The 142,135-nt window shown below is 52.7% G+C and overlaps 2 protein-coding genes and 1 pseudogene across 5 annotated transcripts in view; 2 read left to right on the forward strand and 1 right to left on the reverse strand.

The window, feature by feature from the left end:
- Positions 1-10,013, forward strand: part of TBATA (thymus, brain and testes associated) — a 12,967-nt gene extending 2,954 nt beyond the window's left edge. Inside the window, exons 3-9 of the mRNA XM_058542661.1 lie at positions 274-429; positions 1,326-1,405; positions 2,797-2,970; positions 4,919-5,000; positions 5,796-5,940; positions 7,491-7,540; positions 8,624-10,013. Coding sequence (XP_058398644.1) covers positions 274-429; positions 1,326-1,405; positions 2,797-2,970; positions 4,919-5,000; positions 5,796-5,940; positions 7,491-7,540; positions 8,624-8,709 — 773 coding nt within the window. The 3' untranslated portion in view covers positions 8,710-10,013. The remainder of the gene's footprint in view (positions 1-273; positions 430-1,325; positions 1,406-2,796; positions 2,971-4,918; positions 5,001-5,795; positions 5,941-7,490; positions 7,541-8,623) is intronic.
- Positions 10,014-37,660: 27,647 nt separating this feature from the next.
- On the reverse strand, positions 37,661-117,225 carry ADAMTS14 (ADAM metallopeptidase with thrombospondin type 1 motif 14). Of its 4 annotated transcripts, none has more exons than XM_058543251.1 (22): positions 116,999-117,225; positions 114,923-115,365; positions 90,804-90,960; positions 85,163-85,353; positions 69,632-69,715; positions 68,738-68,894; positions 66,479-66,584; positions 64,596-64,739; positions 63,817-63,949; positions 62,257-62,370; positions 60,124-60,272; positions 57,949-58,124; positions 55,321-55,454; positions 54,817-54,940; positions 53,738-53,818; positions 49,656-49,819; positions 48,041-48,209; positions 47,467-47,599; positions 45,449-45,656; positions 42,370-42,499; positions 42,139-42,249; positions 37,661-39,780 (listed from the first exon to the last, which is right to left on the reverse strand). In XM_058543251.1, the coding sequence occupies exons 1-22, from the start codon at positions 117,078-117,080 to the stop codon at positions 39,287-39,289; spliced, it is 3,684 nt and encodes a 1,227-aa protein (XP_058399234.1). In that variant the 5' UTR covers positions 117,081-117,225; the 3' UTR covers positions 37,661-39,286. The 4 variants fall into 4 exon arrangements, with proteins under 4 accessions (XP_058399234.1, XP_058399236.1, XP_058399235.1 ...); XM_058543252.1 differs by having other exon boundaries at positions 37,662-39,780; positions 68,747-68,894; XM_058543254.1 differs by lacking the exon at positions 37,661-39,780 and adding an exon at positions 39,787-40,601.
- Positions 117,226-132,309: 15,084 nt separating this feature from the next.
- Positions 132,310-133,852, forward strand: LOC131407586 (perforin-1-like; annotated as a pseudogene).
- The last annotated feature ends 8,283 nt before the right edge of the window (positions 133,853-142,135 follow it).

Here is a 142,135-nt window from a genome sequence, read left to right on the forward strand (position 1 = left end):
GGACTCGGGTCCCAGGAAGCCTGGGTTCTTGTCTCATCTCTGCCTGCCTCACTGTGTGACCCTGAGCACGTCCCTTGTGATGTCCATTCTAGGTGTCCCTGTGGGTAAGGTCGTGGTGGTGGCAGAGGCCCTCCCAGCTCCAATGATCCGTGGGCTGTAGGTATCAGCAGAAGTGGGGCCAGTGCTCTCCCTGCCCACTAGCCTCCTCCTGGCCTCACAGAGTTCTTGGGGTCCACCCAGGCCTCCCTTCCCACAGCCTCTAACCCTTCACAGATCTCACCGGCAAGCCTGTCTGTGTCGTCAGGGACGAGTTCTCTCTGGCCCCCCTACCTCAAGCCACATTCTTATCCCGCTATCTGATGGGGATGCCCACCGTCTCTCTCCCTATCGGAGACCCACAGTCCAATCGGGACCCTCGGCTTTCTTCTGGTGGGTACTTGGGCCACAGCCCTTCTACCTTGGAGTTACACCTCCCCCCACGGGCTGCCCCACTTGGGCAGGTACCTGGGAAGGAAAGGGCCATTGCTCTTAGGTTGGGGGTGTCCAGTGGGGTACCCCATTTTTTCCTCATTTCCTCAGACAGCTGCATTATCCCCACCCACCCACATCCTCAGAAATGTGCCCCTGCTTGGATTTGAGGTGTTGGAGAAGTTATAACAGGCAGAGGACAAGCAGATTTGGGCAGCAGTCACGTGACTTACAGCTACAGACAGGAACGATATTTGCAATATTTAGTCACTGGTATGCTCAGGGTCCAGCCTGTCAGAACAATCAGCCAGAGACAGTGCTGGAGCAGTGTTCCAGAGACCTCTGCTCTGCCAAGCCTTCCCCTTCCCTTATGGTGGGGTGGAGGCAGGGCGGCAGATCCTGGGGAGGAGGCTGGGACAGGTGCAGGACAGAGAGGTCTGGAAGCCTTGCTGCAGTGCTCCATACCAACCCCTCCAAGAGCAGTTCAATACTTCAGGACCTGGTGTAGCTTATCTACTGAATCTCAATCCCAGTCTCAGGTTCCTAAAAGAGGCAAGGCTAGATTAAGCCACATGCATCTTGGCACGCAGCCAAATGCTCTCCAGCATCTCCCAGTAAAGCCACAGTTTAGGACACCAACATCAGCCCCCTCCAGTAGCCACCCCGCCCCCACCAGTGGTGTGATTCCTGATTCTTACCCCAAGGGCACTGCCTCCCCCTTTCCTTTTAAGATGCGAGGAAGCCTGGGAGGAGAGGAGGCTCTTCCACACACAGCCCTCCCAAACCCCGGAGCCACAGGGAGGGCAAGGAGGAGGGTCCCAGGCATCAGTTGGCAGGATCTTATCTCCTCCTCCCAGAGGCCTGGAAGAAGGAGTTGAAGGACCTGGCTTCCCGGGTGGCCATCTTCACCAAGGAGAACGAACTGAAGAACAAAGAGGTGGGTGCAGAACAAAGGAGCTGTCTGGGAAGAGAGGAAACGGATCCAACCCTTTGTAAGGAAATCCCTCCCCAGTGGGTTCAACTTAACGGGCAGTAGAGCAGGTTCATGCAAGGTGCTACTGTTGACACTGGGGAGGAGGGGCCGACGAACACAACCGAAGGGTGAGGGTCACAGTGGTGGCTCAGAGGAGAGACCGCACCGAGGTGGAGAAATCCAAGAAGGTTCATAGTTTAGAAGTGCCCGGGGGAGGCATTCCTAGTGGAGGCACACAGCACAAACTCTCAGAAGTCAGACATCTTTAGAGACCAGGGGGCTGAAGTACCCGGGATAAGTGGGCAGCAGTGAGTGAGAAGGTGAGGCCGACTTTGAATGCGGGCAAGACCAGCTTGTTCTTCATTTCTGAACTTAGTGTAGTGTCTAGTGTCATAAGCAGCAGAGAATCATTGAAGGCTTTCAAACAGGATGGGGGTGGCCTCATGGGTGCTATTGGCCAATAAACCAGTAAAGACAAGTGAGAGGCAGCTTGAAGGTGGTTGGAATTGGTCCTAAGACAGGCTTGGCTGTTCGTAGCTGAGTCTGGTCCTGCCCTTGCCTTGGGCAGCAGAGTTCTCGTCACTGCTCTGCAGCTAATTCACTCAGGGCAACTCAGCTAAGCTGTCTAGGTCTCAGTTTTCTTACCTTTAAAATGGGGAGAAAGACACCATCAGTCTTAACCGGAGTTGCAGGGGCAAGAGGCCCCAGGGGTTGTGCCCACAGGCCTGGCTCGGGAGAGTTTCCCCGGGCAAAGAAAGGAACATGGGGACAGGTGAGCTAGAAATTAAGGTAGCCGGTGGGAGCCTTGGCGTAGGATACTGTTCTCAAATCTCTGATGGGCTGGGGGCAGAGGCACCAGTGGGCCTGCCCAGGAGGAAGCACAAGGATCACCCAAGGACTACCAGGGGCAGCCAGGGTTCTACGAAGTCCCAGGAGGAAGATCTTTGGCTATAATTGAAGGGCTCCCCACTGGGTAGGAGGGGTCTAGGACAGAGTGGGGCTGGCCTGGTCAATATTACCCGTCCCTGCAACACTGTGATGCTGGGATTCCAGGAGTGGAGGTGGTGGGTGCTCTGAGGATGTGACCTGGCCTCCTCTCCTCTCTTTTCCCCTTCCCCTCCCCTCCCTTCCCTCCCCCTCCTCTTCTCTTCCTTTCCCTTCCCTTCCTTTCTCTTTTCTTCCCTTTTCTTCTCTCTCCTCTCTTCCCCTCCCCTCTCCCCTCCCTTCCCCTCCCGTCCCCCCCTTCCCTTCCCTTCCCTTCCCTTCCCTTCCCTTCTCTTCCCCCTGCCTTCTCCTCTCTCTCTCCCTTTCCATCTCTCACTGTCTGGAGTCTCTGGTCACTTTTTTCCCGGCAGAAGGAGGAGCCTCAGCGGGAGCAGGGGGCAAAGTACTCGGCTGAGACCGGTAGGCTTATCCCCGCTGCCACCCTAGCTGTCAGCCGCCGCCACTCCCGCCAGGGCCGGCAGGACAACCCTTCCAGCAGAGATGGAGGAGTCCAGACCTTTGTGCTGCAGGATCAGGAGCTGCTGGTGAGGCCCTAGGAAGGCTGGGGGCTGCAGGCCCTACAGAGGCCCTAGACTAAGGGCAGAGAACATGGTAATACCTGCTCCTAGGCTCATAGCAATCCCAACAAGGACTCTTACCAACTGCCTTAAAGTGTGGCCTCTCCCAGGGAGCATTCACCTAAGACTGTAAGACATGAAAACCCCAGGATTGGGTGTCAGGAGCCTGGATTCCAGGCCCCTGCTGCCTCGACATTTCCGTATAAGCCTGTCCCTCTCTGTTAAGTCCCTTCCCCTCTTGGGGCCTTAGTTCCATGATCTAGCCAAACTGGGAGCATGAACACGTTCCAGCTGGCCCTTGACAAGTTAATGAAGGGAGCTGCAGTGGTGGAATGAGAAGCGTGGAGACGAAGGTCCTGCCTAGTGTACCCTCAGACCACGTCCCGGGATGCTGCAGCTAGCAGCCTGCAGGCTGGTCCCAGCCTGGTCTCCCTGCACTGCAAGAGCGGTCCAGTCTGCACTACAGCAGAGCACGAAGCCCACCTCCTCCATGTTCAGGTTTCCCCATTCAGGCCTGAGATGAGTCCATGACTCATTCTGGTGGGTTAAGGCGATGAAAATTGCTGTTAAAGTGCACACATATTCTCCAGGGAAGGCCAGACCATGAGCCAGCATCTTGACCCCTGGCCTGTGACCAGCGCTTCCAAGCATGCAATCCCTTTGGAGCCTTATAACAGTCCAGTGAAGTGGATAGAGCAGACAGGGCCCGGGATCCCCATTCCACAGGTGGGGAGGCTGAGGCCCTGCCAGGTGACATTCTGTGGCCCAGGCCCCCAGAAAGGGAGCAGCAAAGCTGGGACTAGAACACAGTGCTCTCTCCGCTACAGGGCAGCCTCTCCTTGCCTGGAATTAGGTTCTCAGGTCCTGTGGGGAGGGGGCACAGGGCAGGTAAGTTGGATGCGGAGAATGGAGAAGGGCTCCAGGGCAGATCGGAGTTGTGGGCAGGGGTCTCTGCAGCAGGTGGGTATGTGGGGATGAGGGTGGGCACCCTGATAGGCATAGGCCTGGAGAGAGGCCCAGCCCAGTTCCCCCCCACCAAGGATGAGGCAGACCCATCGGGTCCTAGGAAGACTGAGCACCAAGTACTGAGGAGACCCCAATTTCCTAGGACTCCAAGGGCTCCACCTCCCACCGCGGGCCCCAACCCCAGCTCACCATAGCCACAGCCTCCATCAGCACTGCGGCCTGGGGAGCCCCCATAGCCCATCCCAGACAGAGCTGGATCCTTTCCTGGTGATGCTTGACTGGAGAACACAGAGGGAAAAGGGCCCTGAAGCAGCAAAGAGGCCAAAGGCTGAGAATGTGGCCGGGAGCAAAGTGTGTAAGCTGCTCGGCAGCAAGGAGCCCCAAGCTGAGCAGTTTGCACAACCAGCGAGCCCTGACCCTCAGGCCTCCCACTGGGATCGCCCCACCTCTTACTGACATCTCCAGACTCTGAACTTGGGAACTTCAGAGTGGGGAGGTCTGTGGGGTCCCTGAGATCCCCACGCCAATGACCTAGGCATTCGGGACCTGGTGCGTCTCTGAGGAGCTGATGGGCCAGTTCTGACTTGGCGCTCCCAGTGAGGGACTTTGGGGTACAGCTAGCCCAGCATGGTCCAGGGATGAGGAGTCCACACATCTGATTCCAGGGCTTACTTCTGCCACAATCCCCCTGCTAGGTGTCCTCCTCTCTCGAGTCCTCGGATTCCTCGTCCACCCAGTGAGGAGGTTAAGAATCTCCCTCCAGAGCTGTCAGGAGACAAAGCCCTCTGTAAAGTGCAAAGTCCATGCAGAGGGGAGGCAGGGACCCTCGTGGGGACCAGGTTAGCCAAGCATGTGGCTCTGGGAGCCACTTTGTGGGGGAAGGGCTTGTGCTGCTGGCTGGAACGTGCAGTCCAGGCACGCTGACCCAGGCCTCTCCTCCTGCCCGCAGATCCTGGAGCTCCTTTGTCAGATCCTGCAAACAGACTCCCTGAGTGCTATCCAGTTCTGGCTACTCTCCGCTCCCCCCAAGGGTGAGGACACTGCCCGGTGCCCGGGTCCTTCTCTGAGTGGAGGCTGCCAAGGGCCTTGTCCTCGGTTCTGCAGGGCTTGGATGTCACTCAGCTGCCACCCCAGGGCCTTCCACCTGCACCTCTTCTCCTTTTTGGAGCCCCAAATTAACCTTTTCCATCTGGACACTGTCACTTCTCCCTCCTCCATATTCCTCAACAGGAGGCCCCCGCTCCTTGGAGGGGACCCCTCCTCCACGCTGACCACAGGCCTCAGCACCTGGGAGGGGGAAGTCCAAAGACTGTACTTAGCAGACACAGCCCCTCACCCACCACTGTGGAAAACACACACACACACACACACACACAACACACACACACACAGATGCAAATACATGCACATAAGAACACACACATATATGCACATGAACACACGCATGGACATACACACACACACTGGGACAGTGGGCAGAGGGTGTATTTAAGTGGGAGGGTGAGGAGTGATGGGAACCAGAGAGATGATTGGAGAAGGCTTCCTGGACGGGAGAGTGGACGGGGAGGAGGGCAGGTCCCCAGCAGGCTTCCCAGAGAGGGCCAGGGAGTGTGGTGGGCAGGTGGGCCAAGAACCAGCTACACAGGAGGGAGGTGTGAAGGCTGGGCCAGGAGAGCAGAGGGCACCTCCCCACGGGGACCTGTGGGCAGAGTGTGGGACGGTTAGAGAAAGCTGCCCTGGGTGGGGGTTGGGCAGAAGAGCTGGAGGCCCTGTTCCCTGCCTGTCCCATCTAGGACTGAGGACTCTGCCCCTCACTGTGCTTACAGAGAAAGACCTCGCACTCGGGCTCCTGCAGACAGCGGTGGCTCAGCTCCTTCCCCAGCCCCTAGTCTCCATCCCTGCAGAAAAACTGCTGAACCAGCTCCAGGAAGTCCAAGAACCACCTCAAGAGAAGCAACAGCCAGCCTACAGGTGTGCTTTGTGCCCCTCACCTGCCCCTGTGTTCCCAGAACGGCTTTTTCATGTTCAGCCACCTGTCCTCCCAGGTGAGGCCAGTGGGGTCCAGAGAAGGGAGCCTGAGGCTGGCCAGAGCCTGGGCTGACTGAGCCCATCCTGGATGAAGGCCCAGAGACCCTCCCCAGAGAATCTCCAGTTCCACCCGTGCTGCTGGAAGGCCCACTGCCAGACCCGACTCTGCTGCCAGCTGTGAGGGATCCCTGAGGGGGTGATCTGTGTCAGTTGTAAAGACAGGGCTGGATAAGCCATGTGTAGGCTTCCAGAAGCTCTTGGTCTTTGGGAAGACACTGTAGAGAAGGAACGCTAACACGAGCAGGCGGAAGTACCTTCATGCGGGTGTTAAGTGCCCTGGATGGCTGGAGAGAAAGAGATTCCTGACGAGCTGGGGAAAGGGAAGATGAGGGCTGGCCTCACAAAGCGGTGAGCAGGGCCTGACTGTCAGCAATGGAACCTGCGATGTTGAGTGCCCACGTGTTTGCCTGAGTCACAGGGGGTTTTAAGACCACCCATGGAGGCAGTATTGCCTCCATTTTACAGAAGAGAATACTGAGGCTCAGGAACAGTTGAATGACCCCCAAAGTCACCTGGCTGGTCAGCAGAAGAGCTGGGATTCAGACTCCAAGCCCAGCAGTGCTCAGATTCACCAGGGAGCTTGTTAAAAATGCAGACTCCTAGAGATTCTAACACCGCAGGTCGGCGTGATCCCAGGGGATGTGTATTTTTAACAATCACCCGAGTATTTCTGATAGAGCTCGGGGAATGCTGCTGGGATGGATAGGATTTGAACGAGCAAAGGAGAGGGTGGGGAAGGTCAGGACTGGAAGTCAGGAATGCGCATGTCTTAGGGAACGTGAAGTTTGGGGGTGCTGGAGCGTGGGCGGGCTTGGTGAGAAGGGGCGGGTGCTTGTGTTTGCTTAGATTTGTTGAAGGCATGGGTCTTGCTCTGGCCCTGGACTTGGATTTCTTTTCCACTTTGAGAGACCAAGAGAGGCACAGGAGGAAGGCAGGCTTCACTGTGATCTTGGGCAAGCCACCGTCCATCTGTGAGCCTCAGTTTCACCTTCTCAAAACCCCCTCTCCCAGAGCTGTAGGGAGGAAAAATCATATCAGGCGCATAAAAAGGCTTGCTGAAGTGTAAAGCCGACACAAGACATAAAAGCATTATTCATGCTTGTAAGTAATTCATCAGGCAAGCAGGGGTTCTTGTCTTCTCCACTCACACTGGAAGGCTTCTTGTCTCCGAGGAAGCAGGGGCCTCCCTTGCAGCTCCTGGGACAGGAGGGCCTTGCTTCCTTGTGGCCACAGCAAGCAATGGAGTCACGGTGGTTGGGTCCTGCCTGGGGTGGTGCCAGCCAGGGACAGACTCCTGCTGGCTCTCCAGCTCTCTGGGAAGGGCCGCTCCTGCCTCTTCCTGGAGCACCTGCCTCACTTCCCCGCCCACCCCGTCCCTCTGCTGCGGTGGCTCCAGCCTGACCTTCCCAGCCTCTCCTCTGTGTTGGTTATAGCCAGTCCCCGAAGACGAAGACACCACCTCTACCAAAAAGCGAAAAACCAGGTAAGAGTCCATGCGGCAGGTCACTCATGGGAGTCACTGAGGCCCAGCCTGGCTGGATTCCTCAGGGGATTCAAGGCATCCTGGAGATGAGTCCCTGCCCAAGGAAGCTGTTCATTTCATCCATTCATCCATCCATTCGTTCATTCACTCATTCATTCAGCACAGACTTATTTAGCACCTGTGTGCTAGGCTCTGGGAATCACTGGGGAAGAACTGAGATAAGCTTCTGCTGCCGTGGAGCTTCCATCCTAGGGAGGAGGAGTGCAGGTGACAAATAAAAACATCTAGGGGATAGGTGCAGTAGGGAAAATAAAGCAGGGTGACATGATAGACAGTAAGAAGGACTGGCAGGTTGGGGAGAGGGCTCCTTGAGCTGAAAGACAGGAAGGACCCAGCCCTACACAGGTCGAGGGAGAGCCTACAAGCAGGGCTCCCAGCTCCTGGCATGTTGGTGAAAGGGCAAGCAGGCCAGGGTGGCCGGGCCCTTGAGGGTGGGGACAGTGGTGAAATGCAATGAGACAGGTGGACAGGGCCAGCCCATGGGAAAGCAGGCATATGGTCTCATGCAGAGGGCATGGGGGTGCACTGGAGGGTTACAAGCAGGGTGGGGGAGGCACCCCTCTGGCTGCTGTGCAGAGAATGGACTGTGGGGGCACAAGCGGATAAGGGAGACCAGGCAGAAGGCCGCTGCAGTCATCCTGGTGCCTTAGACCAGGGTGAGGGGGACAGTTGGAGGGGACAGAAGAGGATAGACATCTGTACCTCCATTCTTCTCCCCACTAGACTGTAAAGGGTCCTGAGTGGTGGGCAGGGCCTCTGGCATGGAGTAGGCACGTCACAGATATTTGTTCCCTGCACGTAGAAGGAAGAGGGTGGTGGTGAGGCTCAGAGAAGGGCTCAGCTCCTCCCCAGCCCCCAGCAGAGCCCAGAGAGGAAGCTGGCTTGACGCAGGCTCTCCCACACCTCCCTCTGCGCTCGCACATCCGCCCGGGGCCGCGAGGGGAGAAGGAGTCTGCTCGCTCTCGGGGGAGCGGCCCGGCCCCCCTCATCCTCTCCTGCCTGCTGTGTCTCCCCTGTCCCCAGAGTACATTGGGAAAGCCCAAGTCCTCCGGATGTATTCCAGCCAGAACACAGAAGAGAAACCGGCAAAGCCAAGGGCCGAGTGCTGAGGACTGCCTGCCGCTTCACCCGTCTTCCTCGAGGCCCAGGCTCGGGGTTGTTTGCGCACCTTCCACCTCAACAGCAATACCTGCTTTCCTATCACATGGAGCCTATTAAAATGCTGTCTTCCCTTTAAGAGGACGCTTCCACTCTCCCCTCAGTAGTAGGTCTGTGCTCCGGTCCTTTATTCCAGGAGAGGGGACGAGCTACACCGAACCATCCCCGTTCCCTTGGAGAAAGCCCAAATGCCGCCGTCCACGTGGGCCTCCCTGGTTCTTTTCTGTTCAGGGAACTGAAGGGCAGATGGTGGTTGGGGCGGCCCCTCCTTGACCCAAGACACACAGGGCTCTGAGTAGGTTAGAGCAGTGGTCCTTAGAATAACCTTCAATACGGTAATTGAGTTCCTACCAGGCACTGAGGCAGGGACTTGAGTAATAGCTAATGATGAACACTGCGTGAATTGTTCTACGTGCTTCATATGCGGTACTATATTTGATTCTCCCAAAAGCTCTATGAGGTAGAGTATTAATATTGTCACTCTCATTCTATAGATGGATAAACTGAGGCTCAGAATGGTGAAATAGCTTGTCCAAGGCCACACAGGAAGTGGCAGAGTCTGGATCCAAACCCAACGTGCATGGCTCTGGAATCCCTGCTCTTATCCACTGTACTCCACTGCCTTACAAACCGCAACCCTCACCAAAAGTTGTGGTTACATTCCTGAAAAGCATAAGGGTTAGCAAAATAGTGGTTGTCAAGATCAAGGAGGAGAGGGGCATTATATAATGTGACCCAGATGCAGCTGGGGTGTCTCTATCCTTTAAGATCTAGAGAAGATGGCCTTGACAATTCGGGGAGTTCAATGTCTTCCTTGAGATTTCTGCAAATTCCCTAGAGACGTGAAGGGAGGGAGGCATTGAGGTTTCACAACGCCGTGGTCACCTATGCCTCTGAGTGCCCCTTTCTGCTGAGTTCAGTCCCTGGATTGTGGCTCCATTCTTTACCTGCAGACTGCTCCACCTCACAGCAATTCAGATGGCTTTAGTCCCTCCAGGGTTTCCCAAATACCCCATTCACACAAAATTTTCTGTGCAGTAGGCTTCAGTCATAATCAGAGTGGGGATTTGCTCTGAATCAGGCAAACACCTTCACGGTCCATATGAAATTGCCTTGTCTTTAAAAGTCCTTGGCAAATCTCCCACTGGGGATGTTTCTCTGGCGGCAGCTTCTCATATAACAACTATGCCCCTTGCCATCCCGCTGGCTTTCTCCTCCCCTGTCCCCACCCCTGGCACTAGTTTGCCCCCAGGAAGCCCACATTTATTTTATTTTTTTCCATTTTTTTTATTGTGGTAAGATACACATAAAACTTACCATTTTAACCATTTTTAATTGTAGTTCAATTAAAGTTCAGTGGTGTTAAGTACATTCACGCTGTTGTGCAACCATCACCACCATCCATCCACAGGACTCTTTTCATCTTGTAAAACTGAAACTCTGTGCTCATTAATAACTCCCCGTCCCCCTCCCCTGTCCCTGGCACCACCACTACTTTCTGTCTCTATGAATCAGACTACTCTAGATACGTTATGTAAGTGGAATCTTACAATCACACATGTTTGTCCTTTTGTGTCTGGCTTATTTCACTTAATGTCCTCAAGGCTCATCCATGTGGTAGCGTGTGTCAGAATTTCTTGCCACGTTTATTTAATTTTTATTGATGCAGCTGTTCACCTTCCTCCAGCCTCTGTTCTCAAACTCTCCGGCCCCACCTGGCCTGTCCAGCCTCGTCAAGGGGCTGAGCTGAACAGAAGGTCTGTTCATGGAACAAGGTCTTTGCCCCTTGGCAATTGTGGTTGTAATAGTATACTCTCCTCCATTATGAATAATTTTTTAAAATCCACACAGTAAAAAATTCTAGAAGATATCTGCTTCCAAAGTAAATCATACGTGTTGGCACAAAAACCCTGGTTCTTTGGGTAATCCTTCTGCGTCACCTTTAATTTTTCAGGAAATATTGCCATGAGATTAATATTTGCCACTGCAGATGCTCATAATTTTGTTATTCCACAAAGTGCACATCTCTTCAAAGTTGCTTAGCGCATCCCTCAAATTCATTTACTTATTTTGCTTTCTCTGGCTTGCGTTTGCTTTTGCAACAACCTGCAAAATGCTCGTGCCGCTGCCTGGCCTTTGTGCTCCTTGTCATTGCGCTCAGAGACGAGGCTCCCTGGGCCTGGCTTCTTAGCCATATACTCTGAGGGTAGATAGATGACTTTCTCAGTAGTCCTGCAGTCTCTCAGGAGAAAGAAAGATAAGGGGACTGAGCCAAACCATGTACACATAAAAACATTGTGGAAATAAACACTGTGATATGCAAATGGAAAACTGCTATATTACAAAAATATGGACGGCCAAGCGACGGATGTGTGGGGTGACCTGACCTCATTCAATGTTCGTGGCAACCTGTAAGGCAGGTGTAATCCATATTTTACAGATGGAAAATCCAAGGCTTAGAACAAAGTAACACGTCAAGGTTCAAACAGCCAATAAATCGTGGATTCAAACCCAAGGCTGTGGGGCTCTTCAGTCAGCACTCTTTCTACTCTGCTATGCTGCCATCTTGCAGGCCACACCCCAAGGCCCATTCATCTCCAGACGAGAGAAATGGATCCTTTTCTCATTTCCAGCCACTTCACCCACTCCTCCTGGCTTCTCTTCCCCATGCCCTTGGATACAGAGCAAGGCAGGGTTTGCTCTGACTCCCTGGCCCCCTGCAAAGTCCCCCAGCAGGCCTGCATCCTCTTTCTGGGTTTTAAGAGAGTCATTGCTAAACCCCAAGAGGACAGCCAGGGAGTGGAATTTGAAGGTTCCAGACATCTCACAAAGCACTGGTCAGAGTTGTCGCTGGCCTTCCTGGAAATGCAAGTGGTGTCAGGCCTGCCTTCCTCGTCACCTGCACTAGGCCATCTGTGCCCTCAGATCCTGTGCAGGTTGGAGGCCAGGCTGGTTACTGGGCTGTGACCCGTAAGGTCTGTTGGGCTTTGCAGAGTCTCTCTGCTCTGCTTGGCAGCATTCTCTGTGCACTGCAGCGTGGCCCCCATTTGGGCATCAAGGTGTCTTCTGCTGGTGTCAGGACAGCAGGCCACTTCCTGGTCACTCCCAAGTTTTCTCTGGCTCCAGGTCCTGGAATTTTTCTTCTCCCTGCCCCTGCCTCTCTGCCGGAAGCACGAAGACAGATTTTGCCTTCCAATCTTCTCCCCTATGGCTCTCGGTCCTTCTTCAGATCCAGTCTCCTTAGCCACTGTGGTAGCCATTGTTCAGGTTGCCCAGGATGTCCCCTACCTTTCTTCCAGGATGAGCATGAAACCTAGCTATGTCCAACCAGAGCACCCCATCCCTGGGCACAGTGACTACTTCAGGGGAATGATAAGCACGTGACACAAGCTGGGCCAATCACAGTCTGTTCTTGGGATTTTTTTGTGTGTGGGGGAAGGAATATTGGCCTTTGAGAGGATGTCATCATTGGTCATCTTTGCTCCTAGGGGGCAAAGCCCTGGATTTAGTCATACCTGTTGGCTCTTATTCCCCCCATTCTTCCCCAATATATGAGACCATAAAATTACTTCTTAATCTAATAGTTTATTTTTATGCATTTTTTAACATAAAACTTAGCATCTTACCCATTTTAAGTGTACAGTAGAGTGATATTAAATACACGCATATCGTTGTGCTATCATCACCACCATCCATCCATAGAACTCTTTTCATCTTGCAAAACTGAAACTCTACACCCTTTAAACCATAACTCCCCAATTTCCTCCTCCTCCCAGCCCCTGGCAACCACCTTTCTGCTTCCTGTCTCCATGGATTTGACTGTTCTAGGTACCTCATAGAAGTGGAATCATAAAATATTTGTCTCATTGTGGCTGGCTTATTTCGCTTAGCATGGTGTCCTCAAGATCCATCCATGTTGCAGTAGGTATCAGAATTTCCTTCCTTTTTTAGGCAGAGTAATATTCCATTGTATGTATATACCACATTTTCTTTATCCACTTATCCCTTGATGAACATTTGAGTTATTTCTGCTTTTGGGTATGTGAATAAGGCTGCTATGAACATGAGTGTACACAAGTAGTTGATTTTTATGTCACATGTGAGCAAAAGGATCCTGGATAATGTAGGTTCATATAGCTCGTAAGTGGAGGCTCCAGAATTAGAATCCAAACTCATCAGACTCCAGAGCCACTGACAAGAGCCCTTGGTTCCCAAACTTGAACCATTCTCATACCCACATCATGAATTAGTTACAACTGCTTGCCACCTGTACTACTTTTTAATGTTTCTTTAAACTGGCTTTTTTAATGTTTTTTACTTAAATAAATATAGTTTTTTCCTAGGAAATAATATTTATGGCATCATGGTCTTAATGTATTATTTATATAAGTTGTCTCATACACATGAAAAGCAATATAGATGCATTAAAATTTAAAATGTTCCTCCATGTGTGACCTAAGGTCACTTATTGTACCACCAGAGTATACACCACACCTTGGGAAATGTTGACTAGAACAGATTGCAGTTTGAAGATAGAAAGCCACCCCTGGGACTCTTGACATAAGGACACACGTAGGGGTCAGCTGCTCCCTGCCCAGTTGCTGGCTCAACAATCAGGCCCTTCCTGATTCCACTGAAATAGATAAGGCTAGAGATCCATTTCCAGCAAAGGCAGAGGAAGGTTGTACCCTCACTGCCAAAGCCTGAGAATCCCACTGTTGGGACGTCCCTCAGAAGCCCTCTAGAACCCTTCCCAGCTGATGGGAAACCCCCATTGTAGCACCTACAATATGGTGTCCAGTTGCAGCTTGGACAACTGCAGTAACAGAGATCTTGCCACCTTTCCCGGCTGTTCAAACCTTAGCTCTGTCCCTGGAGCCACAACGATCAAGTCTCTCCCCTCTTGCCCTGGCTATCTAATTTTGCCCTTGTCATACCTCTTTTATAAGTCTCAATCAGACCACACCTCCTTTCAAATATTTATACCATTTTTTTTAACTTTTCTTGTCTGATTGCATTAGCTAATACTTCCAGAGAATTTTGTTAAATAATAATGATGATAATGGGTATTTTAATGGGAATGCCTCTCATTTTTCACTGCTGAGCATAAGATGACTTTGTTTACATATCAAATATATATACAAACTGAAATACTCACATATTCATAGAGTCATGTCAAGAAATATCCTTCAATTCTTAAATGTTTAATCCATGCTGGAACTTATGAGGTAAATATTATTGCTATGACAATTTTACAGATAAGGAGCTGCAAAAGAAGTAAATTGCTCAAGGTCATATAAGTAATAAGAAGCAGATTCAGGATTCAAACCTGGCAGCTTGAATGGGCAGAGCCCATCTTCTTGACTCTGTATACCCTACAATAACTCCATGTGGTAGATATTGTTATTAGCACAATTTTATAGATGATAATTCAGAAGAGTTTAAGTGGTTTGTCCAAGGTCAAACAGCTCATAAGTATATCCTTCTCTTGGCTTCATACAGTAATCTTAAAGTTCACCGCTACTGCACACTGAGTTCATTTCTTCTGCATGCTGTGTGATTTTTCTCGAATCTGTCTTCCATTTCACTTCCTTCGTTTTCTGTCATGTCAACTATACCTTTGATGTTACTCTACTATAAGAACTAACTTGCAGTGGTGTTATTTTTGTCATTGGTTTCTTTTCTTAGTCCCCACAACCTCCTTCCCAACTCATTCTATTCCCTCGTCTCAACTTTGATCTCTTGTTTCAAAGAGTTCAAGTTGTCTTTAATTTCTTGAGAATGCAAAACATTTCTTATCTAATATTTTCTTCTGTTTCCTGGGGGTGTCTTCTTCCAGAATGTATACTTCGTCTTCCCTTTGCATGCTAGCCTTCCTCTCTCTCCTTGCTTCCTTCTTTCATTCCTTCCTCTTTTCTTTTTTTCCTATAGAATTTTTGCATGGGTACCAGGTCAGTTTCTCTTGCTTTTGCTTACGTTGCATCTGGAACGCTTCTAGTCAAGCCTCCTATTTGCACAAAGGTGGCTTCTTGATTCTCCTCTGTTTACCTGGGCCCTGTGTGCGCCCTCCCCGCTGAGTATCGGCTTGAGAACTGATGTGCCACTGGTTTATATTCTCCCTGATTCCCTCTTCAGCTGCCTGGGCCAGAGGGGTTGGGGAAGACTGAGTCCTGGGAAGCCAGTAAATGAATTGAGTCTCTGTTCTCTTCATCTGTAATTTTTTTTTAAATAAACGTTTAATTTTAGAACAATTTTAAGTTTACAGAAAAATTGTGAAACTAGCACAGAGAGTTCCCATATATCCACACCCTGTTTCCCCTATTACTTTTTTTTTATAACAGCTTTATTGAGATCTAATTCACACACTATAAAATCCACCCATTTAAATTGTATAATTCAGTGGCTTTTAGTATTTACAGAGTTGTGCAACACAATCAATTCCAGAACATTTTCATCGCTCCAAAAAGAAACTCCTGGACCCATTAGCAGTCACTCTCTATTTCCCTCCAAGCCACCCCACCCCCCACCCTATGCAACTACTAAACTATTTTCTGTCTCTGTGAATTTGCCTATTCTGGCCTTTTCGTATAAACGAAATTGTACAATATGTACTTTTGTGACTGGCTTCTTTCACTCAGCATAATGTTTTCAGGGTTCATCCATGTTGTAGCATGTGTCCGAATTTCATTCCTTTTATGGCCAAATAATATTCCATTGTATGGAGATACCACATTTTGTTTATCCATTCATCAGCAGATGGACATTTGGGTTGTCTCCACCTTTTGGCTATTGTGAATAATGCTGCCATGAAGGTTCATGTACAAGTTTTTGTGTGGACAGATTTTCAATTCTTTGGGGGATCTACCTAGGAATGGAATTGCAGGATCATATCATAACTCTATGTTTAACTTTGTGAGGGATGGCCAGACTGTTTTCCAAAGCAACTGCACCATTTTACATTCCCACCAGCAGTGTAGGAAGGTTTGAATTTCTCCACATCCTGCCAACATTTGTTATTATCTGTCTTTTTAAAACTGCAGCCACCTCAGCGGGTGTGAAGTGGTATCTCGTTGTGGTTTTAATGTGCCTTTCCCTGATGGCTCACGATGCTGAGCACCTGTTCACGTGCTTATTGGCCATTTGTGTATCTGCTTTGAAAAATGTCTATTCCAATGTAATTTTGCTTTTAAAAACAAAACTCCTGTTTTGTGTATGAGGATTCTCCATCCTTTCTGGACATTTCCTAGTTCTATAGGGGATCCCCCAAAAGGAAAGCCCACCAGCCGTTTTGGTTTGAGAGTCTCAAGTTTTTGTTTGCTTAAACAAACCAGCAGTTTGTTAATTCCATCCAGCTAAGCCTTTGTTTGCCATCAGAGATGATGAACGTAGGGTAATTATTGCTTACATACTTTCTTCCCGCCAGTGGGGAGGGGCAAGTGCGTATGAGCAGTTCTTCCATCTCGCTCTGAGATGCTCTTCATCCCTAATGGGAGACAAGAACCAGGTGTTATGGCGCCATCTGGGCACTCCCAAACCCACGGTCCCTTTTCCACCAAATTGAGGGGAACCTGTAAGGTGTTTAGACTTCTCCTTGCCCAACTTCTTTCATTGTACCACTTTCAGGGAAGAAGGCACATGTCTATTCCTGGAGCCTTCATTTAGTTTGGCCTAAATTGTTGCATCTCTCGGTGAATCCTCCTAAAGCATGCGGTTTGGGTTGAGACCCTTCCCGAGTTTCTACATTAGTGACCCATTCCTTGCTATTTTTATTTCCTTTGGGCCATTTCAATTTGCAAAAGGAAATTAAAATAGCAACAGAGAATCTGTAATAGTAATTATGTTTTCATTTTTGCTGACTTGGTCGTGAAGGAGTAAAAACCTGAAGGGGAATAAAAGCATGAAAATCAACTCAGACTGAAGAGAAACAAAGGCAGCTCTGCCATTCATCAGGCTGGGGGACAGAATCAGACAAAGCCAGCTGCAAAGTTAGCAGGAAACGCTGTTTTTCCCAAGGTAATTCAGCAGGTGTATAATGCCGTCATACCCCCTCGTTGGTGACTATTGCTTTCTTACCAATGAGACCCCGCAAGCGCCCTGTTGCTATGTTTATTTATTCCTGGGAAAACTCAATTGCTAAGCTGCCCTTGCCTCATGACAGCACCCAGCCCCTAGTTATTCCCCGTTTCTCCTAATCCTGCCTCAGAAACAGTCCCCAATCCAGAACTGACCCCTGCTTTCCTTGGGCCCTTCCAGAACCATTCAGTGGGAACCTAAATCTTAGAAAAGACACTCCCCCGCTCTCTTGTCCAGCAGCATTCCACACCCCTCGCTGCACCAAGTCAGTAAATTTGACAGGCTTGTCCTCTGCGGTCTATGGCTGCTTAGACTGTAAGAGTCGGTATTAAATTGGTGTCACCCAGCTCTGTTTTTCCATTCAGCTAAACTTTTGTTTGCCATCAGAGATCATTAACCCAGGGTAATGACTGCTTAGGTGCTCTCTTCCTGCCAGCAGGAAGGGAAAAACAATCGTGCCTGTTAGCAGCTCTCCCAGATCCGTTCACCTTTTCTGGGTGGGCCCCAAATATGGCTGCCCACGCGGGAAGGTGGACAACCTCCAGCCCCAACCATGGACAGCGCTCGGGTGAAGGGTCCTTGATTAGTTGCCACATCCCAAGGCCACTTCCCAAACTCTGCCGAGGAACAGCCATGTGGACACCTGGCCCTGTCCCCAGTGAGCTGCCTATCCTCGGGTAAGTCCCTCCTCTCTTCGGGCCTCAGTTCATCTCTCAGCTCACTAAGGCCCTTCTTCCTAGTCGGGCAATCTGTGATTCAAATATAGCGTTAAGTGGGGTTCCCAGTAATAAAAATCACTAGCATTTGTTAGAGGCTTTCGATGTCCCGGGCACAATGCTTAGCATTTTATACACATTTCCCATTTAGCTCTCATAACAATGAGATTAAATATTATTATTAGCCCATTTTTTACATGAGGAAACTGAGGCAGAGAGAGGTTAAGTAACTTGGCATAGCTAGTGAGGGGCAACGCATGCATCTAATCAGCATAGCATACTGTTGCCCTAAGTATCTTGGAGAGATCAAAAACAAATTGGGGCAAAGAGAGAGATGTGACTCCCCCCAGTCACACAGCCAGAACCCAGGTCCCTGGCTCGCAGGCCAGTACCCTCTCCCGGCCTCTTTTTCCAGAGCTGCGAGCAGCGCCCCCTCCAAACTGGTCTGGCCAAGGGAAAAGGAGGGCTTTCCATGAAGGGTCCTGACCCTTTAAAGTAACCTGACCTGGGGCTGCACACCCTGGACTAGAGAGAAAGGAAAGGAGGAGAGGAGGAGGGGCTCCTAGAAAAGGTGCTGGTGCTGGCAGCTCTGAGAGGGTCCAGCCCAGCCCCCCTCTGCCCAGCTCAGCAGACCAGAGGCAGCATGCGGCTAAGGGACCAAGCCCAGATCTGTGATAGGTTTCATTTGACCTTGGAGTATTTATTTTTTTGCTGACATTTAAAAATCAGGATTTAGGGTTTCTCTTGCAACATCATAAGCTATGGAAACACTGGATCCTTGTTCCGCCTGGCATAAGCTCTCATTCACCATGGTCCCCACCCTCATTTACAAGCTTTGCCTCGAGTCCGAGCCCTGCTCTGGACATACGTGCCGTCCATTTATGGCATGCTCTAGCTTCTCCCCGTCCACTCACTCAGCTCTCCAGCTCCTCCATCCCCTAGTGCTCTGCATCCACATAGCAATGGTCTCAAGGTCCTGAGACAATCTGAGGTGCCCCTTGGCTGGAACAATTGCCCAACAAGCGTTTAGGTCCATCACCGAGCCCTAGAGAGGGGAAGGTTTTGCCCACAATCCCGGGTCAGGGAAAGTTCTATATGAAGTATGTTTTGTTGTATTCTAAATTACAGAAAATTAGCAATCAGGAATCTACTCCATTCACTGCAAAAGGTAACGATTGATCCCTCAGTTTTATCGAGTGGCCAGGACTGCTGTGCCCTGACCACGTCTCCCTCACTGTGACCATCTGCAGTTACTTCGTTACTCTGAGCCTCGGCCTCTGCATTCCTCTGAGAATTGTTCCCAGCCAGAGCATTACATTAATCAGCAAGTGGATTATCTGGGCTCTGACTTCAAAACAAGGAGCTTCAAGCCCTTTTCTTTTTGCAAACACCATCACTTACTGGGTAACAGAGGCTGTACTGCATTCAGAACTCCAGGTATGTGTTTTGTCAACTGCGTGGTCTCTCCTCAGCTGCCTATATGAGAATCGTCTCTACCCTTTGCTAGCTATGTGACTTTAGGCAAGTGACTCAACCTCTCTGAGCCTCAGTTTCTTCATCCATGAAATGGGGATAATAATAGCACCAACTTCATAGGGTTTTTGTAAAGATTTAGTGAGATATTAGGTGAAGGGTGTAGCACAGTGCCTGGCACATAGTCTGTGTTCAATAGACCTTAGCAATACATTCCCGTACACTCAAGCACTCACTTTCAGAAATTCATCTGGAATGCAAGCCACACTACTATTACCACACCTACTTTCTTGCCAATTCTTTATACCAGGGACAGGATGACACTTACAAAGGTATCTCATGGTCACTCTCCTGTTCAATGGTCACAACTTCTCCATGAAAGGATCAGGCCAGAGGTGGTTTCCCCATCTGGCAGGTGACAGGTAAAGCAAGGCACTAGTGGTTAGACAAGAAGACAGGCAGAGTTGGGCTAGAACCTGGGTCTCCCGCCTCCCAGCCAGGGTTCTGCCTCCTACATCCTGCTGACCGCCTAGTGAGATGATCCGCTGACATGGATGATTCAGAAGACCCCTCGAATGTGCTAGGCTCCTGGGGACATCACTATGAATGCCAATTCTTGCCACGCACACAGCAAATTTAATAAGTCTGATAACGTCATCTGTTTGGATGTCCAAGACTTCCTCTGTGTTTTGAGAGAAGATGATGAAAACCAACATTTTTAATATTTTAGCTGTAGTACTATTACACCATTGGAGAGACTAAAATCTGAACAACCTTTCTGGAAGGTAATTGGGAAATATATATCAAGTGCCTTTAAAATGTGGTTTGGGTACATTTTTCACTGCAATTCACTTCTGGGAATATCTCCTAAGAAAATCAAGTAAGCATGAAAAGATTTACCTTACATCATTGTTTATGACACGAAAGTTTGGAAACAATCTAAGTTTATAGTACTAGGGGATTAGGTTAAATAAATGATCATCTAGCCATACAACGGGGTACTATGTGTCATTAAAAGTAGAGATGTAGCTTGATATATTTCAGGATGGAAAGAGTTTCTTCTTATAATATTGCAGGGGCAATGGAGGAGGAGAGCAAGTTACCCATGGCAGGATAGCCACATCCTGTGTGTGTGTGTGTGTGTGTGTGTGTGTGTGTGCATGCGCGCGCGCAGATACACTCTCTTACACATGCACATGCATGCATATATCTGCATATGTCTGGAAGGCAAACCAAATTGTTAACAGTGGTTACTGCTAAGTAGAAACATGGACTTTTTTCTCATCAGGTTTTTAGATTTTTTTCAACAACGAGCATATATTTCTTGTGTAATTTTTTATGAGAAAAAGATTCAGGGTGTACACCTGGGGATTTCTACTCAGTGGAAGCTGGGTCCCTGGGTGCTGCCCCAGCCATGATCCCACCCCTTCTCTTTCCTACGCTCTCATCTCCAGCCACAATTCCCTCTTCCCCTAAGCCCTCAGCCACCTGAAGTGAGGCAGGGAGCAGGGTCTCTGCAGAATGCTCCCTTCCCCCCAGAGTTCCAGGTCATGTGCCCTTCCCTCCTCCCCTGCCTGCGTGGTCATTTCAGATGGAAGGCTTGGAGGTCCACCAGGATGTAATTTCCAGCAAGATAGGGACGGAAGCCAGGTTGCCCCATGGAGGCCGGCCTGTTTCCTAGGAACATGACCAGGCTCCACTGCCCATCTTTCTCCACTGGGAGATTGGGAAGGTGAGTCTCCTGCTGTCCTTGAGTCGTAGCCACCTCCCTCCACTTCCCCAGGAGCCTACAGGGCTCGCAGCTGAGTCCCAGATGAAGTCACAGGCTAGAGCCCCAAGGAGGCCATGTGGACATGGAAGACAGTCATGGCAAGGAATTCCCCTGCAACTTGAGCAAGAGAGGGAGGGGGTCAGGAAATGCTGCTCCAAAATACAGCCCCTTGACATATGGAACATTTTAAGCTGAAGGAGTTTGAGAAAACAGCAGAAACAGGAGGGTCACTCTGACCTACCCCCCGCCCTTCTCCCCTGAACCCGGTCGTAGAACCCTCGTGTGAGAGGTGCCCTCCCTATACCCAGAGGAAAGGAGCCTCCTCATCTCCGAAGACAAAGCGCCGTGGAGAAGAATCATAACAGCCTTGCTAAGTTCCCCACTTAACTACACTTAACCTCCCACTCCTTAACCCATCATGCTTCTACATGACTGCCCACTCTTCATCAAACCCAGCACCAATGACTCAGGGTTAACTGTCTCTTCCGGTCTTCCTTTCCCTACAAATGTTCCCGTGTCACATAAAACTTATATTAAATAAATGCACATTCTTTTCTCCTGTTAATCTGTCTTTGTGAGTTTAATTTTCAGACCCAACCAGGGACCCTAAGCCTATCAAGGAAATCTTTTTTCTTCCCCTACATAGACCTGTCCCTACAGGCTCCAAGGGCAAAGGAGACTCTGGAGCTCCAGGAGGCTTCCTCCAAGGTGACAGCTGTGGTGGCCTCTGGCCATGGCCGGAGGAAGCTTAGCTGACCATGACAAGGGCTCTGGGAGTGGATAGGGGCTGACAGACCCCGGGCATTTGGCTGTCACCACATCAGGGCTGTGCCAAGCACGGGGCAGATGTGGATACAGCCATCAAGTGACAATGGCCGGGAGAATCCCCTCCAGGTTAGACACAGGCAGCCTGGCACCTGGACCCCAGCTCTTCATCATTTCTATGCGACTTTTCCTAGTGGGATGCTAAAGGAGGTGAGGGATGTTTCTGAGGTTGCAAGGGAAAGAGGGCCCTTGGTGCTATTCTAAGGCTGCTTGCTGCTGTTAATAATATTCATGATAATGATAACAATGATGAAGCTACCACACATCAAGCACTTGTCATGTGCCAGGCATCGGGCATGGACTCCCTTAAGCCTCACCAAACTAGGACACCGGTACGCTTATTGTCTCTGTGAGGTTAGTCACCTGCCCAAGGCCACCTGGCATCCCAGGTCTGTCCTACGTCAGCTCTTAATCATTAAGACTATCACATTCATTCGTTCGTTTTCTCATTCAAAACACAGTGTTTTAGTATCTCCCCTATACCGGGCACCTCCTGTGGCATTCTGTTCTCAAGGGCCCCTCTGCCCCCCACCCCTGCCAGGGGGACACATTGTATGCAGACAAAGCTAGAGGCCCCCTGAAGCAGGGCCTGGCCATTCTCTCGCAGGTGCAGCTCCAGTCAGGGGCAGAATTGAGGCGAGAGTCAGGAGTGGCCGGCAGCACCATATGGCCCCCTGCCTGCCTGACAGCCAGGAGAGGTACTGCCGCCCTTGGCGGAGATGGGCGCCCTGGAGGAGGGCGACCTCAGACAAGTCCCTTCCCTCTTGCTGGGCCCCAGAGTCCTCAGATATAAATGGGAGGGCTGAACCAGGTGATTTTGAAGTCCTCTGAGGGCCCCTGACCGAAAGTTCCAGGCTGTTTCACCTCTCCAGGCAAGTTGATGTCTTTCTCCTCCTCTCCTCCTAGGCCAGGTCTGCCCCACGCCACACCCAGAGTCCTCCTGGCACAGCTGGGTCTTGTGAGGTTTGGTTCCAGGAGGACATCTGAGATCTGCCAGGCGTCCTACTCTGTGCAAAAGCACGTAGTGATCGTGACCAAGGATCCTCGCAGCTATGAGGGGCTGAGGAGAGACCTCCACCAGGCAACCAAGTGACCACGCAGCAGGGTCCTCTACTCCCTTGGGTTCCAACTGCCAACAACGTGTCATCAGCTGGTCTGGGGGCAAGGGAGGGCTCCAACCCCTTCCCATTTGCTCATCCTCAGTTCTCTCACACCGCCCCTCCACTCCTGCCATCGCTCCAGCCTTCAGACATGAGAAGCCTCAGAAAGGCTGAGAAGGTCACAGGGCCTGGGGACCCATCGCTGAAGCTGGTTTCCGGGAAGGCAGGACAGGGAGACAGCCCAAGCTGCAGTGCAACTGGCTCAGGGAGTAAGGATGGTGACAGTGAGCAGGGGACGAGGAGGCAGGTCAGGGTCCACCTCCTGGACAACTAACGCAGTTCTCAGCCTTCAGAGCCCCCCTGGGAGAGGAGACCTAGGTGACCCGCTCTTCCCCATCCCTCCCAGTCCTGAAAGGCTTCCTGCTTGAAGTCCAGGAATAAGGTGTGCCTGAGGTCCATTTCCAAGGCTCTGATTCCAAGAGCCTACATTTCAGGATTCTCAGATTCTAAAGTGTGAGATTTTTATATTTTGGCAACTGATTTTTGTGTGCGTGTGTGTGTGAGAGGAGATCAGCCCTGTGCGAACATCTGCCAATCCTCCTCTTTTTTTGCTGAGGAAGACTGGCCCTGGGCTAACATCCATGCCCATCTTCCTCCACTTTATACGGGACGCCGCCCCAGCAGGGCTTGCCAAGCAGTGTGTCAGGGCCTGCCGGGATCCGAACCGGTGAACCCTGGGCCACCGCAGTGGAGCGCACGCACTTAACCGCTTGCGCCACCAGGCCAGCCACCTTGACAGCTGATTCTAAAATCTTATGTTTCAATGTTATGGCACATGAAAAAGAAAAAAAAAAAACTACTGCCCCACCTGAGAGAACATTAGTCTCTACTCTGCCCCACCTGAGAGAACATTAGTCTCTACTCAGCTACAGGAGCATACCGCAGCACAGGTAATGAGAGGCACAGGGCTATCTTTAAACTTGTTATTTCTCACTATAAAAATAATTCATGCTCATTGTAAATATTTGGAAAAGAGAGAAAATTGGAAAAAGTTAAAAATAGAGTCAAGACTCCAAAGAAAACTACTAGTATTATTTTAAAGTATTTTCTCATTCTCTAAGATACAATGTTAAATAAAGAGCAAGGTATATTAAAATGTGTTTTAAAAAATATTGTGTTTCACTTATTTCTAGTATCCCAATATCAAGTAGTTCTGGGATTCTGTGATTCAAAAATTCTGTAATTTCATTACTCTAAGATTCTATGGCTGTAGGAAGGGATGCGAAAGCCCCCTTTTCGTGCCCTTGTGAGCTGCCACTTGGGCAGGAGGGAGAGAGAATGGCCATTCCATCCCCACAGCACCCGAGGGCTGGGGCAGGCCGTGTGAGTCCTCTCACCCATGCCCACACTTGCCGTCCGGGCGCCCTTCACCCTCTGCACACTTCCCTCCAGCTCACTGAGGGAGCCCCAGTGAGGGGTGGGCCCTGGTATTTGCCTCCCAGAAGGTGTTGAGTGGGCACTGGCAGCCCTAGAGCCTCAGCCCCTATGGCCTTGGTGGGGCCTGACCCATGAGGTGCTGGCCCAGGAGGGCACACCCTCCCACTCTGCCTTCACTCACTTGTCAGGGCCAGAATCACCTCCAGGCGAGTGCTGTCCCCGCCACAGCACTGCCCAAAGGTTCCAGGCCTAGAAGGGCCTGGTGGGAGCAGGGGCTTCTGAGCAGACTTTGAGGATTCACCCAGTAGCCCGGCATTTGGGCTTCCCCCACGGTGGGGCAGAGTGGTGGCAGTGGAGGGGGTTCTGCAGGCTGTGACCCACCTCCCCACAGAAGAACATCAGCCTCTGCTGATGGGTGGGGTGGTAGAGCTGGGGCTGGGGACTGTGGGTGCCCAGTGGGTACCTGCTCTCTGCCCTTGTCCCTCCAGGCAACATCCAGACTGGTCTCCTCCTTCCTGCCCAGCTCCCCAGGCACCTCCAGGCAGAGCCTATGGGAGGCCCTGATCCCACCTCCAGCCAGGCATGGAGAGGCCCTGCCGCCCCACGCTCTGTCTCTCCTGCCTCTGCCACTCCAGCCTCTTCTTCACTCTGGGTTTGAGACCCACCTGGACGAAAGGAGCCACCTTGCTCTGCCATAAGCCCACTGTGTGACCCTGAGAATGTACCTTCCTTCCTGGGCCTCAGTCTCCCCATCCGTAAAGTTGAGGGTCCAGAAGATGTTCAGGCTCCTTCCAAGTCCACAAATGCTGTGGTTCCATGAGAGAAAAGCGGAGTACCCCTGCAGGTAGGCCCTGCTTCGACTATCCCAATACAAGCACTTGCCATCCCAACAAAGTTGGAGGTGGTTTCTTCACTGAAACCCGGATGGCAGCCAGGGTTTCCCACTCCTTGAGGTCACCAACCGGCTAGAATCCCTGTGCAGAGTTTGATGCCCTCGCCAGTATTTCTGTGACTTCCTGGAGTGTGTGGGTGTCGGGGGCTGGCCTGCTCAGCACCTCGTTCTCTGTCCCCTGCTTCCCCAGGCTGTGCTCGCTCCTTTATCCCCAGCCATGCCTCCTTCTATTTTTCTCAATTCCAACCAAAATAAACAAAAATCCTGACTCATGCAAAGCCCTTCATTTTGGGGATGGACATTCTACAGGTTTGAGGAGACAGCAACGCAAACATGTTTAACTAAAAATGAGACATATTAGGCAAACTGTATCCTAAAAAGCCCCCTGCCATTTCCACCATCTGTCTAGAAAACCAGTCTCTCCTCCACATTAGGGGACGAGTCAGCTCTCCAAGTTCTCAAAGGCCTTCTCTCCAGCCTCACCTTTTCTCAGTGCCCCCAGGATGAAGGTTTATTTATTCTGTGATACAAATTCTGCCACTTGCTTACAGGGCAAAAGTGGTTGCAATCATTTCGTTTTCAATGGCATTTCTCTAGTCGGTGGTTGCTTTATCAAAGTCTCCTAGATTTCTTTAGTGAGCTCCCCCTGTTGCATTTAGGATAGGGTGCGATTTTCATAAACTTGAATCACAAAAGTTTTTTTCTCTCCTGCAGCACCCTGCTGAGATAAAGTTCTGCAGTTTAGGCCTCCTGGAAGCAGGAGATTTGGTAACTGGCAAACTGGTAGAAGCCTTGTGCCAACCTGGCAGTGCCCAGCATGCGTGGGAAGGCCGAGGGACCACGGGAGGGATCATGCTTCCCCGGGACCTGCGTGCCCTGGCACCCTAGCCCTCCTGAAGCTGGGCGTAGAGCTGCCCCCAACATACCCTTCTCCCCCTTCCTGCTCCAGCGCCACCAGCAGAGGGTGCCCGGCTTCCTGTGGCCCAGGTAGCGCGGTGCTTCAGGCGCCTGGTGCAGGCCCTTCCATGGCCGCAAGAGGACATCGTCGGGGAGCTGTGCCTGGTGGCCTTGAGGAGCTGTAGGTGTGGCGAGGGCTCCAGGGCGGGCCTGAGTGGGGTCCTGGGGAGCTGGATGGGCTGCAGGTGGGAGGCACCCCCTCTCCCCTCTGCTTACCTGGCAGTCGCCCCTCGCCTGCCTCCACCTGGCCCAGGAACTTGGCCAAGTCCTTTCAGGCACTGGCCTCCAAGGGGCAGGGCCCAGATGCTCTGAGGCTGAACCCACTCCTGGGTTCACATTCCGACTCTGAATGCCTTACTTTACTTCTCAGTGCATCAGTGTCCACATCTGTAAAGTAGAAGAATAAAACAGAAAACGAATTTATTTAGTGAAAGCAACTTGCAAACTGTCAAGCTGCTGGGGTCAGACCCAGTAGAGCATCAGTACGTGTGGTAGAAAACAGCATCCCAGGCTCCTGGTCCAGGGCTCCTGCCCAGTATTCAGGCCCCTGTGCTCTGTGACCCTCTGTCCTCCCATGGCACTCAGGTGAGATAGCCTTGAACCCTCCCAATTCCAATAGTCTAAAGATTCCTGGGGCTCCTGCAGACATAGGGTCTCGGGGTCCCTCTGCCTCTGGTCCCTCTGCCTCTCATGTCTACCCAGATGCAGAATTTGGCTCCTGCACAAATTGCTATGAAGAATCCAATCACGAGCATTTGGGTTTTCCGGAGATTTTGCAGGTGTGCGGGTCCCAGGGAAAGGCTGTGCTGTTAGCCCCTGGCATTCTACTATGGGGGGGCTCCCCTCCTCTCCTCCTCTCTCCCCGTTGTCGCCTCCCCCTCAGCAGAAGTCCCCAGATACTACCCCTTGCTCATGAGCTGTAGCACCCAGCCTTCGGCAGTCGAAGTACCAGGGGACCCTTGCCTTGTATCAGCATCCCCGCAAGGGGCATGACCAAGGTCCCTCCCTAAGAGGCCCCTCCCTCCATCCAACTGCTCAGAGACAGACTAGACAACTCCCTCAGCTCCTTTTTCCCAGAATTTGCTACTGGGCTGGGGGCCACAACACCCCCAGAGGGCAGCCCACCCAGAATTCTTACAGGGCTGAAAACCTCTCTCACCGACCTGTGCCGTCCTTCTGCCCTCTCAGCCCCCACAGTGTGACCTTGCCCACTCCCACCCCTACCCCCAGTCCCTTCTTGGTGGACACGGCTACCTCCGCTCAGTCACAGGTCTCCCTGGCCGCACTCGGAGTTCCTGGACTTCAACAGCACGGAGCAGGGCACCCTGCTGGAGATGGTCCTGTGCACAGCCACCCTGGCCCCTCAGCCATCCCCGGACCTGCTGAGTCTGCTGCACAGCACCCACGCCACCACTGTCCCCTTAGGAGGCTGTGAGAACAGCTGGGGCAAGGGAAGAATGAAGAGGATAACAGCAGTGAACATTTCTGTAGTGCTTACCATGTGCCACACACTGCTCTAAGGGCTTTGTATGTATTGCAAATATATAGGCAAATTCATGCAAAAATATACAATTCAATCCTCACAATAACCCTGTGAAATACATATTGTTGTTATTATCCCAATTTTATAGATGGAAAAACTAAGGCTCAGAGAGGCTAAATAACTTACCAAAGATTACCCAGTAAGTGATGGAGTCAGAATTGGAACCCAGGCACTCTGGCTCCAAGGTCCCTGCTATTCACCACGTGATGCTCTTGAGGCCACCCCGCCATTATCTCTCTCAACCCGCAATCCCCACCCCTCTTCTCCTCGCACCGGTGTGGAGTAAAGCATAATGTATGGAGCTCAGATAGGACAGAGGATGGGAAACCACTGGCCTGAGAGGAAGAGATTTGAGGTCTGTCAGGAACACACTGCATGACCGTAGGCAAATGTCTGTAGGAATCTGGGCTTCAGTTTCCCCGTGGGGCTGGGCTGGGTCCTCTCTAATGTCCACTCTAGCTCTGACATTCTGTGGTCTGTGAGAGAGCAGAGGCCAGTGGGGAGGGAAAGAGGCCAAAAATTTACCTTTCCCTGCCCAGGTGCTGGGCTCCCCCCACTGCCCACCCTCATCATTCCCAGGGAGGGAGAAGGAGCACAGACCCCCGCACTGTGGGTGCTGGTGGTGAGTCATCAGAACTTAGGAGGGGGCCAAGGAGCTCACAGGGTGTGCTGGGGCCACACAGCCCTGTGAGGTTTCCTCTCTCTCCAGGATGTCCTGTCCAGAAGGCCCTTGGAGCTGCCCATTGGGGAGTCTGGGACCATCATGCTGGGGGCTGTCTTTTTCAAGGTGGCCCAGCAGGGGTGATCTGGGATCCTGTCCCTGGGAGCTGGACTTTGAAGGGCAGGGCTGCTTGTGACAGGTGCTGATTGGGAGGAGGCATCCTAGGCCGAGGGCACAGCCCAGGCAAAGGCAAGGAAGCTGGGGTGTATGGGGCCAATTCATGGCAGTGGTAGCTTGGGGTCTACTGGGAGATGAGACGGGAAGGCTCAGGAGTTTGGGCGATGTCCAGCAGACAGGTGGCTCTAGGGAGTGACTGCAGAGACCCGGGCTCTGCCAGCAGGAGGTGAGCCAGGCTGTGTCCCTGCTCCTGGACGGACTGAGCAGAGTGTCAGGCAACTGAGGAACGCCGGCCCCCCTGGAACCATGCGCCTCCTCCAGCACCACACTCGCTTCCCCCAGCCTTCTCTGCCACCACCTGGTCCAGGTGCCACCGCCTCCTAAGCAATGGCATTGGCCTCACTCCTGTCTTGCTCCAACCCGTTCCCTGCATGGTAGCCTTTAAAATGTAAATCAGATAGTGTCATTCTCTCGCCCACTCCCTGCCCTGGCACAAGGCCCGACCCTTGCTCATCGATCCCATTTTATTGCTGGTTCTCTCCCCAGAGCTGCACCGGCTGTCTGACTGGGCCAGGAACCTGTGGATTGGTTCCCCCTGGAAAACACCTGCTCAGGCTGTTCCCACTGCCTGCAGTGCTCTTCCGAGGACTTGCCTGCTGGCTCCTTCTTATCCTCAGGTCTCAGCGCAATCACCGACCGCTTCTTCGAGAGGCCTCCCTGATCATCTTACCCGAAGATAGCTCGCTCCTCCATTCTGTATCATAACACCCTGTGCATTTCCTTCCCTGCACTTTCACAGTCTCTAAGGATCTTCCTTACTTCATTCTTGCTCATTACCTGCCTCCCCCATCAGACCATAAGCTCCATGAGGGCAAGGACCACGTCTGTCATGTTCACCTCCAAGGCCCCAATGCACACAGTAGGTACTCAATGAATGTTTGCTGATTGAATAACTGAATGGGAAGAATCAGCCCCTGCCTTCAAGGAGCCCCAGCCCAACAGAGGGGCAGTGAGGGGCGTGAACACGAACGTGTGTGAAGAGAGCTTTGCACGCACAGAGGAGGGCACCGCTGACTCCTCTGTGCTTCAGAGGAGGTGACATCTGGTCCCAGTCTTGAGAGAAGAGTAGGGAAAAGGCAGGGGAACTGCATGAGGCCCGCAGGGGTGACCACCAGATTCCCCGTGGCTCCCGCAGGCCCCCCTCTGCGGTCAGGCTGCAGGTGGTGATGAGTGTGCAAGGCTGGCTCGGCCTGGACATGTCTGCTCCGGTGGACATGAACCTGTGGGCGCAGGAACTAAAACCAACACCTGGGCAAGGGAGGGGATTCCCAGCTGGTGCCTGAGGTTGTGACAGGCATCCGGGGCCCTCAGATGAATGGGTTTCCCTCGAGCCTGTCCCCACATGCTGGCTGGCAGGGTTCCTGGACTCCTGTCAGCCTTCTCTCACCAAGCACTCAGCCAAGGCAGGATGGGACCCAGATTTTCTGGATAACAGCTCTATGTAAGCATGCAGGAACCTGAAAACAGGGCTGCCCTGGAGGGGCATTCCAGGTCTCTGCGGACAGCCCTTCCCCAGGCTGAGCTGACAGCCCAGCCGGAATGGAGGTCACACACTGCCTTTGAGGAGGCCGCAGCAGTGTCGGCCAGCCCCATGCAATTGTCTGCAGCTACAGGAGGGGAGACACCCACAGGGAAGAGGTGGAACCCCAGGGCCACAGCCCTTTAGTCCAGACCAGGGTCTGATGGGAAATGCTGCCAGAGCCGTCCACGCTCTGCATCCTGCATCCACCCATGATTCATAAGCGTTTATTATGTGCTTGCTGTGTGTGAGCCTGAGCCAGAGAGCCAACCCCCACTCTCGGGGTTCTCAGGTCAGTGGTGGAGACAGGTAAGTCACACCAAGAAGGATGCGCTGGGTGCTGGGAGCACAGAGCAAGGCAGCTGAGGCAGCCTAGGGGCCTCCTGGGGGAGTGACAGGCTGATGCGAATAGTAAAGAGTGAGACAAGGCTTTGGGCAAGATTACAATTTCCTCCCTCTCTTTTAGCCAGCAATACCTTCTGCCTTGTTCCCCAAGGAATTCTGGGGTGGAGAGAAATCAATACAGTTTAGCAGAACTTGTTCATTGTTCGCAGTGCCGGCCTCATACAGAAAGAGGATTGCAGTCCCTGTCCTCGGCCTGCTCAGGGTCCAGTCGTGGGGAGAGGAGGGGAGGACGCGCAGGCTGGTCTTGTCTCCTGGCACTGAGGGTGCACTCTGGGCACTCAGGAGGGGCCACAAAGTCTGTCTTAGGAAGACAGGTGAGGGCTTCACAGAGGAAAAAGCCGGGGAAATGCACTGACTGAGCCCTAACATCCCAGCCCTGCAATGCATGATGAGTGTTCCCAGGCCTGCAGTGCATGATGACTGTCCCCAGTTCTGCAGAGCATGATGAGTGTCTCCAGGCCCGCAGTGCACGATGACTGTCCACAGTTCTGCAATGCACCATGACTGTCCCCAGTCCCGCAGTGCAGAATGACTGTCCCCAGTCCTGCAGTGCACGATGACTGTCCCCAGTCCCACAGTGCACGAGTGTCCCCGGTCCCGCAGTGCACGAGTGTCCCCAGTCCCGCAGTGCACAATGACTGTCCCCTGTCCTGCAGTGAGTGTATGATGAGTGTCCCCAGTCCTGCAGTGCACGATCTCATTCCAACCCCCCTCAGTTCCACAAGAGAAGACTGAGGCTCAGAGAAGGGTCTCCGGCAAATAGGTGGTGGGTTGGGGTTTGACCCAGGCAGTGTGGCTCAAAGACCACACTCCAACCCCCACAGCACGGTCCCCTCTGAATGGATGTTGCTGCGGACAGGATTGCAACTGGCAGAGACCAGCCGGCTTTTCTGGATTCCTCCCAGCAACAGCCTGAGCAAAGACCTGGAAGCAGGCAGGAAAGGGCCGGCCAAGGCAGAGCGGATTTTGAGAGGGAATCAGGTAGGGGTGAAGGTAGAGGTAGAGAGGTGAGGCTGACAAGAAAATCAGGTAGAAGTCATTATGAGAGTGGGGGCCGAGCCTGGAAGGTAGCCTTGGGGCCTTGCGGAGGTCGTGCCTTTCCTGGTGGGCCCTGCTTCTCACTGCCCTCTGGCAGGGGAGGGGGCTGCAGCCCTCCCACTGGCTGGACCACCGTCTCCCTCGCGTTCCTTCCTTACAGAAGTCTTCACCGTGTCCACGATGTGCCCCCCGGCAGTGTCCCACTGTGCGTCAAAGGCACAGAGCCGGTCCTCAAGGCCGCCAGCCCCTCTCCTGCATCAGGCAAACAAGCAGGCTGAGGCCTGCTGTCCACTCATCCCCCTGCTGTGCCCTCCCTCCCCCAGGCCCTGTGATGTGCTGGATCCTCACCAGTGAGCTCCCAGAGTCTTGGAAACTCCAGTACACTCTCACTGGTCCAGCCAGCGACAGGCTCCTCCAAGGAGACGCTTCCTCTCCAAGGTTGAAACCAGCTCCAAGACCCAGTGGGCCCACCCACCCCCATCCCTAGCTTCTAGCTGCTTCTTGGTTTCCAGGGCCCAGCCTCCAGGGAGAGTCTAGTGAGAGGATGTGAGCCCTGTGGGACCTTGAAGGGAGGCAGAGAACCCACCATCTCTGTGCATCCCTGTTTATTTATCCTGCAGATACTGTATTTACTGAGAGCAATTTCTGCCCTCATGGCGCTCATGGTCTAGGGGGCAGACAGGCCTTATTCAGTAACCACAGAGATAAACGCACAAGTGCACTGAGTTCTCTGAAACAGAGGTCAGAGAAAGATCCCCTGACGAAGACCCGCAGGGCCTCGGCAGCCACGGGAAGGATTTTGATCTTCTTCCCAAGAGCAATGGAAGCCTCTGAATGGCTTTTGGCAGGGCCCCTATGAGGCAGAACTGAATCAGCCCCCAGCCAGACTCCCCAATCCACTGTAGGTCTCTCTTTTTAAAAATTACTGAATTAATATTGAGGTAACATTGGTTTATAACATTATATAAATTTCAGGTGTACATCATTATATTTCGACCTCTGTGTACACTGCATCATGCTCACCACAGCAAAACTAATTACCATGTCACCTTACACATGTGCCCTTTTAGTCTTTTCGCCCTCCCCTCTCCCCTCTTCTCCTCTAGTAAGCACCAATCTAATCTCTGTGTCTATGTGTTTGTTTGTTGTTGTTGTTGTTGCTGTTTTTATCTTCCACTTATGAGTGAAATCATACTGTATTTGACTTTCTGTCTGTCCTGTTTCGCTTAGCATAATACCCTCAAGGTCCATCCATGTTGTCACAAATGGCACGATTTCATCTTTTTTATGGCTGAGCAGTATTCCATTGTGTATATGGCCTCTTTAACATTATTATTCATCATCATATTTTTAGGAACAACAAAAATCCCTCACTTGCTAAGCACTTTAATAGACATTGTTTCCTTTGCTCTAAGTCAATCTTGTGAACAGTTCCATATTCCCAGTTTGCAAATGATGTAGCTGAGGCTGGAAGGGAGGTGGTAACTGGGCAGGCTGCACACCGGGCCAAGAGCCGGGAGTGGAGCTGGACCTCCTGCCTCCTTGAGTTTGTCCCGGGGCTCTGAGCATGAGCGGGCACCCTCCTGCCTCCCCATCTCTGGGAAGTTCGAGGCACTGCCAGCCCTGAGTGGTCACCCTCTCCTGGGGGGCCCTGGCAGCAGGAACAGGCCTTTCTCCTAGGAGAGGAAGGTTCGGCCTGGGGGTCTCTGGCTGTCCTTACAAGTTCTTTCCAGCATCAAGGCAGCAATCTGCTGCCTTTTGTGGGGCAAGGGGTGGGGAGAGAAGAATACAAATACAAAAGAATCATGCCTCCCCTCCATCAGCCTACAGCCTAGGTAGGCCGAGACAGGTATGTTAAAATTATAAGGAATAAGGATTACTTATAAGTCACTTCTGGGCCAGACACAGCACTCCGCACCTTAAGTAATGATCAGCAATCTCATAGGTAAGAGTTATGCCTATTTCACTGATTAGGGGTCTAAGACTCAGAGAGGTCAAATAACTTCCCCAATTCCACACAGGTGGTCAGTGGTGGTGCTGGGAATCAAACGACTCCCTGTCCTGTTGGGGGAGGGGAGCAGATGTTTCCCCAGGAAAAGAGTGCAGCACACGTGTTCTCAGAGATCTTGGGCGCACAGAGTGTCTCCCATTGCCTTGGTTCTGTGATTAAAAAATTTTTTTACTGAAATATAATTTGCATACAAGAAAATTCACTTTAAAACGTGTGTGACAAATGCACGTAACCACAACCACAATCAAGATATAGAGCATCTCCATCACTCCCCAAAGCTCCCTCGTGGCCATTCCCAGTCCATCCTCTCTCCCACGCTCAGCCCTGGAAACTAGTGATCTCTTTTCTGTCCTTATAGTTTTATCTTTTCCAAAATATCATTTGAACGGAATCACCCGGGGTGTAGTCTTCTGGGCCTGGCTTCTCTCGCTTAGCAGAGTGCTTCAGATCTATGCAAGTTGATGCGTGCATGTACCTATAAGTGGTTCAATCTTTTTTATTGTGGAGTGGTATTCCATTGCACAGGTATGCCACAATTTATTTATCCACTCACTATTTGATATACATTTGGGTTGTTTCCAGTTGGGGCCTATTTCGAATGAAGTTGCTGTGCACATTTGCATCCAGGTCGTTTTGTGCACAAATGTTTTCATTTCCTTCGTGTTAAGGCACAGGGGAGGTATTGCTGGTTTGTAGGGTCAGTGTATGTTTAACTTCATAAGAAACTGTAAAATGCCTTCCAAAGTCGCTGTACCACTTTGCATTCCCATTCTAATGGATATTTCCAGTTGCCCAACATTCTCCCAGCACTTGATGTGGTCAATCTTTTTAAATTTAGCCATTCTAATACGTGTGAAGTAGGATCTCATTGCGCTTTTAATTGCATTTCCCTAATGACCAACGAACGATGTTGAGCATCTTTTCATGTGCCTATTTGTCAGCGTATATTTTCTTTGGTAAAGAAAAGAAAATTGGGTTGTTTGTTTGAGAATTCTTTAAATATTCTGCATACAAGTCCAATATCAGATATATGATGTGAAATTATTTTCTCCTAGCTTGTATTTTGTGTTGTCATTTGTACTTGTCTTTTGAAGAGTAGAAGTTTTTAGTTTTGACCAAGTCCAATTTGTCCATCCATTCTTTTATAGCTTGTTCTTTTATAGCTTGTGCTTTTAGTGTCATCTCTGCCTAGCCCAAGGTCACAATTTTTTTTTTTTTTTTTGGTGAGGAAGATTCACCTTGAGCTAACATCTGTTGCCAATCTTCCTCTTTTTTGCTGAGGAAGATTCTCCCTGAGCTAACACCTCTGGCCAATCTTCCTCTATTTTGTGTGTGAGCCACCACCACAGCATGGCCACCGATGAGTGGTGTAGGTCCATACTCAGGAACCAAACCTGGGCCGCCGAAGCAGAGTGTGCTGAACTTAACCACTAGGCCATGGGGCTGGCCCACAAAGATTGTTTTTAATGTTTTCTTGTAGGAGTTTTATAGTCCTAGCTCTCACCTTTAAGTTGATTATCCATTTTGACTGAGTTAATTTTTGTATACGATATGAGGTGAGAGTTGAGGTTTTTTTCCATATAGATGTTCCATTTTTCCAGCATGATTTATTGAAAAGACTATATTATCCTAATTGAATTACCTTGACATCTTGTTAAAGACTGACCATGGTTGTGTGGGTCTACTTCCGAACTCTCTATTCTGTTCCATTGTTCTCTGTGTCCATACTTACACCAGTACCATACCGTCTTGACTACCGTAGCTTCAGAGTAAGTCTAGAAATCAGGTAGTGTAGGTCCTCCCACTTTGTTCTTTTTGAGAATTGTTTTGGCTATTCTAGATCCTCTTTATTTCCACAATTATTTTATAATCAGTTTGTCAATTTCTTTTTTGAAAAACCACTCTGCTGGAATTTTGATTGGAATACCATTAAACTGATCATTTTGGGGAGAACCGACATCTTAACAACATTGAGCCTTCTGATGTATGAACACAGTCTACCTTTATTTAGGTATTCTTACATTTCTCTCAGCAAGGCTCTATAGTTTTCTGTGTACAGGTATTTTTGCGTCCCTGACATTCTGCCAATGGAATTGCTTTCTTAATTGGCACTCTCAAAGACACTCGGAGCCCCGAGGGGTGCCCTCGCGGGTCTCCTGTCCTGCCCCAGATCTTTCTCGTGTGCACCCAGCAGAGGCCTGTGGACAAGAGGCAATGAGTAGGGGTAGACTCCCCTTGTGCAAGGGGCGCCCAGTGATTCCAAATTGTCACGCTAACCTTTAAAAATTCGTTAACATCTTGGTTGTGTTTTCTTACTGCTTGTATGTCGGCAACTTCCTCCCAAGCTCTGCCAGAGGCAGAAGAGCACGTGCATCCTCTCTCTTCTCAGGGCTTGTCCCCTTTGGAATTGAGTTCACCTGCTTGCCTTGCAACTCCAGCCCTCTCATGGGCTCAACAAGCCCAACTTTGTAGAGGATCTGGCTTTTTCTTATTGTTACAGTGGGACTGATGTTCTTCTGTAGCTTTCTACATCCTAAGTGGGGTGCGGGTAACTTTTGGTCAGGGCCGTGGCTTGGGCTTCCGAGGCCAACAGTCGCTGCAGAGGTGGGAGGGACATGGGGAGACTGAGAAGGGGCAGGATTCCAGGTGGAGGTCTGGGGGCTTTTGAGGAACCCAGACCCTGACCCTAGCCCACTCTTGTGGCAGAGCCACAGCTCACCTGGCCCCCCAACCAAGCCCACCCCAGGGATAACCCAGGGACCAATGTCACCCTGGGAGGCACCTCATCATCGTCCCTTGCATTTCCTGGTCACACTGTTTTCACAGCTAGGCAAGGCAAACACTTTCACTCCCACTTTTCAGATGAGCAGAAGGGCTCTGCGTTCCTCTGAATCTTAGATCCCAAAGGCTCCCTAGAGCTGTCTGGCCCCCACACTGGACTCTGTGGGGCCCCAGGGGTCAGTGGAGGTCCTTCTCCCTCGACTCGAGTGCTGCAATCCTGCACCCAGATGTTGAGCTTCTGCCTGAGATGTTGATTGAACAGAGGTTCCCAATGGTATAAGAACCAAAATTACTGATCCACGCCAACCCTGCTGCTCCTTGTCCTGGCAATGGCCACAGATCAGTGGTCACTCCCAGAGCACTGTGTGGAGGCTTCTCAGGGGGAATCTGGGTCAGTGGGGAAGAGTCAGTGACGGACTGGCAATGTCTGCCACAGGCATGAGCTGGGGAGCGTCGGCATATGCTTCCACGTGTTACCCCTGCTGCACGAAATGTGCCAGGACCACTGTTAGAGCCAGGGTAGCTGGGCTCCTGGAGAGCCCCACTCTGCCTGTACCACCCACCATGGCAAGGACTGCACTGTGCCAAGGGCATGTCCCCACCGGGACCCAGGATTCCCATCTTTGCAGGCCCAACTCTGGGTAGCTTGGCCCACAGAATTCCCTGCCCCAACAGTCCGGAGTGCAATTCTAGGGCCTGTGCTGGCATCAACCTAGTTGGGTCCCCCGAAGGGGTGACTGGGTCCCCGTGTATGCACCCCCAGGTCCAAGTGGTAGCTGTTTAGAAGGGGTAGTTTCCAAGGGGAGGGATGTTTGCAGAGGGATGTTGGAGCTCAGATTTGAGGGCTAGATTGTCCACACACAGGCATGTGAGGCCCCCAGAGGGGGTCTCTGTGCCCTTATCCCAGGCCCCACAGATGTCAGGGAGGGGCCTGTGATGCACTCATTGAAAGAGTGCGGTGATGGATTAGTGATGCCTGACATGGGCAAGTGTGAGGTATGGATGGCTAGTTTTAAATTATACAGCAAGTTTCATGGTGGCCCTCCCTGCCCTATAAGGTGCATCTTATTCCTCCCACCTCCTGTCTGGCATCCACATTCTGCATGGACTTTTCCAGGGAAAGGACACTCACCACCTTCCTTACACATCTGAACAGCTCTGCTAATTAGAATGTTCGTCCCTATGCAGATCCCAAAACTACCTCCCAGGCACTTCCATCCTTTGGACCAAATTCTGGATGGTGACTTGCCCAAGGCCACATAGCTACTTAGTAGTGGAGCCGAAGTGCGACCCCCAGGCCCCCAGCTCTGTTCTTGCCTCTGCACCCTGAGCAGATGCTCAGAGGAGCCCCAGGGTGAGTGGGGCAGAGGCAGGGAGGCCGAGGGTCGAAGCTTCTTGTGGCTCCAGCCCCTCCCTGTCCACCCCCCACCCAGTCATCTTGCCCAGTCTGGTACGTTAGAGCTCTGGCTTCCTTGTCCCTTTCCTCTAAAACAGAAAAAGAAAAACACAACACAACATTTTGGGGGCCAAAACAAAACACCAAGGACAATGTTAATAAATACATAAAAGTTTAAAGATCTGGATCTCAAAGGCACAAGAGTTTACACCCCTTAACACAGGCAGGCTGGGTCTCACAGGAATGATTGTCTGTGCCCCAGCATCCCGGGGAAGGGGCGGCCAGCAGGTAGAGAGGGAACCCCCTTGAGGGCCTCTATTCTCCAGGGAGTTGTGGGCCAGGGTCCACTGCTCCTGTTCCTCTAGCCTGGCTCAGAACAGCCCCTTTGACCTGGCGAAGAAAGAACTGGCAAGCACCTCTATCACCTGCTGATGAGTCCGGGAGACCCTCTGCACAACTCGGAGGACCCCTGGGAGGGATCCTGGGAACCTGGGTGGCTTCCTGAGAGCCAGAAGGTCTAGGGAAGTTACCTGCCCCTGGAGGTAACACGGAGGGTGGCTGAGGCCCCAAGCGCTGTGGGTCAGCATCTCCTCCCCACACCAGTATGGGGCAGAGGTTCACATCCTGCCCTGGGGCACTTGGCCTGGGTGGCCCTTGTCATTCCCAGGACCCGGCTATGAGTAGACGCTGGTTCTCAGCTCTGGGGCCTGACCACCAGCACCACAAACCTCTGGCCCAGCTTGAGCCAGGTGGGAGAAGACCCCTGACTCCAGCAGGAGTGGTCTTTGGCAGAAGGCAATGATTGACAGGGCGGAGCCTGAGAACACACATCTCCTTTGTGTCCCACCAAGTCCCCTTTGCACCCCAGAGTGATAACCAAAGTTACCATTCCTGGTCCAGCCAGGGGTCTAGCACCAGTTGGGAAATCCCTGGATGATGAGGACACACCTTCCAGAGAGTCCAGAGCCCCCTTCTTGGGTGGGCTGGGGTGAGGTGAGGAGGCTCGCCTGTAACCTGGAGGCCCCAGAAGGAACAGGAAGTGCCATCTCCAGGAGCAGAGGTGGCCACCAACACTGCCCTCCAGCCAGCAAAGGCAAGCTGGACTCTACCCCTTGGTCTCGGCCAGAGGAGCTGTGTGCTGTCCTTACGAAGAGTTGGGCCTGAGATGAACTTGCCTCCCACCCGCCCCACCCCTGCAGCCAGAGCCTCATGACCACATTCCCCCCCAGACCCTTCCTCTCAGGCTGCCCTGTGAGTGCTCCCTTACCTTCCCCAGCCCCGCGCTGCCTCTCTGGGCAGAGAGGCCAGATAGACAGGGCCGCCACAGGGGTCCCCCCAGGTTCTGACAAAGGCAGGCAGCCAGACGGATCCAGTGTGAGGCCCAGTGGCTGTGAGGAGGGGGCGCTGGCTGGCCCTCGGTCCGGGCAGAGAGACAGACAGCAGCCCCTGAGAGGTTCGATCCAGTCACCTGGGCTCCTCGCTGAGGTATCTCTGGTTAGGACTTTCCCTGATCTTTTTCTTCCTCGCACACCCGCTTCACGGGGTGAAAGTGTCACAGCCCCAGACTAGAACAAAAAAGCAAATAATTTAAAAGGAAGTCTGTGCTTGCCCTACCCGCATGTGTCCTGTGAGCAGGGGTCTCCAGGCAGCACACCGAGCGTAAACCTGACTGGTGCGGTGGGGGAGGCGCGGCTCACGTCACCGGGGAGGTGGCAGGAAGGCTGGTGCCTGGGGGCTTCGGCTCTTCCCTGAGCTGCCCTTTATTTTCGGAGGCTGGCAGAGGCGCCCCAGTCCAGCCCCAAGACAGTCCCCAGGGGGTGCTTGGGGAAGTGCCCCAGAAGGCTCTAGGGCTCAGTTTCTGGGGAGCAAAGGGGCGCTGGGTCACCAGGGAGCTTGTGCCCAGAGGTCCTGGGAGCTGTGTGGGTCGGTCACGCTGACGGTCGTCTGATCCCGCTGGTCCCACAGTGGGCTCCACAGCATCTGGAGGGGCCTTGGATCCTGGTAAGGGGCTCCCAGAAGTGGAGACAGGTGATGGTAAGGCCAGGCTGGGGTCCGGGCTCACGTCAGGGCCTGAGGCCTTCTTGGTACAGGACTCACAGCACAGCCGGTGGTAGCCGGGGATGGAGCAGTAGCGACGGAGCGCTTCCGTCTGGCAGAAGATGGACCTGTCCCCCACGCAGGGCTCCGCTGCACACACAGCACAAGGACCGATGCCGGGAGGACACCCATCAGCAGGGGGCCATGGGGACACAGGCCCCACCTCCCACTCAGCCCACCAACTGCTGGCCCTCCATCTCCTGCCCTGGCTGACTTGCTATAAAGCTTTTTCTCAGAGGGGGCCACAGGGCTGCACAAGAGGAGAGACTGTCCTGAGTGAGAGCCCTTACCATACAGACAAGGAACTAAAATCCCCTAGAGCAGTGGTTCTCAAAGTGGGGTCCCCACACATGCAGCAGCAGCAGCAGCTGGAAGCTTGTTGGAAATGCCAGTTCTCGGGCCCCATCCAGACCTACTGAATCAGAAACTCTCGGGTGGGGCCCAGCTCTGCGTTTTAACAAAAGCTTCAAGGTGATCGCAACACACGAAAAAATCTGAGAACCACGGCCCTACAGCATTAGTCGTCAGACCTGGCTGCAAAGTGGAATCACCTGGGAGCTTTGCAAATAGCTGCAGCCTCCCTCCCATACCCAGGGAGACCGGACAGTCTGGGTGTGGGCTGGGCACTGGGTGATCCTAACCTACAGCAAAGCCTAGGAACCCTCAGTCCTCCCAATCAACCCAAAGGAGTCTGATCCACTGCGGCCAGGGCCAGGCAAGTGCCCGGGGAACTCACACCTGTGACAAGTAGATTACACAGCCTGCCACCAGTCAGCACACATTTGGAACATTAAGCCCTCCACCAATAAATCTGGAATCAAGCAGATCTAGGTTCCAATCAAGGCTCTACCACTTAAAAGCTATAAGACTTGGGCACGTTGCTTAACCTCTCCAACCCTCAGTTTCTTCTCCTGTAAAATAGGGATAATGCTGACATTTACCAGTGAATAATAACGTTATAATTATAAATAACATTTATAAAGTTCCTGGCATAGAGGGGTGCTCACTATACTAGTTTCAGTTGCTTTGGTTGAAATATCATCTAAAAATGTTTTTGTGTTTCTGTGGTAACTCCAGATACATCTCTCCAGACAATGTGAAGGCAGGAGCTTTGCTTTTCTACTAATTTTTGCCAGAGAGAGGGAGAGAGTAAAAGGGGAGGCTGGCGGTGGGGAGATGAGAGGGTGGAGCATGCATGCCCTCAGGTGGGTGGGTGGGGCTGGTTTAGGGGAACAGGAGAGATTAGACAAAAATAGAAAGCCAGTGGCCTCTAGATGGCGCCAGAATTCTAGGACCAGAATCAGAGCCCCATCCTTTACTCCCAGGAGGAAAAGGGAAGGAAAACCAGGCCCTTGCACAGCCTGAGCCTCAGCACAGGAGCAGAACAGCAAGGCTGGAGCCAGAATATCCTCTGAGGACATCTAATCAGACTCCTTGAGGTCGCTGCACTCAGAGAGGTTCAGGGATTTGCACAAGGTCACACAGCCAATTGGTCCTCTAACTAGGAGTTAGTCTGTGATCTTTCTGCTACTCATCTTGTCAGACCCTGGTCCTTGGGAAGGTGAGGAAGGGAAAGACAGAAGGAACCTACGAAAGGAGCATAGAACACAGAGCTGGTACATAACAGGTGTTCAGTCAATATTTAATAATGGATGGATGGATAGATGGGTGGGTGGGTAGATGGATGGATGGGTGGATGGATAGGTGGGTGGATAGGTGGATGGATAGGTGGGTGGAGGATGGACAGATGGATAGATGGATCAGATGGGTTGATGGGTGGATGGATGGACAGATGGCTAGACAGATGGGTAGATGGATGGATGGACAGATGGATGGGTGGATGAATGGATGGAAAGGTGGGAGGATGAACTGCTGGGCCCCTGATCATGAGGCAGAGAGAAATTACTACTACTATTTTTACTGTTGTGAGCCGACAGCTAGGCAGGAGTGCATGTATTATCTCACTGAATTCTCTCACCAGCCCTACGAAGACAGCTCAGATATACAACTGTTTATCCAAAAATCTTGGAACCAGATATGATTCATAATTCAGAAATTTGAGGTTAGAAAAGTAATATTAGGTGTATTCGTATTATATAACATCCTCAGTGGAGGCTGGGATGTCACCTTGTAACCAAATATGGCAATGTTTCTGTAGCCAAAGAATAACTGATCTCTTGTTGGTTCAGGTCAGATTTTGCTGCCAAATGAGTCTGCACCCAATTTAGGGAAACACTTGCAGCTTTCAACATTTTGGAACTGCAGATAAGGGACTGTGGACCAATACCAGTACCATCCCCACCTCACAGCCGAGGAGCCTGAGGCTCCAGGGGGCTAAGGTCACAGGGACAGCCTGGAAGCTGGGTCTGCTCCACTGCCTGGCCCGTGTTTGTGACACAGAGACCACTGCAAGTTTGGGGAGGGGGTGGGGTTCAGAGATATACTCACTTGATGATATCTTGTTAACGGGAGGTAGAGACCCAGATTGTGGCACCCATTGCCCCTCTGGGGTCACAAGGTCCCGGACGTCAGCCCTCACTGTGGAGTTCTGCAGATTTCCTGTGATGGGGAGAAGCAGCGCTAGCATTTGGGATTTCCAGGCGGCCAGGATGGAAGTCGGGCTGGGTCTCGGGTCCAGTCCAGAGGAGCTGGGCCCGCCCCCCACCCTGTCTGGCTCACCTCCACAGGCGGGCAGGCTGCAGATCTGGATGGTGTCCGGCTTGTCCCCCTCGCACTGCCTGAGACTGTTGGCGTTGGTCCGGCACACCACCTGCCGCTGCTGGATGCCCTCTCCACACGTGGCGGAGCACTGCCGCGGGAGGGCCAGGCCAGGCCACGGCGGCCAGGGAGGGGAGGTGGAGAGACAGAGGATGGGGGCAGTGAGCTGCAAAGTCCAGCCAGTGTCCAGGACAGAAAGGGTACAGAGGAGGGTGCCAAGTCTCTACTTGACCAGAGAGACATGCAAGGACTGCTCTGCTCTAAATGGCCTCACCAGGACAGCACACCAACTGTCAAGCAGTCCTGTGCCAGGTGGTGAATAGCCGCTGCCCTGAGCTTAGAACCGCATGGACCTTTCCATCATCTGAACAGTTCACCCTGGCTCAGGAGGGGACCTCCAGGACCCCATTCCAGCACTGCGGCCTGTGTCCCCTGTGTCTGGTCTGTGCCTGGGTCCTTAAACATTTTGTGTATCACCCTGGCACACTCCCCTGTTGCGTCCACCACCCTGAGGGACCTGGGGCAGGTCCATTCACCTGATGATATCTTGTTAGTGAGATGTAGGGACCCAGATTGCGACTCCTGCTAAACTGAGAGAGCTGGGTGACAGGTCGCCATGGACCCTCCTAGCTCTGACTTTCAATGATTTTGTGACTCAGTTTACCAAAACTCAGCTTGCAGAGGTATGCCTTCTTCCTTGAGAGGGAAAGGCGTGAGTGCAAGGAGCAGAAGGTAAACAGTCTGCAAGGGCTGCCACACACATCGTCCCCTGGACCTCACATACTCTGATAAATGGGTGGCGGGGGCGGGGGGATCCCGGGAGAGCAAGGCTGCCCAATGGGACCAAGTCGCCGGGTTTTGTAGGCACTGACCACAGCCTCTTCTGCGGGACAGGGAAGAACTTGCAGAGGTCCACTTCTCAGACTGGGGCGTGCGACGACCCGAGGGAGACACAAGGGTCATGGGCCACACAGAACCACAGGACAAAGATGGCTCACTGTCCCAGGACAAATAATTACAAACAGCAATAGCTGCTGAGTGCTTTGTCAGTCTTACAGGGGCCACCAGCTTCCACCATCTGTCACCTCTGTTAGTTTTATCCAAGGGGTCCTTTGTGGACCAGCAATCTTTCTGTTTTATATTAAAACAAATAAATCTATATATTATGGAGAAGAATATAAAATCTGTATGAGTTGTGTGGGGATTTTTGATTATTTAAAAATACTCTTTATTATGCAATATTTCAAGCACACAGAAAAGTATCGAGAAAGTTGATCACAGTCATTACGCTCCAACACCAACACCAGAGTTAATAAATCAGCATTCTGGCATATTTTCAAATACTGTGTTGTGCTTTTGAAAGGTTAAGTAAATGGTATCCCATAGGAAGAGCTTCTTTCTTCATACTTTAATTTTTTCTCACCTATTTTTCTAAGGTTTATCTATATTGATAAGTACAGTTCAAGCTTATTCATTTTTCTTGCTGTATAGTATTTTATTGTATGGACCACGGTTTTTTGGTCCGATCTCCTATAGATGGAGATTTAGGATATTTCTTGATATTTTGCTGTTACAATAAACAGCATTGTGCTTATCTCCGTGATCAAATGAGGTTTTTAAAATTGTAGTAAAATATACATATCATAAAATTTTAACCGTTTCTTTTTTTTTAAAGTATTTTGCCTTTGTTTTTGTTTGTTTGTTTTTAATTTTATTTATTTATTTTTCCCCCAAAGCCCCAGTAGATAGTTGAATGTCATAGTTGCACATCCTTCTAGTTGCTGTATGTGGGCCGCCAGCAGCGGAGCGCGCGCACTTAACCACTATGCCACCGGGCTGGCCCTAACCGTTTCTAAGTGTACAGTTCAGCGGCATTCAGTACATTCACACTGCTGTGCCGCCGTCACCACCGCCCACCTCCAGCACTTTTTCTTCTTCCCAAACTGACACTCTGTCCCCATTAAACACTAACTCCTCATTCCCCCTCCCCCAGACCCAGGCACCCAGCCTTCTACTTTCTGTCTCTGAATCTGACTGTTCTGGGCACCTCATATAAGTGGAATCATGCAGCATGTGTCATTTTGTGTCTGGCTTATTTCACTTAGCATAACGTCTTCAAGGTTCATATTAAATGAAATTTTAAGAGAGAACCCAAGACATCAAAAAACTGCCCTGTGGCCACTTCCAGGGCCATGAGCACCTGGACTACTCCACAGTTGCCTCACTGTTTCTCTTGCTCTACCCTGGCCTCCCAACAATGAACTTTCCACAGAGCTGCCAGAGGGACCTTTACACCAGAAATCAGAGCTTGCGACACCCACGACACCCACGTTAAAACCCTTCAACAGTTTCCCATTCACATTCCTCCTCCTCACAATGCCTTGGGGCACTTGACCCCTGCCCGCCTCTCCAAGGTCATCCTGTAGCCCCTGTCCCTCCCATTAAGCTCCAGTCCCATTGTCTTTTTAGTTTCTGGAACAAAGCAAAGTTGTTCCTGCCTCAGGGTCTTCCTGCGGCCCATCCCTCAGGTCTCAGTTCAAATGTCACCTCCCCAGAGAGGCCCTCCCTGATACACTACCCCGTTTACTCCGCACAGCTCCAGCCGCAATCTGTAAAGGCTTTCATTATCGGTTACTTGTCTCGTATGACTCCCGCCCTGGACTGTAGGTTCCACAAGGACAAGAATCACAAGATCTGTCTGGTTGATGCTGGATTCCAGGCATTCCTGGTACAGAGTGCCTGGCCCGTAGTTGGGAATCAGGAAATATTTCCTGAATGCAAGAATGTGCTTCAATTTGCTCATCCATACACAGGGAGATCAGCCCATGCCTCCTAGCCCTGAGTGAAGGTCAAAGCAGATAGATAGCAGATAGAACGAATATAAAGGCCTAGCCCAGAACCATGGCCAGCATACGTGGGCTCTGCCTGCAGGGAGCACCAGATCTCTCCACAGCTCCTCCATCCAGACCGACCTCTCCCCTGACTCCCTAGAGACGGTACCTGTAGGCCCAGCCCCTCCCACCCTCTAAGGACAACTCACCTGGGACCAGGCTCCCATCCGCCACTGGGCTGGACAGGGCACGCGGAAGCAGGGCCGCCGGGCCTCGGGCCGGTCCCTGGAGCAGGCCTTGGCTGGCACGGCCTTGTGGGTACCGTTGGAGAGGGGCAGCAGGCACTGCACCCCCCGGGTCTGTACCCCCAGCTTCCCACAGCTCCGGCTGCAGGCGCCCCACTCCTCTGTCACCCACCTGAAGACAGACGGGGGAAGGTGGAGGGAGGTGGGGCCATGGGGACAATGCCTCCCAGGGTTGCTCCCACCCCTGAACCTCCGCAGGAGCCAGAGAGTGGGTTTGGGCTTCAGAATGCTTGGGGGCCAAGACAACCATCCACCTGGCTCTGCCTGGCTGTGTGGCCTTAGGGAAGTCACTTATTCTCTCCTCGGTTTTCTCATCTGAAGAATGGGTATAATGCACATTTAAATCCTGGCACCTTGCGTGTCCTTGGGCAAGCTATTAACCCCTCTAAGCCTCAGTGGCCCCACCTTTACATCAGGACTCCTTCAACACCTCATAAATATTTGAGGGTCTACCGTGTGCAGGCCCTGTCCCAGGTGCTGAGAGGCAGCAGTGCACAAAACAGATGAAAATCACAGCCCTTATAGCAGAACCCCCTCCCCTGGGGCTCTTGGGAAAATTAAAAGACTTGTATACGTAAAGCACATGGCAGAGTGCATGGCATGCAGTAGGCATGTAACAAATGCAGCCGCTATTACTATCACCATCAGCGCCTGCAGAGCATCGGCACTGGTCAGCTAAGCTGGTGGTCTCCAAGTGTCTTTTAGCCACAGAGGAACCTCCAACAGCATCTTAAGCAGACGCCCCTGGGTGAGTTAGACAAAAGCAAAACTGCTCTGGTGGGGTGCAGGGCGGGGCAGCCCCCAACTCCTACTCCCCTCTCAGTCTCCTGAGGCATCTTTTTAGTAACCCAGGGCTCCTTCAGCCAACCCCTTCCTTTAAAAAACAAAAACAAAAAACCCCTAAACTTCACCTGGCATTTTACAGAGGAGGAGACAAGCCAGGGTGAGGGGACCCCCCCGGATCACAGCAGAGGGAGTCCCGTGTGTTCTGTGATCACAGATGATTGTGGAGAAAGTGGCCTGGATCACAGTGTAGAGTAAGACGTGAAGGAGAACCACGGAGGGCTGAGGGGCTGGGCACAGGGACGCCACGGCGGGCTAGCGCTGGTCACCAGCTCACGCCCCGGCCCTGAGGTTCCCCCGGCCTGAGGGAGCAGAGCTGCTGTGGGTCAGTGAGAACCAGTCCAAACCCCCCAGATCCCAAGAGGACTCCTGGGGAGGCAGGGGTATGGACTTGGCTCTCTGAGGTTTCCTACTAGCCCGCTACCTGTGGCCCTGCCGGGGAGCCACCAGAGAAGCCTGGGGGCTGAGGAGGTGCTGGAGGTGCTGCCACGGGCTCAGAGGCCGGACATTGAATCCTCCACAAGTCACAGCTCTTCCCTCTCCCCGAAGCCCCCTCCAAATAACCCCAAGAACACGCCCTTGTGCTCCAAAGAGCCTGCATCCTCAGGCCAGGGAATCCCAATCTGCGGCTCGCAGGCCAGGCCCCATCCCTGGGCCCCACATGACTTGGCTGAGAGGAGCTAGCGGACAGTGTCCTGGCCTGGGGCCTGGAGCCTGGAAGCACTGAAATCCACTTCACCTCCATGAACCCCCCGGATCACTGAGGGAAAGCTGTGTCCCCAAACTGGGCCTCAGTTTCCGCATCTGTAAAAGAATGCCTGGAGAGGCAGAACAAAGGAAGCTTCCGGGAGTGGAAGTTGATCCAGAAACCCCAGAGGGGATGGGTGGGCAAGGAGGGCAGCGCTGGCCATGGCAGAGTCTGGCGGTGGCTGTTCTGTGCTCAGGGAGTCCTAGCTGCAGGGGCTGTGTGCCTGGAGGAAGAAGGCTGCGAGTCCCTCCTCCTGGGGCCGGGGCTGAGACAGGGTCTGCAACACCCCGGGCATGGGCTCAGGCCCCTCGTCCCTCCCCCCAGCACTCACGCAGGCGGGGCACACGGGTGCGGGTTGCAGCGCCGGCGGATGGGCTTGGGCCTCTTCCTGTGGTCGCACAGGTGCCGCTGTACCATGTGGTGGTCTCGGCGGCGCCGGCAGCCATATTTGGTAAACTGGATACCTGTAGGGAGGGCAGGCTGCTGTGGCCTGGTCCCGGCAGGCCTCTACTGCCCTGTCTGGGGCCTCAGGGATGGTGAGTTCTGGAGAGCCCAGAGGGCCAGTCCCACCTCCCTCTGAGCTTTTGCACCCCCTGCTGCCCAAGTCACTTTCTGAAGAAGCTTTCCTCAACCAGCCCACCTCAGGCGTGCCTGGTGTAGTGTGGGCGGGACATGGCTCGGGATGGCTGCCTCTCTGCATGGCTGGTGAGCCCTTACAGGGCACAAGCCCTGCCCCAGATCTGCTCTAGTACCCCCAGCCCCAACCCAAAGGCCCTGCCCAGAAAGGCACAAGGTGGGGACACACCAAGTAGGGACAATCTCAGCCCCCCGGCCACTCCCACTCCTCTCCGGAGAGGCCCTGGGCTGCCCCTACATGGCAGCTGGCTGGTCGGGCAGGCCAGTACCTCCTCCGCAGGCCTTGGTACAGGGGGCCCAGCTCTTAAGCGCCCACTCGTAGGTGTCCGTCTCCTCCAGGAGCACGTTGTTGCTCCCGATAAGGGGCAGCAGGTCCTCATGGATGATATACTTGTAGGCCAGGCTGCTGCGGGGGCCACCCTCAGCCAGGGGGAGCACCTGAGGGGAGACAGAGGGGTGGCACAGGACTGGGGAGCAGAGAAGCAAGGCCAGCACGGGGGCCGGTGAGGAGGGGGCAAAAGGAAGCATGTGGGCTCAGAAGCAGAACCTGTGAAAGCCAGGAGGGGACAGCAAAGAGTGGCCTGGAGAGGCCACTCAGACCAGCAGCCACGCGGCAGACTCCGGCTAAGCATCTACTGTGTCCCAGGCCTGAGGACAACTCTCGTTCCCATCGATGATTTTCCCTCCCACAGACCTAAGTTCTAACAAGGGCAGGAAACCACGTCTGTTGGTCTGTCCTGCTCATCAGAGCACCCACACTGCCTGACTCTAGAAGATGGTCTATAATAGAGACTCATCAGATATTTCCTCCCAGTCTGTTCAGGTTGTCTTCTCACTTTCTTGATAATATCTCTTGACGTACAAAAGTTTTCAGTTTCCATGAAGACCAATATGTCTATTTTTTCTTTTGTTGCTCATACTCTTGGTGTCATATCTAAGAATCCAAGGTCATGAGGTTTATCCCTCTATTTTCTCTAAGAGTTCTATGGTTTAGGTCCTATATTTAGGTTGTTGATCTATTTTGTGTTAATTTTTGCATATGATGTGAGGTAGGGATTCAACCTCATTCTTTTGCATGTGGCTATCCAGTTGTCCCCGCACCATTAGTTGAAGAGATTCTTCCTTCCCCAGTGAATGGTCTTGGCACCCTCATTGAAAATCAATTGGCCATAGGTGTGTGGGTGGTTAATAAACATAGAGTGAATAGAGAATACATGTTGGATTGAATTAATATGCCTACACCAACAGGTTTCAGACCCCTGTGCTCCAGGACCTCCCTGAGTAGTGAAGGTAGCACCAGGAACAAAGCCTGTGCAGGGTCTCCCTGCCACCAGCCAGTGCTGAGGGCACTGTGGACAGAGCCCCTCCTGCTCTGGTCTCCTGTTCATAAGCCCTGGCCTATGGTCTAGGAGAGGGGTTACGGGCAGAGGTGGGCCCCAACCAGGACAGCGGTCCCATCCCCCTCTCAGGAGGCTGGCAGTGCCAGATGGCACCCCTGGGTCAGTTGCCCTGTAGGCCGCAGGAAGCCACTCCCAGACTCATTTGTCAGCAATGCCATAATGCATGCAGACACCGGGTGACGCCGAGATGACAAGGGAACTAACCCAGGTCCTTCGAGGCCCTATTTCTGACCCTGCATTAGGGAGAACAGACTCCTGTGTGTGGTGTCTCTTGTCTGACAATCATCTCTTTCTCCCCCCTCACTTGCCATCCTGCCAGCCTTTAAGCACAGAGGGCACTGTGACCTTGCCAGGCTCCTGAAGACACTGGAGCAGGAGGATTTCCACCAGGCCTGTGCTGGCGCAGCAGCGGAGAGAGTGAGTAAGGGAACTGGGCTGGGACAGGGAGGGGGGTAGGCAGGGTCCACCGTGCAGGTGGGCTCACCAGGACGGCGATGGCTTCGGGCAGGGGCCCGCTGGTCTTGAGGCTCTCCTTGGCATCCTCCACCGCATACTCCCACTCCAGGCCCATTGCCGTGAAGGTCTGGCTCGTGGCTTCCTTGCCCTTGGGGTTGAGGATGAAGCTGCCTGTGACGTGGTTCTTCACCGCTGGCCATGGGGAGAGGGTCACACAGATTCATGCCTCACAGGAGCACAAGCCAGACCTCCTCGCGGGCTTCAAGGCCTTCCCAGTGGGCCCCTCGGGGCTCCCTGTCTACCTGTCACTCTTTCCCACCCAGCCCTTCCCCAGTCAGACGGGTCACCACACTGCCCCGTACTCAGTGTCCTTGCCTCTGGACCCTGGTGCACACCATTCCTCCCACTCTCATTGTCTTCTCTTCTTTCTGCCTGACTAATCCCCACCTATATTTAAGGCTCAGCACAATTCTCTCCTCCTCCAGGAAGCCTTCTTTGATTGCCCAGTCCTCAGGGATTTGCCCTACCTAAAACTTCTACAGCAGAGTACAGAGGATAAGAGAACAGGCTCTGGATTCAGATTGATTTGGGGAAGTTACTTAGCCTCCCTGTGCTGCCTCAGTTCCACCATCTGTAAAATGGGAATGATAATCATACTGAGCTTATAGGTGCTGCGCCATGAGGATCATCGCAGTACCCTACCTCCGCCTGCCCTGCCGTGGGGCTCCTGGGACAGGTAAAGGAGTTTATAAACATACAGAACTAGGCAGGGTGCAGGGCATGCAGTTGGCACTTAATCAACGGTAGGCACTATCACTGTCCTCGGAACAGTGCCTGACTTGAGCACTGTTGTGATACAGATGTCCTGTCTCTCTCACAGCCTGTCAGCATGTCTCCTCCACCTCGGCGTCCTTGGCCCAACACAGAGCCTGGCAGGGAGTGGGAATTCTTAAAATGTCTACAAACGTCTACCCCTTAAAGTCCCAGCCAGCGAGTAACTCACAACCTGTAACTGAAAGGCCCCAAGCGGGAGGCGTGTAGGTGCAGGCACCCCGGCAAAGGCCCCGCGTGGCGGCCTCGCCTGCCCTGGAAGCAGCAGGGGCTGGGGAAGGGCTGCAGCCTGCAACGCGAGCCGCTTACCCAGGTGGGGAGGAGGGCAAAGGCTCCCCTGGGCCTGGGAGCTGAGCCCTGGGTGTCCCTCCACCCTTGGGTGCAGATTAAAACAATCAAGTGCCATTGTCACAGAACAGCTGATGACCCAGAGTACGAACCACGTGCTGGTCACTCTGCTAACCGCCTCGGTGGGGTCCTCACACACCCTGAGCTTGGTTCTGTTATCCAGGTGGGGCATCAGAGGCTCCGAGAGGGGCAACGATTTGTCCTGGACACACAGTCGACTGGGGATGGACCGGCCTCCCTGATGAGCAGGAGGAGGAGGGGAGCCTCGCCCTGCACAGGAGAGGTGCCCCCTCATCTCTGACCTCTCTCAGCCCCTAGAGTCTCCGACCCTCTAGGCTAGAGCTGGGCAGCTCCTCGGCTGGCCTGGCCTCAAACCTTCCCAACTGCCCTTGTCTACTCCCCTACCTCACAGCAGCCGCCATCCCTGGCCCCTGGCTGTACACCCCTCGTTCCAGGGCGTGGTGGGCTGGACTCAGCATGGACTCTACCATCCAGGCCTCGCTCTGAGTCCTGGCCCTCCCACTGACATGCTCTGTACCTTGAGCAACTGTCTTAACTTTTCGGAGCCTCAGTTTTCTCAACTGCAAAATGGGATAACAAGAGCCTTCATGGATTGTCATGAGGCTTAGACGAGATAATGTATGAAAAGTGCCAGCTCAAGGCCCAGCACATGGTAGATATGAACAGCGTAACTTCTCTTCCTTTTAAAAAGCCGGTGTCCCCAAATTCCAGGAGAGTCTAACGAGTTAGGACAGGGCCTTGGCCTTCACTGCAGGCTGCCACCTGTCCTGGGCTTCTCCAGAGAGCGCATACCCATCAGGCACACACACCCCTACACGTGCACACACGCATAAAGGCATACCCACACACGTGCACACACAGTCACATACACACTCACACACAGCTGCACATTTTTACTGAGGGCCCAGCATGTACCTCACACACGTGTAATCGCACACCCTGTGCCAGGTTCCACTCTCCTCCCCGTCCAGGCTCCTGCGGAGCTCTAATCCTTCAAGGAACTCACCCACACACACAGCTGAGTGTGCCCGCACTGAGCCTGTCCCCGGGGCTAGGGCCTCTGCCCTGAGCCCCGTGGACGCCGATTCTCATTCCCTCCCTCCGGAGGACCCCCTCTACTTGTGGAGACGGGGCTAGAAGGGGCTGCTGATCTTGTGGAATCTCCGTAGGGGTGCAGTAGGAGGAGTGTCTATAAGCTCCACCCTCTTCTTGGAGTAAGTGACCCTTCTCTCCTGTTCCGGGGGCACAATTCCCCAGAGCCAGCCAGGCAAGTAGGCAGGGAGGTGGCCAAGCCAAAGCCCTTTAAACTCATGCTCCCCGTGAAGAGTGGTGTGGCTGGCGAGGGCACGGGGCAGGAGGCAGAAGACCGGGGCCCAGATGGGCTCACCCCATGGGTGAATCAGGGCACACGAGGGCCCATCATCCACTTGGGGCCTCAGTCTCCCCTTGTGCCTACTGCCTATTTGGACTACACCGTCTCAGGTGCCTCTTCCAGAGCAGAAGGTTAGGAACCCATTACAGCTGTGCTAATGTAGATATCCTCTCCAGCGGGGTGGTTCTCCAGGAGACTTTAAAAAAACGTTTGTATTATTTTAATGATAATCAAGAATATGAGGATCAGCATTTTTGTTATATCTGAGATTGCCCAGAGATGCTATGTTTTGTGTTTCTGTTTATGATGAGTGGGTACCAAGCAATGTGACTTGGGGGCATAATAGGTAAGAGGGGCCTCTGTGACATGCCAAGGCTGGTGACACTGTAGCCCATGCGCCCTCCGTAAGGGGTCTGAACACAGACAAGTGTGGCAGAACCCAGCCACTGCCCAAAGTGCAGGCAGCAGCCTGCTGCCCACCCGCCTGCCAGGACCCTGCTCCAAACCATGTTTATGTGTTTTAAATTCAGATATAATTCACATACCATACAATTCAGGCTTTTAAAGTGTGCAATTCAGTGATTTTTAGCATATTCACAAGGTTGTGCAATCATCAGTACTATCTAATTCCAGAACATTTTCATCACCCCAAAAAGAAAGCTGACAGCCATTAGCAGTCACTCCCCATTCCTCCTCCCCCCAGCCTCTGACAACCACTGACCTACTGTCTGTCTCCATGGATTTGCCTATTCCGGACATGTTCATTTTATGACTGCCAATTTAGTTTCAGCAAAAACAGAACAAAGCAAACAAACAAAAAATCTCTCCCATTATATTAACGCTCTTAATTTGAATTTCACTGATTTATTTTGGGGCTCTAATTTTCAATCTGTCTCAGCTGTATAGTTGGGTAACTGTTTTAAGCATAATGAGCAGGCATCGAGTTTAGCGACAATGTGCTTAAGTCTGGCTATAATGAGATTAACTGAAGGGTCCATGTGGTCGACTGTTTCCTCGTATTCCTGTACACAGGCCCCTCTGCACTGTGACTCTATTCTCCATCAAGAGAGTCTGTTTCCACCCCCGGAGTCTGGCCTTGGCCATGAGACTTGCTTGAGCCATTATGGGACATTAGAAAGCATGACACAAGCAGAGACTTGAAAATGCTTGCACACTGGGGCTGCCCGCTCTTGCCACTCCTGGGACCATGTGACAGACATCACATGAATAATCCTGGGCTAGCCTGCTGGCCCTGTCACCCCCATGACCCCAGCTGACAGCGGTACCAACCAGCTCCCAAGGGACCCACCAGCTGACTGCACGTGCATGAGCGAGTCCAGGCAATTGAGCAGAAGCAGCACCCTGCAGAGCCCAGCCCGAACTGTCGACCCACAGAAAAATAAAATAAGGAGAGGTTCCCTGCCATTATTCAAGTTTGTGAAATCTCCCCTCATTAGAACCTCTCCTCTGCCCTCCCAGCTCCCCCAAACCTGAGGGCAGGTCTCAGGTTGCCCCTCGCCTGGCACCCCAGCACTCACCAATGCGGGGCGGGGCCTTCTCCAGCTCCTCGATCTGGATGTGCCTGGCACCCGCTGGGATCTGGACCAGTTTGAGAGTTCCTGCCACAGAGGAGGACCCAGAAACGCAGTGAGCATCCTCAGCTGGTGGCCCCAATGCCCATCATTCCCCAGGACACCCCCCCACAGGTACCCAGGAACCTCAGTTTCCTCATCTGTAAAATAGGGATGGGCCCTTCTCCAAAAGGTGCTGCGAAGACCAAATGAGATACTATAGCTCAAAATGCTCTGTAAACTCTACGGGGCTCTGTGTGTGTTAGTGGCTATTGTTGCCCACTTTCTCGACCCTCCTCTTCTCTCCTGATTTTTCCTCCCCTCTTTCTTCTCACACCTTAAGCCACTGTAGGATTTGGATGAAACAGGCCAGGAAGATCCAGCATGGCTGCCCTGGGCCTCCCGGCCCCCTCAATCCAAGGCCTGGAAACAAATCTTCCTCAGAGCCACCAACCTTCCCCACAAGGAGAGGTGAGGCAAAGCTGTAACATTCCCAAAGGGGAAATGGATCTAGTCCATAGTAAAATGTAAAGGACTAATATCTGGCCCTTTTCAACAGCAAGTGTGGCCAGACTGGAGGTAGAGAGGGAAGTCAAGGAACTCAGAGTTACCAGGAGTTCAAAGTAGAAGGCACCGTAGGTTTTAACACAGGTGAGAAAGGAGAGAGGGAAAGAAAACCAGCAGTCCAGCCTGGGCCACATCTTCAGACCTATCTGACCCCTCACTTCCATCGACAGCCCCAGGGCCAAAGAGATAGCCAAGCTCCTATCACAACACATCACCTAGCAGAAAAATGCTTCTGAGCTCCTGGGCCCCAGTGTAGGCAGCAGCGTGCCTGGCAGGTGAGGTGGCCAGCTGTAGCTCCCAGCTCACCAGCCTGGGAAGGTCTGGAGACAGGCTCCAGGGCCCCTCCTCCCCGCCCTGAACCATGGCCCGGCTCAAGGAGGGAGAGCCCGCCTGAGGGACGGCTCAGGCTCTAGGGACCCTGGCTGGGGAACCCCAGAACCCCAGCCCCTCGGGTCGAGCCCCAGCCCCAGCCTGCTCACCTGCCTGCTTGGAGGCCTTCCCCAGCGTCCCCTTCACAGTCCTGCAGTGAGAGTTGTCGCCGCCACAGACCCCGCACTTGTCGTCTGCCTTCATGGACCCCACCTCCTTGTCACAGCCGACGGGCTGAGGCCAGGGGTGGGGTCAGCGGGAGAAGGCTCCCACATCCCCATCACCACCCCCAGGCGGCAGCCCCTGGCTCCCTCCTGGGTCCCCAGGCTCCAGACATGAGAGGACTCTGGACCAAGAGGCATTCCTAGACGGGGCTCTGCTACAAATTTGCCATGTGACATGGGCAAGGTCTTAAACCTGGCCCACTCCTCTCCTCTCGAATGCGGCTGGCCATAACTCTCTTCCAGCATCCCAGGGTTATGTTGAGGACCAAGGGGTGACATGGGGAAGGTGAGGCACTGCTTGTCCCCAGGGAGCAGAAGGAAGGAGAGGTGGTGCAGCCCTCCAGGCTCCAGGTGCCGGCAGAAGGTAGGCGGCCTGGAGTGGTCACCTACCACACACTCGCCACGGGCACAGATGCTGTATGGGTCCCGGTAGCTGCAACGTGTCCCATCGTGGACCACCTGGTTCATGAAGACCACGTCCCCTGTGTCCTCCGACTGGCAGATTAGCTCACACTTCTGGGCGTCTGTGGGGAGAGGGACGACACTGAGCTCCCAGCTGGGCTTGGAGAAAGTGGGCTGGCCTAGGACAACAGCGCATGGCCCACAGAATGATGTCAGCTCATGGCCCACAGACTGAAGTCAGCGCATGGTCCACAGAATGACATCAGCACATGGCCCACAAAATGACATCAGCACACGGCCCACAGAATGACGTCAGCGCATGGCCCACAGAATGACGTCAGCACATGGCCCACAAAATGACATCAGCGCACGGCCCACAGAATGACGTCAGTGCATGGCCCAAGCAGGAAGCTCCAAGGGCCAGCTCTGGGCAGCGGAGGAGCACTGGGTATGGAGCTGAGGCTTAAAATCCCTGTTATGTCACTTACTTATTAGCCATGTAACCTTGGGCAAATTATCCGACCTCTCCAAGCCTCAGGTCCTTATTTATTATCCCTGATCAGTAAAATGCCACATCAGGTTGTTGAGAAAAATCAAATGATAAAATAATAAGCCAACACTTAGTGAATGCTTACTATGTGCCAGCTACTTCCAAAACCTTTACACACTCATGCCGTACAACTTTAAATGCTTTTTGTGAATTAACTCATTTAAACCTCCCAATACGCCAAGGAAGTAGGTTCTAGCACTACAGCGGAGGAAACTGAGGACCAGAGAAGTTAAAGAATTTGCTCAAGGCTACACAGCCACACAGTAAGCGGAAGAGTGGGGATTCTACCCAGGCTGTCTCGCCTGAGTCCTGCTCTGACCTCTATATACACTTCACCAGTCACACGTATGATGGGTTATGTTATCATGTTTGCAAACATCAGAAGGCTGAGTGAAAGGCACGCAGAACAGCGGTCTGTGTTTGAGTGTGTAAAGAGGAGCAGCAGTGAGGGAGGGTGGGGGTCTTTTCTAGTTCTAACAGTTAAAGGTTCTCTTCTCTGTCTGGGCTATCGATGTCCTGAAAAAGAGGCTCCAGAGAACATACAAACACTTGCTGTGTTTTTTAGAAAAGGGGAGGCTGGGGCTCAGCTAACTTCCTGGAATTTGTCTACAAGTCCTGGGAGAACCCAGAGTCCAGCCGCCCCATCGGCCTCCCGCCCTCCCCACCCCGGGCTGCGGTGGCTGGCTGGGTTCTGAAGGGATCAGCAGGGCTTTCGGAGCAAGCCGCTCCCTCAGCCACATTTCTCAAGAACCGTCTGGCTCCCTGCTCCTGGTCCCTGGGCTCCCGGGACACCTAGTGACATCCTGCCCCAGCACTCAGGACTCAAGTCCGGAGCCACAACATCCAATAGCACTTTGGATGGCACGCACAGGAGCCAGATTCCTGGTGGGACCTGGGCCAGGGGCCGAGGGATGGGGGGCTCCAACCCTCCCAAAGACAGGCAGGACCCTGACCAGTCTGCCCCAGGCAAGAGGGTCTCTGGGCAGCCGTGGAAGCCAGCCGACAGTGGCAAGGGGTGAGCTCCCCAGAGGGTGAGGAATCCAAGCAGAGGGAAGACACTCCCGGCCAGCATGTTCTGGAGGGGTCTGTGCACTGGCGGGCAATGGCCAGGCCTCCATGGTCCTTTCCAGCTTGAAGATTGTCATTCTAAATGTGAGCCAAAGAACTGAGGGGTCCTGCCATTGATACTTGGAACCAGGGCTACAAAGAGGCAGCCCTGGGCTGAGGGGAGGGAAGGCTGTTCTAATCGACACTGTCTGAGGCCGAGGGCTGCGTGGTAGGCGGGTGAGCATCCACCCGTGGAGGGACCATAGAGAGGCTGGCAGGGGAGGTGGAGCCAGAGGATGGTTAAGGGTCTTTCCATCCTAAAGGCTCTACGATGCCATGAATCCCAGCCCTTCACTGGCTTCTCTCTGCCCCTACGAGAGCCATCACTGGAAATGCTCCAAAACAGAAAGACACTAGCACTGGCTTGATCCCAAAATTCAGACCCTCTGTGTGAGTCCCGAGGCTGTGTCCATCCCAGGGCAGCCTGGAGGGGGTCAATATGAGGATCCCACAGACTCCCAACTGCCTGCCTTTCAAATCATTTGCATTAACCGCTGAAACAGTAACACAATCAGTAAAACCTCCAATCATGGCAGGTAAGAGGACTGGGCTTCTCAGGACAGTGGTCATGCAAAGCAAGGGGGCTGCACCCGTGCGATACCTTCCCTCAGGGAAGGCCAGGTCGAAAGGCACCAGCCCCAACAGCCAGCGCTGCAGCTGGCGACAACGGCACCTCCGGTCGAAGTGCCCCTTGCTCAAGACATTTTCCTTGCGTCTGCCAGAAAACAGTCATCATGAGTATCAAATCAGGGACGGCTTTGATGAGGAAGGTGGCCCCCTGAGGTACACAACACAAAGGCCTGCACAAAAGTATGTGGCACGGCTGCTGACTGCAATGTCCCTTTTGGTGCCCACACTGTCCCTACACCTTCACAGGCATGGGAGGCCCTGCCTGGGAAGACGCAGACCCAGCAGATGCCCAAGGATGTGGGGGTGGGAGGGGAGCAGGGCCTGCTCACCGTCGTCAGGCTCGTAGGGGACCCAGCTGTGCTTGGCGTTCTGGTGGATGTAGTAGGAGTTGCGCTTGGCACACTGCTGGGCCCGGAAGTCCTCGTGGGGCCCCGGACACTCCTCGCTGTTGCAGACCTGGTACTGGAACGTGGGCCCTGAGCACTGGCGGCCTCCGTAGGCTGGGCTGGGCAGACACAGAGACCCGGTGACCCTGCTGGCTGGGAAGCCTGGGGAGGGCCGGGCTCCCCACACTGCCACCAGGGGCAGCTCGGCCTTCTACAGTAGCATGAAAAGGGGCTCCACTAACTTATAAACTGGAGAGGACCCCCCACTGTGGGGCTGCTCAGCTCAGAGCCTTCTGGATCCCTCTTGCTCCTTCAGGCATATGCCACCTATTCCACTGGGGGGGTGCGTGTGTGTGTGTGCACACGTGCACACGCACATGTAAGTATGTGGTGGGGGAGAGGAGGGAAGAGATGGAGGAAGAAAGGGGGGAAGATGGGAATGACTAACCCTCTCCAACTGGGCTGGAAGGGAAATCAGCCTTATTCATCTTTGTATGTTCTTTCAGCCATTACACAGGGCCTGACATAGAGTAGGCACTCAATAAATGACTCAACTATTCCTATTTGCATTGGCTTCCACTTAATACCATCATAAACTAAGGAGTGGGAAAGAGACTTGGACCTGGAATCAGAAAGACCTGGCTGAATCTAACCCCAAGTCCCAACTGTGCGATGTGGGGCAAGTCACTTAGTCTTGCTGAGCCTTAATTTCCCCTTTAAAGTAGGGACCATAATACCTCTTATTTTACCTAATTTCCTGGTGCCTCTGTGAAGAATAAACAAGAAAAGCTATTTTAAAGCAATCTGTACTCTCTCCTCCATGAAATTAGAGGATTGGGTAAGATTATTGATACAAAGTATCCAAGTGCACGAGGTTACCTGTGCTCTGCTCAGAGGCGCAGCGAGGATTACAGGGTTTACGCACCACAGTGCTTAGCGTCCCACCCCGCCCAGAGGAAGTGCTCGATACACTGGAACAATTATAACAGCACTGTCCGTTATCAGCGCTTAATCTGTGCCGGGCATTGTGCTGAGTGTACACACATCATTTCATTTAAGCCTCATAAAATAGAAAGTTACTATTACAGAGGACTTCAAGAGGTGGTAGCTTTGATCAAGGGAATAACTGTCCGTCATGACCGGAAGGTGGTTTACTCGGAGGGCACTGCTGGGCCTTCCTCTAACCCGGGCTTTCATCCCCTCAGCAGGTGGCAGAACAAGGCAGTTCATTTTGGCTCACATTTGTAAAAGGTCAGTATAGCCTTTCACAGGCTGCTCCAGGAGGTAGTGAGCTCCCCATCGCTGGAGGTAAACAGCAGATCATGAAGGACCACTCCTGAGGATGCCAGAGGGAGGATGACCACTACCGAGCCACTGCGCTCCTAGGGCCCTGCCGTTCTGCAGTCCTCGTCAGATCACTCAGCACCATGAGGGGTGGGGCCAGGCCCTGCCCTGCAGAGGGTCGGAATCCCTGGTCCCCGGAGCCAGCCCCACGTGGTCAGCCCCAGCCGGCCCCCATCTCTCATGAAGCTCTTTAAGCAGGTGCTTCAGCGTGGGAGACGGAGGCTATAGACAGCTGGTGCTCACAAGTTCCAAAACTGTGGGAGGGGATCCTCATAGAAGGGATAAAAAGGGAGAAACAGACTGCTCCCCCAGAATGCTGAAATTTGGGTAGGGGGGCTGTGAGAGGAGGGATTTGATGATAGAAAGAGGTAAGTTAAGAAAAATTAAAGGAATTTTTGCTTCATGTGGTAGAAAACAAAATTCGGGGAATTTATTCTCCCAAGTCACAGCCACAGAGCACTTAGCTCAGTGTTTTCTCAAATTTAGCTGGAGAATCAGCATCATGGGAGGCTGGTTAAACTGGCAGAGTCTTGGGCCCACTCAGACTCTTCTGCACACGCGAGTTTGGAATTCACGGGTTCAGATCCATTCTCAGATGGCAGACCCAGGTGGAAGTGACCTGACCCCCCAGCAATTTTGGGTCTTCATCCATTAGAATACACGACCCCTGAAGGGGTCCTCTTGTGCCCTGTCTCCCACTGTCTTCCCCTCCAAGCCCCTCGGGCCTGGGGAGGAAGGTTCCCTGCCCTGCCCACCCCAGCCAAGCCCACTCACGGGGGATTGTCACAGCTCCGGCTGCGGGATCGCACCCCGCCCCCACACGACCGCGAACATGACCCAAACGTGGTCCAGGAGCTCCAGCCTCCATCCTGGCCGTAAGTCTGCTCCAGCGACTTCCAGATGCAGTGACCTTTGAAGCACCACTGGGATGAAGCAGAGGGCATCAGGTCACCCTGGGGCCACTGCCCCCTCACCTGCCATGGAAGGTGCCCAACCAGGCACGTGGCACAGCTGGTGGGCACCACGGGTGAGAGAAAGGGATGGTAAGAGCACGAGCCTCAGGGTGACACAGAATCCCCCCCTACCATGTGCTGAGTGACCTTCAGCAAAGGGCTCTCCTTTCTGAACCTGTTCAACTGTACAACATGATAATAGCACCTGCCCACAGGGCTGCCGTGAGCATTCAATGAGATAAGGCCAGGCACACACAGCCCTCCAAAAATGGCACAGTATTATTAACGATGATGATAAATGCGCAATTATTTGGTTGACGGCTCCAGGAGAAATACAGAGCTGATGGGGAGAGAAGACAGTCTTCCCACACTATCTAGAGTTGATCTTGGCTGCATCTCGAGACCACCACCCAGGGGCCACACAGGCAGCCCCACCCATGCAATGGAGGGAGCGTACGCATCAAGTCTGAGAGGCCCGGGTTTGAATCCCAGCTTGGCCTTTACTAGCTGTGCATGGCTTTGGCACAACTTCACCTTGCTGGGCCTCAGTTTACTCACCTGTTAAATCGGCCTGTTCTAAGAACTGAAGGCAATAACACCTACAAAGGCCTGCGCACAGGGCCAGGCACAAAGGAGGCCTCAAGCAAAGTTAACTCTCTTCTCTTTCTCTGTAGGGCAACAGGGAAGAAAAACAGCAAAGCTCTCTGGGTCTTTTTCAAGAGATAACTCAGTGGTTCTCGGACTGGGAGTCACCTGGAGAACTCTCAACTCCAGATGCCTCAGCTTTACCCCAGGCCAACTGAGTCAGAATCTCTAGGGGTAGGGATTTTTAATGAAGAGGTAGTTTTTAAAAGAAACAGTATACTTTGCAGACCATAAAATGCACTCACTTCAAGTGTACAATTGAATGATTTTTCAAAAATTTACAGCATTGTGCAACCACCACCACCATCCAATTTTAGAACATTTCAACCACCCCAAAGACATTATCTCGTGCCTATTTGCAGTCACTCCCCACCCTGGGGTGGGGACTTTTAAAGCCCCCCAGAGGGTTCCAACATGCGGCCAAAATTGAGAGCTGCTGATTAACTCTTATGTGAAATTGTGACGAGAGGGCCTGGAACTTTGAAAACACCTGGAGCAGGTATACCCAGTCTCTAGGATAACAGCCCATCGGGGTTGGAGCCCACCGGGCCTGCACAAGGGAAGCCCCATCCACGTGTGAGGGGACAGACCCTTCACAGCTATGAGACAGCGATGCCTGGTGAGGGCAGAGGGCGGAGGGCAGAGGACAGGCTAGTGGAGGCAGGTCCCCCGTGGCTGGGGGACCACAGCTGATGCTGAGTAGTCATCACACCTCTCCTAACGCCCTGCTTCTTCCGAGCTCTCTCGTTTGCTTTGACATGACTCAGAAACTTCAGAAAAACCCCGAGGGGTCAGAAGTTCAGGGTGCAGAGTCTGTAGAAGTTCAATGAATGGCCCAAGGTGACCACACAGCGATCAGGGCAGGGCCAGCAATAGGGCAGAGGTGGGTTCAGGCACCAGCGCAGGGCTCTCAGACCTGGCTACAAGGTCCCCTGACAAATGAAGCCCCGCAACCACACGTGCAGGAGGGAGCCAAGACACCAGGAAACGGGTAAAAGGGCAGGCTTGGCGGAGGAGGCCTCATTCTCCTCATCTGTAAGATGGGCGTGAGCATTCCTGACGGGTGGACTAGGAGATCAGGCCAAACTCTGCAAACTGCAGAAGCAGAGGAGCGTGATTCGGGAGAGAAGAAAGGGGTGTGTGCGAGTTCACGTGCGGCCTCCATGCACATCGACCTCACACGAGGCTCACACCCGTCCTTCAGCACCCCCACACACATGTTCATATACACACTTGGGGAGGCAGGGGTTCCCCTGGGACCTGCACCCCAGGAAGCCACTCCTGCTGCAGACCCTGGTCCCGCAGCTACCTTGCCTGGTTCACACTCGGTCCCGTCCAGTGGGGGTCCCTTCTTGGTCTTGCAGAAGTACGGGTTGTCAGGGTGGCTGCACCACAGCTGCTTGCAGGGCTCAAAGGTCCTGAACTGCGTGGAAGAGGCACGGGTCACTGGGCTGGACTGGCTCTCCAGCTCTGACAAGTTGTCCAGGGGGTAAAGGGCAGTGAGAGAGAGAGGAGGGAGTGGTGGACGCTGGGGTCAGAACACGGCGAGGACAGCAGGAGGGGCCCGTCCAGCCGGAGTCGCGCACACCCTCAAGCTCCACCCTACCCAAGTGCCAGTGGCCTCCAGCGACCCCTGTCTCTCCAACAGGGCACAGAGAAGAAGGGGCCAGCCAGAACCCACACCTCCCTTGTCTCCCTCCCCAGGCTGCCCTCCCTCCCTGCCTTTGCGGAAGCCACTTGGTCACTGAGTGGAGACTAGGGTTTGAGGCTCTGGGGAGGCTCGACCTGCAATGCCATCTGAGTCCTGTGCACGTGCGGGGCATTGAGGGGGTTGCCGGTCTAACTCAGACCCGCCACACCCCGACCAGGTCAGGACTCCCATCTCCCTCGAATCTCGCCAGCCACACCAGAGGCTGGTAACCTTATGTTTCAGATTGTCCAGGAAAGCCCCAATTTCCTTTTCTCTCCTGTCATCCCCCGCCAGCCAAACAAGCATCCTACAAATACAGCATTTGGGCATTGAAATCTCATATCCCAGGCTGTTCCTCCACCTGCAAAGCAGAGACCACGTGTCCCAGTGTGGCCTGGGCAGTGGGGGAGGTGACCACGCACAGGGCCTCCTGGTTCTGTAGAACTAGGAGGGGGCTGCGTTCCTGCATGGGGGCTTTGAGGCACTTGGGTCACCAAGGCCTGCCTGTCAGAAAGCCCCCTGTCCTGGGATGTCCTCTTCTCTGAGCTTCTGCCTGGGCCCTGGTTAGCAGCTGTTCAGTTCTCTCCTGGGGGGCTCTTGCTGGTCCCCAGGCCCCAGGCTCTCCTGCAGGACAGGGTAGGGACAGGACTATGCTCTCCATATCCGTGTCCTTAGGCATGGGAGAAAGGGAACATGGAACTGACCCCCTGGAGAGAGGAATGTGGGGGCACGGGAGAATTTCAGTGGGGTGGGAAGTCAGCCCCAAACCCCTGAAGAGCAGATGGTGGCAACTATTCCTCTGCCAGGCCAGACTCCAGCGCCTGATCTGACATGCAGATTGCCTCGCATTTAAGCTCCCCCAGTGACCAGCCCAGCCAAGATCCCAACGGTTGTCCACTCTCTGTTCTACTGTTCCCCTCTTTTCCAGGGCTGAAGCATTCTCCGCCACTGCACACACCTGCCCCCACAGGTGGGACTGGGCAGGGTGGGTGTGTGCAGAAGGCGGCAGGGTCTGGGCCCTGCTCACCCTCCGTCCCCCCATGGTGGCTGGCACTGAGCCCGCAGGCCCAACACCAGGCCACCTGGCTGGTTGGGTGGAAGGTGCTCTGAGACCGACCGCCCTGGGTCACGGGGGACACGGCCTGGTGCGCCAGCTGGCAGAGGCCGGTGGGAACTCACCACCGAGCAGGTGTGGTATCCAGTGCCAAAGTCGAAGCGGCACTGTTCGTCCATTGAGTAGTCGACGCCGGGCAGCTCCGGGGGCCGGGGCCAGGCGGGCGCAAAGGGGTCGTCAAGGAGGCAGTCGTAGGAGCTGCCGGCAGAGACACGGAGGTGAGCCAGCCTGAGGCAGGAATCGCCGCGCTCTCTCTCCCAGAGGCTGGGAGTTTAACAAGCTAGGACGCCCGGCGGGAATCGCCCCCACTGCCCTGTGCTGGGAGCTGTGTCTTCAGGGAGGACGGCTGCCCTGATCCTCCCTCTCACACAGGACCTCACTTCCACCAATGGCTGTGCCTGGGGTTAGGAGCTCAGCCTGTAGCTGTCTTATGGGGCCAGTTTTGCCCATGTTAGACGGACACGCTATGGCCAAGATTAAGTGTTGGTTCATGGACAGTTTGAGGGCTCACTGCACTGAAGGAAGAAGAAAAGTCAGCCCACCACACAGGATGTACACCCGGCCAGCTGCTGCGTGAGGTTAGTGACAGCATCTCTGCCTGCACCTGCCCCAACCAAATGCACTCTGCACCCATCCCCGGCCTTGAGCTCCCGAGTCTAACACTTGTCCTGGGCTTCCACGTCCCTGGAGCCCCAGGAACTGACCAGCAAAGCCGAGAATTGTGTCAGGGGCAGGATGCCGTTGGGAGGGGAGACGACCTGGGGGAGACAGGCAGCTGCGTGACCTCTGCCGGGAGTGGCAGGCATGCTCCCCATCCCGGGCCCTGAGGGCAGAGGTGACCTACGGGAGGTAGCGGCTTAGCTCCAGCTTGCTGCAGCGGGACCAGTGGAAGCGGTGGAAGGCAGCCTGCACCAGGGGCGCCATGACGCTGCCCAGGCTGGTCTCGTCTGCGCAGCCGTTCCCCTGCCCGTCATGCTCCATGCCGAGCCTGGAGGGTGGGGGGAGGACAGAGGGGATCCCTGAGTCATGCCCAGGGAGCCCGTCCCTGGGAAGACAGGCAGGCCGGCCAGCAGTGGGAGACCCTGCCCTGACCAGGCTTCAGACTGTGCCTCCTGGCCTCAGTTTCCCCACCATGCAGTGGGAAGACCACCCCTCTGGATGGAAGTGAGGCCCCATCCTGACCCCCAATGGGGCTGTACTCATTCTGCCCTCCTGTCCCTTCCTCAAACTCCACTCATGTCCTCACAGTTCCCAAGGCCAGCTCAAGCACCACTCCTGCCCCAGGACACCCTCCCTGGCCTCCCTGCCTGGGGGCTGACCTCCCACGGCAGGGGCCACCTGTGCCACCATTAACAACTCGCATGCCATGCACTGTCTTCTCACCAGACCCGAGGCCTTTGGGTGCAAGGACCAGGTCTCAGTCACTCCAGTTCAGCCTCATTTACTGAGCCCCTATGGGCCAGCCTCTTAAGCTTCTCCAAGACCCCATGGTACTTAGCACAGAGCTGTGCACGTGGTGGGCACCCACCACGATGATAGTTGAAATTTTACAGCATGGCTTTATAGTTAGTACTCAGTGCCAAAGCCCAAAGGGTCTAAATTCTTAAATACTCCCAGGCGGCTGCATCTGGCCTTGACCACTAGACACGTGGGCCTCTAAGCCTGACCTTGTCGCTCCACAGGGAGGGGGCCCTGCTCAGTGAAGAGTTGACACCCCCTGTCCCCCCACACACAGGAAGACAAACTCTCGGCTCCAGAATATGTGGAACCTTCAGCTTCCGGGGCAGGAAGGGACCTCGGAGGCTCCCCAGTGCCAGCCTCTCTGTGCAGATGAGGGAACCCAGAGAGGAGGCGCCACCTGCCCAGGGAGGGGCCGCGCGGGGATGAGATCCACACGGGCCTCCCGCGCTGACAGGGCTGATGCGGGGACAGGTACGGCAGACCGTGGGTGGCAGACTTGCCCTCCAGGGCTGGCCCACTCCTCTGCTTCTCACGTCCTTCCCACTGCAGAAAACAGCCCTCACTCTGTGTATGGGCTGAGGGGTGTCCCTTAGCTCTGCCCCTGTGGACAGACAGGCATGACTGGGGCATGTGCGCATCGCCACCTGAACATCTGATAGAGGCTTATTTGCTTTCTCCCAGCTTCTAGAGCTCTTCGTGGTCCTGTTCTCCTCTGGAGCCCCATTCCTAGAATAGGGCCTGGCGCACAGTAGGTACTCAAGAAGTATTGGTTGAATGAACGAATGGATATGCTCTAGACAAAATCCAGGCCCAAGAATCAAGCCAGCCGGCCTCCAGCCTGGCCTGAGGCCTGGGTCTGAGTGTGCCTGCTTACGGTGGGCTCAGGCCAGGGCTCCAGTGTGTAATAGCACCAGTGTGGGCTGGAACAGCTCTCAGAGGGGCCTTGAGGAAGGGATGCGATGGAGGGGTAGAGACCACCCAGAGAGCACACTGCCTCTGATGGGACACTGCCATTGACATGCCCAAAGGCAGGGCCACATCTGGTCCCCAAGGCCCTGGGATTTGGGGGCTGGGCTCAAGGCGGGCCCAGAATTGCTGTCCAGGCCCCTGGGCTCCATCCCCATCAGAGCAGGGCCTCCCTGCACGGGCAGCTCCTCTGGCATCTCCCTGGACACTGGGACAGGAGCCTGATCTGGGGCAAACCCTCCCACACCCACAGACCTCCTGGGAGCTCACAGCACAGCCCTCCCTCTTGGTGCCACTTACACGTGGCCGGTCTCGTGGGCCACCACGAAGGCTGAGGAGAAGCCGTCCTCATGGTTGAGGGCACAGCTTCTGAGGGGGTGGCACATGCCAGTGACAGGTGCATACCCTGCCGGGGAGAGGAAGAGAGGTCAGAGACAGAGGTCACATGCAGGTGAGGTAGGACACGACGAGGTCTGTGCCCACCCAGCCACTGCAAGGACATCCTGACCTGTCACTGCTGGAGGGTCCCTGGAGGAAGAAGGATCCTTGCAAAGTCCCACCTTCAGTAGAGCAACCTGGGCCAAGCCTCCCCCGACCCTAAGGCTTTCCGGCTTCCCTCCTGGCCTGCAGCTTCCCTGCGCCTGTCGGCCCCTCCTCTAAACAAGGCAGTGGAGTCTGCAGACAGGCCCTGAGCCTGCGCAACCTAATTTCCATGCTGCGTCCTTCCAGCCAGCCAGTCAGTTGGTCAGTCAACAAACAAGCTCCACACGCTTTCTATGTGGGGGATAGGGGTGGCATTGTGTTAGATACTATGGGGAAAACAGAGGAATCAGGTCAGAGCCTCCTACCCGCATCCTACAACACACACACACTTAGGGAGCAGACGGCTTAGAGGGAGACTAGGAGGCTAGTTAGGTGTGGGCCTACAGGGCCAGAGTTCAATGGGCACAGTGGGGAGTGCAGGGGTGATCTGGAAGAAGGGAAGGGTTTCAACTGAAGTGGTTGAGGGGACCAGGGAATGACTTATGGGGGGCACAGAGCTGGGCCTGGAGGACAGGTGAGACAACCCTCTGGAGGTGGGGAGAAGGCACATCGGTGGGGAGGAGACATGCAAAGGTGCGGACACAGTCATGCAGGCCCTGGGGAGCTGTGGGCAGGGCAGTAGGCCTGGCGTGGCAGCAACAGCCAAGGCCAACATTTACTAGGCAGCTATTGTGTGCGAGGCCTATGTTCTAGGGGCCTGCTGTGTTCTAAGGGGTCAGCTTTCAAGACTGACCCTGGGGCCCAGGTATGGGCTGGGAGGGCAGACTGGGCTGGGGATACCTCCGAGGAGGGGTGATGGTAGCTCGCTCCCAGCTTGGGCTTCCTGCTGGGCCTGTCGCTGACCAGACAGCTAGTCCTGTCGTGAGAACTGCTGAAGTGCTCTTTCGTTTGAGAAGGTTTCGGGGGTATAACAAAAGGCTGCAGAGGAGAGGAGGTTTCTGGGGCTCTACTGTCTTGGAGGTCTAAGATTTGCTCTACACAGGATGCAAGTGCACACATGGATGCATGTTTGTACGTGCCTATGCATGTGCACATGTGTCTGTAGGTGTGGTGTATGTCTCTGTGTATGTACATGTGTGTCTGCACACATGTTGCTGTGTGCATGTTTGTGCATGTACATGTGTATCTATGCATATGTATCCGTGTGTGTGTGTGCGTCTGCATGTGTGCATGCAAGCCCACGTTGGGGGATTTAGGGATTCAGCAAGGAGCCCTTTGTGTAGAGGCATGGCTGGCTGACTCACTTCCTGCATCAAACCAGAAAAAACTAGAAAGCCCTCAACTTGGAGCCTGGAGATCTGGTCTGAGTTTCAGATCTGTCTCCACTCTGCTGTGGGACATGGGCGAGCCTCTTCATCTCTCTGTGCCTCAGTTTCCCCACATGGAAGACTGGGAGTGACCAAAGCCTCAGGTGTTTGGAAAGCGCTTACAGTCATACTCTGTCACAGACATTTCACGCATTCCTTGGCCCTCTAGCAGCCTTGGAATGGAGGGAGGCCAATATTTTATTTTCCTCATTTGACAGTTGGGAGAACCCAGGCAGATGAAGTGAGCATGGATCACTGGGCTCGAGAGGCATGGAGCTGGGTGCAGAGCACGGACTTCCTTTCCAAAGTCCACAGAGCCCTGCCCTGGCTGTCCCCCAGCCTGCAGTGAGGACCCATGGATTCGGTGTGGGCAGAAGCATCTTGAAGATCACTGAGGGGTCTCAAGTAGCCAGCCCCTGGGATGGTAAGCACAGTGCCTGGGGCCTGACCCCTCACAGCCACCTGCAGGCTCAACCCAGACAGCAGGGACCAAGGTGGGGACCCCTTCAATTCCCTTGGCCCCCAAGAAACCACTCCAAAGCTCACTCACCTGTCTGGCCAGGTCGTGTCTCCAAAGTCCCGTGGATCATTTTGCTGACAGGGGACCTAGCCCCTCAAACCTCCCTGGGGTGGCCTGAGAGCGAGCCTAACCCTGAGCCTCGGCCTCTGCCCTGCAGCGGCACACACCTGGCCTCTGCAAATACAGTACCTTGCATACCTGAGGGCCCAAAGTCCTGCCGGGTGAGGAAGATGACGTGGTCGTGGTGCTCTGCATGGCCGGGGTCCTTGCGCTGCTGAGAGTGTGCCCAGCGACACACCTGCTCCAGGCTGCGAGAGGGGTTCCCACGCTCGATCAGGCTCAGAGACTGCGAGGGCCGGAGAGCATCAACAGCGGAGCGGTCGGTCGGAGCCCCCAGACCTCAGCGGGCACCCGGCGCTCTCTTCCCACTGGCAGAGAACACCGAGGCCCACGGACTGTAGTGCTGGTCCCAGGGCCGCCGGCCGTCCCGACTCCAGCTGCTGCTGGCACACAGCCCTCCCACTTCAGGGAATGTTCACGTGCCACGCCCGGGGCTGGGACCCCTGTCTGCTGAGAACTCAACACACATGCTCTCTAATCCCTCAACTAACCTCGCAGGCGTCGTCCAGAGCATTTCCTCTACACTCACATTCATTGTCTTATTTAACCTTCACGATAGCCCCTAGAGGAAAGCTCCGTTGTTACCCCCATTTTGGGGAGAATAAGCAACTGGTCTAAGATTGCAGAGCCCAGGGCCCCAGGGCCCAACCCTAGCAGGACTGTCTCAGTCGCTGCCCCTCTCTAAGCCCCACTTTCCTCATCGATTCCTCAAGGAGCGGGGCCTCCAGCTATGAGGGTATAGGATTGTCCATTTATCAGACTGGAGAGAGCCCTTAAGGCCCCGCTTACCAACCCCAAATGCCTCCGCCACTGAGGCATCAACTCTGATGGTCTCAGGGCTCTGATTCCGGAAACAAAATGTTTCCTAGATGCTGCCCCTCTCCCTCACACCATAGCTGCTCCGAGGCACTGGCCCCACACCCCTTCTCCCTCCAAACCCCGCCTGCTGACAAGGCGGTTTACCTGCCGGTAGCCAACCATGATCAAGCGGACAAGGGCAATGTTTATGTGGGTCCCCAGGGACTCGTCATGGTAAATTTCATCCACCTGCAAGCAGAGACGTGCGTGCAGTTTTAGGGGAAGCAAACGTTCATTAAGGGCTTACTGTGTGTCAGGTACGGGGCTAGGTACTGGAAGAGGTGAAGTGACCTGCCCAAGGACATGCAGCTAACAAGCCACAGAGCTGGAATTCAAATCCTGGCCTGCCTAACTCCACCCCTGAGCTCTCTCCACGAGGCCCAAGTGTGAGGGGGCCTGGTCTCAAACTCAGCAGCTCTGATTAACTTCCACCTTTCCACATCTCTGAAGAGCCCTTACAGAAATGTCACCTGGCTCAGGTCACTCGCCCTCACAACCCTGCGTACCTTTCCAACTGCCACTGGAATCATCTGTCTGCCCTGTAGCGCCCGGGCACTGCAGAGGCAGCAGCAGGTGCTCCTCCAGGGCAAATCCAGAGGAAAGTGCTCTAGGTCTCTGGAGCACCAGCATCAGCATCACCTGGGAGCTCGTTGGAAGTGCAGAGTCTTGGCCCACCTCCTGGGTCAGAGTCTGCATGTGAGCAAGATCCCTGGTGATTCTCAGGCACAGTCAAGTTTGAGAGCACTGTACTGGGTAACTCCCTCTCCCACTGGCCCAGGGACCTGTGGGGCACTACCTTGCACAGTTCATCAAAGCATGCACTCCTATCCAGTCCCCCGCTCAGGAAGCCCCGGAACAGTGTCCATGACAGATGGACACATCATCTGCCTGTCCACCCCCAAGGACAGGGAGCTCACCGCTCCGGAGGATGCCCATCTCCTGAGTCGTCCCATTGGACAACTCCAGCTTCTTTGTTTTAAATAACTTTTTTTTCTGAATATAAAACATTCACTCTGAAAACTTTGAAAAGTACAAAAAAAGTAAAAGAAGAAAATTAAATTGCCTATTAGCCAGATATATAATAACCACAGTTAACATGCTTCCTGCCATGTGTGCATGTGTGTGTGTGAATCATTTTACAAAACTGGAATCATACTGAATGTACTGTTTGCATTTTGCTTGTTTCATGAAACGTTACTCTGTGTATTTAAAAGCATCATCTCTAATGTCTCATGTGATGGGCCATCACTTACATAACTAATCCCTCGATTGGACATAACCCCTGAGAGAAGCGATTTGTCCAAGAAATGACTTGCTCAGGGAGCCAGTGCTGGTACACAGCAACAGTGAAGCAATGCAGCTCCTGGGAGCCAGAGTTCTGGGTTCAAATCCCAGCTCTGCCCCTTATGAGCTGGGCGCCTTGGGGCAGACCAGGTAATCCCTTACAACCTCTCTTTCTGCTTCTTAGAATGGGGATCATAATGGCTGTCATGTAGATGTCTCCTGCCAACTCAACATCTGGGAGTGATGAGTGAGCCACACAGGCAGAGAGGCCCACAGGCACCATCAGTGATGGAGGCAGAAGTAGAACCCAGCCTCTGGCTCCAGTCCGCACAGCCTCCCAGGAGCTGAGATGACGTTTCACGCATGGCCCTGTTCTCACCACTTTTGTCTCTCCATGCCCTTCAGCTCATGAGCAAAGTAACCACCTACAACCCACAAAGTGACAGCTATTCACCAAATGGAGAGGAACAGCGAGGCTAGCCCTACATGTGAGAGTCCCACTGGGAGGCGAGAGCTGGGAGGGCAACCGGAGGCCTGCTCCTGTGCAGCCAAGGACAGAGCCAGGCTGTGGGCGCCGGGCTGCGGCAGGAGAAGCTGCATGCTACCGTGGAGCCCTAGCCCACTCTCCCAGCGCCCAGACCTGGCAGCTGCCCCAGCTCATGAGCACACAGACTTCAGAGCAGCCAGCATCAGGCTTCCACCAGGGTCTGCCTGGCACCCATGTCTGGACCCAACTGAGACCAAAGACCAGCGACCACTGTGGGAGTGCAGGCGCCCATAATACCCCACCACACGGAATGACAGGAGGTCCAACAGGCAGCTGCACTTCCTTCCACCTGCCCCCTCTCCCCAGCAGGAGCAAAGACATTTGGGGAGCAAAGTGCTCAAATGCATAAAAAGATGTCCTTCTCAACCCGACGCCCCTGACTTATCCTAGGAGAACTGAGGCATCAATCCCAGCGGGCTGACTGGGGTCCAATCAGCCACATAACACATTTTCTCCCCAACAAATTCCAACCTAAGGATTCTTTGCTCATCTGCTGAAATGATCACCCACCTGCAATAGAATGACTCTTAAATAACTCCGACATCTTAGCCCCTCTAACACCAGAACATGGACTTCCTTCTACACAGGGGAGGGGTCGGTGTCTCAGACCTCCCTGATGCGCCCTGTAGGCATGTAGATCGAGGATGGGGTCACAGGCAAAGCACATTCTACACAGCCACACCTGTGCCCCACATATACACGTGTAAACCCAGGGGTCGCCCCGGGGCAGGGGAAGAGCGCAGTCAGTGGGAAACTTGGGTGGGACATCTGCAGGGCATCTGAGCATAGGGAGTGCCCAGGGCCACTGCTTCATGCCGTCTCTCTCCAAAGTGGACCCGGCAGACTGCCGCCAGAATCCTGCCATATTACTCATTTCTGTCCCCGCACTCAGCAAGCCAAACCCACCCATCAAGGCCTCCAGTGACCCCTGCTCCCATGGCTGCCATCTCCAGCCCAGGACACCAGGAGGTCCTCATGGTGGGACCGGGGAGGGGGCTGCTGCACTCTGAGCAGGAGACAGAATCAGAGCCCGAGTGTCCACACTGGCAGGGTTGAGTGGGGCCTCCTGATGCCACCTCCCACTCCCAGGTAACTGGCCTCAATGCAAACACTGAGCAAGCATAAAGGACACGCCATCCAGAGAGACACTCAGCACTCTGAAATGATCTGGAGACCAAAGGCTTCCGGTGACCGGTGTACTGAGCTCTACAGTGCAGACTCCTCATACCACAACCCAGGAGCTGAGGGAACAGAAGGTGGTATGTGTGTGGGCAGGAGGAGTCAGGGAGGTCTCGCTGGAGGACCAAGAATGATCCCTGGACTAAGAAGGTCGTGGACCCTTCGGAGGAGATGGGCAGAGGCTTGGTGCAACGCCCCCAGCTCCCTGCCCAGAAGGAAGTACTACCCCTTCTTTTCTTTCTGATTAACACACTTTTAAGTTGAGAATAACTTTAGATTTACAGAAAAGCTGCAAGGATAGTAGAGGGGGTTCGCACGTGCACCGCACCCAGTTTCCCCCATTATTCACATCCGTCATCACTGTGGTACATTCTGTCACAACTAATGAACCAATACTGACACGTCATTATTAACTACAGCCCATATTTTATTCAGATTTCCCTAGTTTTCCGCTAATGTCCTCTTTTATGCTCTGGGATCCCATCCAGGACACCACATTACATTTAGTCATCATTTCTCCTTAGGCTGCTCCAGACTGTTCCTCCTCCCTGACGTTTCTCAGACTTTCCTGGTTTTTGGTGACCTAAAAGGTTCCGAGGAATACTGGTTAGATATTTTATAGACTGTCTTTCAATTTGGGTATGTCTGATGTTTTTCTCATGGTTAGACAGGGTTATGGGATTCGGGGAGGAGGACCACAGAGGTAAAGCACATCCCCACAACATCATGTCAAGGGCGCATGTTACCAACAGGGCTCATCACTGATGACACCAACCTTGATCACCTGCTGAGAGCGTCGGCCAGGTTCCTCCACCGTAAAGTGACTCTTTTCCCCTTTTTCCATGCCGTGCTCTTTAGATGAAAGTCACTATGCACAGCCCACACTTTAGGAGTTGGGCATTAAAATCCACTTCCTTGAGAGCAGAGTATCTACTTCAATTATTTGGAATTCTTCTGCACAGGAGATCTGTTCCTTCTCTTCCATTTATTTATTTATTCAATCACTTATTATCAGTGTGGACTCATGGATATTTATTTTATACTCTGGGTTATAATTCAACACTGCATTTTTAATCTTGTTGCTTAAGTTTTTGCTCCCAGCTTTGGCCGTTTGGGAGCACCTTCGCTTGGCTCCTGTGTCCCTTTAACATACTGATTGCTTTTCCTTCTGGGTTTTTTTTGGTTTTTTGAGTGCTACCTTACTTTCTGGAACTACAAGATGCTCATCTTGTACATTCCCTACCCCAGCCCTAGAGTCAGCCACCCTCCAAGGAGCTCCGAGGAGCACGGTGTATTATCCCTGCTCTCATGGTGAGAAAGGCAGGCCCAAAGTGGTGGAGGCACGTGCCTACGGACAGCGACCACAGTCGGAGTTCAAGCCCCGCTCTGCTCGTGTGCCTTCCCTGGGCACTCTCTGCCTCTGAACCTGGTCAGAATGGGGGCAGCCCTGCTCGAAGGCAGGGGAATGGCCACAACGACCTCTCCTGCTCTTTCTCAGTCCCAGGCCCTGAGACCAGCCCTTCTGTCTCCCCAGCCACGACCCTTCTAACAACAGGGCACGTGGTGACTCTGCAGACCAGGCACTCCAACGCCCAGGTAGCTGAGACACACACTGCATGTTCTGAGCCTGAGATGCTCTTCTTTTTCCCCGTCTACGATCGCAGTAGCCCAGGGGGCAGTCATGCTGTGTTGTCACTGCCTGTACAAGCAAGAACCTCTTGTTATTCCTGGTGGCTTCACAGGACAACCGCAATCCCCCAACATTTCGGGCAATGAACTGTTTAGGGACCGAGGAAGGAATGTGAATCCTGGTTGTCTGAAAACGTCCATTGCCCCCTTCCGGTAAGATCAAGAAGGCACCTGCATCAAAGCTGCAGAAGGGGTGTCCGCAGCTTGGACAAAATCCCAGGGAGAAGAGTGGAGCCCTCCTGTAGCATCACCCATACTCTTGATGGCACAGGGGACAACACTGTGCAGAAAAGCACAGATTTTGACGGCTCTACGCTGCAAGTGACTTGGATGAGTGATGTTCTGAAGGTGAAGAAGTTATGGGAATACCTTACTTCCTCATGTTGCCTTATCTATGTATGTACGGGAGTAACATACGGTAAAAATATAAGTCTAAATACAGCTAAAAGAGCTCTTCCAATAAGTACAAGTGAAAATGCTAAATGATAAGAAAACATCATATCAGAGTTTAATTGGTAGCATTTTTTCTCTTTCTTAAGTACATAAAATAATGGATCATCAGGGGTCTTAGACAATGAAATATGGTAAGGATGTGTTCACACATATGTGTGAACTCATCTGTGTGTGCACATCTGATTTGGCATGGTACACACAGGTGCATGCATCTATGCACACATATCTGTGTTACTCATATGTGTGTACATGTATATGCACGTGTATGAACACATGTACAGTGTAGGTTCATGCATGCACACATGTGTGGATGTTTATCAGCAATATACTGCTGCCTGCAGCCTGGGATCCCTGCTCTCCCCAGGCCTCAGGGGCTGACCCATGCAGTAGCCAGCGCTGGGCCCTGGTTTCCCCGGGGTTAGGACACTGAGACCCCACCAGGATGCCACACTCACTCATATGCCACATTGGCAGGCCCTGCCTTTGACGTCACCAGTGAGATCCTAGAGGCTGAGGCTGCTCTCTGGGTGGTGGGAGGAGGGTGCTGAATCTCTTGATTCCTTGCTCAGTTGCCACAGGCTCAGCTGCTCCATCCCCTCCCTCAAGGTCATGATCATGGCCCAGTATTTCAAAGGGCTGGTGTGAGCTACAGTCGGGCCCTTCACGCTGCCTCCTAACCAGGACACTTCTTCAAGGTGTGGCTGTCTCTGGGGCTCCCAGAGCCTGCCGGCTGGCCTGAGCAGTTCTCCTGGGACCCAGCCACTCGGCGCACCTCACGCCCAAGCTGTTTGTGCAGGGTGGTTCCAGACTGCACAGGGATGGACCTCCCAGTCCAACAAAGTCCCTTTCAGAGTCCCCTACAACACTCAGCATTTATCCCCAACGACCTATTTCCAAAATGCAGCAGCCTTTATGTCCCAGGCAGGCCTGCCTGTGTGAAGAGAGGCAGTGCGGAGGCCTGGAAAGACACGAGCTCTGCTGGGGGATCTCACCCCCGAGCCCGACTCGCAGCCTCTGAGTGTGGGGGCCTGAGGACGGAAGGCCAGGCAAACGTCAAGCATTTGGAACCGGGCCTGGTACATAGTACGTGCTCAATCAACGGCATCTGTTAATTAGTTTAAAACTTCTACTTCCCACTTTGGGAGCTGAGGAGCGGCCAGACAGATCATCCCAGAAACAGGATTTCAGGAGTCTGACCTCCAATCTGTCCAATATGTCGAGTGTGATGCTGGATACGAACGCACTTTGTGAACCGTAAAGCTGTCTTCACACATGAGGGTACTCATTATTATTATTATGTCTCTCCTGCCAGGAGTCCCAGCTTGGTCCTTTTGTGTTGAGTGCTGCTCTCTGCCTGGTGGGCTTGCCTTCAAATGTAAACATCTGCATGTGGCAGCAGGGGTTCTCAGCCTGGCCACGAAGGGCACTTTGACGTTGATGACTCTCTGTTATGGGGCATCCTGTGCATTGTAGGATGCTTAGCAGCATCTCTGGTCTCCTCCCATTATAGGCCAGTAGCACCCTACCTGCTCCAGCTGTGATAACCAAAAAATATCTCCAAACCTTCCCAATGTCCCCGGGAAGGGGGGTGAGGGATGGCAAAATTGCCCCCCATTAAGAACCACTGCCTTAAAGTGAATCTTCACTTTTAGTTTTGGGGGTCTCACTTTGGGAGTGCCCTAAAAGCAGCGGAAAGTTTTTTGAGGAGAGACAAGAGAAGAGAAAGGACCAGAAAGAGAGGGAGGAGGAGGGTTTGTATCTTTGCAATGAACAGGAGGATGAGCTGCTTTGGAGGCTCACACAATCCCGAAAAGAAAAGGTCTGGCAAAGCAACACCCTCTGTCAGCATGAAAGCAGTTTCTGTGGTGTTCCGAACCAGTCTTTAGGATGAATATCATGCCACCCTCCCAGGCTGCGGCCACCAAGGCCCTGGTCTGACAGTCACCCGCACCCAAACCTCCTGGGTCCAGAAGGGGAACTAAGCTTTTCCAAGCAGGCCATCTGAGGGACCTCAGTGCTCTGAAAGGGGCTCCGAGGCGGGTCAGAGCTGGTAGGACCCTTGCAGAGGCACCAGCCAGTGTCCCCCCGGCAACCATGCCCAACACCTTTGTAATGTCAGCCGGGCAGGGCAGGGTGAGGAGTGCTGTGGGCAGAGAGCCTACCACCCAGGTGAGTGGGCTGCCAAGAGGGGTCCGGCTGAAGACCAGCTGGGTGAGGACCAATGAAAGGGCCTCTTTGTCTCTTCTCACCCTCCCTCTGCACTGGCTCTAGGCCCGAGCAGGATCCCATGTCCCCACATCCAAGGGCGTCCTCGCCCCAGAGATTCAGTGCATCACCCCCAGGCAAGGAGAGGGCCCCTGGCCGGCAGGCCCGGCCATAGCCAGGAGCCAAGGGCAAGAAACACACCCACGGTGAAGCTTCAGGATCCCGACTCTGCTAGGGAGACTCGTCTCAGGAGAGGTGCCTTCTGTAAAGGCGCAGCCTTCTTCCCACCTCCCGGGCCGGGAGCCTGGGGCCTTCCTTCTCCCTCTTCCCCAAGCTGCTTACCCCAAGTTCTGCTGCAGCAGCAGTGGGGGGAAAGTGCAGACTTTGAAATCAGACAGCTATCGGTTCGAATCTCAGCTCTGCCACTTGTCACTGCAGATTCTGAGCGAGTCTCTTAGCTTCTCCGAGCCAAAGGAACGTGGCCTCATAAAGCGCAGTGAGGATTCCAGGAGCCCGTCTGTAAAGTGCTCAGCTCTGCACCTGACATGTGGCAAGTACTGGAATGATACTGGGGTATCTGAGAGATTCCAGGTAAATCGCAGAGTCCTGTTTCCTGGGTCTTCCCGCTGCCCCACCACAGCCTCGGCTGGCCTCTGGTGTCCATCCTCTCCTCCTCAAATCTGAATTATTATGGGACTGAGGCTTGTTTTTTGAAGCCAGACCAAGGCTTCTAGAACAGGAGGCTGTCTGTCATACTAGGCATACACCAGGCACTCACTAAATGCTGAAAACTGCCCTGTGTGTTTCAAAGCCCTCAGATGGTTCTCTGGTCCTGAGATTTGAAGAAGCCTTAAGGAAAGTGACCAGGTACAGATGGGTAAACTGAGGCACAGAGAGGGACAAGTCCATCCAGGACCCACCAGCCTGTGAGGGAAGGGTGAGGAGGGAGGGAATCCCTGCCCACCATCTGGAGCTGCATGAATATTTATAGCACGTCCCCAAGTTAACAAAAAAGAACAATGAAAGGCAGGATGCCCCTGACTCATTCTCCCAGCTACCCCTGGGAGCTGCAGTGACGAGGGCCTGATCAGATCATTTTGAGTGCTCCACTAACGGCTCTGCCCCCTCCTCCCTGGGTTAGCACAATGGGACCATCCAGATCTCCTCTCTCCGATCTCGCCAGGCCAGCCCCGGCCCCGGAAATCAGGATCAGAAATGGTCACAGGCAGGCAGGCACTCCAAGGGAACAGCAAAGGGACACCTTTTTTACTGGCTTCATGAAACCCCTACGGGAATTAGTGCTTTCAAGCATCCTAGCCAAATAAAAGTTCCGACACAATAGACAGGATGAGCTGCTGGTCCCCTGGGAGGGAGAGCTGTCGGCTGCCCATCCGCTCACCTCCACGGGCCAGAACTCTGGCTGGCTATCCTCTGCACCCTGGGAAGTCAGAACCCCTCAGCGCCCAGCTTCCTTCTGTGGCAGTGGCAGGTTTGCAAGGCAACAGCTCCTTAGCGCGGCCCATCTCAGCCCCGTGAGCCTCTCTCCCCCAGAGGAGCAGGCCCCCATAGGAGGCTCTGACTCAACGGCACCCCTCATGCATCCCCAGGCCCTTTCTGTTCACACATCCACAAGGGCAAGCCAGCCATGAGCAGAAGATCCAGCCTCAAACAGCCTTGTGGAACCTCTGAGAAGACATTTACTCTCCTCCTCACCTACTTTCTGGTAGGTTGTGAGGGGAAGGAAGGTGGAACCAAGACTATGGCACAGCGGGCCCCAAGGCAGCCCCTCATGGCACAGTCTTCGGTGAAGATGCTGAGGAGCTCCCTGGCCAAGGCTGAGTTATGGGTCAGAGGTCAAAAGAGCGGGAACAGGTCATCGGCTTACCTTCCTTCGACAGTAAAGTTCCAAGAACGTGGGGAGGGACATCAGGGACTGGGAGGAAACTGGGCACCACAATGTGAATCTCAAGAACTTAGCAGAACTTCCCACCCACTCCTCACCACCATCCACACGGTCTTGTACAGCTCCAGATCTGAGGGATTTAACAAGACCCTTCTGAACTAATCACATCTCAGTCTGGACAAGCCTTTGGAGTACCCAGCTTCAAAAGTACACTCTGCTCTACGGAAAAAAATATCTCCTTGTATGATCCATCGAAAGACCTCTTCCAGTCTCCAAGGGAAGCCCCCAAATTCTGCTTGGGGAACAAGTTCTTGTCACCCCTCCCTATCCCCTTCCTAACTTCGCTGCCTTCAACCCTACACCTCGGAGGTGGGTTTCATCTTTTCCATGGCCCCAAAGAGTTGCCCTCCACCCCCCCAGGTCACTTGAGCTGGTCCTCTCAGAAGCTCTCTAGAGGGGCCCGGACTAGACCAGTTACTGGCTCTAGTGGGGGCCTTGCCAAGGGCACACAGTGGTCCACCCCAAGCTGAGACCTGAGGGACTGGCACAGGGTCGTGGACCCTCCAGGACACACACACACATGATCACTCATTTCCTCACTCCTGAGGTCCCACTCCTGGCCTGTGCAGGGATCCAGTCAGAACTGCAGAATTGGTATAAAGATTATTTTAAGCTGAAGACATTTGAGATTCAACAGATGCAGAAAGAAGCTTTCTCAGAAATTCCCTTATCTGATAAAGCAGCAATTTCTGGGAAGCGAGCTACCATAAATCCTCTCCCCAGGGAACTTTCATGGCCATAAAAAAAAGGCGGAAAGACCACTTGCACCTACATAAACAAATATCATCATAAATTTTCTTATTTCCCGTTTGATCTCCTAAAAAAGCCATTTGTCTTTCCTAAAGAAACCTATTTGTCCTTCTCATAGAGGCTTTCTCCCTCCTTTCTTTCTTTCCCCTATTAAACTAGGTATATAAGCCCCAAATTCTAACCACCTCTTTGAGTTATCCATCATTGAGCCTTTCCATGGCTATGCACATTGAACACGTAAATAAACTCTGTTTTTTCTCTTGTTAATTTGTCTTTAGTTAGTTTAAATCACAGGTCCTCAGGAACAGAGCCTAAGAGGGTAGAGGAAAAGTTGTTTTTCTTCCCTGACACCTGGGTCACCAACCATGGATAGCACCACCTGGCATGAGGCTACAGAACTCTGTGCAGAGGCCATGGGAAGAAAGGAAGCTCTGAAGTCAACAGAGCAGAGCTCAGATCCCAGCCCCACGACTGACCAGACGGGAGACCAGCAAGTTACAGACAGCTCTCTGCACCCCAGTTTCTGCGTAAGAACATCAGGATTATTGGGAGACTTGAGTAAATGAGGTCACGTTTATAAGGAGTCTGGCTCCCAGTGGTTGCTCAAAAACGATTCTGATTTCTACAGTGATGTCATTTGCAACTGTCTGTGGACACACAGCAGTGTACGTGCTCTGAGGGCAGGGACCACATTTTCCACTCCTTCTGAGCCCTCCTCTGTGGAAGTTATTCTTTTGTCTGTGTGCTTCACTGCCTGTTTTCCAGGAACAGATCCTGCTCCACCTCACCACACACGCAGCAGTGAGCTCCACCTGGGGGGCCTGAGCCAACCCTCCAGTCACAGCAATTAGTCCAGGAGGGCCACATGACCCAACCCAGGCCAATCCTCCCTAGGAGGGCAGGAAAGACCCTGTGCCTTTGGGTCCTAAGAGCAGGAAGTGTGGGAATCTGGGGTTGCCAGTGGCCCTGTTTCCCATCGTGGGGAGAAAGCTTGACTCCTGTTGGTTTACATCTCACAGCACAGATAAGTAGGGGGGAGAGAGGGAAAGAGGGTCCTAATGGACCTGAGGCCCTAGTCCCTGTGGTCCCTGGAGCTGCCCTGTCCTGCAGCTTCCTTCCAATAGATCCCTTCTTTGGCTTAAGCTAGTGTGAGCTGGGTCTCTGTCATTGCAACCACAGAGCCCTGACTAACACCCACCCCCACCCTGCCCAATGCCTAGCAGCGAGGAGGGCCCGCTGAGGCAGCACAGCACCCGGCTCTGAACAAATGAATGAATGACAGCCGAGACTGGGGGTGAGGCCAGCTGGGGAGCGGGGCTCCAGGCAGTCTGCTCCACCCACCAGAACCTGCTCACCTGCTCACACTCAGTCCAACCAAGAGACATTTCAGGAGAAGCTGAGCAACGGAATCTCAGTGGAGACACCCAGACAGCAGAGTTTCTCTGCAAGACGCAAGAAGGAATGGAGCATATGGCTCAGGAAAGAGAGCTCTGTGGTCTTCCTCAGACTACCCACCCTCAACCACGCCCGACCGTAGGCCTTCTCTCCACACCCCACTCCCCAGCCAGAATCCAGACAGGGAGAGGCAGCGGCGAGGGCAGCTCTTGGGGAGTGGGGGGTCGGGGGGAGGTCCCATCACTTAGTTGCTTAGGAAGGTCACACAGCCAGAATCCAGGGTGTGTCCTGAGCGGGGCTGCCCCCCTCTAGGTCCAGGAGGGAGGATACAGCCGGTAAGTCAGATGTGCCACAGACTCCCTGTCATCCATGGAAAGCGCTCTCTACCTGGGACCCAGCCCAGGCCTCAAACTCAGAGAATAAAAACTTGTACTTCAATGGAAACTACGCATTGTCCACAGCAGGCCTTTCAGTGTTACCCGAATCTGATGCTACAGAAGCTCCTTTACAACCCAGAGCGAGAAAGATTACTGATAGCAATGCAAAACTCCTGCCTATAGACATGCAAATTCTGGTTTCCCTTCTACCCTGCGAAAAAAGCCAGTTTTGTCTCTACCTGCACGTTCATTTCAAAATTCCTGATCTATAAATGTTTCTGTTCTTTGGGCTCTCTTTTGAACAGGTTGTGACATCTGCCTGGTTCCCTCGTTGATTAGTGAGTAGGGCAAAATCTTTAAACACACACCCGTTTTCATTTCTGAACGAGTCATGATTTTACCTTTTTCTGAAAATTATCTTTTAGCAAACTGAAGGACTCTGGGGCTGTGAATAGGGCCTGGCTCACACTCCCGGGCTCTTCAGCCTCTGCTTTGGACCCAGGACCCAGCTCCCGGCTCGCGAGGGTTTCCTAAGGCCTCCCCCTTCCCCTTCCCCTCTCCAGCTCCTCCTCCTGGTCTCCACCTGCTGGCTCCAGGGGCCAACCTAGCTCTCCCACTAATGGGATTAGTCCTCAGCTGTGTGGTCTTGGGTTGTCCAGTGATTTATAGAGTCTGGCTGGGTGGTCAAGTGCAAAGTGGTGTGTTCATATTCATAGTCATCCTCCCTTCCTCCCTCTCTCTTTCTCACACAGCCCCACATGGTAGCCTTTGCTCTGAGTTCCAAACCACAGACTACTTAAGGGATAGAAGAATTAGTATCCAAACAAAGAGGTGGCAAGGGGCAGACTTTCTGGCAGCCCCTTCCCTCCCTGGGGCTCCTGTAACCGGAGCTGACTTCTGCCCCTGCTCTTTTCTTAAGGCTGGATCTGCCGCCTTCCCCTTTTCCCACCTCAGCAGATGCTGGCTCCCTGCTCCTCCCACAGACACCATCACTTCCATATTTATGGATCACCTACCAGGTGTCGGGCACTGTGCTGTGTGCTGTTGGGGTTCAAAAAAAGTAGAAGACAAAGTCCTCACCCTCGAGGACCTCACTTTCAGAGACTTAGACAAAGAAGCTCTTATCTGCACATACAAAGACAAACAATATGGCTATAAGAAGCACAGGACACAATACTTGACTACTCACTATGTGCCAGGCGTGCGCTAAATACTTTACACATATTTAACCTTCACAACAAACCCAAGAGCAGATACTATTATGAAAATACGGAGGCTCTCAGGGGTTAAATATTGTAGCAAACACAACTGGGGTGTCTATCCAGCTCAGAACAATTTCTCCAGTGGCCATGTCTGTGTCCAGTCTCTCTCCTCCTTTGCAAAAAATCTATCTCCTTCTCCATCACACAGTGATTGGTCCAAATGGTGGTCATGTGACCCAAAGTTAGACCAGTCAGAGTCCTGTTCCAGGAATTTTTGCCTGGGAACTGCAGGGGAATCTTCTTTTGCCTCTGGCCATGGAGCTATGGCGATAGGAGCCAGCTCCATGGTGCTAATGGCCAAGAATCTGTCCTGTAGAGAAGGTGGTCAGAGAGAATTAAGATGTCATAGAGAAAGAAAGGAACCTAAAAACAGAGTCCATGTAAGCCTCTAGTACCAATCACATTTACAACAAGATCCATCCTGTCCCTACCACAAGTTGGTTCATAAGCCAATAAGTTATCCCGTTTTTCTTAACCTAATTTGAGTTGGTTTTCCATCATTTGCAACCTACAGAGTCCTAAGCAATGCAAGTCCCTTGCCCAAGGTCACACAACTAATAAGGGCTGGCTACATGCCCTCTTAGCAGCCACCTCAGCTACTGTGTGGCCGCGATTTTGGACCCCAGACAGCACACGCAGCATCGTGCTATTTCATTATCTTACAAATGTTTCCAGGGGGATTGGCATGACTGTGGGGTTGACATTTCTGCTCATCAACTGTTCGGTTCCCAGAAAAGTGTTACCACTCACCTCATGGAAGTCATATCATTATCATCACCAACCACTTACTGAGAGCTATGCTATGTTTGTGAGGTACCAGGCTCTGCACTGTACGCCCCATTTAACCCTCCCCAAAACCGTGCACGGTAAGTATGGTTAATGCTGTTTCAAAAGTGGAGAAAGGGACACTCAAGAAGGTTAGTAACTTGCCCCCAAGGTCAAAAGACAGGAAGGGGCAGAGCCAGACTGTGTGATTTCGAAGCCCGCGCTCCTAGCCAGGAAGTGCAGTATTGTGATCGGCTGCAGGTCCATCATAGCCTTCAAGAACCATCCATGTTACACTGAGTGCAACGTGATTCTATCCCAGCCCTGCCCACCTGCAGTCACCTTCTGGTCTTCAGGAGAATGCAGCTAGCCAGTTTCCTTACAGGTCAGGGGACCCTAATCCTAAGGCCAGTGGAGGCCCACACAGGGGCTGGAACCTTGGCCTTCTAAAGAGGCCCCACTTGAATTCTTCGGGACCCACCATGTGTATATACCTTCCTTCTCAGCTCTTGTGTTCCGGAAGAACGTTTATGATGAGCCGCCAAGCTAGGTCACCCGCAGGGACTCAGGGGTGAGGGCCCTGCCCTGTCATCTCCTGCTGACATGGCATTTGCCCATCCACTCCACTGCTTGCCTCCTCCTGCTGGACTCCGCAGCACCCCGGCATGCTGAGCTGGGCCTGACCCCACATGCCACTCCTCTACCTAGCTTCCTAGGTGAGGTCCTGGGGTTCTGCCCATCCTCCCCAGCATCTGGGGGCCTGCACGATTGCCACCGCAGGTCCCACTTGCAGCTAGACTTGTCCCCATCCTCCTGCAGCCACAGCTGCAGGCCCCTCTGACAAAGGCCTCTTGCCAGAAGAGCAACAGTGCAGGGCACACCGCCAACGCTTTCCCCTCCTTCCTTCCTGGCCTCCCTCATCTCTGCCTCCTTAGCTCAGAGTGCCCACTTGTAGCCCACAGGCCAAATGTGTGTAGATATGTTTTGTTCAGCATTCACAGTGGTTTTTTATTTCAACATTTAAAAATTGGGAGTTTCACTTAGACACCTGGATTTAAATCTTCCATAATAAAAAGTTTTTTAAAAAAAACACTTAAAACATCAGCATTGCTGACTTTTGTAGAAGAACTGGCCTTTCTGTGAGAAGAGCCCTGCATCTCTGCATGAGAACCACCAGCAGTAGCTGGGTAGCAGCCGCCCACTTGGGACAGGACATGGGCTCTCTGCTTCACCAGTCTCAAAGTTTGCCCATGACCCGCCTTGTCCCTGCCTGTCTGGTCTCCTTGAACACACAAGGCGCACACTGGGCGCCTGGGATCACCCCTAGCAGACGGACAGCTCATTGGCCAGTCTCCCCAGCCTGGGATCAGACATTTTCTCCAGATGATGAGCCTCAGGGAAGTCCCTTCAACACCAAGGCAAGCGAGGCCCCGGCCATGCCTGACCCAGGATCTGACTGTGTCCAAGCCCAAAACCTACCATCTGCAGGCTCCAGCGTGCCAGGGGCCGGCGCTGATGGCCTGTGAGCACCTCAGCACAGGAACGTACAGCTGAGACCAGGCTGCCGCCTGGGGTGGATATCAGGCCAGTTCAGGCCTGTTTCACCACAAAACCCGCTGTCCAGCTGGGCTAAGGAGCCAGCAGTGACTTCCTTGAGGCCACCCAGAAAACACCAGGCCCAACAGAAACCATCCATTCAGACCAATATCGGCGGCTCCCACCCAGCTTCCTGCCTAGGCCCCAGCCCCAGGACTCGGGGACACTCACGATGTTCATGAGGGTGAGGACGTAGTTCTGCACATGCTCCTTGCCGTGGAAGCGTACCACCGAGTCGTCCACTGCCAGCAGCACCTCAATGCTGTAGCTGCCCAGCTTGGCATGTCGCCGCTTCCGATCCCCGTCACCCAGCTGGTCCCCCACCAGGCCCAGCAGGTTGGGAAGGTCGCCCACGCCAAAGGCTGGAACGAGGATGGGAAAAGATCGAGGTCAGACTCATGTGGGGGGCCGTCACCCTGATGCTGCCCACCAATAAGCCCCTACCCCTGTCGCGTGTGCCCCCCTTCCTGCCTCTGTAAGCGAATGCAGCAAGAGGGTTTGCTCCATACTGGATAATTTGTGGGCACAAACCCTTTCCCTGGCACGAGGGCATGGCTAAGTCTTTGAGGCAATAAGAGGAAAGTGATAACCGGCCTGGGTTCCAGTTCCCACTTGGTCCTGTCTCACTGTGTGTCCTAGCCCAAGTCCCTTCGCTTCTCTTGGCCTCCATCTCCCCTCCTGTGACATGGGGATAATAATCCTTGATCTCTTGCCCCGCAAGCTTGCTGTAAAAATCAAAGGTGGCAGTGGGTGGAAATGTAACCATGGGCCCTCTAGGACCAGTTCAACTGACCCCATCTTATCAACAGAGTAATTAAAAGTAGCTTTTCATAAACTGAGAAATGACCCCTTGTTTGGTTCAGGCCGGTTGAGACCACCAATCCCTCAACCTGGCCTGTGCAAATACCCAATAAATGACCCTTTTGACATCAAGGGGCTGAAAACTCCACCTCAGATCATGGTGACGCCGCCATTTTGTGAACATGTGTCCTATGAAGAGCCACGAAGCTCGACTACGCTTGTGCAGATCATCAATGACCTCACTTCTCCCACCTCCAGTCATCCATCTCCACACTTCAGGCCGCCCTGCCCTTCATCCCATGAATTATGCCCCAAGCCCTGGATCGGGGAGACAGATCTGAGAGCATATGCCCCCGTCTCCTTGCAGATTGATTTCGCAAAATAAAGCTACATTTCTTGTCCCAAAAGCTGATGCCATAATAATTGGTTTTTTTTATGCAAATTGGGCAAAAGAACCCCAATTTTGTGTGGTAACAAATCCATGAGCACATTTGCAGAGATCCATGTTCTGCCTCTAAGCCTCTGTCGACACGGCTACTACAGGAACTGAAATCTGAGGGCAGGGCAACGGAACCACGGGACTCAGTGCTACTGTTCCTTTTTATTTCCCTTTAGTTAGTGGCCTTATACTGCAAAAGGAAGGGAAGCACTAGACTGGAGGGTTGGAAACCTTTAAGTGTGTGGCCACTGGCCCATTGGAGAAACCAGAAGAGGGCGGCCAGCCCTCTGAGTGATGCATGGCCTGGCGAGCAGGGTGCAGCCGGTGTCCCCATCACTTGCCCTGAGGCCAGTGCCTCGCTCTGCAGGTCACACTGCACAAGAACCCAACAGTGAGTGCAGCTGCCCAGAGACAAATTCCTGGGAGGGAGGAGAGAAAAGCCCCAGGAGGGGAGGAGAAGGGGCAAGGGCTCTCCCCATGGAGTGGGGAGAAGAAATAACAGTCACTCCCAACAGGGGAGCAGGGCCCAAAGGTTCACACACTGCAAGTGAAATGTGAAACTTGACCCCTCACAACTCCCCCTGCCAAGTTGAGGCTCAGAGAGGTTACCTGACTCATCCCAGGTCACACAGCAATATAAAGGCAAAATCCCAGAATGTAAACCCGGGTCTCCCACTCTCCCATTACCACACCCTATCAGAGCCCACCCAGACTTCTCTCTCCACAAAAACAATGAGAGGAATTGGGGAGGGCCTGCTGACATCAGCCACAGACCCTGGAGATGTTCCAACCACACCCTCCTCTATGTGTTTCTCATCCTTCAGGCCACAAATAGGTAACCCTCAAAGTGGGGTGGGGTCGGGGGCAGCAGGCTTCTGGGAGGCTTTCAGTGAGCCCACCCAAGAAGCCCCAGGAGAATGTAAACTGGTGTAGCTGCTTTGAAAAACACTTCGGCAGTTCCCCTAAATATTAAACATAGTGTTACCATAGGACCCAGCAATTCCACTCCTAGTTATATACCCAAAAGAATTGAAAACATATGTTCACACAAAAACTTGTACATGAATGTTCACAGCAGCGTTATTCATAATAGCCAAAAAATGGAAACAACCCAAATATCCATCACAGATGAACAGATAAACAAAGTGTGTATCTCCATACACTGGAATATTACCCTGCCATGAAAAGGAGTGAAGTACTGACACATGCTGCAACGTGGATGAACCTTACACGCCAAGTAAAAGAAGCCAGTCACAAAAGGACACATATTGATGATTATCTATATGAGATGTCCAGGACAGGGAAATCTATAGAGATAGAAGGTAGACTGGTGGTTGCCAGGGGGTTGGGCAGGGGAAAATGGGAGTGACTGCTAATTAATGGGTACAGGGCTTTTTATGGGAGTGGTGGAAATGTTATGGAATTCAATAGTGGTGATGGTTGCACAACACTGTGAATATAGTAAAACAAAAAAAAAAAACCCACTGAATTGTATACCCTAAAATGGTTCAAATGGTGGATTTTATCTCAAATTTTTTTTTAAAAAAAGAAGCAGCAGCCATAAGTCCCAGCCAGCAGGCTTCCCCTGAAGGGATGAGCTGCGCTGGTGACTGGCAGCCCAAGCCCTCAGCTGAGGAGCCAGAACTCTGGCCACAGATGCACATGGCCCGTTGGCATCCAGTTCCCTTCTCAGGAGGGACTTGGAGGGTGGGAAGGGGGTTATGGGGAGTAAGACCACAGGCTGAGGGAGGAAAGGGCAACGTTAGGAGCATGGGAGCGTCTAGGGCACAGCCTCCAAGGCCAAGGCAGGGTCCCTAGGGGAGTCCCTGAGGGGTTGGGGCAAGGGCCAGCTCATACCTGGAGATCCAGCCAGGGGAATTTCCACCTCCGGACTCTGAACAGTTTAGATTTCTCACAGAGGCCTTGAGGAAAGAATTGCTTAACTCTTTTTGGGGGACCATCAAGGGTGTGTGTAAGTATGAGCGTGTGTTTGTATGAGTGTGAGGGGATGTGAGTGAGTGGATACTGGGTGTATGTGACCAGGCAAGTGTAAGTGTATGAGGTGTGTGACTGTATGTGGGTGTGTAAGTGGGTATTAGTGTGTAGATAAGTGTGAGTGTGTGTGAGGTATGTGATTGTGGGGGATGTGAGTGGTTGTTAGTGTATGTGAATGAGTGTGAGTGTGTGAGGTGTGTGACTGTGGGGGGGTGTGGGTGGATGTCAGCATATGTGAATGAGTGAGTGTGAGGTGTGTGACTGTGTGGATGAGGTATGTGACTGTGGGGGGGTGTGAGTTAGCATATGTGAATGAGTGTGAGTGCGGGTTTGTGAGGTGTGTGTGTGAGTGGGTATTTGTGTAAATGAGTGTAAGTGTGTGAGATGTGTGACATCTGTGTGGGTATGTGAGTATATGTGAGCAGGTAAGTGTATGTAGGTGAGTGTGGGTGTAGGTATGTGAGGTATGTGGCTGTGTGAGTGGGTATTAGTATGTGTGAATGAGTGTGAGTGTGTGACTGTGTGTGATTGAGGTGTTTGTGTGAGTGTGTGGGGATGTGTTGTATGTGAGTGGGTGAGTGTGTGTAGGTGAGTGTGCGTGGGTGCACGCATGCTCTCTTCAGGAAGCAGCAGCCTAGACCATACCCTGAGCGCCAAGGGGGAGAGTCCCCTCCACCCCTAAGCTCATTGGTGCACGTCCGACCCCTCCACAGTGGAGCCGAGGTGGCAGGGAGCCCCTGCACAGGCCACAGCTCAGCTAGAAAATCCCTCTGAAGGGTCCTCTGATGCCGCCTCTCCTTCCTCGAGGAAAGCTAGACACATCCCAGGGGGCAGCAGAGCTCACGTGAGGGACAGGAAGATCATTAAGACTTGGAATCTGTCCTCCAGGACCCCCAGCCTGTTTGGGAGAAGGAGACAGTCCCCGGAGAAATCCAGGGGGCTGAGGGGTCCAGGAGAGGGGACATCTGAGCTGGGCTGACAGCCGGGCAGGACAGGGATGGACAGAGAGGGGGGAAGGTGCTCAGGCTGAGGGAGACCTCGCAGAAGCCGGCTTACTGGCAGCTGGGCAGGCTCTGACCGGCTGGCCAGGCTCTGAGGCCCTTCTGTGTGGGGAGAAGCACACCCAAAGATGTGAGGTGAAACCCTTCGTCCCAATGAAGAATGCTACGTGGAGACATGCACACCCAGAAACGCTTCTCCACACCCTGGGCTCAGACCCGCTGCTGGCCTTAAAATAACAGAGTGAGTGAGAGTCATAGGTTTCTTTCTAAGGAGGGACACAGATGGCCAGGGCGCGGCATCACCCACAGGCCCACAGGAGCTCCAGCGGACAGCCTGACGGCAGGGAGTCACGCAGCCTTCCTGGCCTCAAGTCCAGCTCCACCAGCTCCGCGTCTGAGGTCAGCTACCCCTCAGGTGGGTGCTGGTTCCCACTCCAGTCACCACTGTGCTGCTGAAATCCAGCCCAGCCCTCGAGGCCCGCCCGGCCCAGCCCCCACCCCACCCCAGGCTTGCAGAGCCACCCAGCACTCAGCTGGCTCCTGGTGCCACGGCTTCTCTTACAGCAACACCGGGAGAGCAGCTGGGGCTTCAAAAGAGGCATTGTGTGGAGGACAACCGGCTTCCAGGCATTCCTTCACGCAATGCCCAGCCCCACCAGGGCCCTGATAGGAGGGTGTGGTCCGCTCAGGGCCAGATTCCACCCAGGCCTTCTCCTGTCCTCTTGGCCAAAGGGGCTTCGTGACAAAGCTAAGTTGAACTATGAAGTTGGCCCCGGGCCCAGGACCAGCACACGTCACAGCCACTGCCTCACTGGCTCAGCCACGGGTCCTGAGTACCGCTGGTGTGCAGGCACCTGCGCTGGTCACCGCGGTGCAGGACGCCCTGCTCTCAGGGGCTGTCATCCTAACCTGGCAATAGTCACCCTAGTAACAAGACTGCAGCAAGAACAATCACTCGGCAAGTACCTACTACGTGCCCAGCTCCACGCTGGGATTTTTATGTACACCACAACTAATGCACACAACCTTAGAGGTGGACAATGATCGCCTCCACTTTACAGATTAGAAAACGAGGCTCAGAGATGTTAAGTAACTTGCTTAGGGTCACACACTAGACAGTGTTGGAGGCAGGATTTAAAAATCGCCTGTTGGACACAAAACTGACCCTGACGCCCTGACACTAGGCAGTCCCCTACAAGTGCCCTAAGAACTTCCTTCCCATGGTTCCCAGGGGTTGAGCTGATTTTTATGGGGAAGAGCTAACTGCAGCCATTCCACCTTCTGCCTTGGCAGAGAAACAGCCTTGCAAAGCAATGCTGAGCCCCGCAGAGACCTCTGGAGTCCTAAGGACCACAGTTCAGGGGGCTCAAGTAGCTCCTGTGGCCCCCAACTCTGGCCAGCTATAGTAGCCCCTAAACCCACTGGGGCTTCTCTACTGGTGCAGTAGGTAGACCTGGTCCCATTTTACAGAAGGGAAGACTGAGGCCGGGAGATGAGAGGGTGAGGTCAGAAGTGACCTAAAAACACCCCAGAGGTATGGACACAAGTAAAGCTTGGGGACCTGCCCAGTGCCTACCTTCATTGTGAAGGTCCCCGCCAGGCTCTGCCCACTCCCGCTGGACGACTTCCCGGCGGTACACCACGTGCGTCCTCCCGCGGGCCTCCTTCTCCTGCTGCCCCCACTCCAGGGGCTCTATGAAGTAGTCGGTGCCGTCGGTGCGGATCAGGCCCGCCTGACCAGGGGCGCAGCGGGCAGGAGAAAGAGGAGAGAGAAGAGGCGTGAATACACAGCACAGAACAGGTGAGCATCTGTGAATGCAAACGTGTGACCACAGGGCTGCAGCCTCTTCCCTGTGGACCTGGGGAGCCCTGGGACCCCAGCAGGGAGGTGGGAGGGGTGGCAGGAAACTGAGCAAGGGGCCCATGCTCATTTCCAGCAAAGCAGCCCCACTTGACTGTGTTGTACACTCATGGGGTTCCACATAACATTTCATTTAAACAAAGGGTCCCAGTGCTTAAAAGCGGAGAGGGGGAGGCAGGACAGCCACTGCCGTAAAGGATACGCGCGCGCATACACACACACCAGGACACCGCATTCCACCCTGAAGCGCTATCACTCAGATTTGCCTTTACCTACCTGCAGACAGGAGGGGAAATCCTATGGGCAAAGGTGAATCATCCCTCAGGCGGGTGCCGGTTCCCTACTCCAGGACAAAGTGTTATTATTCCAGATTTCAAGCATGTGTGCACGCACGCCAGGGAGGGCAGCTGATGTGCGCTGATGATAAACGAGCCAGGAGAGCGCACAGGAGCGCACAGGCGCGCACGCTCTGTTTTTAATCTAATTTTTTGCCTGCATCAAAATATTCCCTTAAAAAAATCAGGTGTTGGCCTTGGAAATAAAAACATAAAAATATAACCTTGGCCAAACCCAGCAAATGCGTTATTAGCCCCCAGTGAAGGCAATAATCACAGGGGCCAAGGAAACATAGAACCAGATGTGTGTGAATACACCAGTGGCTGCTCAGGCCCCCAGCCCCCAACACACATCAGCTCTGTAAAGTCAGACCAGCCCACCCACCACAGTGCCTGGAAAATAGTAGGCAAGCCCTAATAAATATGTATTTATGAATTCCTTCACTCACTCAACAAATATCTATTGAATCCTTCCTGCATACCAGCACTGCTCCAGAGACGGGAATGCAGCTGCAGACACAAGGCAGAGACTGAAGAAAGCGTTTTTCTAACTCTAGTGGTACTTCTCCGTTTGAATAGGAGCCGCCTCTTTTTAAAGCAGCCACTACTTTATACAACTAAATGCCACCAATTTTCCCACCTCAGCCTATGTGGAGGTGGCTTCTTCACGAATCCCCTTCCAACACCGACTGAGCACACACCATTGGAACCTCCCAGCAGCAGCCAATCTCTTTCTCGTCCCTTCCATTTAAATCTGTTGATCAAACTGCAAACACCATTTGGGATCAAGGCAAGGTGGCTGCCTTCTACACCTCATAAACAGACTCAACCAGGAGGCCAGAAAATGCTCTAGGGAAAAACAGCAGCATTACTGGAATAAGTATGCGGCTTCCCAAGGTAACCATTTTATCAGGGGATACTCAACTATCTGCAAAAGTTCTGGTCTGCTTATTAAAATGTCAATGTCACATCTTGTCTTGAGCGCACATCCTTTCATTCAAAGCACTTCCCCCTTTTTACTTTTGCACCTACTATGTGTCCAGGGCAGGGAGAACCAGACAAATAAGGCCCAGCCTTTGGCTGTGAGCTGCTCATCACCTGGAGGAAGGGCCCGCAGAGGAGGAGAGGGAGGCCAAATGTTGTGCTAGGTGCTATGGCAGATATGCCTGAAGGACGGGTACCCACCAGGCTCCCGGTTGCAAGGGGCAGAAATTCAACTTGAACCCTCTTAGCCCAAAGGGGAGCGTATTGGCCCCATGAGAAACCATGGCAGGGGCAGGCACGGGAAGTGAGGGACTCCATGCCCTCAGCTCCCTCTCCACCCGTCCTCTCCACACCCTCTGTCAGCTGCATTCTCCCAGCACGGCTATGCAGCCCGTTCTTGCAGGCACATCTCCGCTCTGCCACCAGAGACAAGGAGAAGGTTCTTTCATAGTCCCATCTGCAACAGCCCAAGGGAGGACTGTGTTGGTCCAGCCTGAGTCACATGGTCACCCTGGGACTGGCAGTCCCTGCTAGACCCCCAGGCCAGCAGAGGGTGATGACTGCACTGGAAGGAAGAAACTGTTAGGGTGGCAAAAGAAACCCACCTGGGCTGGAAAGGACGCACCAGGCAGAGGGCCCAAGCAAGGGCACGGAAGCATGGAGGGCAGGGTGGGGACTGGGAGGCATTCAGGCTCATGCGCAGAGGCTGAGCCCAAACCTGACAACCAGTGAGGGCCAAATCGAAGGGCCTCTGCCACTGCCCCCAAAGGAAGCCTGTCTTCCAGGGTACACAAGGGTTGTAGGACAGGAGGGCCCAGGGCACACCCCCAAAGCTACTGCAGCTCGGCTGCCACGAGAGCTTGTGAGAACCAAGCCCCACACGCACCCCAACCCATTCCATCCCTCTTTCCATACCCCCGTCTGATACCCAGGGGGACTGTTCCCACCCCAACTCGCCCTATTCAAGCCCCTCTGGATCAAGCAAAGCAAGAGACCCTTATAGCACAACTCAGAAGGGCTGTGCTTCGTCCAAGCTAAAGTTGTACAAACCCAGGCTCACGGAGGGCTGTAGCCATGCTGGCCCTGCCCATCACACCTCTGGAAGCAACCCGGCAGAGGAGAATTCTCCAGACCAGGGGGCAGAAGACTCAGCCACCCCACACACTGAACCATGGCCCTCCTCTGTTCTGAGACTTGGTTGACCAACTGTACAAGGAGGATTCTTCAAAAGCTGGCATTCCGTACCTCATTGTGGCCACCAGATCTCAGTGCTTCATATAAGGAATGCAGGTTCTGGAATGATCCACATGGCCCAGGGCTGGGCTGCAAGGCACTGCCTTCCAGCCCACCCCTCCCTGTCCACAATCATGGACCACACAGACCTTTCAGGATCACCGTGCCTGCCCCAGTCTGAGGCTTCAGCACCTGGACAACATCCTCAGTTAGGGGACCTCTAACTTTTACTTGGATGCCTCTAGGGACAGAGAGCTCCCTCCCTCAAGATGTAACCTATCCTGCATAGGGACATTCAGAATGTTTTACTGAGCTGAAACACACTTCCCTACCTCCCACCCTTTATAAACAGTCTTATTATCACTGATTTTAATAACAGTATCTGCCACATGTATTTATATGTCTTATTTCATCCTTACAATGACCCTATGAGGTAGGCACAAATATTAGACCCATTTCACGGATGAGGAAACAGAGGCTCAGAATGGTTAAGTAACTTGCCCAAAGGCACCTAGCAAGTAAGTGACAGCACTAGAACAAGAGCCCAGCTCTGTGTGGCTCTTAACCACTAGGCTATATTACCACAGGTCACCCTTAGGCCCTGCTTCTGCCCTTGGGGGGTCACTTGAATGAGGGAACTTTCCTTTCATAGTCCCATCTGCAAATCCCTGGGCCTCTGGTCTTACAGAGCAAGCAGGATGTTCACTTCTCACCTCTGGGCACAACACCCCCATGGAAGCCAGTCCACCTCCCACCATGCACGTGAGAACAGAGGAGACACTTCAGCACACAGCCCTAAAAGGAGTAGACTCCCCAGGTGACCCTCCACCCGGCCTGGAAGGCTCCCACACACCACCCTCATCACACCATCCTCATCACACCCCAGCTCCTCTCTACCAGAAGCGGAAGCTCCAGGATTCCTGGGTCTGGTCCAGTGCCCCCGCTCACAGGCCTCTCCCCAGGGAAGAGTTCAAAAATCCCCATTTCCCCAGCCCAGTTAAATTTAGGGCAAAGACCCACGCCCTGTAATATGCAACCTGCAACGTAAGTTTCAAACCTCTTTGTGACAGTGGACTCCACCAGCCCCTCAGAGAACAAACGCAGAACTTCCCCAGGGATTTTCCTCATCCATTTTGTGCGTACATCCAGCCTTGATAGGCAGTTCTTGTCCAGGCCCGGGTGCCCCCTCGGCCCGAGACCCTCCTCCTAGAGAAGAAATGGGAAGGTAGGCCGGGCCAGTCCCTCCCCCACGGCCCTCGGTTTCCCCATCCACACCAGAAGACATCTGGCTGACGATCCCCTCCAGCTCTGCCCTGGCCAGGAAACCAGGCACCAGGCAGGGCAGACAGACTGGCAACGGGAACCCTCTGGCTCTGCCTCCTCGCCAAATTACTCCCATCTCTCAATTGAGGAGATGTTTACGAAAAGTGGTGGCTAATTTTAAAGCACTATAATCAAATCAAATTTCTGTATAAGAAATCAAGAAAAGGGGGCGAAATAAGTTCTGGTAGCCTGGAAAAGACATGTCAGCCATGTCTTTTTTCACCCTCACCTTATTCTTTTGGAAACAATAAATAAGCAGGAAATATATACTAGCAAGGTTCTTCATGCAAGAAAAACAATAACAATAGCTGATCACATCCAGTTGAGCCACACACTATACAGGCCCCTAGGCGATTTCTCCCCGTGGAAACTCGCCCATCCAGCCTGGCCGCCCTCAGCAGAGTCTGGATTCTGTTCTACGGCTGCTTCCGAGGGGCCTTTCCCGAGAGCTGAGTGGCTGATGGGGAGGAGCTGTTTGACTTTTCCAATATGGCTGTGACACTGTTTTGGTTGCAAAGGCGACACTTCTGCTGCGTCTTCATCCGGAGGCCTCCAGGCCACACTGACTGAGGTTTTCCAGTCCTGCTTCCCCTCAGGGGAAGCCCCCAAGTCCAGAGTGTAACTCCAGGGCACCTGAAGGAGACAGGGTTGCACGGCAACAGGGGAGGTGGGTGCTGGCTTAGAAATCAGCTTGTGTCCTGCCATGGGTCATAACTGAGCAAGTTCAGTTGGTCACTGGCAGCTGTCTATCATCAGCCTGAGGTCCCAAATATTGCAGCAGATAACTGAAGCCATATTATTTTAGTATTTTAATGTGTGCATGTATATGTATAAATGTGTTTTTTCTAAAATTGCATGTATTTGCATGTAAATTGGCAGGTGAGGGTACAATGAGCCAACAAACAGATCCCCAGGGAGGCCATACGAAGAGATCTCCAAGTACTAGAACACGTGTCCTTGGACGGCGCTGAAGTTTAGGCTTGGACCAGGGCAGGGCTCCATCTGTGCTGAGGCAGGTGCTGAGACAAGCAGCAAGGACCCAGCCCACGGCCCAGGCAGGGGCAAGTGGCTTAGCTCTGAGAAGACAGCTGCAGGCCCTCTGGGAAAGCGGGATCCTGAGCTCCCTTGCTACGCCCTCAGATTCACCAACCTTCATCGAATGCCCAGAAGGAGGGCCCATTTCAAGATGGCAGCTCCCATTGAGCCAGCTCAGGGGTAGGCCAAGTCTCCTCTTCCTCTCCTTCCAAGGCCAGCCTTTGTGGGGCACCCCCAAAGGAAAAAAAAGCAGAGCAGGCCACCTCCAACCCAACCATCGTGCCACCTCCCAAGGAGAGTGCAATCTCGGGCCCGACCTGTCCTGGAAATTCCATTTGGAGGGTTTTACTGCCAGCTGTGGTGTCTCAGGTTCTTAGGCTTCCAGCAAATTCAGCTTGAAACTGTTCCACTGTAGGAAACGAAAGAAAACCCAGCAAGTGAAGGCTGGGGCGATGCACACAACAGGGAGTGGCATGAGAGTCAGAAATGGCTTCCACCAGGCCCACCCTCAGCCCAGCAACCCACTTCTATCCTCAGCCACGGCCAGCCACGCCCCCTCTGTAGACCACATCGCCCGCTACAACCTCAGAAGACTCGGCCGTGGGCTTCTCCTTCCCTTCCCCTACCGTCCTGCTCACCTAACTTGCACACTGGCTCCGGCCATTACCAAATGTCAAGACCTCCAACACGTGACCCCACTGCTTTATCATTGTCAGTCCCCTCACCAAGTCCTCACTTCCCTTCTCACCACCTGGGACTCCTTGGTCTAGACACATAGTAATTCTCCTGCAAACACCCATAATTCTCTCCCCCGCTTTCCCTCTATCCTACTCTCCCAGAGAAGCCTCTGCCCTGGTTCAACCCAACCAGCCACCCACTCCACGTCTGCACACTGATGGAGAAAACGCACATGGTACCCACTGCTCTCACTTGAAATCAGTGGCCAGCACTCTCACATGAGCAGGATGCTGGCTGGGGACTCTGCGGCACCTCCCTGTTGCGTCTGCATGCCAGTTCTCCCAGGGGCTTCGACTTCCAGCACTGCCCCCACCCTCACTCTCTTCTGTTTTTCAGGAGAAAACAGACACCATGAGGCAGGCTCTCCCCTATCCTCCCATCACTTTGAACTCCCACACCTGTGCCCTTCCCTTCCTCCCGCTGCAGCCTGCGCTCAGGATCACCTCCCCCTCACCTCCTCAAAGACTTAGCTCTTAGTCTCCCTCTTTCCAGCATCAGCACGCTCTCCCTCTCTGGGATCACTCTCCTTGTCACACACGTGCACTCAAGGACCTCCCATCTGTGAAACGCCCTCCCTCCCAGCCCTGTCCAGCTATTCCAGGTCTCTGCTTCCCTCCACAGTAGAAAGTTGTCTACACTCAGCCTCCACCTCCATGCCTCTCCTCTACCCTCCCAAAGGGGCTTCTAGAGCCACCACCACTCCCCAGAAACTCGTCAGGGTCACCCAAGACCTCATGTGGCCAGAGCCAGCAATCACTCCTTTGTCCTGGTCTCACTCAGCTCCTCCAGCCACACACATGCTCCTTGGGGATTTCCCCTGGTCTCATGGCTTTCAATACCATGTATTTGCAGATAACTCCCAATTACATCCCCAGCCCTGACCTCTCCCAGAATTCCCTGCAGGACTGTCCAACAGCCTCCTTGAGAGAGACCCTGGGCCTCTGCTGGGCACCTCAAACTCTAGAGCAGACTGACCCCTCCCCTTGCCTACCCCATCTCAGCAAATGGCACCATCTTCTTCCCAGTTGCTCAAGCCAATAATCAAGGGAGGGTGGGCCCAGGGATTGGGTTTTTTTCAAATCCTTCCCCCTGTCCCTGCCCACCGTGTTTCTGGTGAAGTCAGTTCAACTGGAAGCCACACCCACATAACCTGAGGGGACAAAACCCTCTAATGGGTCATCTTGGGCCACTGTCTCTGATTCATGACAAGTGTGAGGGGGCCAGCCCCACCCCACACATCCCCCATCCTGGGACACCACTCCTGCCAGGACTCTTCAAGGTGGCCCAGATCCCTTGCTCCCTCAATTATGTCTTTGATGTCAATCATGTCTTCCTCCCTCCCTTATGTCTTTACGAAGCATCTACCGCACGCTAGGCTCGATGGGGGTGGGGGTGTGCAAAAAGACATGCGAGACCAGCCTCTGCTCTCCTGATAAGGGACTAGTATCTAGAATACATAAAGAACTCTTACAACTCAATAATAAAAAGACAAACAAGCCAATTTAAGAATTGGAAAAGGATCTGAGTAAACATTTCTCCAAGGAAGATGTACACGTGGCCAATAAGCACATGAAAAGATGCTCAACATCACTCATCATTAAGGAAATGCAAACCAAAACCACAGTGAGATACCCCTTCACACCCACTAGGATGGCTAGAATCAAAAAGTCCGATAATAACAAGAATGACAAGAATGTGGAGAAATTGGAACCCTCATACACTGCTGGTGTGGATGTAAAATGGTGTAGGTACTTGGGAAAACAGTCTGGCAGTTCCTCAAAATATTAAACAGAGTTACCATATGACCCTGCAATTCGACTCCTTGGTATATATTCAAGAGAAATGAAAACATATGTCCACACAAGAATTTTTACATAAATGTTCACTGCAGCACTACTCACAACAGCCAAAAAGTAGAAACAATCCAAATGCCCATCAACAGATGAATGGATAAACAAAATGTGGTATAACCATACAATGGAATATGATTCAGCCATAAAAGGAATGAAGTACTCACACATGCTACAACATGGATGAATCTTGAAAACATTATGCTAAGTGAAAGTAGTCAGTCACAAAAGACCACATATTCTATGATCCATTTATAAGCAAGTCCAGAACAGGGAAATCTATAGACTACAGACAGAAACTAGATTAGTGGTAGCCAGGGGCTGGGGTGATGGATTAGGAGGGTGATAGCTAAAGGATACAGGGCTTCTTTTCGAGATAGTGAAAATGTTCTAAGACTGAACGTGGTGATAATTACACCACTCTGTGTAAATGATAAAAATTCATTGAATTGTACACTTTAAATGGACCAATTGCATGGTATGTGAATTATATCTCAACAAAGCTGTTAAAAAAAAAGATGATGCACATGCAGGGAGATGAGAGGCATGCATGGAGATGACACACGCATGGAAACCAGAGACATAGGTGCACCGAGATGACACGCACACAGGGATGACACACACACGGAGATGATACACACACACAGAGACAACACATGTGCAGGCAGGCAACAAACACACACACACACAGAGACGACACACACGCAGGAGGCACACAGGCTGCCCACTACCACGGAAGCGTGAGTCAGCATGGCCGGTATGAAAGCCTGCAGACACTGAGATTCCATCTAATTCAAACCTAATGTGGAAGCCCCGAGCCATAGGAGCTCTGCTGGAGGCTGGGCTGCCGAGACCTGGGCCCAAACCAAGGAAAGTCTGAAAGCTAATTCCTCCTGAGCTGCAGCCTTGGGGACAGACAGGAGGAAGGAGCCCTTGGAGGATGGAGCCGAGAAATGCCAGGCTTGTCCTCAGCAGGCACACCCGCCATGCAAGCCCCAGATGGGCAGCATGAGAACTCCCCAAACAGGCCAAAGACCCAGGAGTAGCACCAGCAGTGGAGAGCCTCCACCAGCTGGAGAGATTATCTGGGATGACCACTGGGCCCCATGTCCCAGGGTCACAACCTCTGCAGGCCCCACACCCTGGGAGGTACTGAGTGAAAAGTTCCTGAGGTCTTGCTAGGCCCAGTCCATTTGTAGCAGGAATCCTTCTCAGAGGAGAAGCAGTGTGGTGGGTGTGGTGGGTAAATGCAGAGACCCCTGAGCCAGCATCCCTGGGTCCTGCCAGTCTCAAACCACGTAAGCTTGGCAAGTTACTGAACATCCCCGTGCTTCAGGATTGTAGTAGCACTATCTTGTGGAGTTGCTCTGAGAAATATACAGAGAACCTAGGATGGTCCGAGCTTGCAGCAACGACTATGTAAGCGTTCGCGTTTGCTGCCATGATTATCATGACCGTCATTCAAAGTGTGCCTGGGAGTCTCAGCGGCTCACGAAGGGAGCCTGTGAGTTCAGTGCTGGGAGCAGCATTCTGGAACCACAGGACGGTTTGTCTCTAACTCCTGGCTCTGCTGTGATCCCTGCTCTGATCCCCTGCCTGTAAACAGGAAGAAATCCCTAAGAAAAAAATACCAGTGGCTGAGCATCCTTAAGGAGAAAAGTCCCTACCAAGAGAACAACTGGTTCAGGGTAATTTTAAAGGTGAGAAAGAATATGTGCTCACAAAACATTGGTGGCAATGCACCCAGCTGTTAGAGAGTTGTTTGTGGGTGGTGAAATTGTAGGTAATTCCTTCTTGTTAAACTTTTAGATATTTTCTAACTTTCCTGATTTCCCTATCTGAAAAAGAAAGCTAATTCTGCACAGAATGTCTGCCTACTACAATGAGCAAGTAATAATCACATAACAATTATTTTTAAACAAAGTTTAAAAAAAGGAAACAAACCCAATGTAACCCTCCTTTTCTGTCACCCAGCTTCCCTGCAAAGTGGCGTAGAGGCCACCTTTGGCAGTGAAACACCTGGGGCCCCAGTTCAGCCCAGGCCCTTCCCAGCTGGGTGACACAGGCCCTCCAAGCCTCAGTTTCTGCATCTGAAGCCAAAGGGCTGCTGGGAGGATGGGACGAGGTAATGAAGGGGAAACTCCCCTCCTGAGCCCAGCCCACAGCAGGGGCGGCCTATTCTTCTCCCACCTTCTTTGGCCTGGCTCTTCTGGTCCCCCCACCTTGACCTCAACTTTTCCGCCAAACACACAGTAGACTTTTCCAGGAAGCTACAGCAGTGGGTCTCACCCCCAGATGCCCGATAGAATCATCTGGGGGAATTGGCAGAACTACTGACGCCCAGGCCACACCCCAGACCAATGAATCAAATCTCAGTGGGTGGAGCCCGGGCAGCAGGATTTCCTTAAAGATGCCCAGGTGAGTCTAATGTGCAGCCAGGGCTGGGAACCACGGATCTAAGCTCTGGAAGCTTCCAGACTATGGAATGGTACTCAATGGAACGTTCAAGTGATCACCCACGTTTCACAAACACAGTGGTAGCAGTGCGGGGAGTGTGACCAGCATTAGTTTGTCATAATGCAGGAAATGGGCAAGAAGGACAGAGAGGGAATAGGAGGACAATGACTAGCTGCCCTGACTAAGGTGGGCAAGGGATGGGGCCTGGAGAGGCCAGCTACTGCACGCCTCTTATGTCACGAGCATCTCCCTGGGCTGAGCATGACCAGGGATCACCTGGACCACATGTGGTTTGTGCCACAGGTGCTGTCTCAGAACCTAACCACCTCCTCCCCTCAAGGTGCAACTCCACTGTGAGTGAGGAAGAATTTGCCAAAATTGCCCTGAGCTGGCAGGTCTGGAAGGTAGTGGGTGAGGGGGGCTGTGATCTGCTGGGCGGACAGTGGCAAGTCAGTGATGTCACGGCCACCCCAGCTGGGGAGCCCACAGTGCAGACAGTGAGGACAATTAGTAGCAGTACCTTTGTGATGATGATGAAGATGAAGGTGATGAATGATTCTGGCCTCTGGCCTCTGGGTCCTGGCCCAGGGGCAGGGCAGGGCCTCACACCGGCAGGTGCTCAGAGACGCCCCTTCTGCTGCAAACCCTGACCCTGGAGCCCAGCCAGAGACAAGGGCAGACCTTGCCAGGCTGGCAGCCACCCCAGTTTCCATTCCCTGTGCGCAGGAGCCACGTGGCTCCAAGGCCTCTCCTCTGTCACCACCACGGCCCACCAAGCTTGGGCCAGGAGCTCCGCCTGGCCCCCTGCTTGGCGCTGAGTCCTGGCAGCAGTGGTGGCTTTGGGACAAGGAGACAGGAAGCAGCCCTCAAATGCCAAGAGGCAGTGTGGCTGCCAGGCCCTGAGCTGAGGAGCAGCTCCCTGCATCAAGGCCCTGTAGTCCGAAGGCTACAGCTCAGAAGCAAGCCAGCTGACAGTGGCGCAGCTCCAGGGACAAGATGTGGCCAGCCCCTCCCACAGCTGAGGGCCAGCCCCCAGCAGGTCACCTGCCCCAGCCAGGCCTCCCCTCTGATCCATCCCTACATCTGGCCCAGAGGGGTGCTGACTTGGTTTTAAATGAGATCATGCGTGTAAAATGTTTACCATGGAGTCTGACACACAGCAGATCTGTAATAAATGAGGGATGTGGTGGTGGCAGGAGAAAGGCTCCTTGCAGAGGGCAGGTAAGCACGCGAGAATGGAAAGGAGTGGGCCTGGCCGCCTGAGTTCCCATGCCAGGCCCGGCTCTAACCCCACAAGCGACCCCTGACAACACATACCCCTCCCGGCGTCACTGCCCCCCTCTGCACAGTGGGGAGGAGTGGACAGAGCCATACTAGCTGGAAAGCACCATCAAATGAGGCCTGTTACCATCCTCAATCCTGACCAGGGCCGGGCACCACTAGCATGTTTTCCAGATTTCTCAGAACTCGGACACTTCACCAAAGCTTGTCCGTGTGAAGCCCCGTCAGTTACTAGCAACACGAATGCCCACATCCCAGCCCCTCAGGCCGCTCACCAGGTTCTCGACTCACTTCACATGTTCATGTACATCTCCGCAATTTCACGCCTCCTGAACCTCTGTCTGCAGTACTATTCATCCAGTCATGCATCAGATAATTGCTGAGCAGGCCCTGGTCTAGGTGCTGAAGACACAGCCACAAGTTCCTTCTCACCTGGAACTAACATTCTACCAAGGGGTGAGACAGGCAGTCAGTAGGTTAAAATACAGCATACCAAATGGAAACAGCTACGGAGAAAAATTAAGCAGGGGAGAGAATTGGGGGTTGAAATTGTAAATAAGGGAGTCAGGGAAGATGTCATTAAGAAGGTGACAATTGAGCAAAAACCTGAAGGAAATGAGGGGCAGGCGCTGGCGGTACCTGGGGAGGGGTGTCCCCCCAAGGAGCACAGAGGGACCACCACGGAGGGAGGGGCGGAGGAGGTCACAGGCACACGGGAGGAGGGACCGGAGGGCCTGCTTGGCTTCTCCTAGAGGAGGATCATGGGAAGGCTTAGATCTAACCAACTGCTCTGGCTGTTGTTGGTGAGCAGACATCAGGGAGCATGGACGGAAGTGGAGATCAGCTAGGGAGGCCATTACCACTACCCAGGAGAGAGGACGGTGGCTCCGACCACCCCACCACGTGTTATGCTTCTCAAGCCCTGTCTGTTTCCCTTTCGGAATTATTAGCAACAAAAATCCCCCCCTGGCAGCCACATGGGGCCTGTTCCGTACCTGGCACCACACGTGTTCACGTGGGCCTTCATGCCTCTGTCCCTGCTGTGAGCTCTGCCATCAACGCCCTGCCAGCCCAGCTCAGATGCCACCCTTCCATCACTCTCTCCTCCAGGCCCCCAGTGGCTCCCGGTGCTGCTCTATCCCCGTCCAGATCTGTCTGTCTGCCCCTCTTCTAGACGTGAGCTTAGGGAGGACAAGTAGCGACCCAGGCCACAGGACCAACTTCGGAACAAAACCACCTTAAATAAACAGTTTTGGGGCCAAGCCCACAAAACGAGCTCCCCTGGGCATATCACCCTTAATGAGAGAGCTGCTCTCCCACAAAATGTGGCCGTGGCTTAGGGGACCATGAATGATGAGGTGATGAAGTATCAAGCACTCAAGGCACCCGGGCCAGCAGCCTGCCAGGCTACGAACACAAGGCCTCTGTGGGCTGGAGGGGCTGATGCCGATTGTGGGCTCTGCCAGCCTCAAGGGGCAGAAATAACCTCTGCTCTGGGGCGGGGCTGGCCTGGGGGGCATGGGCGTTTTCTGGACAGATCAAAGGTATAAATATTTGGTCTGCTTAAAAGCAAAGGCTGGGGCCGGCCCGGTGGTGCAAGCGGTTAAGTGCATGCGCTCTGCTGCGGCGGCCCGGGGTTCACCAGTTCAGATCCCGGGCACGTACCAACGCACCACTTGGAAAGCCATGCTGTGGCGGCGTCCCATATAAAGTGGAGGAAGATGGGCACAGATGTTAGCCCAGGGCCAATCTTCCTCAGCAAAAAGAGGATTGGCAGATGTTAGCTCAGGGCTAATCTTCCTCACACACAAAAAATAATAATAAAAAAGATAAAAGCAAAGGCTGACAAAGGGCTTCAAGTAACCCCTAGGGAACGGAGTTTGCATTCAGACCGACCATGTCCTGACAAATGCTCTCACCTTCAGACATTTCTCTAAAGGGGCCTGTTCCTCTGCCCCCTCAACCATTATGGAAAGCAGAAGAAAAGGAGACTGCAGGGTTTTTAATGTTCCATAACACGTAATGTGTGCATAACCACAGCCCCCTGCCTTCCAATATTTTCAAAATGGATAAAACAGCAGCAATGGTGACTTGGGGCCGAGAAACACCAGAAGGTTCTGTTTGAGCTTCCAATCCCACTAACTGGGCGGTTGATATTTGTTCTTTCTTAGTTGGCCTCCCAGCTTTCGGGAGGACACTGACATGCAGAGGTTGAGCAGCCACCCTCGCAATGGGAGCCTCGTCAACACCTCCACTCAGGACCCAGGCCCAAGGACTCCCAGGACGCCCCCAAAGGGCAACTGCTGGACCAATCGCTTCTGCATTCACGCTCTGAAGCCGTTGCCACGCCACCGCCTCACTGGCCAGCATGGGGTTCATGACCTCGAGTCACTGCTGACATTTACTCAGTCCTTTCCACTGACTCAGGAGAGGCCGGGGGGGATCCTAGGGGGAGCACTGGACTCGGAGTCAGGCGCCCAGACCCCACGGCCCTGACAGTTGCCGCATGACCCTGGGTGAGTCTCTTCCCTCCCTCAAGCCTCGGCTTCCTCGTCTGGAAGGTGAAGAGGGGACCAAGAGGCCCCCAAATCCCCTTCCAGCCACAGCAGACCACACTCAGGCCAAAGTCAGGATGAACTGCGGAAGTGACGCTGAGCGGAGATGCACCACCAGAGGCTGCTGTAACACGAGGACCATCTGTGCTAACAGGGAACTCCTTGGTGCTACCGAGGACGAGGCGGCCTGCAGAAATTACTATTATTGTTGTTGTTGTTGTTTCTAAGGCTTTGAAGGCAGGGCAAGGCCCACATGCTGAAAATGGAAGGCCAGGCCTGGCGGATGGTTTGGGAACCTCCCCCTGCAGGGTCCAGGGAATGCGGAAATTCCCGGGTCCTCACCGAGGGCCCGCCCCTGGGCCTCTAGCACACTGAGGCTGGGGGGGAGGGCAAGCGCAGCCCCCACCACACTCACCAGCCTGCAGGGCGGCCCACAGGCCGCCATCCCTCCCGCCGGCCTGAAGATGCGGGGAAGAATAATTGCAGCCTCCCTCGCTGGAAGGGGGGCCGGCTCTGCTCGGGAGGAGGGGCACTGAGGTGACGTCTGGCTTTCATTCCATATCATAAATACGTTATTAATCCAGAGCAGACAGCGAGGCACAGCCGTGGGGAGACGAGGGAGGCAAAGCTCTGCAAGATCAACCGCCTTGAGGACCGGAAAACCCCAGGGCCCAGACCCCGGGCGTCCACTCAGACAGAGGCCCCAACGGGATGCAGCCTTCCGGGAAACAAGAAGAGCACTGAAATGGGTGACCAGCGGTCTGGGGACGAACCTACTGCGGATCCTGCCTCACTTTCTGTGTTTATTGTGATCAACGATAATCATAAAAGCCACCATTTATTACTCTAGGCCCTGCAGCAGCACTTAAGTGCTTGATTTCTAACCAATAAAACTACGAGGTAGTGACACCCACTTTAGAGATGTGGAAACTGAGGCTCAGAGAGGGCAAGCAACTTGACCAGGGTCAGTACAGAAAAACAATGCAAAGATGGCGGCAACAATCCCGCCTGTCCGCTCGCCTCTGTGCGATGAGACTTCGCTGCCCCTCCCCTCAGGAGGTGAAGTCCATCTCCCCAGTCCTGGAAAATCCAGTCTGGCCTTGGGCTCGCTTGGACCAACAGCACAGAAGCTATATTACACAATTCCAAAGCTAGGCCTTAACAGGTCTTACAGCCTCTGCCTTCGCCCTCCTGGAGTGCAACCCTGAGACTTCCTTGAAAGAAGCTGGTCTTGCCTCCTGGAGGATGAGAGGCCACAGAGAGGAGAACTGAGGCTGCCCAGCCAACAGCCAGGACCAACGCCAGACGTGTGAAGGAAGCCAGCTTGGCCCTTCCAGCCCAGCCCACCTCCAGCCGCAGGCAGCTGCATGAGGGCCCAGGAGCCACCAGCGGAGGAACCGCCCAGCCACCCTACGGAAATGTGAGGAAGAATCCTTTGTTGTTGTTTTGAGTTCCCCAGTTTTAGCTGGTTTGTTACGCAGCAGTGGATAACTGCTCCAGTCCCTCCGTTTCCCCACTGCCTGCCTCCCCAGGAAGACCTGTGCTGCCCGCCTCCTGGGACTCGGCTGAGAGCAAGGCCCCCGCGCTGACCACTGCCCTCGCCTTCGGCCCCCAGGACCTCACCCCACCACAAGCAGGAAGTGGCCACAGGTGACGCACTCTGTAAAGAATAAGAAGAGCTGCAGGCCACTGTCCACCTGAAGACCCACCGTCACCCTGTGGGCTGGGTCATGAGATGTTCCCTCTCTCTCCAAGGAGACAGCTTCTGGTTTTCATTTTACAGACACAAATTCTACAAGGCGGGCCCAGGGTTTCTCAGGGAACTCGGTTATGTCAACAGCAAACGTGATGAACCAAGTCGCACCCTCAGGGAGGATGCGAGCTCTAGAGACACAAACTCGCTGGTGAGGGGATGCCCAGGGCAGGGAGGCAAACAGGTTTCACCTCGCACACCCACTCAGGCCTCCGGGGCATAGCTGCATGGAGCACACACTGGGGGACACTCAGGGACAGTGTGCCCAGCTGACCTGCAACACCTGCCAGGGTGCTGCAGGGCCAATGGTGGTATGTGTGCCACACGTGTCATCGCTGGCCTGGGGCAGGTGACAGTCAGGCACGGGGAGAGCGACAGGCATGCTGCCCCTCCTCGTCTAACTGGGGTCAGAAGACACAAACGTGAGCTCCAGGCCACCTCTGAGAGCCAGCCTCCCCGCTCTCTCCCTCGGTCAGCTCACCGGGCATCCAGGAGAGCCTGCCCTGTGCAGGGGTCATGGGACACACAGGTGACCAAACTCAGACCTGCCCTTTGGGAACCCGGTGGGAATGTTCCAGGCGAGAATGCAAACTGGAATGAGGAGCAAGTTGCAGCCTGAGAAAAACAGGCCTGGGTGAGGTGGCGACGGGGATGAGCTCTGCCTGCCTGGCTGAAGGCCCAGAGCCCCCTGCTCTGGGGGTCAAGCAGACAAATGGGGTGCTCTTGGCCTCCTCTTCTTCTCCACCACCACCTCCTCAGACCCACCAGACACAACCTATAAATCCACACCGTTTAATAGCAACGGCTGAGGCGTATCGAGGACTATGCTAATAAGCCCTGGTGCACAAGACAGCTCAATGAAGTGACTATACTACAATCCCCACCTTATGGATGAGGAAATGGAGGCACAGAGAGGTTCGGTAATTGCCCAAGGCCACATAGTATGTAAAAGGCAGAGCTGGGATTTCAGCCCAGGCGGTCTTGTTCCCTGGGTCATGCTCTCATCCCCTGCACATACTGCTTCACCGGCCATCCGCGGCCTCCAGCTAACAACCCTGCTATGTTTGGTCCATACATGTCTTAAAAAATAGAACACTTTGCTTAAAAATCCATATTTCTGATTTCTCCTTAAAATACTCAAAGATCTTGATACACCAGATGGGCTGCCTTTAGACAGGGCATGACCTCTCCAGCTAGCCACAATGGCATCTCCCCCAACTAGACCCTGGCCCTCTTCTCTGTCTCGTGTTACTCCCTGCTCCTGGAGGCAGCTGAAATCGCGGCCTCCTGGGTACCAAGAGCCCAGTACTGTGCTCAGCACTCAGACAAATGCAAATATTTAAGACACAGTCTCTGATTTCCGGGAACGGTGGCTGAGATGGGGGATGCACCAAGCAGAGGGAAGGGGAAGGCACCGTGGGAGGTGTGAACAGCACGAGCAAAAGCAAGGAGGCTGCAAAGTGATGCGAGAACACATCAGTCTGGCTGGGGCAAGGGCTGGAGTCTGCAGAGAGGAGCTGCCATGGAAGCCAGAGAGCAGGCAGAGCAAGGAGGGGAGGCCTGCAGCAGCGTGGGGCCAGACACCCCTGCCCCTCCCAGGGCTGTCGGCACAGACGGGTGAGGCAGGCGGCCCGCAGGCAAGGGTGTATGGGGACCGGCCAGCTGGGTGGTGGGGTGAGGGCACCGTTGGAACTCCAGGCCTCAGGCTCCACATCCCTAGGGCAGGGGTGGGCAGCGGGGCAGGGCCGGGGCTTCCCAAGGAGCTGCCAGGACAGGCCACTCACTCCCCAGCCAGCAAGGAGCAGCCCCCAAGGTGAGGACAGGTGTTGGTACAAGGACACCAATGAGCCACAGGCACACCTGCTGAACCGGCCCTATACCAGCATGCCGCTGTGAAGATTAGTATCTTCCCCAAACACTAATGTGGCTCCTGCTTACAAACCTCCCATGGCTCCCGATGGCCACAGGGGCAAGTCTAAGCTCCGCGGTGAGGCAGAGATTTTCCAGACTACATTTTCACCACCCCCCTTCTCCCATGGAGAGCTGGGATCACTTGCCATTTCTTGAATCCCACGAAGACACAGGATTTCCTTCCCTGCAGAATGCCTACAATCCCTACCTCTTGGCTTTAAAAACTCCTATTGATGCTTTAAAACCCAGCCCAAATGGCCCCTTCCCTGAGCACCTCGCCCTCTCAGTCTCACCTCCAGGCCACCCACTGAGTGCATTATGCTTCCCTGCATTGCCACAAAACACTGAAGTTTAGTTTTCTGGAGGACGGGGAGAGATGGGTGAGTTTCATCCCTGCATTCCTAGGACCTGGTCAAGGGCCTGGCCCTGGGCAGGGGCCCACAGATGATTAATGGGATCCTCCACTTGGCACCTCTCGGGATCCCCCTGTCCTGGAAGGCATCCGGGGTTATTACAGCCCACTCGTAATATACTCCCAAGCACTGAGCGAGCACCATCCAGCTCATTCTGCAGAGAAAGCTGTCACAGCAGAAGGGAGACAGGTTCCCCAACCCGGGAGCCAGAGGTGGCCTCACACTCGCATCAGAGAACACTGATAATCTACGTACTGTTGCAATACCAGGGACTCTAACGCTATTTACGGTATTTTTCACTATTAACAATAATTACTGCAGTAATTACTGTAAAAAAGTAATAAATATTACTATTAAAAATCACTAAAATAATCTCCATTTTTTAAGGCCCCACTATTTCCTAGACTCTTCACCTTTTTACATTATCTTATTTAAACCTCTGAACAACCCTATAGATGGTCGCTCTTCTTCCTTTCTTACAGATGAGGACTCTAAGCACAGAGAGATGCAGAAACTTATTCAAGGTCACACAGCTGGTCTGTCTCAGAGCAGAGACCCCACACTTTCTGCCACCCTAGACTGTCTCCTCATAATTACTACTAACAACGTCTGTCATGGGCCTGTCTATGGGCCAGGCACTTTTTGTAACAATTTTATCAAGATATAATTCACCTACCATACAATTCATTCATTTAAAGTGTAGGATTTAATGGGTTTTAGTATATGCATAGAGTTGTACAGCCACCACCACAATCAATTTTAGAACATTTAATCACCCCACAAAGAAACCCTGGTCCTTGTTACCATCCACCACCACCCCCACCACCACCCCCTTTTGGAATCCCATTTTAAAGCTAAAAGGACGGAGGCTCAGAGAGCTTCCGTGACGTGCACAGCATTAGGGGGAAGCAGCAGGCCCGGGCCTCAGCCTCCCCGCCCTCTCCCCACGCCGCCTGCCAGAGGTCTACTCTGTAACCCGTTAAAAATTCACAATCTACAGAAGGTGGAAAACGGAACCAGATGTGACGAATCTTACACGTGCAGCTGTTTCTGCGCCAGGCCTGTGACTCACAGAGGCACTGAAGGCAAAGCGGGGGTGCACAGCGCAGCCAAGTCCCCATCACCCCAGTGTAGGGGAGCGAGGCCCAGGACCCGGGAACGCAGAGAAGGCAGCCAGGGAAGCAGCCATTTAGGAGGCTGCCAGTCCAGGTTCTAGATGGTACATGGGGTCCCCACTCTGCTGACCCCATTCTGGCACCCCACAACGTCTCCAGGACCCACAAAGAACTGGCCCCCAACCCAGGCCTTCATGTTCCTCCCAGGAATTCAGAGCCACCATTGCTAGCGGAGGGTCTGTTCTGCACCTGGCCCCCAACCAGGGGTCCTGAGAAGACCCAGGCCCTCCCTGCCCGCAGGCCCTCAGAGGATGAGGATCCCAGGAACGTGGGGAGGACCACTGCATGGATCGGCCAGTCTCTCTAAGGGGGGCTCTGAAGAATGGTCTATCAAGTTGCTGCGGCTGCCCAGGCATATTCCCAGTCTGAGACGCTAGGGTCTGAGAGCTGCCCCCAACCCCAGAGGACACTCTGCAGGTAAGACTGGGCCTCCCCACACCCCTTATCTTTTTCCCCTAGACACCCTCAAGCCTGCCTGGGTCAATCGCTCTCTGCTAGCCAGGGGCCCAGCACTTTCTTTCACGTTTATAATGTTTGAACAGTCTTGAGCCAGTGCCACCTCCTCCAGGGAGCCTTCCTAGGTGCCCTAACCAAAATAAATTGGGCCTTCCACTACTGTCTCACACAGAATTGTAATTTTCCTGCTTTTATGTCTGGGTCCCCGTTACCCTACAAACTCATCCAGGGCAGGGGTCCTGGCTTCCTCATTCCTGGGTCCCTCCTGAGCCCCTCCTCTGGCTAGCACACACCACACCCTCCAGAAGAGCAAGTGGGAAGTGAGACAAGTGTCCATTCCTCAGTTTTAGTCATGACTTAACCTCAGTGCCCAGACCCTCCCCATGTCTGTCCCAGGTGCCCATGGGTGAGTGACTCCATGGGACGGCAGAAGTGGAAGGGGGTGATGGCCATGACTCCCACTGCAGGTTCCAGTTGGAAGTGAGGATCGACCCACCAGTCTAGACACGGTGCTTCTCACCACAGCAGCTAAGATCCAAACGGCTGCGAGTCTGTCTGCACAGAGGGGGTTTGCTCAGACTGTCTTACGACTGGAAGGTTTGCTCAGCCACAAGGGCCGAGCTCAGAACTGGTGTCTTTCCTCTCTGCACCTGCAACCCAGCCCAGGCTTGGCATGGAGCAGGCCCAGGACCAGCCAGGGACGGAGGAGTCAACTACAGGTTTACAGGACCTGGCTTCAAACTCCTCCAGCAAAGCCCGTCACAAAGCACCAATGCCAGAGCTGGGAGGGGCTTGGAGCTCATCCACTCCAGCCTCCAAGATGCACCCAGGAGGAAAGTGAGGCCCAGAGAAGGAGGGCAGCTGGCCCAGGGTCACAGAGCCATGTCTCCCAACTCCCAGCCCAGACTCTTTCCAGATAACAGGCTGCTGCCCCCCCAACCTGGGCCCCCTCTCCTATCCTGCCCTTCCTTCAAGGTCAGACCAAGGCCTGCCTGCCCAGTGCATCTTCTGGGATCCCCTCCCCGGCCCCATCCAGCATGGTGCTCCCTCATTTGCTTGCTCAAGCTCTTCCGTCTGCCCAGAACGCCCTCCCTAGCCTCTGGCCCCAGCAAACTTCTACTCATCCTTCAAGGCCCACTTCAAATATCGCCTTCTCTAACACCAAAGATAATAATCACTCCCATTTACTGAGTACCCATCCCCAAAGTGTTCTGGAAAACAGACAAGTTAATGTTGAAACTACTTGTGGGGCCCTCCCTGCTTGGCATCCAAGTTCCTCGAGGGCAGGGACCTCTCTGCAAAGCAGCGTAATAACATTCATTATCTGTGTACATACCTCTTATGACTGAAGGGCTCGCAAACTGTAAAGTTCTGTGCCAACAGAAGCTATCTGTGTTATCTTCATATCTCCCCCCAGGACTCAGTTTCCTCATCTACACAATGGGTGGAGTTAATGAATGCACGCAACAGTACACATGCTGTGCCTGGGCCTTGGGCAGGACTCGTTACTGCTACTGTTATTATTTGCGTCACTTTCATTTTCTTACATCTCCCTATGGACCCTGTCCATGGCCAGTGCTCTGTACACATCTTTTGGGAATGAATGACTTCCGCACTTGAGATGCTGAAGAAGACGGGGTTGAATCCGGAAACCACACAAAGATGCAGAGTTAAATCTTATCATCAGAAATGCTGCACTGTGGCCTTTGAGCCCCAAGGTGGCTCAGCCAGGTCACTGTGAACAGCCCCTCCTCGCTTTCATGGGACACAGGGCAGTTTTCTGGAGTGGCTGGAAGCGAAGAAATCCCTGCCCTGGGAAGGCCTCTGTGCTAGGCTGTGGCCCCCGTCAGGGACCCGGATGGCGCGACCTCTGGGAGCTGGACTTAGGGACTGGCCTCTGGACACAGAGCAGCGGCCTGGTGGTAAGCAAGGGCCCAACCCGAGGCTCAGCCCTGAGGTGAGGGCGGGGTCGGGGGGACCCGTGTGAGCCATGCCCGGAGCCTCAGTTCCACTGCAGAACCGGCTGCCAGCAGTCCATCCGTGGACGGCCTCTAAGACCTGATCTGGCTTCTGCAAACATCACACAGAATTGATTTCCGTCTGCCAGGGAGCATCAAGTGCAGCCCCTCTTTGGACAGGGGAGAAGGGTAAAGCCCAGAGATGGGGACTGAGTTGCACAGGTCACACAGCTTATGAGAACATTCACTCAGAGGCCACCCAAAGTCGGCAACACCGGCTGAGCCAGGCCTGCCCAGGCCACCGAGCAGCCTCCCACCCCAGCAACCAGAGTGCAGCTCGTCATCATGTACACTGCACCGTGTGGTCATGTGACCTTGCTGCAGGGGGTGCTGGGCCAGGGTCCTTCATGACCCTGGTCCCTGCAGCATCTAGCAGTTCAGTGACCACTTGTCAACAGGCTGCTGAGCTGGTTCAATGACAAGGAGGTTCTCAGGGTGCAAAGTGAGCAGACAGTCACCTATTAATGGTGATGCTCATCCACTTGCACCTTCATTTGGGCCCCCAGCGTTCATTTACGGAGGTAGTGAAAGAAGTGGGACCCAGCTCTGTCACTGAACAGCTCACAGTCTACGTGGCTGATGACTTTAGGAGGTCACCGTGTAATCAGCCAAGCCATCGGTTTGCACCAGCACTGTGCACAGACGCTGCATCCCTGGGTGATTCCTTACGTCACTTTGGATTTTCAAACCAAAACTTGTGGCCACAGCAGAGCGCGAGTCAGCAGGCTGACAGAGGCTCCCGCTACACGGAACCGCTGAGTCAGGGCGGGCTGGCAGCCCAGGCTCGCCGGCATCAGAACACAGTCTCAGCCTTCTCCAGCGGTCCTTACGACCTGGGTTTCTCAAAGTGGGCTCCACAGAACCCTTGCATTCCAGGTGATTCCAGCGCATGCTCAACTCTGAGAACCAACCACTGCCTAGAGCATGCCTCTCAAGGGGGGCCCTATCGCCTCCAATGGGGCAAAAATTGGTTCTTTGGAAGGCAAAAAATGTCCTCTTTTTATATATAAAGCACAGATATACATAGAGTTTATAAAAAGATATTCAGTATATCTGTGGTACGAAAATTTCATGAGAGGGCAATTAGGAAAAAATGTCTAAAAAGGCTTTTCAAGAAGATGATAATGAAAGAAAGATTGAGAAACACCAGCCTAGAGAAAGGCAGCCATGACATTCAGAAGGAAGACACCTCCTAAGGAGGGGAAGACAGTGAGAAGTGCTCCCAGCCCTGCCAGGGAGGAAAGACCCCTCCTCTACCATCCCCCTCTGACTCACCCCTCTCTTAAATCTGAAGGGCAGAGGGGCAGGCGGGTCCTTTCCTGGGACACATCAGCTCATACCTGGCGGGTAGAGTAGAGACCACGGACAAGCGCCCACTGGGGCCCTGGGGGCTGCCACGCAGGCTCATGGGGGCCTAACACACGGAGGACGGAGCAGTGAGAGGAAGGAGATACAGCACGAGTGGAGCACGAGAAAGAGGGAAGCCACTCATGGCTTTCTGGTTTGTGACATGGAGCCAACTAGCAGGGGCGTTCCCTCACCTGGGAGGAGGGGGCAGGTCCTAAGAAAGAGAACTCACAGAGCAGAGCACTGGGAAAGAGCAGGCTGGCTTCAGACCGGAGACAGTGGGGGACGAGGAAGGACAGAGCAGTGAGAATAATGACAGCGGCTAACACAACAGAGCCTTGACCACCTGCTAGGCAGGTGCCGACCACCAACCACACTGCCCAGGGAGGCAGGCCATATTTTCATCACCAGCACGTCAGCTCCATGAGGGCAGGGACCGTGTCTGTCTCGGGCACTGCCATGTCCAGGGCCTGAACAGTGCTGGGGACACGGGACAGGCACAGTAAATGTGTGCAGCATGACTAAATCCTCACTTCACGCATGAGGCAAAGAACCACAAGCAGGGCAGGTACCGTACCCCACGCCTCACAGCTGGTGAGTGGCACAGCCAGGATTCAACCCAGCAGAGCCCGCCCTCCTCACCCCTGCATGTGTCTGGGCTCACAGGTCCCTGACAGGTAAGTTGTGGTCCTGGTGCGTCAGCAGACGGTGAGGAGCTGAACAGGATGAGGTACCATCCTAACTCCGCCGCTTCACACCTGGCAGAGTGTGAACTTGGGAGCCAGCAGGGCACACGGGGTTCTCTCTGGAAGGCAGGGCAGCCCCCAACTTGGCCCAGACTGCACACGGTGCCACAGGAACCCCAAACACAGGGGAGCCAAGAAGAAAACGTCAGCCTCACTCAGATGGCCGGGGACTGGGACGGGGGACGGGGGGAGGGATGTAGCTTGATGAAAGGCGTGTCCCTTACCAATCCGTCACAGTTGCTGATGGCGACAGCTGCCCCCGGCATGCCCGTGACACCCCCGGTATAGACACATCCCCGCCGCAAGGGCTGCCGGAACAGCTCCTGGTAATCCTCCTGCCACTCCACCGAGGCTCCGGGCACCACCAGCCGCTGGTTGGGTCGCAGGCGCAAATGCAGTTTCTCCCCAAAAATAGTGACGTTGAAATAGAGGGAGTGGCGCCCCGCCCAGCCAGGATGCAGGGTCGCTCCTCTGGGGCGCAGGGGGCTTCGGGCCACCCGGAAGTGGCTGGTGTGTGACAGTGGTGCGAGTGGCCTGTCCACTACCGCACTCCCTGCGGCGGCTGCTGCTGGCCCAGACACCACGTGGGAGAGGAAGCGTCCCCGAAAATCTGTGCTGCAGGGCACTGTCACATCATAGTCACGGAGCTTTCCAGAGAGGCGCAGCTCTGTTGGAGGTGAACCAAGAGTTACTTCAGTGCAGTCTGCAGGGGGAAGGGGAGGCCAGAAATCCCAAGAGAGCAGGGAGGGATCTGCAACCTGAGCAGCACCTTGGAGGAACCCCTTAGCCCAAGCTCATCCATTTCCCACCCAGCACTTCCTGAGCCCCTGGATCTCTGCACTTGGATAAACGGTGTTCAAGTACTTTGTGGACATAAATCGCTCCCTGTAGTCCCCAGGTCCTTGTTAAACTTAGCAGAGGAAAACAAATGATGCCAACAGTCCTGTTACTCTAGCAACAAGCCTTCCAACCTTGGGCGCAGTGGAGGAAAGGACCGAAATTCTCCGAAAGCCCCCAGGGCAAAGAGAAGGAAGACCAGATCTGCCCAGACTCCCCCAGTGCGCTGAAGTCACCAGCCCAGCCTGGGGCAGGGCCCTGCTCGCCAAGTTCTGGGAACACAGCTGGCAAAACAAACACACCTAGAAACCCAGGGGATCCTGGGCAAGTGTCACGGAGAAAGGAGGAGCTGGAGAGAGAAGGGAGGGAATACAGCTTCTATAGTTTTCAAAGTTTAAAAAAAAACTTGTTTAAGCAGCAAAGTGGCTGTGGAGATTTCTACATGGCCCAGCCCCAAGCCGAGTAAATATAGATCTTCAAAAATAAAAGGAGGCACACGGGGTGACCTGCCCACTCGGACAGAATTAAGCGTGAGGTCGCGGCCCCAGGCTCCAGGCTGCATGCCAGTGGCCCCGTCCTCACACAGCTCTCCCTGAGCCCAGCCAGGCCAGCAGGAATGACAGCTCCCTGGCTTCCAGGCCTGGGGATTCACGGCTACACTTTGGGAGGAATTTTCATTTCCACATGGCTCTATCTCTTGTCTCCCCAACCCCCTTCGCAGCCCTGATAAAATCTGGAAAATGTGTCCTGAAAATCCCCCACACCCAAGGCAGTTATGGGTGGGAGAGGACTAACTCTCCTCTGGTTTTACCCATTACAGCAGAAGACCCCCAAGACTTCAGCTGGAGGGATCCTGCTTTGGTACACGAACAGAGCTCACAGACTAGCATTTCCATATGCCTGGAAATGACCAGAGCCCCCTCCCTATGCTCAGAGCCACCAGCAAGGCACCCCACACTGCAAGGTGAGAGTGGAGTGTCTCTGGTCTACATGTGAGGGTGTCTGCACAGAGCGGGAGAATGCTAGGGGAGAGAGGCGTAAGTGTGTTTCCGGGTAGAAGTGTGAGTGAGTGCCTGGTGTTCGCTGGGGTGTGCGGCAACCACCTGCCAGCCTGATTCTGTGCCTGTGACAGTCAGAAATACACACGTACAAATACATACGTGCACACACGCGTACAAGTTGGAGACAGAGAAGATGCTGAAAAAGACAAAGGAGAGAGAGACAGAAAGAGAGAGAGAGACAGAGACAGACACACAACCCCTAAGAAGAGGCTCCGTATCCCCAAAGCCTCTCCTGGGATCTCTCTACATCTCGTGGCAGAGAGAGAAATCGCGGGACAGCGTCGGTGGCACAAGGGAAAGAAAAGAGCGCTCAGCCCCAGTGCGCGCACTGCCTCCCACCCGCTCGAAAGCTGCTGGGTTCCTCGGGCACCCTCGGGCCCCACGCGCCCGACCCGCACGCACCTGGGGTCCGGCTGCCCGCGGCGGCACAGAGCGCACAGTGCAGGGACAGCAGGCAGGACAGCAGCGCGCGTAGCGGAGCCATGTGGCCGCGCGGGGACGCGGGCCAGGCAGGCGCCCGAGCCCCGAGCTCCGGGCTGCGGGCTAAGCTGGGGCGCTCTCGGGGCTGCCCGAGGGCCGGCCTCCGCCTTCTCCGCCGACGCCTCCTCCCGCCTCGCGGCCTCCTGCCCGCCCGCTCCCGGCCCCACGGGAGGCCGGGGCTCCGAGCGCCCGAGGCTGCTGGCGGGAGAGCGGAGCGGCCAACGCGCCAGCGCCGCCGGTGCCAACTGCCGGCCACTCAGTCCGCGCGCGCCGTGACGCTCCGGGACGCGGCGGGAACCGGGCGAGGGGGCGGCGGGGCGGGCCGGGGGTGGGCACTCTGGCGGGGCGGGGGCGGGGTCGGGGCGGGGGGCGCCGCGCGCCTGGGGGCGGGGCGCGGGGCTGGGGAGCGCCCCGCGTGCGGCCGGGTCGGGTAGGAAGTGCCACGCGGAGCCAGAGCTGGGGCTCTAGGCGCCCTGGGTGCGTGTGCCCTCAGCCGCATCGGCTCCTTTGGAGTGATGGCCCGTAGCCGCCTTCTTTGGGTGCCTCCGCTCCCCTTGCTCGACCGTAGGGCTGGCTCTCCAGAGCCTCTGGGCGGAAGAGATGTCCGACTGCATTTGGGTGGGGAAGCTAGGAGCACCGTCCCCCCCCCAAGAGAGAGTGTCTCCTTCCTTCTCTCGTAATGGTCTTGATGCCCCCACTAACCTTCGACCCCTTGGATGTACCCATTTTGCAGACTGCAGCTCCCTGGGCCCCCAAGTGCAGTGACTGGCCTGTGTCCTAGTCAAGAGTGGGGCTGAGCAAGCGAGGGGACAGCCCTGATTGAAATCCTAGCTGTGAGCCTCGGTTTCCTCATCTGTGAAATGGGTGCTAACGGTAGTACTTAGTAGGTGTTGGATAAATGATAACTGTCCTCTACTTCCAGTCCTGGCACCAACAGCACCTGCCACACAGCCCACAGTGGGAAAACCCAGTCTGAGAGGTGAGAGTGGATGCTGGTTCTGCGGTGTTGCTGAGACGGGTTCAGGAGTCCGGGTAAGCAGCCCAACTCCTGCTTTACTCTATAAATGTGCTCCTAACAATTTGCAAGTGAACCGCATTTCAAGCAATCCAGAGGTGAGAACTGAAGAAAGGAGATTTTTTTTTTTTCCACTGTGAAATAAAGAATCTTTGTGTCACGTGTATAAAGACCCTTAATCTTTCTGCTTTTGAGTTCAAACATTTTGTTGTGGGGCTTTCTTACAAGGAGGCCAAGTTGTGGATGGAAATTCTCTGACCAGACTTCTCTTGGGAATCCCTGGGTCCCCTGAGAGAGGACTTGGGATCCTGCCCTGTTCTCCCCATGTGAGGTCTCCCATTCTGCACCCTTGCTGGGCTCTGCATGTGTTTCTACCCTGTGGGCGAAGAGCTGGAATCTTCATCCTCATGGCCCTAGGACCTGGCTCAGGGCCTCCTGAGAGGCAGTGCTGGTGGAATGAACGAAATGACATCGAGGTTCTGAAGGGCCAGTGCATTTATGAAGCAGGTTCAGAGAGCTGACGTGATACGTCCCAGGCCACACAGCTCATTCGCAGCAGAGCCAGGATCAGAACCCAGAGCTGGTGCTGAGTGGGAGAGAGAGACAAGGTTAGGAGTCAGGAGACGGTTCTAGGCTGGACTTTGCCAAGTACAGGCCATGTGACAAGGGCAAGTCACTTCCCCCTTTGGGCTGTAGTACCTCATCTGTCAAAAGGGACTCATGAGGACCACAGGAGTCACGGACATAAACCCTAGATTCTTGCGGAGATGCATAGTGTATTCCATTCCAAGCAACGTCAGAGCATCCAGTTATTTGGAAACGACACCACCAAACTGATCTGTGTTAAGTTCAAGAAGAATAGAGTTGTCTTTCTCCTCTTTCTGGTCCTTTAAGATCTGTGAAGTCAAGAGCCAGACTGTGGTTTTGCGTGTGAGGGCTGATGGAGCAGGAATGTGAGGGGTATGTGTGTGTCCATGGCAACTTGGAGGAGAGGCTGTGAGATGGCCAGGCCGGAACTGTCTCCATTCCGGCCCTCCGCAAACCCGCTGAATTAGCTCAGGATAAAATGATTCTCAGGGTCTCAGTTTTCCCAGCTGCAGAGTGGGGGCCCTGCGGGGACAGAAGGGACAAGTCATGGCATGTGATTGCTAATTTTCTCCCTGCTGCAGGTCTCTGACAAAGAAGCTTGCCTAGAAAACACAGGGGCCCTGGACTCCACCCCATCCTTCCTGCCTTAGACTTGGTAAGTCAAGAGGGACCCATGCTGGGACCCCGCAGCCTGACTCATGAGCAGTGGGCTGAGGCCTTCCCTGGAGCCAGTCTTGGCCAGCAGAGAGCAGAGCCTCACCCTGGTTCTCTAACCCCCGCCTTTCCCCGGGGCTACAATGGTTGCTTTTGTTGGCAAGTATTGTGCGTCCAAGCTCTTTTCTACTGAGGAAGCCTTTGTTAGGAAGAGGGGACATGGGAGCATAGCTAAGAGTCTGGGCCGGAAGGTGGGGGAAATGGCTGGGTGGCTGGCCCTGTTTCTGGGGATGAACAGGGCCAAAGCAAAGAAACCTACAGGCATCAGCTGGGACCCTCCTAGGAAGGCAGGTTCTGGGTTCCCAGTCTCTCGCCTTGGGATTCTGCACAGGGGAGAACAGCTTGGGTGTTTCTCTTGCTGACAGTCCTCCAGCACTTATCTAGCACTCTCTCGGTCCAAGGCCCTGGCAGGGCAGGGGGAGATGCAAACAGCTTGCACTGCACACCATCAGCAACCAGTTGGGAGACATGACAGGTGCACAAGGAAGCCTGAAAACTAGGTAAGACAGGGATAGAGACACGTGCTCTGGAAGAAGGATCAGGGCCACCAGTGAGGGCTATGGGGATTCAGAGGCAAAGGAGCTCAGGGGAATGTTCCACGGAAGACATACGTCCGAGCTGAGCCTTCCACAGGAGAGGTGGAGAGGAGCAAGTGCTCCTGGTGGGGGCTGGCTTGAGCACAGGCATGGAGGGGGCCCAGCCTGCCTTGAGTGAGCGCCCCCTGGGAAGGAAGGTAGTCCCAGCCTCCGCCCTTCTCCTTGGAGCATAGACAAAACCAGAGTTGGAGCTAGAGGTGCTCTGAGACAGTCTTCAGTCTAGTACCCCACGCCATTTTACAAGTTAGGTAAACTGAGGTCTAGAGAGGGAAAGAACTTGCCTCTGGTCTCACAGCTAGCTTAGAATAGGGCCAGACCCCCTGGTTTCAAAACCCACTCGCTCAGCGGCAGAAGCGCAGCCTCCCCCCACACCAGCTCTTCCCCTCCCTTGCTCCACCTTCCAAGACGAACAGGAGGTGGTTTGAGGTTGAGACAACAAAATCTCCCCACCTCAGGGGAAGCCACAGATGTCCCCAAGAAAGTAGGAGGGTCGGGGCCGGCCCGGTGGCGCAAGCGGTTAAGTGCGCGCGCTCTGCTGCGGCGGCCCGGGGTTCGCTGGTTCGGATCCCGGGCGCGCACCGACGCGCTGCTTGGCAAGCCATGCTGTGGCGGCATCCCATATAAAGTGGAGGAAGATGGGCACAGATGTTAGCCCAGGGCCGTCTTCCTCAGCAAAAAAAAAAAAGAGGAAGATTGGCGGATGTTAGCACAGGGCTGATCTCCTCACAAAAAAAAAAAAAAAAAAAAAAGAAAGTAGGAGGGTCAGCCTGAGACAGGTCCCTGCAGCAGGAGGCCAGGAGCCCCCCGGGGGGGTGACACGGTAGGAGGCACAGTGTTGTCACAGCTCAGGGGGCCCGGTAGGGGCTGTCATTTGTGGAGTACCAGCTGCTGTGCTAAACACTTTCCACGTTACCCTGAAACACACACAGAGGGTCCCTTTCTTATAACCCCTGGTGTGACCACTGACCAGTTGGGTTCTGACACACTCAGGAGGGGAGAAAGGGAATTCCACCCCAGCTCAGCGAAAGCTACTACCATCCATCCAGTCAGGAAGCCAGACAGCCAGAGCCACCCTAGTCACCTCACACCCGCCACGTCGATCACCTCCAAGCCCCATGGAGTCTACTCCAAAGGACCCCCCAAGTATAGCTACTTCCTTCTGTCTCAGACGGACTCCCCTTTCCCATCCAGGCCACGAGCATCCCTGGACACTGCCCTAAGTTTGTCCTAACATCTCCTCGCTCCTCTCTGGCCCCTGAAACCTCTTCTCTAACTACATCCAGAGGAGGTATTTGAAGCACACCTCAGATCAAGCACGCCTCCCCTATAAAACCTCCAGTAAAGACCAGACTCCCTAACTCAGCCTATGAAGCTCTGCATAGGGTGGTCATGCCAACTCTCCTGCCTCCATATCCCCCACACACCGCCCTCCAGCCTAGCTCCTTGTACGCCATGCTCATCTGGCCTCAGGGCCTTTGCACAGGCTGTTCCCTCTGCTCTGAATGCTCTGTCCTCCTTCACCCAGTCAATCCCTGCTCACCTCTTAGACATCCTTGCAGTCATCCCTTCCTGAAGCCTGTCCCAGACCCCCAACTAGGTCAAATCCACCTGTTGTTGCACTGTCTCTGACCCTTCACAGCGCTTCTCACTGTTGAGTTTCACCTGATTCTGTGAGATTTGCAAATTAACATCTGCTTCCCCGCTACACCATGAGTTCCACAGGGAGCAGGGACCTTGTCTGGACCTTTTTTCCTCATTGTATCCCCAGTGCCTGTCTTGTGTTTGGCATCCAGTGGGCCCTCAATAAATATTAAATTAATAATCAAATGAATGGGATTTGGAGAAGGACCAGTTCGTGGAAAATTTGGGGAGTTAAGCATTTCCCAGAATAATCATTCCAGGGGAAAATTTGAGACACACACTTGCAAGTTCTGATTCCACCATCAACATGAAGGTCACCAGCCTCCACAGTCGGCCAGGGATGGAGGAGAAAAGTTGCCTTTCTGTTCCCCCAAGCCTTGGAAAGATATCAGAAATAACAAAAGTGATCATCATAACTGTAACTTGTTGCCCAGGCACTCTCCACACTTGCCTCAGTTCCCACACCATCTTGCAAGTCGGTACCCTTCTCCCCGCTTACAGGCCCTGCAAGTGTAGGCGATTTGCCCCAGCACTCGAAGCTGGTAAACATCAGAGTCATATTCACACCCATTCAGATTCCAACCCACAAGCTTCTGAGTATACCAGGGTGTCTGCACCAGATCTTCCCACCCTCATCCTCTTAGAGGTCACCTAATTCATTTTGTTTTCCTTTTTTATTTTTAAAACTTTTTTGTTGTGAAAACTATAACATACAGAAAAGTGCCATCTGCTCATTTTCCAGAGGAGTAAACTGAGGCCCAGAGAGCAGAGGTGACTTCCCTGAGGCCACACAGTGAAATTGTTCAGGGGCAGGATCACACCCCAAGTCTCCTGGTTCCTGTCAGGTGATCTTAGCGCATCACTACCCTTGGTTCCTCCCGCCCAGGACCACGGCCCTTGGGCCATTCATCATTGGTTCCCACCTCAGCCCAAAGGGAAGAAGAAGAGTTTAGGTCTCTTCCTCCTGTGACCTGAGAGCCACAGTCCTGCTAAAAAGTGCTAGGCCAGTAGTTCTCAAATCGGGGTCCCCCAGACCAGCAGAATCAGTATCACTTGGGTGTTTGTTATAAATGCACATTCTCAGGCCCCACCCCAGACCTTCTCAATCAGAAACTCAGGGTTGGGGCCCAGCAATCTGTGTTTTAACAAGCCCTCCAGGGCATTCTAATGCATGCTCAAATTTTAGAATCACTGTTCTAAGCAAAGCTTTGAAAGTTGGGGCCAAATTAGGACTGAGAACAAACTCACAAAGGATCTGTGACCTGCTCCGAATTAAAGGCTGCCACCCTCACCCCCCGTCCCAGGCTCCAAAGCCTGGGCTCCTGCCTATCTGAACTCTGAGTCTGGGCAGAGCTCCAGGAGTGTCTGGATGAACCAGAGGCCATGCCTTGTGGCCCTTCTCCACACCACCCTTCTCCTTTTTCCCCAGCATTCCCTCTGCACATTTTTTGGCAAGTGTCTAATGACGGTATCTAGGAGACCCAGACGGGTTAAGTTAACCACAGCGATTTGTCATGCATTACGGAGCAGCTGATACCCCCGAGGCCGGCTGAGCCATGAGATCAGTTAGAAACAACGCTATTTGTGCCCTGTGTGTAGACGTTGTATGGTTGTGGTTACTGCATGTTGAGGGGTTCAGGGAGAGGAGGCCTCCTTGTCCTTGTAAGGAGGGATGCCAGAAGGGCCAGCTGTCCTTCCGGAACTCTGTTTCTGCCATTTCCTTTCCCAAAACTGTAGGTGTATGATCACAACACCGCCATCCTTCTTACCCAGTCCACTGCAGCCCCTGGCATCAGCCCTTGGCAGCTCAAGAGAGGTAAGGCAGAAAACAGAGACTTCTCCCATTCCCTGGAGCCCCTCGAGTGTGAAAAAACTCAGAGAGATTTGGCAAGGACCCATTTCTCACAAGCCTTTCTTCTAATCTTGGTGTGCTCTTAGATGCCCTGGGTGGCATCCTGCAGCAAAGACGGGCCAGGCCTCCATTCTGTTCCTTTCTCTAGATCAGTTGGGTTACATGTAACCAAAAAAAAACAAAAAATTTAGGTATGGTTTAATTTATTACCCCACATAATATGGAATACTGAAGCCGGCCTATTCCAGTCTGGTTAATTTGGCAGCCCAACAGAATCATCCAGCACTCCCAGTTCCTTCCTCGTTCCACTCTGCCATGCTTGGTAGTTAGTCTTGTCCTCATGCTTGTCCCCTCTTAGTCACAAAATGGCTGCATTAGCTCCAGGTAACATATGTTCACCAGGTGCAATGGTGACCAGAGGCAATGGAAGAGGGAATTCTTTCTTGTCCTCTCTTTTTAAAGATTTTATTATGCAAATTTTCCAACATACACAAAAGAAGACAAAATAGTAGGAAGATTCCACCTCATTTACCCATAACCCAACTTCAGTCATTATCAGCACATGGGCAGTCTCGTTTCATTTTGAGCCCCTCCCCCCAACATCCTAGGTTATTTTAAAGCAAATCTCACACATCATCTCCCATTCAGTATCAGTAGCTAATAGATAAAGACTCTCTCTTCTTTAAAAACAAAAACAAAACATCGACAACAAAAACCACAATGTCTTTGGTCCCCCCCAGCAAAATTAACCATAATTCCTTAAAATCATCCTATATCCCATCATTGTTTAAATTTCTCCGTCACAAAAATTTTTGTTTGGTTTAGTTTTGCTTCTAAGACTTAGTTTGTTCAAATCAGGATGCAAACAAAGTCCACACATCACGTGTGGCTGATGTGCCTCAGAAGTCCCTTTTAATCTAAACCTCGGGTGGGCAAATTACACCTGGGACCAAATCCAGCCCGCTGCCTGTTTCCGTCAATGCACCCAGCATCCTCCACTTGTTTACATAGTCTTCGGTTCATTTCATGCTGCAAAGGCAAGTGGAGTAGTTTCTACAGAGACAGTACGGCCCACAAAGCCTAAAATATTTATTACTTGGCTTTTACAGAAAAAGTTTGCCGACCCCTGATCTAAACAGTTTCCCTTCTTGTTTTTCCTCTGTTTTTGGTGGACGAAACCGGATCATTTGTCGTACAGAACTCTGCACATTCTTGTGCCCCTTTGGAAGAACAAGGGAGAGGCTTCCAGAGGTCCCCTTGCAGCAATTTTCCTCAAGTCTCAGTGTCCAGAATTACCCTCAGCCTGTTGGTTCTTAGCCGGTCCCTGATGAGGACTGAGTCCTTCCCCGGAAGCACATGGCTGCTCATGAGAAGATGAACAAAATTGGTTTTCTATCAGAAAAGGGAGAGGGGAGTGAATGGTTGCTAGGTGGAAAACCAAGGATGATTCCAACCTTCCAAAGTGGGCCAACACAGCAAAATGCTGGCTCTAACTGGTCGGGGCGCCCCCCTCATCCCCCAGGACACAGATTCTCCCTGCTCCATCTTCCAGCTCCTGGTCAACACCTAACAAACCCTTGGGCACATCCCCTCTCCCAGCTCTGTGCTGGACACCAGGGGTCCAGAGGTGACCATGGCAGACTAGTCCATGTGTTCTGAACTCACCATCTATCGAGGGTCACAGACAAGGGGTGGGGCATTCCAGGGCCCATATATTCCTGCAGCATGGGGGTGGGCACACACAGAGGGTGCCAAACTCATGTTTGAGCAGTCGGCAAATGCTTCCTGGAGGAAGTGCCCAGGGGCTGGTGGGGAAAAGTGGGCAGGGATCCAGCATCGTAGGGAATGAAAGGCCATGTTAAGGGGTCTGGCCCATCCAGAGGGCTCTCGGCAGCCACTGGAAGCTTCTATGAGGGGGCAGGCGCAGCATTAGGATTTAGAAAGCTAGTGAGATATAAAATGTGCTCTCAAATTCCTCACTCACACTGAGGCACTAGAGTCAACCACGGTTGTGTACTTGGGTATTTAGAGCCCAAAGGAGTGAAAGCATTAGTAATAATATAGTGGGAGAGGTGCTTATAATAGTATTCTCTGTCTTTTTGAAATACATCAAATATATATATATATATCAAGATATATCTTTATATTATATTTTATATTATATAATCTACATTTTAATACATAATTTATATATTATATTCAATAAATATAAAATATTATGTTATATACTATGATATATAAAATGTATAATTATAGATTTCATATCTAATTTAATAACTATACAATATATTTATAATTATATATAAATAAAAATTATATATCAGTATAAAATATAAGATAAAGATGCATATCTTAGTAGATGTATTTGACGTATTTCAGAAGGACAGAGAATACTATTCTATTTCTATACATTTTCAACATAATGGGGTAGCAGTCTGGTGATGGAACAGAGTCTCTGAAATGACCCCATAGCAGTGGCGACTTTCCTCTCATCACCCAAGGCCAACTTTGCTCCGCTAGGTTACCCTGGGCTACGGCCCCTCTTTGAGCCTCAGATTTCTAAATCTGGAAAATGAGAATAGAAATATCAATCTCCCATCAAGAATGGACACACACAACATTGACCGTATATCTGAAAGCTCCTTAAGAGCCAGGGCCAGAAAAGGCATATTATTGGCATTTCTGCTTCCTTCTTAGCCCCGTGAAATGGAACACTCTAAGTGACTGGGAGGGCCTCGCTCTCTGCGCCCACTCAGACAGCAGACTGGTTGGAGGTGAATCTCCATTTGCTCATTTCCAGATGACCTGCCCCTTTGCAAAGTGGGGGTGACACAGACACACATGCTTTACCTGTGACATTTTTGCCTTCCATCCACGCAGAGCTTTCACAAGCCCCAGCTTTGAACTGCCATGTGTCGAAAACTGTCATCCGCGTGTCCTCCAAAAGAGAGAGAGGCCTTTACCCACGCTCCAGCATGGAGAAGGCTACAAACACTTATTGAGCACCACCTCTGTACCTGGCACTGCGGAAAGCACTGCACAGACCCCAGTCAACATCCTCTCCTCCAGCTCTGCTCTCCATCTGCAAGCTTTAAACTACATTCAGATGCCCTGAACGTGCACCTGCTTGAGATTCAAGGGGTGAAGACGACGTTTTGCATGATGTCTAGCATTTGCCCAGCCAGAGGAAAACCTCCACTGGGAAGTTAGGAGGCCACCAGGGTGCTGGTCAAAAGTCTGCTGCTCCCTGGCTGGGCAGCTGCAGGCAGTCCCTTCCCCCTCTGCACCAGGAGCGGATGGATGAGATCACCCCTGCAGTGCCTCTGAGCCCGACTGCCCATGACTCAGCCCCCAGGCCTTTGCACAGGCTATTTCCCAGCCTGGGGTGCCTTCTCCCCACGCCTCCACCCGGAGAGCTATGACTCTTCCTTCAAAGCCTTTTTGTGGTCACCTCCTCCATAAAACAGACACAGAAGTACCCTTACTCTCCCTCTAGCAAATCATTCCATCGCTCCCGCTTCTGCTCCACATCTGTACTTTGGACCAAAGTCTGAGGGACTCCCCAGGATGAAATTATTCATTGGCTTAATAACTGTGAACTAAATGTTCCCCTTTACCTTACTGTCTAACATTCAGCCTGGAATGTAGTAGATGCTTTATAAATGTTTGATGAATCAATGAATGAATGCATGAATTAATCATTAGTGATTTCTTTTTTTTTTTCCTGAGGAAGATTCTCCCTGAGCTAACATCTGTGCCAGTCTTCCTCTATTTTGTATGTGGGTCGCCGCCACAGCACGGCTGCTGATGAGCAGTGTAGGTCTGCGCCTGGGATCCAAACCCGGGCCACAGAAATGGAGTGCGCCGAACTTAACCGCTAGCCACCAGGGCTGGATCCATTCGTGGTTTCTTAAGCCTGCTGCAGCGTTAGGAGATTTCTATTATGGTCTGGAGAAAGATACATACTTCTCGATGAAGCATTTCTTATAAGTTTCTTGAGGGCAGGGGCCATTCTTTGCCCAGGTTTTGTCTCACCAGGGCTTGGCACACAGTAGATGCTCAATGAATGTGTGTTGCACTGAACAGCATTGAGGTCCCCTCCCCTCAGCCCTCCACACGTGGTGAGCAGCTCTCTCCAGGGCACTAAACAATTCCTCCAAGAATGTGAACCCATTGCCATGAAGGGTGTGTGGATTAGGGGTTAGATTTGGATAGAAAATATCTACATGGCACCAGTGTGGGAGCTGTAGGCCAGGCTCCATTTGGCAAGGTGGTGCATGCAAAGAAAACCCCACCAGCTCCAATAGCGTGCCCAAGAGGACCATCGCCACCGTGGTTTATGGACCCAGGCTTGAGTCAATAGGTCCCCAAGGAGAGAACCTCTCTTATCAACATAATAATAATAATGATATGTTTGCGGAGCAAAGTGTGGGTAGTGCAGGCCACTGTTAAGGGCTGGCTCGGTCAGCTCAGCCTTCAGCCGGGGGGCTGGATATTCTGAGCACGACAGAGCCAGGGATAACTTCTCCTTCCCTTAGGACCCAATGTCAGGTTAAACTTGATTTTACTATCTTTATTCACGCAACCCCTGTGGGGTAGATATTGGCCCCATTTACAGATGAGACAAATTGAGGTCTAGAGAAGTTAATAATCAGCCCAAGGTCACATGGCTAGTAAGGGGCAGAGTTGGGACTTGAAGTCAGCTTTTCAGACTCCAAAATCCACACGCTCTGTGCTCCCGTAGGGTCTGAACGTGCATTATTTCTCACCAAGTTGTTAGCTTCATAATGGTTCCTCATAGCACGTGGCTCCCCCCAGTGCATAGAACTGGGCTCGACCCACAGCCAGCTCTCAGGAGACTGTGGCCACTGATTAAGTCCTGTGCCCTGTACTCTCAGTAGAAATGGTTCCTCCAGCCCTGACCAGAAGGTGAGAAATGATATCAGCCTCCAGGGATACTCAGACCTTGGGAACTGAGTGAGGCTAGAAATACATCATCTCACCCAACAGCTGATGGTGACACCCCCAGTGGTCAACATTAGTCACCCACCCACTACAGGCACTTCTGTTCTTTTTATAACTCCAAGCAGCTGAGGTCAGCCAGGCCCTACAGCCACCCCACATTCGTGCTCCACGGCCTCCAGGATATGTTTTATGGCAAGGCCCCCAGGTCAATTAGCCAAGTCAGTGCTGGGAAGCTGGTTTGTGGGGTGGAAACGGGGTTAGAAATCCTTCCCAGTCATCGAATGGCTACTTAGGGCCAGTGGAGCTAAGCCTAGGGCAGAAGGGTAGAGAGCTGCGGGAAGACGAGGTCACGGAGAGAACAAAGTGCACAGAGAATTAAAGTACAGTGTGAAGACCCAAATCCGGCAGGACCTAAAAAAAGACTCTAGATTGCATGTTACGAGCTGCAAACCAGGGGTCCCGAGCTGTGTGCTTCCCTGAGTCCACTCCAGCTGGCCAAGGGGAACCTTCCTGCCACTTGGGAGCGACTGACCTCCATGAAAGTTCAAAATAGGTCCACATACCTCTCCAGCCCCGTGGCCCAGAGAGCAGCTGAGAGGGGATGAGCCCTCTCTGGAGGTGGCCACACCCAATGACCTCACTGCCTTACTGAGGTGTGAGCGCCACGGGGAGGAGGGAGGTAGAGCCCTCCATCAGTCCCCGGGGTTGGCTTGTGGAAGGTGCACCCTTGTCAAAGCACAAATGGCCCAGAAAGCCAAACACAAGACACAGACTAGCTTTGAGGGCCAGATGGGTTTATCAGTCACCTGCAGAATTGTCAAGAGCTGCAGTCCATCCTGTGCTTGGGTTTCCAGCAGCCCTGTAGCAGCGTGGGCTCCGACTGGATCCAACCCAAGCTGTCCATCAGCTCTGGGGACTCCTTGGCCCTGCCTCCTCCTGGCTGCAGGAGTGTCAACAGCAGCCAAGGTGACATTCGGCAGCTTGTTTCCTTCCTACCTCCCACCCCACAGCCTCATTAACAGGAAGGACAGTGAGGGACCCTTACTCCCCAGCCCTCCCCCACCACTTGAGTGAGAGCATTTGTTACCACATCCCCTCTTGTAGCCCCCACCGTGGCATCCATGGAGCGCTTGTCCTTTCCTCTTTCGGAAAGCCATGTCTCCATCAGCCCCCATCCTTGTCGCTGAGACTGTAAAGAGCTGTGAGGGATCTGAGACGTTACCCTGCCTGTGGGCTAATCCACAGCTTCCTGGCAGAAGACATTAAATTCCTAAGTCAGGGACCAAGGACTTTACTGCTCATGGCATGAGGCATGAGCCTCACGTTCCCTTGCCCCCAAATCCTATAGGGCCAAGTTGGAGGCAGCCCAGGTGGATGCTGTGCCCATGGTGGGTCTGTGTCGCAGCTAAAGAACTCTGGGCTGCTAGCAAACCCACCCAATCATTGCCCTGAGGGGACAGCAAACAACTCTGCCCTCTGCCCTGGAGAGAGACAAGATCTTTATCTTCCAGGGCCATTTGCTGTGCAAAAGTCCTCAAAAAGATAGTCCAGAACAAAAGCTGTAAGGAGACATACAGAGACCCATAGGAATTGTCTCCCAACAGATACTGCGGAGGCGATACGAGCCTGCAGCTGAGCTGGGAGAAGCCAAGTAGTACAAGGGCAAGCTGTGAGCCACATCCTTCTCTTCCCTTGGCTGAGCCTCGCCTTGGACTAGAGCATCTGGAAGCAGGATCCGAGACAATCCAGGTGAGGCCTGGAGGGGGAGCCACGTACCTGGGGTCCAGGAGCGGGAAGGAAGCCCTTCTAGGAAAGCCAAACATCAAACTGATAAGGGGGGCCCCTTGCGGTGCAGCCTATGACTTAGGTGATGCTGTTTGTGAGCACCCACAGAGGACCCCTACTCTTGGGACTTCCTTCCCCACTTGATCCATGTTACTTCCCCGACTCTAGCGAGAGAGAGGGCCCCAGGGGAACCCAGATCTCATCCAGCTGGTAGGAAACTGAGGGCTCCACAAATTCAGCCCAGAGGTTAAGGCCTTGGGCTCTGGAACCAGACTGGCCCAGGTTCAAGCCCGGTGCCACCACTAACCACCCACCCAGGTGACTGGTACCAGTCACTCACCTCTCAAGGGTCTCATTTTCCTTCCCTGTAAAATTAAAAGAATAAAGGTACCTACCTACGAGGGATCTTGTGAAGATTAATCCCATAATCCATGGCAAGTGCTGAGCTATTGTGGAGCAGAAGGAACATGAACGATGACCATGAGCATCCCAACAATTTTTCTGGTGGGAAAACTGAAGGCACAGAGTGGAGGTGAACTGGCCGAGGCCACACTGCAGGAGAACATAAGCTCCAATATTCCAACCCGGTTCCCCACATCCTGTCCAGGGCACCCACACCAGCTGGGGGTGCCCAGTCCACCCACTCCACCTCCTTCTTTCCATCCCCTCTCTAACCTCAGCAGCCTGATACCCCCCACTCGGGCATTAGATACCTTGGCAGGTGGAGTCCACCCGCTGCCCCTGGTTTGTCCCTGTCAGAGGCAGGTCCAGAAGGGCTTAAGGCAAGTAAGCAATTCTGGCCTGCCACTTACCAGCTCTGTGCCTTAGGGAACGTTTCTTAACCCCCCCTGAGCCTCAGTTTCCCCATCTGTAAAGTAGGAAAATCACAGAGCTGGTTTATCAGGCTGTGGTGAGGGTTACTGTATGCAAAGTCCTTAGCAGAGTGCCTGGCACATCATAAGGACCCACCAAATGTCCGCTGTTATTCTGACGGCATTTAGTATTATTGCTCTAAATGAGGATTACAAAATACTCCGGCATCAGGTCTGAGGGCTTTGGTAGGTTCCATGCTCTGTAAATGAAAAGTTGAGAAGTTACCAAAGAGGATCGTGGGTGGTATGAAAGCCCTCTGTAAACCGTACAAAGCCATGCAGGTGAGAGACGCGACGCTGGCCATGGTTAAATGGCCCACAAATGTGCTCCCCTAAGAAAGTCCAGGAAGAAGAGTGCATAAATAGAGCTGCAGCAGGGTGAGGACCCTGGTGATCTCAGGCTGGGCTCAGCTTTCTAAGCTCCCTCTGGAATGAGAGCAGAGGGTGAAGATGACCATAACACCAGAAGCCACCTTTCAAAGGTCCCCACTAGGTCCTTCCACATTCACAGTGACCCTGTGTGATTTTCTGGGCAGGTGGGTATTAATTCTGCTGTTTATAGATGTGGAAATGGAGTCTCTGGCCTATGGTCACAGAGCCAGAACTGAACCCATTTAGCAGAGCACCCAAGATCCCAGAGATGTAGGGGCCACAGCGGGGACAGAGCCAGGGGGTCTGCAGGATCTAGAGGGCCTCTGTCCTATTTTTCAGATCAGATTAAGCATTGGCTGGAAGCATTGAGTAGGGTGACCAACTCATCCTGGTTTGTCCAGGACTTTTCCAGTTTTAGCATTAAAAGTCCGTCTCCTGGGCCAACTGGGATGGTTGGTCATGTATTGTGACCAAGACCCATTGGCTTCAGAATGGGGCCTAGTTCCTTCCAGAGGGCTCCTGGAGGAGCAATTCTCAGCTCCTGCTCTGCACCTCACACTAGCTCCACGGTTGCCAGGGAGCCTGCCTGTGCAGGAGGTGGAGGTGCTAGAACGGGGGCTGGGTGTGGCTGAGTCAGCAGAGGTGTGTGGAGAGATTGAGAGGAGGGAAGGAGCTGAGATGCTGCAGACACCTGTCTCTTACGCCCCCTTCTCGGGCTCAGCTCTACAGAGCTAGAGCCCTGTCTTCCCAGCTCCAGCTCTGCAGCTGCCCGCATGCTCTTCCCAGGCACCCTCCACCTGCTGCTGCCGATGCCCGCAGCCGTCTCCTGACACACAGCCGTGCTCCAAGTGCCAGCACATCCGCTGGTCTGTGCCCGGCTTGTGGCTGGCAGGGGAGTGTGTGGATATGATCAGCCTCCTGCACTTGGACTCCTTCCTGGTAGACACACAGCGCTTCCTGCACCCTCTGCCACAACGTCCTGCAGCGGGGCACTCTCCAGCTCCTGCCCCTGGCGCTCACCGACTGGCACGTCCCAGGGCTCTGGCTGCCAGCATTATGTGGCCAGGGCCAAATCCAGCTCTCCCAAGGAAGGAACCCAGGATCTGGCCGATAGCATCCACAATGATTGGTGGGTTGGGCTGGACACAGCCCCCGTGCTGGAGATCAACATGACCATGGCCGTGGCAGGCTCCCACCCCAAAGCAGTCAATTTCGTGGCCCAGAAGATGTTCCAGGACCAGTACAGCTTCAGCACAAACTTGGTGGAATGTCGCTTCCACAGGTGAGTGGGCACAGAGGGGAGGCCTGCTGGGTTGGGAAAGGTCAAGAGGAGGTAACGTTGGTAAGGGGGAAGGAGTAGCAATGTTCTGTATGCAATGAGAAGCATAGAAATGGAAACATTGGCATGAGCAGAAGCCACTGGGAATGCCACGCGAAGCCCCGCCTGGGACAGGATGGATGGAGCATTGCTAGTTTGCCAAGAGGAAGGTCGGTGATGTGGTTGGTGAGAACGATGGAGAATTCTACTGAAAGTGCATTTAATACGTTGTCAAAATAACTCTTCTGTACTTTCCAAACTCTCAATATGAATATTGCTTTGATAATCAGAGGGGAAAATTAAACAAAATCAAAGCCACAGGCTCGTCAATACCCATCTTAAATGTCGCCTCTTCCAAGAAGACTTTTCTGGCTGCTGGAGGGACTGCCACTGGCTCTGCCCCCCGGGGCAGCAGAAGAGCCCCCACGATCCCTGCCAGTGTGTGTGCCGTGGCTCAGTGGTCACCAACCAGGACCGCTGTCCCCAGCAGAGGGGCCTGGCCCGGCTGGAGGTTATGAACTTCCGGGTGACAGATCTGTAGGGAGACCTAACCACTGCCATGAAGGCCTATGTGAAGGTCTTCTTTGGTGGCTGAGGCGGGGCACAGTGTGGAACAATAACAATCCCAGGTGGATGACACGGCTGGACTTCAAGGACGTTCTCCTGGCCATGGGGGTTGGAGACTGAGGGTGCAGTTCTGGGACTTGGACTCCGGCTGGGATGACGACCAGCTCGGCTCTTGTGACTGAAAACTTACGGTGCAGGAGTTAGAGGTCAAAGATACCTGCTACCTCATAGAAGAGACTCTGGCGTTTATATTACAAGGTGACTTGTGCCCCACACCTGAGAGCCAGGTGCCTGTACTACAGCCCTCAGCGAGTCTTGGAGGAGCTCCCAGGGAACCACAGTGGGGCTGTGTGGTGAGGGCTGGTGGGTCATCCCACCCAGTCCAGAGGCCAGCCCTGCTGGCTTCTTCAAGAGCAACCGGGGATGCCTGGGTTCCTGGGAAGCTGAAACGCAAGGAGCGTATCTTCTCTCAGGACCTGGGTCCTGGGAAAGAGAGGGATAGGATGCGGCTGCCGTTCAAGGAAGGCTCACAGGGCAGCAGATCCAGGGCTACTAGGAGGCGATGGGGTGGGAATGGACCTCCACTTTTTATTCTACCAGATGCTTTCTTGCAAATCTGCTTTCCTCAGATGCCCTGGCTGCGCAATGAATTCATGAATTGTTATAAAACTCTTAACTGGGCTCTCCACTGCTGGGCGCTGAGATCTGAGGGGCCCGTTCTCATTGCTGCTGGGCTCTGAGAATGAGGACAGCCTGCTGCAAATTGTGCAGATTCTGTACTGTGGGTTTGGGGTGGCTCTCAGGCCTGGCCGTCCTGCTCAGAGCCCCCTGCTGCCCAGAGAGTGGACCGGCGTCAGTGAACTTGGCTTTGCTCCAATCCCAGATCTCCTCAGACCACTTATGGGCCTTCTTGCCATCTTCCTTATCCTGGATTGGGAACCAAATGGGGTTGTTCCAGCCTCCCCACCTCTGTCTCCCATCTCCCCTCAGTCCTAACAACTGTCTCCAGATGGGTGTATTTATGGAAAAATTATGAGTCTCTCTAAAATTAGGAGAAGCTGCTCTGGGGTTGCAAGTGACAATAAACATGCCTGCATGAGTGTATTTCTCTTGGTGTTTTTCCTGGAAAATTCTTTTCCAGGAAATGAAAGGGATGTACAAGTCTTTCTGCAATATGGGCAGTTCTGAAGTCCCCCTTGGTAGAGTCAGAATCTCTGTGTCGTCCAGATGTTCCTCACTCCTCCAAGCCAGACACGTCACACTCCCCCTAAGAACCAATTAGCATTCATCCCAGCCCTCATCGAATCGACCAAAGGAAACCTCGCCTTCACCCAGGCTTCCCCACCCAGACAAATTCTGCCAGCCCCTGAGGAAAGGTGACAAGCTCCATGAATCCGTCCCAGGGGCAGCTGGTCCCCCAGCTGACCCTCCACTGCAGTCAGTTCTCCACGCCTGCTCCCGCTCTGGCCCTGATGGAAGGCTCGCGGGGCTCGGCAGCTGCACTGTAATGCCCCACAGAGCCTTCCTGGCCCCTGGGGGGTTACAGGGGGGCCTTACACCACAGCAAAAGACACTTTCATCTGGACACTGGACGTGATACACATGGAGTCTCCCAGCTTACCACCTCTAAGGAGGCTCCCAACTCACCATGCCCAGCTGTCCCTGCTTGCCGCCACGCCGTGTGTTTCCTGCCCTGGGTGGCACAGGAGATGATCAACTCCTACACCCCACCCCCGGAGGCCAGGTCCGAAGCCTCCTGTTGGACCCAGTCACAGGGAAGACACCTTTGTCCCTCATTGCCCATCTCAGACCTGCCTCCAACAAGGAGTCCTGTCCCCAACGCCGCTTGGGACCCGGCCTGTTCTGCTTTTCCAAAAGCCCACTGTAAAGTGTGTTTTGTTTTTAACAAAAGCTCAATCTTTAACCCAGAGATAAATTCTATCTTCCAGCTCTACTCCAAACCAAACGAAAAAATAAACAAACAAACAAGAGCTGCTGCTGAACTTAAAACAGCATTTTCCCCCTTTCCTGACAATCAACTTTCAAACACGTCAGGGTCTAGTCTCAGAGCTCCGTGTATATTTAGAAGCGGAGCCTCTTGGAAAGATAGACTCTCAACGAGAGCTGGTCTCAGAGCCGAGATGGCGCAGCCCGTGTGCCCTCCCAGAGTACAGCTCCCAACAGCTGCTTGCTCCCTCCCCAGTGGTGGGAGGCTCACTACCTCCAAAGGATGCTCATTTCGTGACAGGACGATTCTAACTTGTTAAGACAGTTGTTCCTTACCCTGAGCTCAAGCCTGCCTCTCCTTCTACTGGTCTAGTCTTTTCTCTGGGCACCCAGAGCACCCTCCTCCCTCGGCACCGCTGTGCTGACTGCTGTGAGGACCCATGATGGTTGCTCACACACAGCGCCCTTCCTAGCCCCTAGAGCACTCTGACACTGTAGCTCCTTGACCCTCGAGACAGCCCGGGCAGTGGACAGGGCTAGTTTGGGCAGAGACGGAGAGGTGGACACTCAGGAAGCTTTCCCAATGCCTCTGGTTCATGCATAAGTGAGTGCACCCGGCCTGGAAGCCGGGCCTCCCCATTCCTTGGTCATTGCCACGTTCACCTTGTGGGATCCCCACTTCCAGGAAGCTCTGGAGTCAGACTGTCTGTGTCGGTCCCAGCGCTGCTTCCTGCTGGCTGTGGGCCCCTCAGACTCATTTTCCTCATCTGCAAATGAGAAGCAGGACCGGAAAATGTGGGGTAGGAGGGCCAGACACCGTTGAAGCAAGAATTGCTCTGCTTGGCACTTCACCCCAACCGCTCTAGCTCAGGACTGGCTGCTGCAACATTGCCAGGAGGCCACCTGGTGGTTAAGAGCAGTTTTGCACTGAGCTGACCTGGGTTCAAATCCCAGCTCTGCCACTTACCATGTGACCTTATGTATAGTGCTTGTAAGGATTAAATGAGACAACGCATAAGTGCTTAACACAGTCTGCCTCCAGCAGATGCTCAAAACCGTATTTTTTAATTTGATCTTTAATCCCGCAATCTCTACAGTATGCAGCCTCCCCTCCCTGCCAGCTCTCTTGCCTCCAGGGTTCTGCACCCTCTAGATGCCTAGCTCCTACTTGGTGCCCCTCCCAAAGCATACAATTATCTCCTAGGTAAGAGGGAGTCATGCAAGGTGACTGGACAAGGGAGGAATCTCTTCAACAGGAGAGGATCTGAGCACATGTGGGCTGTGCAACAGGCCGTGGGAGAGATAGGGTGGCCTGACCCAGGACACTGGCTGCAGGTCTAGAAAAGGGAACACAGAATGAGAAGAAGGTGAATATACTAGATAGCACACAGCGGTTGATGTAGTCGGGGACGGGGCTAGAAGAAGGAGGAGTAAATGAAGATGACCCCACTGGGGTTGTTTTGGTGATTGGGAGCCGGTGGGAATCATCGCCTGAAATGGGAAGGAGAAGTTCAGAAGGGAAAGGGAAAAGTTCGTTTGGGACAAGGTGAGTTTGAGGTTCTGGGACTTCACCAAGGGAAACCGCCCCACCCCTCCCCAGCATGCAGGGAGCATGCAGGCCTGGGAGCTCCCTGGGCTGGAGAGAGACCTGAGAATCTCCAGTCTCCGGGTGACAGTGGAAGCCACAGCAGTGCGTGAGATGACGCCGAGGCGAGAGCATGCAGTCAGAAGAGGAGCTTGACGGTGGAATTAAAACAAGACTCACTCCTAGTAGCTGAAGGTCTTGCCGTTTGAGAGAGTTTTCTGAGTCAGGCGATTCTCTGACTGCCTTCCCAGGACAGGACTCTATTTTCAACCCTCTTTGTAGGTAACTCTCCAGTCTCTGGACCCCAGGGGCTTAATACCCCTCCTCGAACACATTCTCCCAGTAGGATTAGAGGTCCTTCCCCAAATGCCACTTCCAGTGATCTTCCCTGCTCTCCAGGGTGGATGGGTATGCAAATTACATCTCCACCATGCTAAACCCTGGTGCTTGGAGCTCTTTACTTTTATCTTTTAACTTTTTATGATGAAAAATTTCAAATATATACAAAAGCAAAGAGTATAATAAACCTTCACGTACCCATAAGCCAGCTTTAATAATTAACTTGTAGCTAACCTCCTTCATTTATACACTCCCCACTCCCCTACACACACACACACACAGACACACACACACTCCATCCTCACTGGATTATTTTGAGGCAAATCATAAATAGTTCAGTATGTATCTCTAAAATATAATATCTCTTCATAGAAAGTAAACTTCTTTATTGAAGAGTAACATACACACTGAAAAGTATACAAATAGTAAGTATATGCTCAAAGAATATAAGAAATATATACATGTAACTCATGCAACTACTTCTCAGGTCAAGAAATAAAGCACTGGGAGCTCCCCAGAAGCCCCTCCATGTAGCTTGCCCATCCCTAATTCTTCTTCACAAATAACCACTGTTCTCACCATGGATTAGTTTTCCCTATTTTGAACTTCATATACACGGAATCATACAGTTTGTGTTCTATTGTGTCTGGTTCCCTTCACTCAACGTTTTATGTGTGAGATTCATCCATAGTTGTCTCTTATATCAGTTGATCACTATTTTTTTGTTCCTGTATAGAACTCCATTGCTCAAATATACAACCATCTATTCACCTATCCTACTGTTAATGGACATTTGGGTTGTTGCCATAGGTTATTATGAATAGCACTGCTATGACCATTCTGGGACATATTTTTCGTTGGACACAGCAATCATTCCTGGGGGCTATATACCCAGGAGCAAGATTGCCTGATCATAGGATATATGTATGTTTATATTCAAAAGATACTATTAAATAGTTATCTAAACGGTTTGACCTTGGATTATATGCCTTTTTATTATGGATTTGTGGAAGTTTATTTATATTCTGGATTTTAATCTTTTGCTGGATGTATCTATTAAAAATGATTTCTCTCAGTCTGTGGCTTATCCTCTTTACTCTCTTAATGTCTTTTCATGAACAGAAGTTCTTCATTTTCATAAACTCTAATTTATCAATTTTTTCTTTTATAGTAAGCACTTTTTTAATCCTACTTAATAAATCTCTACCTCACCAAGGTCTTAAAGATCATCTCTTATGTTATCTTTTAGAAGCTTTATTGTCTTTTCACATTTCGTCCTACATCCAACTAGAGTTTATTTTTACGAGGTGCAGTGAGGTTCAAGATCCATGATTTTTCTATATGGATATCCAAATGTCATATGCCATTTATTGAAAAGATATTCTTTCATTGCATTTCAGTGGCACATTTGTCATAAACCTGATGACCATATATGTGTATTTGTTTCTGGATTCTATTCTGTCCATTGGTCTGTTTTTCTATACTTATGCTAATACCATGCTGACGTAATTGCTGTAGCTTTATATTAAGTCTTTATATTTGGTGGCATAAGTTCTCCATTCCAGCTTTGTTCTTATATATATTTTCTTGACTATCTTTGGCCCTTTGCATTTCCATATAAATTTTAGAATCAGCTTGTAAATTTACATAATAAAACATTAGGATTTCCACTGGGATTGCATTACATCTATAGATCAAATTGGGAAGCAATGACTTCCCTACAATCTTGAATCTTCTAATTCATGAACATGCTATATCCCTCCATTACATTATTTATCTCAGTACTGTTTTATAGGTTTCTGTATAGAAGTCTTCCTTCATTAAACTTATTTCTGGAAATTTGATGTATTATGATGCTACTATAAATTGAATCATTGTTTAAATTTTATTTTATGATTGTTGCTGGTATATTGACTTCAGATCCAGTGACCTTGCTAATTTATTATTAATTCAATAGTTTATTATTAGATTCTTTTCAATTTTCTATGTACTCAATATGTCTTCTTCATAAAATGGTGGTTTTATTTCTTTGTTTCCAATCATATGCCTTTATTTCTTTTTCTTGCTTCATTGTACTGGTTACAACCTCCAATATGATGCTGAATAAAATTAGCTAAAGCAAGCACCCTTGTCTTGTTCACATTTTCCAAGGAAAAGCTTTTAATATTTCACCATTAAGTATGGTGTTAGTTGTAGTTTTTATCTATTCTTAGATTATTAAGAGTTTTTACCATGAATGGGTGTTGAATTTTATCAAATGCTTTTTCTATATCTACTGAGATTATCATATGATTTTAATCCTTTTTTCTGTTAATGTGATAAATTATGCTGATTGAGTTTCAAATTGTAAACCATCCTGGCGTCTGTTCCTGGAATAAACACAGCTCTCTCATGTTTGTTATCCTTTTAATATATTGCTGGATTCAATTTGCTAAAATATTTATGGAATATTTACATCTGTGATTATGGGAGAGATTAACCTGCAGTTTTCATTTTGTGTAATATCCTTTTGAAGTTTGGATATTAAGGTGATTCTGATCTCATAAAATGAATTGGGAATGTTTCTGCTTCTATTTATTCACTGGAAGGTTTTGGGTAAAATTGGTGTTACATTGCCCCTAAATAGTTGGAAGAAGTCTACAGTCAAGCCATTTGGGCCTGGAGTTATCTTTTTGGGAAGGTTTTTGTTTTTGTTTTTACAGATTAAATTTATTTTCTGCCACAGTAATTAGGATACTGTGGTACTAAGGTACTTATGTGTGGCATAAGGATAGACATATATCAATGGAATAGAACTGTGAATCCAAAAATAAACTCATACTATTGCGGTCAACTGATTTTCAACAAGAGTGCCAAGATCATTCAATGGGGAAAAATTAGTCTTTTCAACAAATGCTTCTGGGACAACTAGATATACATATGGAGAAAAATGAAGTTGGACCCTTACCTCACATTGTATATAAAAATTAATTCAAAATGAATCAAAGACCTAGAGATCAAAGATCTAATCAAAGATCTAATCCTACAAAACTCTTAGAAGAAAACATAGGCATAAATCTTCATGACCTTGGATTAGGCAATTGTTTCTTAGATATGACAACAAAAGCACAAGCAACAAAAGAAAAAAATAGATAAATTTAACTTTATCAAAATTAAAAACTTTTGTGCTTCAAAGGACACCATCATCAAGAAAGTGAAAAGACAACCCACAGAGTGGGAGAAAATTTTTGAAATCATGTATCTAAAAGGGTCTAGTATCCAAAATATATAAAGAACTTGTACAACTCAACAATAAAAAGACAAATAACTCAATTTAAAAATGAGCAAAGTATTTGAATAGCTATTTCTCCAAACAAGATATACAAAATGACCAATAAGCACGTGAAAAGATGTTTAACATCATGGTCATCAGGGAAACGCAAATCAAAATCACAATGAGATGCCACTTCACACACATTAGGATGGCTATAAACAAAAAGACAGATAATAACAAGTGTTGACTAGGTTGAAGAGAAATTTGAACCCTCCTACACTGTTGGTGGGAGTGTAAAGTGGTGCAGCTGCTTTGGAATACAGTCTGGCCGTTCTTCAAAAAGCTAAACTTAGAGTTACCATGTAACCCAGGAATTCGACTCCTAGGTATATATCCAAGAGAAATGAAAACGTTATGTCCACACAAAAACTTGTACATGAATGTTCATAGCCTCAGTGTTCAAAATAGTCAAAAAGTGGAAATAGTCCATCAACTGATAATTGGATAAACAAAATGTGGTATTATCAAACAATGGAAAACTATTCAGACATAAAAAGAATAAAGTACTGATAAATACCACAACATGGATAAACTTTGAAAGCCTTATGCTAAGTGAAAGCAGCCAGGCGCACAAGGCCACATATATGTATGATTCCATTTATATGAAATGTCCGGAATAGGCAAATCCTTAGAGAGAGAAAGTAGATTAGTTGTTGCAAGGGACTGGGAGGGGGAGAGGAGGAGACAACGGGGAGTGACTGCTAATGGATGCAAGGTTTCTTTTTGGGGTAATGAAAATGTTCTGGAACAAGTGGTGACAGTTGCACAACATTGTGCATGTACTTAATGCCACTAAATTTTATATTTTAAAAGGATGACTTTTATAGTACGCAAATCTTTTTTTTTTTTTTTTGAGGAAGTTTGGCCCTGTGCTAACGTCTGTTGTCAATCTTCCTCTTTTTTTTTTTTCTCCCCAAAGCCCCAGTACATAGTTGTGTATCATAGTTGTAGAGTTGTAGCTTTTCTATGTGGGACGCCGCCTCAGCATGGCTTGATGAGCGGTGAATAGGTCCACGCCCAGGATCCAAACTGGCAAACCCCAGGCTACCAAAGCGGAACACGCAAACTTAACCGCTACGCAACCGGGCTGGCCTTGTATAGTATGCAAATCTTAATTTAAAAAAAGAAAAACATATTTTCTAGCTATAGAATTATTTAGATTTTTTAATTTCTTTCCACGTTAGTTTTGGTAAACTATTGCTTTAAGGAAATGTATTGATTTTACCTAAATTGTCAAATTTATTGGCATAAAATTATTTATAATATCTTCTTATGATCTTTTTAATGTTTGTAGGCTCTGTAGTGATAACGGTTTCTTCATTCCTGATTTTGCCAATTTATGCTATCTCTCTCTTTCTTTTCGTGTATCAGTCTTGCTAAAGGTTAATAAATTTTATTTGTTATTTTAAAAAAACCAATATGGCTTTATTGATTTTCTTTATCATATATTTGCTTTCTGTTTCATTAACTTCTGCTTTACCCTTTATTATTTCCTTCCTACACTGTTGAAATTTAATCTGTTGTCTGTTTTTAACATCTTGAGGTGGATACTTCAATTACTGATATTAAATCTCCTTTTCTGATATACAC

Source organism: Diceros bicornis, chromosome 6 (genome assembly GCF_020826845.1).
Source record: "Diceros bicornis minor isolate mBicDic1 chromosome 6, mDicBic1.mat.cur, whole genome shotgun sequence".
In the NCBI taxonomy this organism is placed as follows: Eukaryota; Metazoa; Chordata; class Mammalia; order Perissodactyla; family Rhinocerotidae; genus Diceros; species Diceros bicornis.

Coding starts and splice junctions, on each gene's coding strand:
- ADAMTS14 (XM_058543251.1), bottom strand. CDS start 117,080: ATGGCTCCGCTACGCGCGCTGCTGTCCTGCCTGCTGTCCCTGCACTGT. Junction 60,273..62,256: donor CCGAGTGTGAACCAGGCAAG/GTAGCTGCGGGA, acceptor GCTTCATCCCAG/TGGTGCTTCAAAGGTCACTG. Junction 55,455..57,948: donor CCCCTACGAGCCTGACGACG/GTGAGCAGGCCC, acceptor CTCTCCCCACAG/ACGCCCAGAAGTGTGAGCTA.